Source organism: Macaca thibetana, chromosome 3 (assembly GCF_024542745.1).
Source record: "Macaca thibetana thibetana isolate TM-01 chromosome 3, ASM2454274v1, whole genome shotgun sequence".
Taxonomy (NCBI): domain Eukaryota; kingdom Metazoa; phylum Chordata; class Mammalia; order Primates; family Cercopithecidae; genus Macaca; species Macaca thibetana.
This window is the reverse complement of record NC_065580.1, coordinates 145,516,054-145,657,722: the sequence shown is the minus strand read 5'-3', so window position 1 is coordinate 145,657,722 and position 141,669 is coordinate 145,516,054. Positions and strand designations below refer to the sequence as shown.

Sequence of the window (141,669 nt, the reverse complement as noted above, 5' to 3'; positions counted from 1 at the left end):
TGGCAGTTTCTTGCAGTTACATATACATATTTATTCCATGCCCCAGCCATCCTTGTTCTAGGTGTTTGACAAGTCAAATGCTAACTGGTATAGAAAAACCTGTTTATGAGTGTATGAGGGTTTATAGTGGCTTTATTTGTTTTCCCTAAAAACTGGAAACAACTCAAATATTCTGGTGAGCAAATGAGCTGTGGTATCGCCATGTGCTGGAATACTATGCAGCCATGAAAAAGGAAAACCACTGAGGTGTGCAAGGCTGAACCCCAATGCATTATGCTGAATGAAAGCAATGTGGTCAAAGGTTCTTACTGAATAATTCCACTTACACAACATGGTGCAAGACAAAACCATGGGGACTGAAAATGTATCAGCAGTTGCCAGGGGCTGGGGATGGGAGGAGACAGGTTCTGGGCAATGGACCCGTTCTTGTCTTGGCTGTAGTGTTGACTGCATGGCGAAATGCACTTGTCAAAACTTGCCCAGCTGTACACTAAGAAGCATGGATTTCACAGTATCCAGGTTATATCTTATTTTAAAAACCACTTTGATGATCTTAAAGATGAAAAATAGCCACTAAGCAAAGTAGACCAGATGCCATTGAAGATATAATTAGGAAATTGGAATGGCCGGGTGCAGTGGCTCATCTGTAATCCCAGCACTTTGGGAGGCCAAGGTGGGAGGATCACAACGTCAGGAGATCGAGACCATCCTGGCTACACCGTGAAACCCTGTCTCTATTAAAAATACAAAAAATTAGCCAGGCGTGGTGGCAGACTCCTGTAGTCCCAGCTACTCTGGAGGCTGAGGCAGCAGAAAGGCATGAAGGAGCTTGCAGTGAGCTGAGATCACGCCACTGCACTCCAGCCTGGGCAACAGCACAAGACTCCCTCTCAAAAAAAAAAAAAAATAGGATATTGGAATATAAAACTGAAGAACACAGCAGCACCAAGACCCAGAGACACAAAAGCAGCTGACAGAGCAGTTGAGAGACAAGAAGGGCAGGTGGAGAGGCTGTGGAGAGGGTGTGGCAGGGAAGCACTGGAATGAAGACCAGGGATTTTTCAAAGTAGGAAGGAAATATGAAGGAAAGCAGAGGTTCTTTGATCTGAAGGGTGCCTGTGCACTGAGCAGGAGGAAGAGGATCCATCCACCCACACATCCAGGCATCAGAATGAAGCTGATGCAGGGCAGGTGAACCCCAAACTGGGGCCTAGCCCGCAAGGGTTCTTGGCTTCACCAGGAAGGAATTCAAGGGCCAGCTGGCGGTAGAGGGAAGAAAACAGCTGTATCAAAGCGGCTGTGTTACGGCTCCGTGACTGCCCCAGAAGAGCAGGGCTAGCGGCAGGCAGAGAGCAGCGGCTCGGGCAGTTCTGCAGCCATGCTTATACCCACTTAGATTAAGGGGCAGTGCGTGCAGAGACGTCCAGAGAAGGGATGGTAGCTCTTGGGTGGCTGAATCATTGCCTTGGAAGGGGTGGTAACACCTGTCGTTGCCACAGCAACGTAAACCCACGGGGCTCTGGTGGGCGTGGCTTATGGGAACCTGCTTTGTCCTGGTTGTGTTCTATCCAGTCCTCTGTTTGGTCCAGTGTATGAGCCTCACCTCCAGAATCCAGTCCTGTCTCCGAACTCAAAACTGCGGAAGAGAAATCCTGAAGCCGTCCGATAAACCACAGGTAGATTTCCAAAGGCATCAAACTTTAATAAAAGGAGTATGTTTAGTGGATCAAACAGCATCACGTACTCTTACAATCCAGAAAGGAGCTGGACCTTGGTGGTTTAATTAAGTCTCCTTACATGAGAGCAATGCTGGGGGACGTTCCTGTGTAAGATGTAAAAGTGTGTTTCTCTGTTTTCATGAGTAAGGAGAACTTGCAGTGAAGGCAGGGTGTTGAGTTCACGCTTTTCGCCGCGTGTCTGCGCAAACCTTTAGAATTAAGGAAAAAAACAGCCACCTTGAATGTCGTCAACAACCTCTAGGACCAGAATCATGAACACGCGGCAGGGACAGAGACTGTGGCTGCTACAGGCCTCTGGATTCCAGCCCAAGAGAGGCACCGTGGCCTGGGGACAGCGCTGGTCGCTGGAAGAAGAAGGCCGTCTGTGTCATCACCCGAAACGGGAGCCCTCACCTCTGAAAGGGAACCCCGAAACCGAAGATGGTGACTGCTGCCCAGGGAGGGGGTGCCAGGGCCCCTGGGCCACCCTGCAGGAGCCGCTGAACCCCCCTGGGCCTTTGTGTGACGCTTTTCTCCGTTGTCACCAGCTGGCTCAGCAGATCCAGGGAGTCGAACAAAGAACCGACGTCTTTGGCATCTTACATGATGTCCTGAGAATGTTCGCCTGCTTTTACCTTGTGTGGCTGCCGTCAGCCATCAGGAGAAGCCCGTTCACCGTGCACCGCTGAACCAGAAACGCGTGAGCTGAAGGCCAGTGTTGTCCACCCTGAGATCTCTCCTTTGTCTGTCTCCTCACATGGGGCTGCCGGAAAGGGGGCCCTGGCGGAGGGGAGGGGATTTGAAGCAGGAAATGAGTAAACCTTAAAAACAGATGCTGGAAAAAAAGCAACATACGTTGTCTACTTATTTTGTTGAATAGAAAATAAAGTTTGGTTGGTTAGAAAACCTTTTGCTGTCGCTATGAATTTGGGTTTCGTAGTGTTCTGAAACATTTGCTTTCTTTACTTCTAAAATAACCTCTTGATTTATTTGGGGCCTGGCAGTGACAGGAAGGGCTTCTGTAACGCTTAGCCCAAAATTGCCTAAAACACCAATTATAATAAGAACAAGAGCGATGACAATGACAACATGCCAGCGGCCGACGTACACGCACCAAGTGCCAGCCGAGCTCCAGGACCTCCACGTCGCCTGGCCCGTGACCATCCGTGAACCATCCAGTGTCTCCGGGGAAGAGGCCGACCCCTCCGCCCGCTGTCTCACCGCCTGTGGCTGTGAGGTGGGTCCCGCCTGGGCACCCTGGCTCCCAACTCTAGCAAGGGGCACACCCAGCCAGCAAATCCCAACCCTCAGAACACGGCGGGAGGGGCATCCCCCACCCACACGTGCAAGGGAAGCAGAGAGCAGGCCATCAGCCAGTGGGGAGCTGCAGCCTGTTTTGGGGACGTTCACGAAGACCAGCAGTGAATCTCACGAATCCAGCGGCTCTCAGACACATCCAGCGAAATGCGTGCGTTCTAGACAACACGTGTAATAAGACACCATTAATCAACCCCAAAAATAGAACAGTGACTTAGGTTGTTTCTGATGCATATCTACGTGGCAAAAATATAAATTGTAATCTTGATAAACACCAAATCTATGCTTGCATTTGGCCTAGAGGGGGATAGAGAAGGATGGAACTGGTGGGGAACCTGGGGGACTTTAGGATTATTTCTGTGATATCTGGTTATGTCTTTTTTTTTGAGACAGAGTTTCGCCCTTGTCACCTGGGCTGGAATGCAATGGCGCGATCTTGGCTCACTGCAGCCTCCGCCTCCTGAGTTCAAGCAATTCTCCCGCCTCAGCCTCCAGAGTAGCTGGGACTACAGGCACCCGCCACCGCACCCGGCTCAGTGTTGTATTTTTAGTAGAGACGGGGTTTCACCATTTGGCTAGGCTGGTCTTGAAGTCCTGACCTCAAGTGATCCGCCTGCCTTGGCCTCCCAAAGTGCTGGGATTACAGGCATGAGCCACCACACCTGGCCAGGTTATATGTTACTTGTAGCAGTTTTTATTGCAGAAAGCTTATAAAATAGAGGGAGGTATAAAACATCTCCTAGAACTCCGTCATTCCAAGCTGGCCGCAGCTCACACTGTGAAGTTCGTGTTTCTAATTCTGGAGTGAGTGCTGTTTGTAAACTGCCATCATAGAATATGGTTCAAAAGCTTGATTTCTGATGTCTATGAACTGTTGAATGTGTCAGAATTCGTTTATTGAGCATCTTTTTTTTTTTTTTTTTATTTTGAGACGGAGTCTCGCTCTGTCGCCCAGGCTGGAGTGCAGTGGCCGGATCTCAGCTCACTGCAAGCTCCGCCTCCCGGGTTTACGCCATTCTCCTGCCTCAGCCTCCTGAGTAGCTGGGACTACAGGCGCCCGCCACCTCGCCCGGCTAGTTTTTTGTATTTTTTAGTAGAGGCGGGGTATCGAACATCTTTAAATGTATCTGGGGAGCACGTAATGTCAGGAACCTCATAATATGAATAATCGCCTGCCAACTTCTAACTATAGATTTATGAGTGCTGAATTTCCTTCGACATCAGACACAGTTTTTATTTATTTATATTTATTTATTTATTTATTTTGAGACGGAGTCTCGCTCTGTCACCCAGGCTGGAGCGCAGTGGCACGGTCTCAGGTCACTGCAAGCTCCGCCTCCTGGGTTTACGCCATTCTCCTGCCTCAGCCTCCCGAGTAGCTGGGACTACAGGCGCCTGCCACCACGCCTGGCTAATTTTTGGCATTTTTAGTAGAGACGGGGTTTCACTGTGTTAGCCAGGATAGTCTCCATCTCCTGACCTCGTGATCCACCCGCCTCGGCCTCTCAAAGTGCTGGGATTACAGGCGTGAGCCACCGCCCCCGGCCATCAGACACAATTTTTAAAAAGAACATTAGGAAAATCCTTAGGAGAAGTGTCTGCTTTTCTGGGTGCTTGCTCTTCCTTCAGTATTTTTTAGTCATTCTCTGAACTAGACAGTTACTAGGGAGGCGTAAATTCTCAAAAATAAAATCAGCTCATATTCTGAAGTCACATAATTCAAAGTGAGGAACTATTTTCTAGGAATTGATTTTTTATTTTATTTTTTGAGAATAGAAGCCTGGGACACGTATGGTGGCAAATGCCTGTAGTCCCAACTTTTGGGAGGCTGAGGCAGGAGGATGGGGTGAGCCTAGGAGGTCGAGGCTGCAGTGAGCCATGATCACAACCCTGCACTCCAGCCCGGGCGACAGAACAGGACCCTATCTTTCTAAAAAAAAAAAAAAGTTTTAATAGAAACAATAGAAGCCTTCGAGGTTTGCTTATCTGAGCGCCCACCAGCCTCTGACCTTGTGAGCTGCCCTTCCCACCTGACGGCCACCTGGACCTTGGGTCAGCCTGGTCTTCTCCCGTCGGTGCTGCTGGAACTCCTCAGAGCGAGGAAGGAGCCTGTCTCTTCTGCTTCTGCCTCAGGCGGGCCTGATGCGTGGAGGGGCTCAGGGAGAAACAGAAATGAGACGCACGTCACTTTTGCAGCCCAGCCTAGCCGGCATGGGAACACGTTTGCGTCCCTGCATTGATCATGCTCCCGGCAACCAGCACAGATGAAGAAATCAGCATCCTGAGGTTCTCCTTGGCACCCAGTCGCTGCTGCTTTAACATCAGAGGCACAACGCAGCGTTTACAATGTCTCAGGCTTCAAAAATTCTCTACAGAACCCTGCATTTTGGTGTCAAGAGCCGCTAAAGAAAGAGCACAGCCTGGCCGGGCACGGTGGCTCACGCCTGTAATCCCAGCACTTTGGGAGGCCAAGGGAGCGGATCACGAGGTCAGGAGATCGAGACCATCCTGGCTAACACGGTGAAACCCCGTCTCTACTACAAATACAAAAAATTAGACGAGCGTGGTGGTGGCGCCTGTAGTCCCAGCTACTCGGGAGGCTGAGGCAGGAGAATGGCGTGAACCCGGGAGGAGGAGCTTGCAGTGAGCTGAGATCGCGCCACCGCACTCCAGCCTGGGCGATGAGCAAGACTCCATCTCAAAAAACAAAGAGAGAGCACAGCCCACGACATCAACTCTGCCCTCGAAATGGGGCCGGTTCACCCTTTCACCTGCCACCAGCATCTCACACAAGGTCCTTCTGCTGAGAACGGCTTTCCCGATGGCCCAGTGAGTGCCCTCACCTCTCGCTGGCCTGGGAGAGTCACCCTCGCCCCTCGGTCAGTCACTCCCGCCAGGAGGTTAGGGTTCTGCCTCTGGAAGTGCCAGGCTGGTGCCCGAAAGGGAGGTCAGCCCTACCCAGACCCTGAGGACTGAGGCGGGAAGGGGGTGGCCCCATCTAAGAGTCAGGGGTCTGTTAACAGAAAGAGGGAACAGAGTCTGGGTGCCCCAAAACAGCCATGTCCACCACAGTGAAATAAACTGCGGAAGTTTCTCTCCTGCTAAAGAAAGAGCCATGAGTACACATTTACAAAAACTGCCAGCGTTTTTGTAAATTTTTAGGGGAGGGACCTTATCCTCTCCCAGGGAAAGAGGCTCTTGTAGATAGCGAGTGGCATCATTGCTTTCCACGCCTGTGACTCAGGGCGCTCCTCCTGGGCCGCGCATGTGGGCAGAGCAGAGTGAGTGGCACCGTGTGACCTGACCCAGCTTAGGGTCATGTCTGAGCCCCCCTCAGCAGACCCCAGATCATAAAAGCTGCACTTCGGAAAATAAACACAATAAATCCCAACCACAGCCCCAGGGGTGGGGAAGAAAATGAAATAAGGCTGAAGTCCAGGAGGAATTTCCCCTGACTGCTTCATCACCGGGACGTATTTGGAGACCTGCCTGGAGACCCCACTAAGCATGCTTTGGCCCAGAGAAAGGTGAGGAGAGTCCCTGCCCCTTTCTGTCCCCACGCTGGGACCGGGCTGCAAAACCAGGATGTGTGCTGGCCTGTTCCCTGGTTCTGAAGGAGCCAGCACCCTAGACGGAGCCCGGGGCCTTGCCCACCTTCCCTTCCAGGGTTCCTCTCCAGGGCCAGCTGCGTGCAGAGCAAAGGGGCCTCGCAGAGACCACACAATGCAGAGCGCTCACAGGGTGGTCCACGAGGACCCCCACAGCACCGTGCTCCCGAGCCTCAGAGCAAAGGGGCCTCGCAGAGACCACACAATGCCCACTGCTTGCAAGGTGGCCCACGGCGACCCCCACACCACCAGGTTCCAGAGCCTCAACATCCTCATCTCTGTGACGGGTCTAATTATGTGTAATCAGACCTGTGTAATTATTATTATTATTATTATTTTTGAGGTGGAGTCTCGCTCTGTCACCCAGGCTAGAGTGCAGTGGCACGATCTTGGCTCACTGCAAGCTCCACCTCCGGGGTTCGCGCCATTCTCCTGCCTCAGCTTCCCGAGTAGCTGGGACTACAGGCGCCCACCACCACGCCCGGCTAATTTTTTGTATTTGTAGTAGAGACGGGGTTTCACCGTGTTAGCCAGGATGGTCTTGATCTCCTGACCTCGTGATCCACCGGCCTCAGCCTCCCAAAGTGCTGGGATTACAGGCATGAGCCACTGCACCCGGCCTGACCTGTGTAATTATTAACCAGGTGTCTCAGCCGGGTTGTCTGACTCCAACATGAAGCGTCTAACACTGCGTAGCCCACAGTAAGCATTCGGGAAACCGCACAATGACTGGCATCCCCTCCACTCGCCCCAGAAGGGAGGGAGGGCGAACTCCAACTCAGGCAGGCAGAATAAACTCAAGGCTTGGGTGAGCTGGGCTGGGAGGTGGTGGCCCTGATCTCCCAGGGGTGGAATATCATTGAAATCGCTTGGTGAGGTTTCCCTCCTGCTGAAGAAAAGGCAGCCATGAGCGCACATTTATAAAAATCACTGGTATTAGACTTGTTTCTTTGGAGAATTTTTGAGATGTGCAAGTATAGCTGTAATCAGCTGAAATGCGGAAACCATGTAATTCAAAGTGAGAAACTGTTTTCTGGGAACTGATGTTTTATTTTATTTTAGAAAATTCGGCCGGGCGCGGTGTCTCACGCCTGTTATCCCAGCACTTTGGGAGGCCGAGGCGGGCGGATCACTTGAGGTCAGGAGTTCGAGACCAGCCTGGCTAACATGGTGAAATCCCGTCTCTACTAAAAATACAAAATTAGCTAGGTGTGGTGGTCGGCACCTGTAGTCCCAACTACTTAGGAGGCTGAGGCAGGAGAATCACTTGAACCCGGGAGGCAGAGGTTGCAGCGAACTGAGATCACGCCACTGCACTCCAGCCTGGCTGACAAGAGCGAAACTCTGTCTCAAAAAGAAAGGAAGGAAGGAAAGGAGGGAAGGAAGGAGGGAAGGAAGGAAGGAAGGAAGGAAGGAGAGAGAGAAGAAAGAAAGAAAGAAAGAAAGAGAAAGAAAAGAAAAAGAAAGAAAGAGAAAGAAAAAAAAGAAAGAAAAAGAAAAGAAAGAAAGAAAGAGAAAGAAAGAAAGAAAGAAAGAAAGAAAGAAAGAAAGAAAGAAAGAAAGAAAGAAAGAAAATTCATGCTTCCCTAGGAGCCATCTAGTTCAGAGAAGGACAAAAAAAAAAAAAAAAAAAAAAAGGAAAAAAAATGGAAGCAGGAACAGGCTCCCCAGCAAAGCTGACCGTTTTCCTACCGATTCTCCTAACATTTTCCCTGATCTGCCAGAGGACGTAAATTCAGTGAGCCTGGTGTATTCGTTCACAGTTCCTCCTCATTTCTACCACACTTCTACGGGGCTGCTGAGTCCGGAGATTGTGTAATTTGATTGGGGATGACGACCTCACCTTGGTGTATATGTTGATGACATAATCCATAGCTCACATATTATATATTAATGACGCTGGTAGCTGTGACTGCCCCTTTGAGAGGGCAACACGGCCGTCGGCTCAGGGAGCACAATCCGTCTATCCAAGCTTCCAGAGAGAGAAAAGTATTTACAGAGCCTTGCCTCAGTCTAAAGCAAATGTTTTCTGAACCTAAATAGTTGAGCACTTCTCTCAGGCAGCTCTGGGAGAGGAATGTGGGTAGAGTCGCTCTGGCTGGAGCATCCAGGCGTCGGAGTCGGCCTCTGCTGCCAAGTTCCTTGCCTTACTGAGTCTTTAGAAAGAATGGAGAAAGTTAAAAACATTTACTCTTCCAGGATCCTCGACTACACAGTAAGCATATTTAAATGCACACTCAACCCTCGCCCCCTCCTTCCCTGCTCTGGGAGTCCCCAGTGTCCCCTGTTTAACCCTCACCCCCTCCTTTCCTGCTCTGGGAGTCCCCAGTGTCCACTGTTAAACCCTTGCCCCTCCTTCCCTGCCCTGGGAGTCCCCAGTGTCCGCTGTTTAACTCTCACGCCTCCTTCCCTGCCCTGGGAGTCCCCAGTGTCCCCTGTTTAACCCTCACCCCTCGTTCCCTGCTCTGGGAGTCCCCAGTGTCCACTGTTTAACCCTCACCCCCTCCTTTCCTGCTCTGGGAGTCCCCAGTGTCCACTGTTAAACCCTCACCCCCTCCTTTCCTGCTCTGGGAGTCCCCAGTGTCCACTGTTTAACCCTCACCCCTCGTTCCCTGCTCTGGGAGTCCCCAGTGTCCACTGTTTAACCCTCACCCCTCGTTCCCTGCCCTAGGAGTCCCCAGTGTCCACTGTTTCTGTCTTTACGTCCACTAGTACCTGATGCTTAGCTCCTGCATATTAGTGAGGATATGCGGTGTTTGTTTTTCTGTTCCTGTTTTTTTTTTTTTTTTTTTTTTTTTGAGACGGAGTCTCGCTCTGTTGCCCAGGCTGGAGTGCAGTGGCACGATCTCGGCTCACTGCAAGCTCCACCTCCCAGGTTCATGCCATTCTCCTGCCTCAGCCTCCCGAGTAGCTGGGACCACAGGCGCCGCCACCTCACCCGGCTAATTTTTTGTGTTTTTAGTAGAGACGGGGTTTCACCGTGTTGGCCAGGATGGTCTTGATCTCTTGACCTCATGATCCACCAGCCTTGGTCTCCCAAAGTGCCTGTTCCTGTGTTAATTTGCTTAAAGAGACAGCCGACAGCTCCATCCATGTTGCTGCAGAGGACGCGATTTCATTCTTTTTATGACTTTGTCGTATTCCACAGCGTACACACACATGTGTATGTTTTCTTCATTTTCTTCATCCAGTCCACCATCAATGGGCACCTAGGTGGATTCCATGTCTTTGCTCTTGTGAATAGTGCTGAGATGAACACATGAGTGCGTGTGTCTTTGTGGTAGAAGGATTTATTTTCTTTTCGGTGTATACCCAGTAATAGGATTGTGGGTTGAACGGTAGCTCTGTATTACGTTCTTTGAGAAATCTTCAAGCTGCTTTCCACTGTGGCTAAAGTAATTTACATTCCCACCAACAGTGTTCCAATGTTCCCGTTTCTCCACAGCATTACCAGCATCTGTTGTTTTTTGACTTTTTAATAATAACCGTTCTGGCTGGTGTGAGATGGCCGCTCATTGTGATTTTGCATTTCTAATAAGTAGGGATATTGAGCATTTTTTCGTATGTTTGTTGGTTTCTTGTATGTCTTCTTTTGAGAAGTCTTTGAGTCTTTTGCTCACATTTTAACGGGGTTGTTTTTTGCTTGTTGAATTTTTTACGTTCCTTGTAGACTCTGGATATTAGACCCTTGCTGGATGCATAGTTTGTGAATATTTTCTCCCATTCTCTAGGTTGTCTGTTTACTCTGATGATAGTCTCTTTTGCTGTGCGGAAGCCCTTTCGTTTAATGGGGTCCCACCGAAGTTTCCTTCTAGAATTCTTATAGTTTGAGGTCCCACACTGAAATCCTTAATCAGCCTTAAGTTTCGTATATGATGAAAGGTAGGGATACAGCTTCAATCTTCTGTGCACAGCTAGCCAGCAATCCCAGCACCATTTATTGAATAGGGAGTCCTTTTCCCATTGCTTATTTTTTGTCGACTTCCTCTAGATCAGATGGCTGTAGGGGTGTGGCTTTATTTCTGGGTTCTCCTTTCTGTTCCATTGAGAACATCAAACATTTGAGGGATGTGGTGTCCAGGAAGAGAGGTAGCAATTTCAACATGAGAGGAACTGACTGTGGTTGTCACAGGATGAACAGAACACACAGAAGGAAATTTACTAACAAGTGGATTTAATATTACCAGAGAGTTAGAGCGGACATGACATCCGTGAGGAACGGGGCCTCCTTGACGTTCCTGCTGGGCTCCCAGCCATAGATGCTCACTAGCTGGGTACACAACCAGCTCCATTGTCCCAGCTGATGCCATCGTGGAGCAATGCACCTCCTGAGCCCCAGCCAAGCTGTAGTTTCAGAGGGAAATAGGCGATGGCTCTAGACTTGAGTCACTAGGTTTGCTGTGGTCTAGCACAGCAGTGGACTAGGTTTGCGGGGTGGATTAGCACAGCAGTGGACTAGGTTTGCGGGGTGGTCTAGCACAGGAGTGGACTAGGTTTGCTGTGGTCTAGCACAGCAGTGGACTGGGTTTGCGGGGTGGTCTAGCACAGGAGTGGACTAGGTTTGCGGGGTGGATTAGCACAGCAGTGGACTGGGTTTGTGGGGTGGTCTAGCACAGCAGTGGACTAGGTGTGCGGGGTGGTTTAGCACAGCAGTGGACTAGGTTTGTGGGGTGGATTAGCACAGCAGTGGACTAGGTTTTCAGGGTGGTCTAGCACAGCAGTGGACTAGGTTTGCGGGGTGGTTTAGCACAGGAGTGGACTAGGTTTGCGGGGTGGTTTAGCACAGCAGTGGATAGCTAGAGCACCAGTACAATGTCAAATGGAAGTCACGTGAGTGGCATTCCCACCTCCTCGGAGGAAAATCTTCCAATATTTAATGAGTGGTGCGGGATCCCACAGAAATTGGACATTTTGGGCAGTGGGGAAGGGGGAAGGCTGAGCAAATAAAGTTGCCAGACATGTTCTGTGGATGTCTTTGGGGCCGTCTTGAAAACCCTGCCTGACGCACCCCCAGGAACATACCCCTGCCCATTTTCTAGATCCTCACCAAGACCCACCAGCTCTTTGCATATAGTAATAATAAGAAATTATAACAATTGCTGGCGTTTCTGACACAATCTCATCTAATTTTTGCAGCAACTCCATAACTCCATAAGGAGGAACTATTGTTATCCCATCTTATATTGGGGAAACTGAGGCATGAGCAGTGAAATAATTTGCCCAAGTTTGCACAGCACGTAGGAGGGGTTAGGACTTGAGGCCTTGCTGGTTGGTCTTTGTGATCCTGGAACCCAAGTTCTTCGAAGCTGGGCCACCCCCGCCCACCTGGCTCATCCCAGGGATGTGAGTGGATGTCCACCCAGGCCCCACTTCTGGGCAGCTCAGAACTGACAAGGGCCCTGGACTTTCTCCTGCCTTAGGAGGGAAAGGGAGCATTATTGTCCTGTGTCTCACAAGGAAGAGGCTTCCATAATGGTTTGGCTTTTGAAGATTTCCTTTATTTCATTGCTCCAATCCTGAATCTGGAGGAGAAGGTGTGTGGTCTTGGGTGAGGGCCTGTTCTTGACTCTGACAATGGTGGGACTGTGTCAGGACGTGATGAACAAATTCAACAGCAACAGCTATAGAAGAACTGAATTGCGGCCTGTCAAATTGGTACAGGAAATAAGTGCAAATAGAAATTATTATGTAAAGCAAAGAGACAAAAAGAAACAAAACTACAAAGAAACACAAAATGTGAAACTATAAAGCAATATATATATATAAAGCCAAACCTCTCAGTTTTGATAATAAATATAAGTGTTTTAGATTCCTCATGAAAATAGGAAGAGAAAAGTTATACACATGTACAAAAGAATGACTGAAGGGTTACCAGGCAAATGTAAATAAAGAAAAATCAAAGTGCTGATCTTAATTAACATCAGTATAAAATTAAAGTAAAAATATTAAATAAAGGAGTCATTTTATATTCATAAAATAGATACTCTTCAGTGAAAACATCACATACTTTTTCTGAATTACTTAGTTCTCAAAAATATAAAGCGAAGATGATTAGAAATAAAGGGAGACATCAACAGAAGGCACTTATGGTGAAGAAAGCTTAATGTATTTCTCAGTCTTTCAGGGATGCACTAAATTAAGACAAGTAGGCTCTACTGTTGAACTATTTGAATAATTAAAACATTTGAATAAATAAGTATACAGAAAACTTTGTCACCTATAAATAGCACATTTCTTATATAATATTAAATGATGTACTAGGCTAAAATAACCAAAAAGACCAAAACCAAGCAAACCTCGGTTATCTCAAATGCAAACATCACGCATTCTACCTCTTAAAAGTAGAGTGCAATCAGAGTAGACTTGGTGTGAAAATGCCTCATCCACTAGAAATTAAGAAGCCCTTGGCTAAACAACAGTTGGATTAAGGAGCTAATTAAGATGTAATTTTAGGCTTTTTAATGAATATTCTAAGTGTAGCAAAGGTCAATCAAGATTCTTAAATGTTTTCATTATTAAATAAAAATATTATATTGAATTAATTAAACATCAAACTAACATAAGTGCACATGCATAGACACATGTTTTTATTTATAATTCAAACACCAACCTTTAGGAAAACAGAAAGGAAGAAAAAAAGGCCAGAGCAAAAACCAATACTTTTTAAAATCCAGAGAACCAGTAAGTGAATCAAATATCTAATTTGGGGGTGAAAAGAAAATCACAACACGTACAATAAAATAAGAGAATTTGGGCAGTGGGGTAGGAGAAGGAACACCACCCATAAAACAATTCATTGATAAATTGGATTTTGTTAAAATTTAAAACTTCTGCTTTCAAAAGACACTGTGAAAAGAAGGAAAAGACAAGCCATAAACAGGGAGAAAATCTTTGTGAGCACATATCTGATAAGGGACTTGTATCTAGAACGCATGAAGAACTTTCCAAACCCAACCACGGAGACATCAGTGAAGAAGCTGGAGTAGGGAACCCCGGATCCATCTGTCTAGAAAAGCAGTGAACAAACCAGCAAAAATGATCAGAACCGAGTTTCTTAGAACTCTGCACACTAATCAAAGCTTGCAGCCACCAGGGGAGTGCATCATCAGGAATCTCAGTAAGGAAGCTTTGTGGCCTTTTCACTTACCCTGGACCCATCCACCACTCGCCAGCTTGAGGCCTCGAAGACAACAGCACACATTCCTAGCACAGGAGTCTAGCACCGGAAGAGGAGGGGACAGACCTTAGCATGTGGTTGTGTGGCAGGAGAGGGGTCCCGATCCAGACCCCCACAGAAGGTTCTTGGATCTCACGCAAGAAAAAAATTCAGGGCAGGCCCATAGAGTAAACTGAAAGCAAGTTTATTAGGAAAGTAAAGTTGATTAAGAAAATAATGGCTACTCCATAGACAGAGCAGCCCCGAGGGCCACTGGCTGCCCATTTTTATGGTTATTTCTTGATGGTATGCTGAACAAGGGGTGGATTATTCATGCCTCCCCGTTTTAGACTCTTTAGAGCAACTTCCTGACATTGCCACAGCATTTGTAAACTGTCATGGTGCTGGTGGGAGTGTAGCAGTGAGGACGACCAGAGGTCCCTCTCATCGCCATCTTGGTTTTGGTGGGTTTTGGCCGGCTCCTTCACTGCAACCTGTTTTATCAGCAAGGTCTTTATGACCTGTGTCTTGTGCCGACCTCCCATCTCATCCTGTGATTTAGAAGGCCTTAACCATCTAGGAATGCAGCCCAGTAGGTCTCAGCCTCATTTTAGCCAGCTCCCGTTCAAGATGGAGTTGCTCTGGCTCAAATGCCCCTGACAATTGTGGCCCCTGGATGGACAGGCTCAAAGGGCTTGCCTTTCTTTCACATAACTTGGAGCTCTTAGGTGTCTCCCTATAGGCATTTGTTGAAACATTTAAAAGTCAAGTGTATTAGTCACTGCTGCCTGGGGCAAGGGATAACCGTTGGGGCAAACAATAGATGAACCATAAAGATTGGGAGGAAAGACTGGGGACTGAGATGCTTTGAAAGGTACAGATTTTGAGGGTTTCTGCATATTCTTTGGAATCTAGAAGTCCAGGCGCATACCCAGGAGTGTGTACAAATGTAGAAAAGACCTAAGACGGCTCTGCGTGCTCACCTCTGGCTGACCTTCAGCGTCTGTGCAAGCAGGAAATGAAGGCTAAGGCAGAGTTGAAAATTGCCTCCATGTTGAAGGCGTGCCCCTGAACACACACAGAGCCCCCCGCCCTTCAAAGACTGGGAGGTATTTTGCCCGTGTGTGCTATGTTTCAAGTGTTTAAGGAAACCTCTTGTCAATGAAATTTTACAGAAACCTCTGTAAAATATTTGAAGACATTTATTCTGAGCCAAATACGAGTGACCGTGGCCCATGACACAGCCCTCTGGAGGTCCTGAGAACATGTACCCAAGGTGATCATGTACCCAAGGTGAGTGGCTGCTCCATCACACCAGCTGTAGCAGGGAGGCACGGCTGGGCCGCACGCCCCATGGGCTGCTCCATCACACTGGCTGCAGCTGGGAGGCACGGCTGGGCTGCACGCTCCATGTAGCTGGTGGGAGACTTGCCCTCCTGGGCGGGGCTACACCCACCCAAACTGCAGCTGTGATTCTGAGCCTCCCTGTTCTCTTGGAAAGGCCAGGAGCTGTCAGGACCTGCCTGCCTGGGTGCAGTGGGAGGGAGGGAGCCTTCTTGGGCCCCTGAGGGTGCAGGCTGCAGGGATGCCCGGGTCCTGTGCCTTGGAGGGCGGCTGCAGCTGCACCTGGGGAGCTCTTGCCCCACCCGCTCAGAAGCGGCAGGACCTGCTTGTCCTTGGCTCTTGCCTGCTCTGTAGAGTGGGAGGCCCAGGTCTGCAGTCATGGTCCCTGCAGGCTCCAGGATCAGATTCCACTGCCTGGCCTGTCTCTGCTCCGGGTGCCTGTTCTGATCTCACAGTGGGGTTGAGGCTGAGCCCCAGGGGCCATGAATGGCAGCAGGAGGCAGATTGATTCCTGGGTGGAAGGGGCAGGTTCTCAGAAAGGCCCCACCTTCAGCCAGGGAGACCCTGAAGGCTGGAGGCTGGACTGCGTCCCCCGGACTGGAGAGGGGACCCATAGTGCTTCTTCCAGGCCCACCCATGGCCACCCATAGACCAATCAGCATATACTCCTTCCCCTCTGAGGTTCATAAAAGCCCTAGGTTTAGCCAGAGCAGGGCAGAGGATGACCAGAGGACAGAGGGCAGAGAGACTGTGCGACAACCAGATGCAGAGAGGAGCTACTCTCTCTCCTGAGGGCTGCAGAGATGACCTGCTGGCAGGGAGGAGTTACTCTTTCTGCTAAGAGCTATAGAGATGACCTGCTGGCAGAGAGGAACCATCCTCTCCAGGGCCTCTTCTCCACTAAGAGATGCAGACATCAGGGTGACCAGTTGCAGAGAGAAACTACCCCAGGGCCTCCTCTCTGCTGAGAACTGAATACTCAGTGGATGACCTGCCTACAGATAGGAGCTACCCTCTCCAGGGCCTCATCTCTGATGAAAGCTGAGCACTTGAGGGGATGACCTGCCTACAGAGAGGAGCTACCCTCTCCAGGGCCTCATCTCTGATGAGAGCTGAGCACTTGAGGGGATGATCTGCTTACAGAGAGGAGTTACCCTCTCCAGGGCCTCGTCTCTGATGAAAGCTGAGCACTTGAGGGGATGACCCGCCTATGGACAGGAGCTACCCACTGAGGGGCTCCTCTGAGCTGATGTAACACTCAGTAAACCTCCTCTTCATTTTGTTCACCCTCCACTTGTCTGCATACCTCATTCTTCCTGGATGCAGGACAAGACCTCAGCAAAGTGCCACCAGCCACAGGGGTGTCTGGGAAGAAAACTGAAACCCCAAAGATTCCCTAACACTTGGTTTTATACATTTTAGGGAGGCATGAGACACCAATCAAATACATTTAAGAAATATATTGGTTTGGCCAGAAAGGGAGGACAATTCAAAGGGGGGCCTCTGGGGCTTCCAGGTTATAGGTAAATTTAAACATTTTCTGGTTGACAGTTGGTTGAGATTGTCTAAAGAGCTGGGATCAATAGAAAGGAAATATTCAGGTTAAGATAAAAGATTTTGGAGACCACGGTTCTTTTGGAGTCTCATAATGGCTGCCCTTAGAGACAATCAATGACAAATGTTTCCTATTCAGAGCTTTACAAGGTGCTAGACTCTCAGTTAATCTCTTCAGGATTGGGAGGTCCTGGAAGAAAAAGATCTAGCTATGTTACTAGAGATTCTTTACAGATGCAAGTTTTTCCCCACAAAGGATGGCTTTGCAGGGCCATTTCAGAATATGGCAAAGAAACATGTCTTCAGGAAAACTGATTTTATTTTCTTCTTTGTCACATAATGTTATGCCAGAGACAGATTGGAAAGTAAGTCACAATACACAAGGTTAAATAAAACCCATCTGATGAGAATTTATGGTTCGTAGGGCATGACTCCCCAGACCCCTTAGATAGAAGGGCAAGATAAGAAAAAGCCAGAGCTTAGTCCTCACTCTGTAGAATCATTAGCTGAGACTGAACTCACAGAACAGAAACTTCACTGACCACATACAGCATAGAACACAGACTTCATAAAATTAGCTCAGAAAACTTACTAAATAAACAGACGCATACTAAAAATAAGCAGCAACAAAATAAACTAAAACAAAAAAAAAAACCTAAATAAGCAGCAATGAGTTGGTTTTGATTGTTTTTGTCAGTTTATTCATTGCTTTTGTGAACAGATGGATTTTGGAGTTCCCTACTCCAAATCTGGGGAGAGAGGAAATTTTCATAGCTGCTACATTATAACATTCCAAATGTCTACTTTTCAGCAAAAAATTACAAGGCATGCAAAGAAACAAGAAAATATGGCCCATAGATGGTAAAGGGGGGGAAAAAAAAAGATCAACTGAATCTCTCTCTGAAGAAGCAGAGACTTTGATGTGCCTTACTAGACAAAGACTTTAATCAACTATTTAAAGTATGTTTAGGAGCCAAAGGAAACAGTGGGTGGAAAAAAAAAACTTCAGCTGAATTAAATTTAAAGAGTTTAATTGAACAATGAAAGATTCGTGAATCAGGCAGCCCCCAGAATCACCACAGACTCAAAGAGACTCCAGTGCAACCATGTGGTGGAAGAAGATTTACAGACAAAAAAAGGAAAGTGATGTACAGAAATCAGAAGTGAGGTACAGAACAGCTGGGTTGGTTATAGCTCGGTGTTTGCCTTATTTGAACACAGTTTAACACTCAGCAGTGTATGAATGGTTGAACTATAGCTGCTGGGATTGGACAAGACTCAGCTATTGTTACGGGTGCAGATTCCTAAGTTAGATTTTCAATCTTGTCTACCTATTAAGCTAGGTTGCAGTTCGTCCACAAGGACTCAAATATAGAAGTACAGAGTCCTTCTGAGGCCATATTTAGTTGGGTTTAACATGGGCAAAGAAAGAAAACCAGGAGAATATGTTTGAACAAATAGAGAATTTCAATAAAGAGACAGAAATTATGAAAATTACCCAAACAACTTTTAGAGATGAAAACTAAGATAACCGAGATGAAAATTTCACTAGAGAGGTTCAGTGGCAGATTTGAGCAGGCAGAAAAAGAGAATCAGTGACTTGAAGACAGGTCAATTGAGATTATCCAGTTTGAGGGTCAGAAAGAAAAAAGAATACAGAAAAATGAGCAAAGCTGGAGATACCTGTGGGCCCCACAAGCCACTAACCGTGCATAATAGGAGACCCAGAAGGAGAGGAGAGTGAGGAAGGACAGAGGATAGCTGAAGAAATAATGACCAAAAAGTCACAAATGTGATGAAATACATGACTCTACACATCCAAGAAGCTCAGTGAATTCCAAGGAAGGTGAACTCGGAGATCCTCACGAAGTTGTCAAAGGCCATTGAGTCCTGAAAGCAGAAAGAGAAATGCCTCGCGACCTGAGTGGGTCTGTGGTTTGGTCCCTTCTGACCACATGGTGGCTCTTTTTGTCGTGTTGAGTAATTTTTATTTTTTATCAAGAGCTTACAATGTGGTCGACGTGGTTGGGCTATGCCAGCAAACAATGCTGGTAGTAAAAAACCTGCCCTGTCTTCATCTTCATGGGCTTAGGTTCTATTGGAGGAGAAAAATTACTGACCAAAAGGTGACTAAAATGATAATCTAGGTGAGAAAAGTACTATGGGGAAAGAAATATAATAGGATCAGGGGTCCAGGGTGTGTGTGCCTGGGTGTGTGTGTGCACCCATGGGTGTGTGTGTGCACCCATGGGTGTGTGTGTGGTCATGGGCTGGCCACAGTAGGCTCCCTGTGTGCCTGAGTGTGTGTGTGCAGGCATGGGTGTGTGTGTGGTCATGGACTGGCCACAGTAGGCTCCCTCTGTGCCTGGGTGTGTGTGTGCACGCATGGGTGTGTGTGTGGTCATGGACTGGCCACAGTAGGCTCCCTCTGTGCCTGGGTGTGTGTGTGCACGCATGGGTGTGTGTGTGGTCATGGGCTGGCCACAGTAGGCTCCCTGTGTGCCTGGGTGTGTGTGTGCACCCATGGGTGCGTGTGTGGTCATGGGCTGGCCACAGTAGGCTCCCTGTGTGCCTGGGTGTGTGTGTGCACGCATGGGTGTGTGTGTGGTCATGGGCTGGCCACAGTAGGCTCCCTGTGAGATGACATCTGTGCACAGACCCAAAAGAGGTGATGCACCAGCCATGCGAGGCTGGGGGAGGCGTCAGGGCAGAGGGGCTGTGTGGGTGAACACCCACTGACCGAGAAGCAGCTGGGCCTGGGGCTGAAGGAGAACCGGTGACAGGAAGAGATGCAGGATGATCTTAGCAAGTGGACCGAGGCCACTTGCAGAGGACCCCGAAGGCCTTTGTGAGGACTCTGCCTCGTGTGGGACAGGGATGGTGCCTGAAGCAGAAGGAGGTGTGATCTGCTCACACATTTACAGATCCCTTGGATTATGTGCCGAGGAGGTGCTCTTGTGAAGGTCACTGTGCAGGCTGCTGGGATTCAAAACTAGGAGGCGATTTCAGTGTCCAGGAACGTGCAGGGTGGGGGCCTGGAGGGAGGGGTGGTGTGGACCTTTCACCCCAGAAGTGGAGCTGAGCGCATGAGGGGTGTTGGGGGAGGAGACGAGTCCGGGGAGTTGTTATTGATGATGAGGGAGGGCTGCGTGGGGAGAACCTTTTGTAGGGGAAGAGTGCGGGATCAGCTTTGGTGGAATTTGGGATGTCCAACAGCCATCCCCGTGAGAGGAAATCTGGGATGCAGGAACGTGGACTTGGGAAGTATTTCTTGAGTGCTCCCTCCCCGCTCCTCCCTGCAGGGGCCTGAGATGCCGCCCCTCCTCCACATCCTCAGCCGTGCTCCCTCCCCACTCCTCCCTGCAGGGGTCTGAGATGCTGCCCCTCCTCCACATCCTCAGCCGTGCTCCCACCCCGCTCCTCCCTGCAGGGGCCTGAGGTGCGGCCCCTCCTCCACATCCTCAGCCGTGCTCCCACCCCGCTCCTCCCTGCAGGGGCCTGAGGTGCGGCCCCTCCTCCACATCCTCAGCCTCTGCCTGGCAAGAGAGGAGAATGGGAGGGCAGGAGCTGACTCCTGTCCCTAAACAGGGCCCTGAGTTGTGCCTACACACCTTTTTCTCCAGATAATTCATGAAGACGGTGCACACTCTCTTATACCCACCAAAAAGTGTAAAGAACCATGCAGGCAACACCCACAAATGCTTCAGCTCCTAAATCCGCCAGTCGTGAACATCTTGACTCACTTACTTGACAGAAAAACGTAGTTTGCATAAAATGTATTTTTTTTTTTCTAATTATACTCTGTGGGTGAAATTTCATCCCCGAGCTGAATTTACTCATCTTCTTGAACTCCTGGTGAGTATTTTTTGCTGAAACATTTCAAAGTGAGTTGCAGATGCCTTTACATTTCATCCTGAAGACCTCAGCCTGCCTCTCCCAAGGACAAGTACAGTCTCCTCCATGGACACAGCGCCAAGCCCAGGAAATGGGATGTCAACACAGTCCTATCACTGACGTATAGCCCACAGGCAAATTTGTCCGGTTGTTTCCACGATGTTCTTTGAAATATCCTTCTGTTTATTTATTTATTTATTTTTAATATTTTGAGACGGGGTCACCCCAGGCTGGAGTGCAGTGGTGCAATCATAGCTCACAGCAGCCTCCAACTCCCAGGCTCAGGGGCTCCTCCCACCTCAGCCTCCTCAGTAGCTGGGACCACAGCTGCGCACCACCATGCATGGCTAATCTTCTAATTTTTTGAGGAGATGGGGGTCTTGCTATCCTCAAACAAGGATAGAGAACCTCCGTTGTGTGCACTCCAGAGACTTACCGAATATCCTCCAGCGGTCCCGGTTGTCGCCGATAAAGTCCGAAGCCCACGGCCTTCATGCACTTGCCCTGACCTGCTGGCGTGTCCCAGGATGGCGGCCTCCGAGGACAGAGCCTGTCTTGCTCCCCATTCCGTCCCAGCATCAAGGGCACTTCCTGTAACATAGTAGACACTGAGCAAACACGTGTTGAGTTTATAGACACACAGATGTGTCTCTCATTCATCTCAGAATCTCCGCATGTGGCCAATACATAAACACTGGGCCAGGCAGAACTCAGGACTGTGCAGGTTTGAGCTGCGGCCTTTGGCCTGGGATGTAGGGAGTGAGACTCTATTTATGTTCATATTCTTTGAGGCGCAGCTGATGGGAAAGTTGGATTTGTTCTTCAGGACAGGGTTCTCAGCCACCCTGGCTGGTGTGCAGCTTTTCTTCAGAAATAAGGATTTCTGTGCCTCGCGGGACACCAATCATGGCCTTTTACTTCCCCCAAATCTGGAAGTCACCATAGCCATGAGTTCTAATAAATGTTTCTTACCGTTTAGACAGGGAGCGTCTCTTCGGGAAATCTGCCCTGGATGACAGCTGCAATTTGCAGTTAATTTGTGTCCCTGCCACAATCACATCTAAACATCTTTGAGTTTTTGTATCTAATGTACTCTGTCTTTTCTAAATGAGATGATGGTTTACTCTGAATGGGGAGTGGCACTTGCTATCCTCATTAAGACTCACAGCACGCTTGAAAACAAAATGGTCTGAGCTATGAACAAGAGATAAAATTCATCTGGATTGGAAGGTAGTAGTGAGTTAAATGTGTGCCCCCGATATTCATGTCCTCCCAGAACCTCAGAATGTGATCTTATTTAGAAAACGGGGCTGGACACGGTGGCTCATGCTTGGAATCCCAGCATTTTGGGGAGGCTGAGGCAGGAGGATCACTTGAAGCCAGGAGTTTGAGACAACCAACCTGGGCAACATAGAAAGACCCCATCTCTATGAAAAATTTTAAAATTGGCTGGGTGTGGTGGTGTGCGCCTGAACTATCCTCCCAGATGAAACGTCTGAGCTGTGTCAGGATAGGAATTAACAAAGTGAAGGGGTTGGGCAGGGGCAGAGCTCCAGTGGGCAGCCATGCCAAGGCCCCAAGGCTCCATGCGTGCGGGGGGTTTCAGAGGCTCCAGAAGGCCGGGGGACTGCAACAGCTCCTGCTGCCCTCCAGGGCAATTGCAGGCTTCCGGTTCCACGTTTTAAGGCAGGCTGTCGTAGGCGTGTTGGTGTGCAGGGTACTGAACTTGCCCAATGTTCATTCAGAATGGACATACTGAAGAAGAACCCAGTTACCTGGCAGGAAGTTATGGAGTTGCCAGGACTGAGCTGGGTCCTGGGGAGGTGGGAGCGGGCGACGCACAGGCTTCCTGCGGTCTGGGCTCTGGGCTGGGCTGAGGGAGGTGGTGGAGCCACGCTGACCCTGGGCGCTGAGGATGAGACAGACACCTGCTTCTCAGCTGGGGCCGCCCCTCACACGGACGGACGCCGGTTCTTGCTTTCCCCCAGCTGTCCTCTAGATGGAGCACGCGGACCAGACATGAGCAGGTGTCCCAGGAGCCTGAGCTCACCTGCGGACCTGCGGGTCCCTCCAGCTCACAGGACGGCCGAGCCCTGGGACCCACAGAGACGAGAGGGGCAGGCGCTCTGGGAAGGGGCTGGCTGGCTGGAGCCCCCCACAGAAGCCTAGCTGGGTCCCCGACCTGGGCAACTTGGGCTAGGGGTATGGCTGATATGGGCCCAGCAAGCACCGTCACGCCCAGACCCCACACAGCAGCAGCTCTGGGGCTCTCCTAATTCATCTCCCACTCTTCCCAGGGGCTACTTCAGGACAAGCTGCAAGGGTGGGAGCAAATGCCTTCCCTTCTGGAGGACGCCCTCCCAGCAGGTGGCCAGCCACAAGCCCCTTCTTCCAAATGCAGGTGACCTTCCCTCCCGCCCACTGAAAGGGTCAGCAGAGCCCTCTGTGCACAGGAAGATGTCCGCATCCTCCATACACTGGGAACTGGAACTCTGCTCCTCAGACAACAGCTTGGTCTGGGCCGATCCATCTTCCTCGCCCCTCTCAGGCCCAGCTGGACAGGCAGAGGCTTCTGGAGCCTTGTCTTGTCATCTGCCCTAGTGAAGGCCCTCCTGGGGGACAGTGGCGTGGGGCTTCTGTGGAACAGACTGGCTGCAGGCCAGGTGTGCCGAGGGTGTCTGTGCAGTCAGGGGCTACTCTGGGGAGGACCCCCCAGCGGGTGGGGAAGGACTGAACAGTGAATCCCAAAAGGACAGCCTGGGAGCCCCTGCGTCCAGGCCCCCTGGGTAGCCGGCTGAAGGCCTCTGCCCTCGACCTCTGCATTTGGGCTTGGGGATCTGGCCCAGAAATCTGCATATGGAACTCACTCCCAGGTGAGGATGGTGCAGGTGCCTCCAGGGAGCTCCCTGGGCAGGCCGAGAACCCCGCCCTTCTGTGACGTGGCCTCAGGCCAGGCAGTGGCCTCTGTGTCCAGAGCAGGCTTCTGCAACCAGACTGGGCTGTGGGCTGGGGTGGGTGGTGTCCTCTGTGTGTCCAGAACGGCTTCTGCAGCTGGGCTGGGCTGTGGGCTGTGGGCTGGGGTGGGTAATGTCCTCAGTGTTCAGAGCAGGCTTCTGCATCCGGGCTGGGCTGTGTCCACCACCTGCATTCCCCGGCAGCCTATTCTTCAGGTCTTGTCCTGTAGCCCTGGAGGGCTGGGCCACACACGAGCCCCCATTCATGTATTTATTTATTTCTTCATTCATTTACTTTAATTCAGAGAAAAGTGGTGCCTACCTTCAGCCCCGTGGTCTCTGCCAGGTGCACGGCCCCAGTGGCTCAGGGGCGGGGATCCCAGCGCCAGGCAGAAGCCCCCTTGTGAGCCACCCCCTTTCTGACCCTCAATTCTATGGAGTGAAATCCCAGGTTTTCCCCTGGTTTGTAAAAAATCATGTTTGAATTTCAACCCCCACGCTTCTTGTTGATCCCTCTGGCAAGACACTGTCCTACTTGCGGACAAAGCGGCAGCTTAGTGCTCCATGGGAAGCAGCCCGCACCAAGGGAAAGAACTTAATTGAAAGCCCTTTTTCTTCATTTTGTTCCTCAGCCCTCGGTCTCGTGCCCCCGTCCCCTCTCTGTACCACCTGATTCTGCGGGTGGGTGGCTCTGTGTGTGGCTTAGGTGTTTCGGGTACATGGGAAGAGGAGGGCTGTCAGGGCAGGGTCCACACGTAGGCACTGTCCGTGTTGAGCTTCAGAAAGTCGTTCCACCGTCTGAGCCCCGGTTTACACAGCTGTGACGTGGGCACACGGGGCCACGATTCCTACCCCTGAGTAACTGTGAGGAGCAAAGCAGGTAAGATGAACTCAGGCCTCACTATGGGCGTGCACTAGGGCTGCCGTGGGGCCGAGCTGACCCCTCCCCGGGAGGCCGTCAGCTCTGACCCAGATGGTGGGTGTGTCAAACTGCATTCTGACCTTGTATCAAACCAGTGAATAGTGCTTAAAAAGTCTGAAATAGCACCACGCCAGTGAATAGTGTTTAAAAAGTCTGAAATGGCACCGCAATCATGAAACGCACCAGGCCCTGCCCCTCCTGCCCCTGGCAAGGACCCAGAGAAAATCACCTTCTTTGTTTTGCTGGGTGTGTTTGATTTTTGTATTTACCTCCGTGTTTCCAAATAACAGGCTTATGTCACAGCTCAACATCTCCCCACTCAAACATTCCCTTCCCCAATACGGTGATATCACATTCTTTATGGAAAAATGACGTTGGCTGCTCCTGTTATGATGCATCTGTGGCCGCACTCATGGCTGAGCCACGGCGTCCCGGCCGTACCAGGAGCCTCACCTCTTCCCCGGCTTGTTTTTCTGGGTGGGCGCCCACCCCTCTCTGCAGGATCCTCTTGCTCCTGTCTCCATGTTCCCCTTGGGGGTCCTCTTGTCAGCGACTCAGGGCCTCTGTCCCCCTACTGTGCCCCATTCCTCCTCCTCCCTGATGCACATCCTGGTTTCCGGTGCGTAGGCCACAAGCCGTGTCTAGATCCTGTGTGTGGAACGTGACTTCATGCCCTCACCTCTGTGCTTCTGCAGGGAGGTCCGTTGGCCCGGTGTCCGGAAGTGATGGCTCCGCCTCGAAGCCCCAGCCCTCCCGTGGGGGAAGCAGAAGTGCTCCAGTTCCGGAGCTGGAACTAGGCTCTCCTCACCTGGGAACTTCCCATGCCAGAGCACTGAAGTTCCTTCGGGCCGTCCTGGCCTTTCTGCTGACCTTCCTTTTATTCTGTTTGAAACTGGGATTATTTATTTACTTTTAATTATTAGTTTTTTCTTTTTTCTTTTTCTGAGACACAGTCTCACTCTGTCGCCCAGGCTGGAGTGCAGTGGTGCAATCGTAGCTCACAGCAGCCTCGACCTCCTGCACTCAAGTGATCCTCCTGCTTTAGCCTCTAGGGCAGCTGGGATTACAGGTGTGAGCCACTGTGTCTGGCTAATTTTTGTATTTTTTTGTACAGATGGAGGAGTCTCACTGGTCTCGAACTCCTGGACTCAAGGAATCCTCCTGCCTCAGCCTCCCAAAGTGCTGGGATTACAGGCCTGAGCCACCATGCCCAGCCCTGGGACTATTTCATCTGGAAGTTCATGTCCTTCAGCTCAGGTCAACCCTCTTTTTCCGTTTCCTCACTTCCTCTTCTCTGCCGTGTGCCCCCTGCTGGTCAGCACTGGGGCTGCTGTGGCTTCCTCTTCTCTGCCGTGTGCCCCCTGCTGGTCAGCACTGGGGCTGCTGCGGCTTCCACGCCACCGCCATGTGCCCCCTGCTGGTCAGCACTGGGGCTGCTGTGACTTCCACGCCTCTGCTGTGTGCCCCCTGCTGGTCAGCACTGGGGTGCTGCCCTTTCCTCTTCTCTGCCGTGGGCCCCCTGCTGGTCAGCACTGGGGCTGCTGCGGCTTCCTCTTCTCTGCCGTGTGCCCCCTGCTGGTCAGCACCGGGGCTGCTGAGGCTTCCACGTCTCCGCCGTGTGCCCCCTGCTGGTCAGCACTGGGGCTGCTGAGGCTTCCATGCCGCCGCCATGTGCCCCCTGCTGGTCAGCACTGGGGCTGCTGAGGCTTCCACATCTCCGCCTTGTGTCCCCTGCTGGTCAGCACTGGGGCTGCTGCGGCTTCCACGCCTCCGCGGTGGGCCCCCTGCTGGTCAGCGCTGGGGCTGCTGCGGCTTCCACGCCGCCACCGTGTGCCCCCTGCTGGTCAGCACTGGGGCTGCTGCATCTTCCGCGTCTCCGCCCTGTGCCCCCTGCTGGTCAGCACTGGGGTGCTGCCCTTTCCTCTTCTCTGCCGTGGGCCGCCTGCTGGTCAGCACTGGCACTGCTGCGGCTTCCTCTTCTCCACGTGTGCCCCCTGCTGGTCAGCACTGGGGCTGCTGTGGCTTCCACGTCTCCACCGTGTGCCCCCTGCTGGTCAGCACTGGGGCTGCTGTGGCTTCCACGTCTCCACCGTGTGCCCCCTGCTGGTCAGCACTGGGGCTGCTGTGGCTTCCTCTTCTCTGCCGTATGCCCCCTGCTGGTCAGCACTGGGGCTGCTGCGGCTTCCTATTCTCCACGTGTGCCCCCTGCTGGTCAGCACTGGGGCTGCTGTGGCTTCCACACCTCCGCCGTGTGCCCCCTGCTGGTCAGCACTGGGGCTGCTGTGGCTTCCACACCTCCGCCGTGTGCCCCCTGCTGGTCAGCACTGGGACTGCTGTGGCTTCTGTGCCTCTGCCGTGTGCCCCCTGCTGGTCAGCACTGCGGCTGCTGCTGGGGCCTCTGGATTTGTTTTCTCATTTTCCAGCCGCTCGTCTCCCTCGCTGCTCTCTGGTACCTTCTTCAGTCTCGTCTCCTGTTCCTTCTGTCCAGGCTTCATCCTGTTTCATTTCTCCACCCATGCTGGTGCATGAGAGCCCCTCCTGTTCCTTGGACCTCACGCTGTCCCCAGCCACCCCACGCCCTCCTCGTTCGTCCACTCTCTGCTATCTCCTCATCTCTGCTGTCTCCACATCTCTGCTCTCAGCACAGTCTCCACGCCACGTGTTTCCCTGTGGTTTTGTGTCTCTCATGCCAAAGGCTCTCACACGTGTGATGGTGCTTGTGTGTCTTTCCATAGTGGACAGCAAGGGCCGGCCACTCTGTCTGGACCATCAGCTCCACCCTTGCTGTCCCTCCACTTACCCAGACTCCAGCAGTGCATGAGCTGTCATGGGCCTCGTGCCGCCCTCCTCAGTGTTTTGACTCTGTGCTGGCAGCACCACGTTTTATACCCAGCCCTGCTGTCATCTGGTGCCTGCGGGGACTCCTCACGCCTCTCCTCTGCCCCTCTGGGTCTTCCCCCAACACCCCACAGTGAAGGGTGCCCCATGCCCTGGCCGAAGTCAGGTCCTGGAGGTCACACTTTCTCCTTCTCTTCTGCCCGCCTCCAGTCCCGTAGCAGGTCCTGCTGGTCTCTCCCGGGCCCTGGAATCTGCACACCTTCCCTCCCCTGTGGTTGCTACCCTGGCGGTGGTGGCCGGATGATGGCGACCGCTGCTTCTGTGTGGAGCACTCCCCTCTCAGTCCAGACTCTGGGGCATGTCTGTTTAAACACTAACTTAATTCTATCATGGTCGTGGGTCCTGACATTAGCATTTCTGGACCAGCCCCACATGGCAGGGTGGGCACAGCCACTGCGTTTCTCCACCTGTGCCCCCGGCCCTGCTCCTGGCATCACTGCCTCCCTTCCTTCAGGCCCCTTGAAGCCCCTCCTGGAGGCTGCGTGACTCCACTCAGGACGCTGTGACAGCACCATGGACGGGGCAGCTTCAACCACAGATGGTCCCGGAGGCTGGAGTCCGAGGTCACTGCGTGGCAGGGCTGGTTCCTCCAGGCCTCTCCGTAGCTCATGGACGTCATCCTCTCCATGTCCTCACGGGGCCATCCCTCTGTGTGTGTCCTGGTCTCCTCATAAGGGCCCTCGTCAGATGGGACTGGGGCCACCCAAACCCTCATGCCACTTAATCACCTCTTTTGGTTCAGTCCCAAGCAGAGACATGGTGGGGCCACCTCCAGCCACTGAATGATGGGGCCACAGTGCCTCCCTGGCTGCCCCACACACAGTGTCTGCCTGGCTCATCCTCTGCCCTCACCGCCTTCCTTGCCGTGTGCAGGGTCCTGTTTGTGACCCGTCAGTGCATTTACTGTGCATCTCCCACTGCTCTGCAAGGCGATGGTGATGAGGACAGAGTTGAGCCTCTCAGGCCGTGCTGCACCCAGCCTGGCACAGCTTCAATGGGTGTCAGGGACTTTGTGGAATGGACAGGTGAGTGTATGCAGAGACTCTTAGAAGAGGGGGCCACAGTGACCGGCCCCACAGCTGATTTCTTGGGGCTCCTGGGCCATGTGACCCTGGGCAGGTGGCAGCCAGGATGGCGGCTCCTGCCTCTGCCCCTCACACAGTGCCAGCAAAGGAGACTCTGACCTGGGAGCCCAGTCCCATCTCTGCAGCCCCCACCTTACTCCTCTCAGCTTCTGGGGGTCCTCAGGGCAGGGAGAAGAAGAGGCGAGGGTCGGCTGAGTCCCTCGGCTGGGAGAAAATGGCAAGAGGCCAGAGCTGAGTGTGTGGCAAGTGCAGTTGTGAAGCCGGGGCCAGGCGACGTGTGGGACGGTTATGGAAGGAAGGCTGAGCTCCAGGGAGGGCTGGGCCCTGCACTGAGGCAGGGAGGCTGGGGAACCTGCTGGAGGGCTTCCTCACGTCGTCCGCTTGTTTCCTTTGAGGGGTCTGCAGTCCTCTGCGAGTCTGGCCGTCGGGGGAGCCTGCCCCACCCTCAACTCAGCCCCGGGACACTCGGGGGTCCAGGTGGGGCCTCTGTACCTCTTCCCAGCTCATGGGGCTTCAGGCACTGGGTGGGCTGTTCCAGGAACCTAAATTGATGTAGGGACTGGGAGGCTTTCCCTCTCTGAGACTTAGTTTTTCCATCTGTAAAACCAGAAAAATAAAATCAACCTTGCGGTTTTGCTTCAGAGACGAGTAACAATTGACCTTGATGGCTTGGTGGGCGTGCAGCACAGAGAATGGTGGCCACACGGTGAGGAGTGGCCACGAGGAAGCGGCTCGGGAGTGACTGTGACGAAACGGCTCAGGAGTGGGGGCCCTGCCCCCAGGAGCTGTGACTCCCACACTCTCACCTCCGGGACTCTCGGCGCCCTTGGCCCACAAGCTCTCCTTGTTCCCTCCGGGGCTGGGCCTTCCTGGGGCTTGTTGGAAGGAGCCCAGAGTCTCCCCAGGGGCCTCCCAGGGGCTCCCAGGGCAGAGGCCTGCAGTGGGAAGGGGCTGGCACCCTTCACATCGCCCCTCGCTCACCACAGCCCTGGAGCAGCTGCCCCGCCGCACCCAGCCATGGCTGCCCAGTCCTGCTGGAACACCAGGAGTCACACCTTGCCAGGGCTATTGACAGGGGGTGCCCTCGGGGCCGCCGCGGCTTTGGGTGGCGGCCCCATCCTCTGAGAGCAGTCCAGGACCGACCACCCTGTCTTGGAGGCGGGGCCTCACCTGGCCTGTTTGCACCAGGGCTTGACAGGCAGCCCCCTCCGGCTCCAGCAGGCCTTGGGTCCAGGCCACCTTGAATGCTGACTCTCGGCCGTGCCTGGTTCCAGGACTGGCTTTTTGGAGAGCGGGTGAACAGGCAGCCACGCACCAGGGTGTGAGGGACCCGCCCCGTGAGGCCGACACACATCTGCTGTACCTTTATTGCACTTTTATCACATTGCAAACGATTCCACAAAACTCTGCAAAGGTCAACCCACAGCTGCGCACAGCCAGCCCTGCAGGACACGCTTGCACCAATCATCTGCAGTCAAGTCCCAGATGGGCACAGTGGGCCAGCGGGCGGACTCGCAGGACGCCTGGTCATCAGGTCCTCCAAAATCACGTGGGCATCCGTCCACCAGCTCACAGGCCAGACGTCCAGCGAGAGCCTCCTCCCATCCTCAGACGAGACCCTCCAGCCCTCCAGGAGCCGAGGCCCCAGGAAGGAGAAAGAGTTTTGACTTGAAACAGGTCCCGAGTGTGAGAGCACTTGAGGGTTGAACGTGGCCTTGAGGGGCCCCCAGAACCGGGGAGGGCGGCCCTCGTGTTTGGTTTGGTAGGTGATCGGAGTCTGTGTACACGTTTCTGTTTATATACTTATTCATCATATATAAATACAAAATAGTAAATAAAGGCTCCTTTCCCTACAGAAAGGATGGAATGCCTCGGGCGCCGGCCGCCTCTGTCCGTGAGCACAGACAGCGCCTCCTTCCAAACCTTTTCTGGTCGAACACTGACAAAATGTGTCCTGTTAGACCTGGGGAGCCTCGCCTCCCGAGGCAGCAGCTCCCGACTCCACTGATCTCGTCCTGCCTCTGAATTCACTGAATTCACGACGGGCGCGGGCACGTGCGCTTTTTGGGAGGCCCGGCCCCTCTGGCTCCGTCCCGGGCAGTGCGGCGGCCGGTGGACACTACCTTGCCGAGGCGGCTCTGTGCTCAGTGTCCAGGTCATCCTCCACCACGCTGCGGAGCCCGTCCCTCTCCACGCAGTCCCGGACGGCCTGCAGCACGACACGGAGCCGCCGGTCCAGGGCCTCCAGGTGTGGCTGGTACAGCACAGGTGCCACCTGGTCCCCCCGCAGAGACTCGGCCATCAGCAGGCTCAGCTTGTACTCTTCCTTGGCCAGGAGCTGCAGACGCAGGTAGGTGGACTTCCGGATCCTGGGGAGGAGAGGGGCGTCAGGCCTGGCACGGGACAGGGGAGATGCCTGGCCATGGGACAGCGAGAGACAGTGAGAGGGAGATCGAGAGAGTGAGTGGGAAGAGACAGAGAGAGAAAGAGGGGGACAGAGACGGAAAGAGAGAGAAAGAGACATACACAGAGAAAGATAGACACAGAAAGAGACAGAGAGAGAAAGCAGGGAGAGAGAAAGGGAGAGAGACAGAGACAGAGAGACAGACAGAAAGAGACACAGAGACAGGCAGACTGAGACAGAGAGACAGACAGAGACAGCAGAGATGAGAGAGACCGCGAGAGAGGGGCCTGCGATCTGACGCCTCGTCAGTCACTGGGCTGTGTGATCTGCTCCAGGGTGATCTGCGGCCTCTCATCTGCACAAGGGATGAGGGTGCCCTTGCAGGATGTGGTGGCTGGCGTACTTCCCAGAGGGGTCCGGCAGGAGGATGGGGAGTGAGGAGGACGGCCCGCTCACCCAGGAGACTGACCCCAACTCGGCGCATTTGCCCAACACGGGTGCTCTGATGCCTCGTTAGAGAAGGACAAAGCATTTGCCCTGTAGGCTGCGTCCCCAGCCATGAGAAGGGGGAAAGGGGGTCTGAACCCTGGTAGAAGGTGGCAGTGGCAATGGAAGAGTCCGGCAGCCGCGCGGGGAAGCAAGGTCTCTGTGTCTCAGTCAGAGTCTGCCCTGGCCTCGAGTCCTCTCTGTAACTGGGGTGGCAGGATGGACACAGACGTGCTGGATGGGCCTGTGGGGGTGGGCAGGTGAGGTCTGCGCCTCCAGGCAGCAGAGTGAGGGTATGGGTTGAATTCGGGGCTGTGGTTGAATTCAAGAGGAATCATACTTTCCTCTCCCAGTGTAATGGCCAGGGTGGGGTGGGGAAGGCCGTGGCCTCCTCTGTCTCCTGCGTAGTGGGGAGGAGGGTGGAGCTGAAGCCGGCTCCGGCAGGGGCTGTACCTGCAGCATTGCTGTAGCGGCACCAGGATGGACAGTTCGTCGTGCGAATACTTCCCAAACCTTCCAGAACAAAAGCAGAATTGTCAAGGGCCTCTGTACAAGGCTCCTAACAGGCTGCTGGGCTGGGAGCCGGGACAGGGGTCCACCCTGGCTGTCCCCGACACCCCAGGCAGTGGGTCCATCCCGCCCATCTCCAGCACCCCAGGCAGTGGGTCCACCCCGTCGGTCTCCAGCACCCCAGGCAGTGGGTCCACCCCGCCCGTCTCCGCAGTGGGTCCACCCCGCCCATCTCCAGCCCTGTATGTGGGGTCCTGGCCTCTGGCCTGGGGAAGGGTCCCGGGCAGCTGAGTTGAGATGGCTCCAGGGAGCATCAGCCCACAGCTTAGCCGTGGAGCCGTCTTTGCAGCCACACACACAAGCTATTGGGGCCCAAAGCCCATCTCTCTGAGGCCTCCAAGCCTGGGAATGGACGTCCTCCTGCCCGAATTACCTCCGAGCCTGGGAATGGACGTCCTCCTGCCCGAATTGCTCGCCTCGTGCTTTGTTTATTAGGGGTCACCCTCCCTGGTCACCAGGGTCTCATCGTACCGCCCAAGACCACCCGTGGCAGGCCAGCAGCAGCCGCAGGGGGGATGCAGAGGCTGTCTATCCCCGGTAGGCTGGCTCCAGGTCCCACGTGCGGGCAGAGGCCCGTCTATTCGGCACAGTCCTGCTCTTCCTACCAGCAGCCTCTCCCAGCCTCTGTTTCCCAGGTAACACCAGGTCTGCTAGGACTTGGTTTGCAGCGTTCCTGTGCCTCGGAGGTCCCGCTCCTGGGGCGGCCCTCCGTCCCGGTTGGGGCTCGGGGCTACCCCCTGCATGTGGCTCCAAGATGGGCCTTTGTGGCATTCCCATCCCTCCACTGGAGGGTCTGTTCCCCACTTCCCGGCGTCTCGGCTGGGCTGCAGGTAGCTGGGCCAGGAGGCGGCTGCCCCTTCCCCAGGTGTGCAGGGCAAGGACAGGCTCACCCTCTTCCATTGTCTAAGTGGATGATGAACGTTTCATTCCCAAACTTCTCAAACGTCTCGTAGTGGTGACGGTCCATGTTTCCTGTGGAAAGAAGCAGAAACCATCACAGCTTGTGGGAAGCCAGGCTGCGTAGCTCAGAGGCCTCTGTGCCCTGCAGAGCGGCGTCTCCTCCTCCCAGTGTGACCTCTAAGCAATCTGACCCCTCCCCAGGCCATGGAACCACAGCTGGGCCACGCCACGGACCATGCCCTGCAGAGCCCTGGGTGCATCCACTCCATGCAGGGTGGGTGACACGGGGACCCCATTCCCCTGCGGGATGTACCCATGAGGAAGTCGAAGATTGTCATGTCCATGACGTCCAGGATGCGGTGGCTGCTGTCGTAGGGCGGTGTCTGCTTCACCTCCTCGCAGTAGTCAGGGTCCACCTCCCACCTGCAGGGAGCCAGTGTGAGACGGCCGGGCTCTGCTGTGCAGACGGGGAGCCCGGTGCGCCATGAGGAGCATAGGAGAAACACTGGGGCAGGGACCCTGGCGTCTGCAGATGGACCTGCCTCGGCCGCAGTGCTGAGGCTGCATCAGCGGGAGCATGGGTGTGGGAGGGGACGGGGTCGCTCTGCCCTGCCCCGGGGTGACCCCACCTGGAGCTGCCTTCGGCTCTGGGCCCCGTGTTTTTTGCAGGGTCTCTGTGGGGAAACAGAACCTGGACACCACAATCACGAGGACAGCACGGGGTGGAAAGAACAGGGGCCATTTCTCCCGCAGGAGGGAAGAGAGGGGCAGCGGGGAGAGCAGAGCTCAAACGCTGAGAGGCCCCAATTTGAGGGACCTGCTGGGCAGACCAGCCCAGGTCAGGGAAGTGCATGGAATTACTGGAGTAAGGAAGCCCTATGTCACTGTCTCATCAGGAAGCGGTCGTCTCACACAGGCCAGCATCGCACAGCAGGCTCTGCACCCATCTCTGCCACCCCTGTGGCCACTGACGGTCCCACGCCCGCCCAGACCCAGCTCCCTCTGCTGCCGGGCGGCCAAGAGCCAGCCCCCGGCCCCACACTCACTCGGCCTTCTTGCGCTTGTGGTAGGAGCGCCGCCAAGGGTTCCGCCAGGTCTTCCTCTTGGCCAGGGACAGGTCGGGCAAGAAGGCTGCCAGCGAGCCCTCGATCTGGTCTGGCTTCCCGCACAGGGCGTGCTCCGTGGAGCAGTAGTAGGAGCACTCGCCATAGAAGCAGATGTTGTTGGCTGGGGAGGGACAGGCTGCAGGTTACCCGGGCCACACGGGGCCGCGTCCTCACCTGTGGTCTCACGGCCCCCAAGGCCGGGCCGGGCTCTGCCTGGTGCTTCTCACGGGCAGGACTCACCCACAGCTCCCCCATCAATCCCAGCAAACACCTCCACCGCACGGTATGGAAAAGTGAACCCACAGAGCTGACTTCCTGAGGCCACACAGCTCCCCAGAGGCAGAACCTGGCCTGACTCCTCAAAAATCAGGGGTTGGTCTATGGACATCCTAGGGCTGACGTTTAGTTGCTTAAAAATGCATTTGTATTGTCAAGAAAGTGAAGATGCAATCCCCAGAATGGGAGAAAATGTTCGCAAACCACACATCTGAGGATCTAGCATTGAGGGGGTATGAAGGACTCATCACTCAATCACAAAAAGACGAAACTCCAACTAATACACGGGCGGAGGGCTTGAACAGATGATTCTCCAAAGACGACGCCGATGGCTGACAAGCATGAGAAGAGACGGGTGCCATCGTGAGTCACCAGGGAGATGCAAATCAAAACCACAGTGAGGCACCACCTCCTCTCTGCTGGGATGGCTTCCATCAAAAGAGCAGAGGACAGCAGCTGCTGGCTGGGATGGGGAGCTGCCGCCTCTGTGCACTGCTGGCAGGCGGGGCGCACACGGTGCAGCTGTGGCGGAAATGGTCTGCACCCCTGATGGATTCAACACAGCGTCCCTGTGTGACTCAGGAACTCCCCGCCCACGTAAACCCCTAAGAGCAGAAAATACATTTCCACACAAAAACTCGGGCACGAATGCTCACAGCAGCACTGCTCACCACGGCCAAAAAAGAGAGAATCGACCCAAATGTCCATCAAGAGAGAAGTGGACAGGCGGGGTGAACGTGTTCCATCCGCACGATGAAACGAAACGAAATGAAATGAGAGAAGGAATGAAGCCCTCACTAAACCCGAGGACCCTGTGCTCCACGAAGGAGGCCAGACAGAGGAGGCCACACGTCCTACGACCCTCTTGATACAGAACGCCCGGAATAGGCAAATCCAGACAGACTGGGGGAGGGACTGGCCGCCGAGGGCTGTGGGGCGAAGAATGGAGACGGTCTGTTCACAGAAACAGGGCTCCTTTTTGGGGTTGGGAAGACCCCAAAATTCTGGATTCAGACAGTGGTGATGGTGGCACACCATTGTGAATATACTAAAAGCCATGGAACTGTACGCTTTTAAGTGGTAAATTTCATGGTACATGAATTATACCTTAATAAATAAAAAGTAATGAGAAAAATGCAAGAGCTGTCCAGGCCCGCTAGCAATGGGAGTTCACTGCTCTGACGCTGGAGGCCCGGCCGACGGCGCTATTCCTGACTTTATTTGCTGACTGAATCGTTTTTCATGCTTTATTTGTGTGTGGAGAAACGCTGGAAAGTCTGGGGCTGTAGAACTGGTGAGGACGTGGTTTTGTCGGGGCCAGAGCCTCGAACCTCACTCACAGCACCCCCAGTCCCAGCATTTCTGCCATTTGAGCACACGGCTGACGTCTCAGCCAAAGGGGTCCCTCCTTGAGCCATGCAGCCGGGCTGAGTGATTCCAAGAGTCTCTTGGGGTGTTCCTGGAGCCTCCAGGCTGCAGGGCAGGCTCCCCGTGAGATCTGAAGACAGATTCGGCAGGGCACTTCCCAGCGGAGTGAACAGGAGGGCGGCCGGTATGGGCTGCCCTTTTTTAGCTGAATAAGTTGAGGTTCTGAGAGGCAATGGGGTGAGTCCCAGGCCGCCCTGGTCCCCACCACATCCCACGCACCTGGCAGGTCCCGGCTGGTCTGGCCCCAACGCCCCGATCACCTGCCTGCCCCCTCTTTCCCGCGCCCCCTCTCCCCGGTGCCAACGCTGGGTAATTACTGTAAGAACGATCAAAGAAAGACCAGCTGCAATCCTGTTGTGTGTTGATACAGATTAATCAGCAGCCCACAGTCGGATGAGGCAGCCCCCCGGGGCAGGAGCTCCATTTCAGGAGCAAAATCTTCATCTGAGCACTCGTTGGCTGGAGGCTTAAAATGCGTCTGCCGTCCTCGGCTAAGCCGGTTTCAGATGGTATCAGGTTAAAAGAGAAAGGCATTTCTCGGGCCCCTGGCCATTCCTCTTTGCAGATCCTAGTCGGGTACTAAAGGGGCCTCCCGGGTGGGGTTAGAAGGGGCCTGAGCTGTGTGACCTCGGGTGAGTGCCTCCCTGCTCCGTGCCCAGCCCCTCGCCCAGGAAGCGGGGGACCCAGCAATGCCTGCATCTCGGGCTGGGAATCACACAAGGAAGCCGTGGGAAGGCAGCTGTCAAGGTAACGCAGGCTGCCCTGCACTTGGAGGGCTGGGCTTTCTGGGAGGAAGGAGTGTGAGTCCTTTTCCATTTTAGTAAATAATAAAAGACACAAACAGCAAGGAGGAAGCCAGGGTCCCGGACACACCCAGGAGAGATCCTGCCTCCTCCAGTCGCCCAAAAATGGCGTCACGGTTGGCCTCCTGGAGAGCAAGCCGGGCAAGAGTGTGGCTCCTGACAAGGACCAAGGCGGCCCCTTCACCCTGTGGCTGGAGCATCTCTGACCATTCCTATCTCTGACTGTGTCAGGGGGCTGGCCCGGCAGGAGGAGAGTTTTGCAAGGCGGACGTCTGCCACCTGCCACCCTGGACGGCTGTGGGCCCAGCGGACACTGTTATTTAGGGCAGCGGCTCTGGCTGCGCGAAGTGGGTCCATAGCTGGAAACTTGCCACCTTCAACGTGCGTTTAAGCTGGACACGGCACTGGAGAGAGTCCTGATGACCACTCTGCCAAGCCCAGGCCACCGTGGCAGGAAAAAAGGTGAAGCGAGTGATGGCAAACCCTTCTGTCCAGGCTGTGTCGGGCTGAGTGGCTTCTGGAGCTGCGGGGCACCTGGGCCTGGTCCTGGGGGCGCTCACCTTGCAGAAATGCAAAGCTGTGCGTGGACGACCTGTGCACCTCTGGGATGTGTGCAATGTGCAGATGGTAACTTACATGAGAAGTGGGGGAGGGAGTTCCGTGAGCGTTTGGGGCTTAGGAGAGGTAGGCTCTGACTGCGGCCCGGCCCCTACACGGCTGTGCGGTGCTGGGATCCTAACTGCCCTCTCCAAACCTGAGCTCCACAATCCCTACGTGGGGCAGGGGGCTGCTTAGGGCTCACCCTCCTGCTTCCCCCTCCCAGAGCCCACTTTCCCCAAGCACTAGTCCGGGCTGCCTCTCGTTCCCTCACTTTGCCCTGGCTGATGGGATTTTCCCTTTTCTGACTGACCCCACGGGAGGGTCATTCAGGCCACGGGAGGCCGAGGGGTTGTCTGCAGTGGGCTCAGCCCTCCGAGGTGCCCGGGGCTCCTGCAGAGCCTCTGAGGTCACCTGGTATCCGCGGTCGGGAGACGTACGCAAAGCAAAGTGGAGCAAACGAATCGGAACAGATTTTGTTCCCTGGAAGAGGAATCCAGGCTGGCTCCTGCACCGCTCCCTGCTGCTTTAGAGAAAGCCAAGTGCTCATAGAGGCTTCTGGAAGAAATCGGACTGACAGGGCAGAGTGGCCGGAGTGGCAGCAGTGGGGTCCCGGGGGCTGCGTTCCGAGGCGTCCGGCAATGCTGGGCCCAGCTGCTGTGGAAGATTCAAGGACTCGTCTGTCCAGGCAGGGAGACGAAACTGTTGGGGCCTCCGGCGGCCGAGGACATCTTGGGATTTTAGGGGAGAAACTTGCGCTGCCCTGGAAAACGCAACTAATATCCGGAAACCAGGAGTAGCCAGGGAAGCTGCCAGAACGCGTAATCAAAGTGGTGGCTCCAGGGAGACGTGAGAAGGGATTCCAGCAATGGCAGCAAAGGTGGTCGACGGCTGACTTGCAGTGCAGAGCTCAGGGGTGCTCTGGTGACCACCGTCCCTGGCCTGCTGAGGACCTGGGGATTCCAAGCGTCAGCCAACATGGGACGTAGAAGTGACTTAATACACCTGCTTGGACTGATAATCAACTCAGTCTTCTTTTTTTTTTTTTTTTGAGACACAGTCTCACTCTGTCACCCACACTGGAGAGCAGTGGTGTGCAATCATAGCTCACTGCAGCCTTGACCTCCTGGGCTGAAGCCATCCTCCTGCCTCAGCCTCTCGAGTTGCTGGACTCGCAGGTGCACACCACCAGACCTGGCTGATTTTTTTTTCATTTTTTGTAGAGATGGGGTCTCGCTCTGTTGTCCAGGCTGAGCTTGAACTCCTGGGCTCAAGTGATCCTCCCAGTGCTGTGATTACAGGTGTGAGCCTCTGTGCCCAGTCACTCAGTAAGACCTTAAAAATGGGGAGGGAACAACCTGCCCCCACAGGCTCGTTTTACAGTGAAGTGAGGAGTTCCGGAGATGCTGCTCGGAGAAGGGCCAGGCAGGGCACGTTCTCAGCATCAATGGGTGTCTTTGACTCCTCCCTGCGCGACCCTGTGACGGTCTCTTTCAGTTGGTCCCGAACTGACCCTGTGACGGTCTCTTTCAGTCGGTCCTGAACTGACAGCCTGGTCTGCAATGCAGAGAATCGAGCCTAAGCTGGAGGAATTCCCGCCGTCGCTGCACAGGGTGCTGGCACCTGAGGATGGAGAATGTTAGTCTTTGGAACCTTTGGAATCCATCACTGTAAAAGTTGCAATAAAAAATTGTAAAAAGACGTGGATAAGAAGCAGTCAGGCATCCAGGCATCACCGGGGTGGAGCCCAGCCTCAGCGAGCACCAGGGTGTGCATGGCGGGCTGCAGGGCGGTCAGTCCTGTGAACGGTGGGGCAGGAGGCAGTGCCCGGATGGTGCGGTCAGGGTCCATCCAACGGCTGACAGCGGCTGGAGCTCAGTCGTGCTTAGGAAGCCCTGGACTCCCAGGGTGGGAAGGCGAGTTTCAGCCCCTTAGAAAAGATGGACAGCTCAAGCCATCCAAACAGGGACTGAATTATCTGTGAGCCAATGTGTTCCCCATCACTGGGGTGTGCCTGGCTCAGGCACAGCGGACCGGGGAGCCCTCAAAGACCCCCACACTCAGGCTCTGCCTCTGCCCCGATTCCTGGTGTGTGAGGCCAGGCACCACTGGACCAGGGAAGGGAGCCCTTCTTCCTGCCTCTGTGGAGCTTTCTGTCCTATTTTTCTCTTATTAATGGGCTTTGAGAGGAAGAAAACAAATGAGGATCTCGGTGAGCCCCGGCTGACGGAACAAAACTTAATTAAATCATGGATTCAGAAGCCTGGTTCTGACAAATTCATGAATGCAGTTAAGAGAAAGTGCAGAGTCCGCACATCGATCCGAAACATCTGCAGAAAATGAGCTTTCAGGTCAAGGTTTTATGTGCCAGCAAATCTGAAGACGCACCTAATCAGGGGCCCTAATTGGATTTTATCTGCATGAATTAAACAGACGGGCCAGGAGAGCGGCTGAGGCCCCTGACAGCGAGAGCCTCCAACCCGGAGGGCCCCTCCCCAGCGAGGTCCTTGCTCTGCAGGGTATCCTGGGGTGACCACTGGGTGCCTTCATTCCGCAGTACTCACCACCGCTGGGACCACTCTTGACCTTCAAGATGGAAACGTAGGGGACCGAGTTCAGAACAGGCAGGGGAGTGTCCCAGAGCTCGGCAGGTGAGCGGTGGAAATGGGAACAGGCTGTGAAGCAGGGGCCTGGCGCAAGGGAGGCGCTCGGAGGGGAGGACTAAGCCCTCGGCAGAGCCGCTAATGCCAGTTTCTTTTCTTTTCTTTTTTTTTTTTTTTGAGACAGGGTCTCACTCTGTTGCCCAGGCTGGAGGGCACTGGCGCGATCCCCACTCACGGCAGCCTCCACTCCTGGGCTCAAGCAATCCTCCTGCCTCAGCCTCCTGAGTAGCTGTGACCACAGATCAAGCACCACCACGGCTGCTAATTTATTTATTTCCTGTAAACAGGGGTCTGGCCATGTTGCCCAGTCTGGCCTCAAACTCCTGAAATCAAGTGACCCTCCCCCCTTGGCGTCCCCAAATGCTGAGATTACAGGCATGAGCCACCACACCCAGCCCAAATGTCAGGGTTAAAGCAACCTGGGTAGATAATTAAGTAGAAAATAGTGTGTTTATGTGTGCACTGTACTTATCACGTACAGTCTTGAAGGTTTTATAAACCTCAGCACCAACAGAGACATCTATTCCCACCTGACATTCAGGCCATCCTGTATCCCCTCAAGGGCACCAGGGACTGGGGACCGGGGCCAGCCCTGCTCACAGTCCAGCTGCTTCACCGAGGCCGGGGAGGCCGCCCACCCTGTTGCTATAGGACGGGGGTTCTGCTGGGTGTGTTTAAATCTGGGTGGGCAGGTCCCAGAGAGGTCTGCTGGCTAGGCCACCTGGAGAAGGCTCCCTGGAGAGGCTAGGACCTCCCGAAAGTGAATCGTTTCACCAGTTAAAATAAACAAACAAATGGAAGAAGAAACAGCCTCTCTGTGCACAGCAGGACGTCGGTTAAATGGTGATGGTGCCACCTTGAAGCTGTCTGTGGTTCGGCACCTGGTGTGGAAGGGGGCACAGGGCACCCTACATGGGACGTGGGTTGGGAACGGCCCTGCACGTGGTTTCTTTTAGTTAGAGGTACTCAAGCCCCATCACTGTGGGTTCGGTGTGGGCCCCCTGTGCCAGGCTACCTGGAGAGATGAATGTGGGCCCCCGTGCCAGGCTACCTGGAGAGATGAATGTGGGCCCCCGTGCCAGGCTACCTGGAGAGATGAATGTGGGCCCCCGTGCCAGGCTACCTGGAGAGATGAATGTGGGCCCCCGTGCCAGGCTACCTGGAGAGATGAATGTGGGCCCCCCGTGCCAGGCTACCTGGAGAGATGAAGAAGGTCCTCCAGAGCTTCTTGTCCCGTGTGACGTCCCGGATCTCCTTGGTCATGTTGACCATCCTGCCGGCCACGGGAGGAACCCGGCGGAAGTCCAGGATCCTGGCAAGAAAGGGGCATGGGAGGTTCTGTGCTCTGTGTGGCTGAGCCGGCCTCTGTCTCCCTGCCTCCGAATAAACCCAGCCCTAGGCCCGGGGGCTCTGCCTGGCCCTGCGGTGATGGGGGCGGGAGAGGCCCCTGAGGGACCGGGGCTGGCGTCGCCTCGCTGATGGGCACACACTGCCAACTGCCCACATAGCTAAAGCCTGCCCTCATTCCAGGGCTAAATTTAAAACAAAATTAAATTAAAGGCACCACTTTTAATGGAACTCTCTCTGAACCACACCGCAGGCTCCCACTTGCTTAATTAAGTGGAGAATGCAGGGCGAGAGCTTTTCTTGCTGATGGAGGACGTGGTGATTATCCTGTGAGGCGAGATGACCAGGTGTGGAGGAACGTGGGCCGTCTGCCAGGGCCGACCCGGGGCCCAGGGCCTGACCGTGCCTCTGTGTGGAGCACCTGCCCCCTCCACCTGTCAGACGGCTCGCCTGGGCACCGGGCTCTGTGTCCTGCTTTATAAACACGTTGATCCGAGGGGAGCTGTTTCCTAACGAGTGACCCTCCCTGGCTTGGTGGCCACTGTCTTTCTTTTCATAGAAAAGCCCTTTTATGGGTTCAGGCTCTTCTAGATAGCTGAAATGGTTGAAAATCGGGCTTCTGGCGATTTCTGTAGTCACCACAGGAGACTTTGATCCTTAAAAAAGCCCTTTAGGCCGGGCGCGGTGGCTCAAGCCTGTAATCCCAGCACTTTGGGAGGCCGAGGCGGGTGGATCACGAGGTCAGGAGATTGAGACCATCCTGGCTAACACAGTGAAACCCTGTCTCTACTAAAAAATACAAAAAATTAGCTGTGCGTGATGGCGGCACCTGTAGTCCCAGCTACTCGGGAGGCTGAGGCAGGAGAATGGCATAAACCCGGAAGGCAGAGCTTGTAGTGAGCTGAGATCCAGCCATTGCACTCCAGCCTGGGTGACAGAGCGAGACTCCGTCTCAAAAAAAAAAAAAAAAGCCCTTTAAATTCCAACGTGCGCCCACGTCACTAGGGATCTTGTGAAAATGCAGATTCTGGTCCCAGGTCTGGGTGGAGCCCAGGACTCTGCATTCCAACTGGCCCAGGGCAATGCCAGTGCTGCCGGCTCTGGGGCCGCACCCCGGGCTGGGACATGTCAGGGCCCTGCAGGGCAGACAAGGAGGCTCTAGGGGGCTGAGGGTGGCGCCTCCTCCCTCTACTGCACCAGGGCAAGGTCCCTCAATCCACGGGGCCCCTCTGGACCCAGGGCCAGGCCCGTGAACTGCCCCTGGAGGGTACTGAACACGGACCCCCTCACTTCCCCAGCAGCAGGGCCAAGCTGACCCTCACGACGGGTTCACTTTCTGCTGGGCTGGGGCAGCGGAGACAGGCGACCGCGGGGCCTCCCGGGCCCCCTCATTGCGAACGTGGCTTCCTCCTCCTCGGGAAGCCTGCTTTGGTCTCCCGGAGACGTCTGCGCCCTGTGACTCTCCGTGTTAAGATTCGTGGCACTAAATACTCCCCCTTCCCTCCCTGCCTCCTTCCCTCTTGCCTTTTCCTCTATTACGGACCGCACAGCAGCTACTGCGCCTCCTGTCTGCCCTAACGGTGGGGGTGCCTGAGGGGCCCATCTGGATTAAGGCTCCCTGAGGGCACCCTCTCCCTCCGTGACAGAGGGACGGTTAGGAGCACGGAGATCTGGGCAAATCGCCTCTCACTGCCTCCGTTTCTCGTCTGTGAGGGGGGATATGAAAGGGTCTCCCTACCACGTGTTGTGTGGGCTACGGGAACACACAGGGCCTGGTCAGGGCAGCACTCGGGGTGGGGGGAGAGCAGGCACCAGCGCTGCCTGATGGTGACCAAGGTGACGACGACGTCCTGCTGTGTCCAGCGCAAGACGGCCCGGCTGACCGGTGGGTCTGAGCGCACGGGAGCGTGGACGGAGGAAGGGCTCACCTGTCCAGGTGGAAGGCTGCAATCTCCGCGTTGTGCCTTTCGTAGTCAGAGAAATAAAAAAAGTCAGGGGGCGTCTCCTGCTCCCTCGTTTGTCTGCGAAAACAGGACAGAAACGGAAACAGTTTGTCACCGAGAAAACCTCCGGGTGCCGGAGGCGGCAGGACGTGCTGGGTTCGGCCCTCCAGAGCCCACTGTTCTCTTTCTAAGGGTGTTGCTAACTGTCAAGAAACACAATCATCATTAAAAATTAAACGATATCAACTTACGTTAAACACATTCCTTTCAGAAGCAACAGGCACCAGGGTCTCGTCCCTTCCTGATTAGGGGTTTCTGTCTCTTGCAGCCGAGAGCCAAAGTCCCCTCTAGCAGCAGCACCCCGCGTGCTCCCAACTCCACGCTGGTGACCTCGAAATCAGCCCAGGGGGCAGTTCTCACACCATGGAAACGGGCAAACTGCAGATCAGGCTTATTACGCCCGGGGAGCTGGTTATTAAATATTTACAGCCCACCCCAGGTCCACGCCACCAGCCAAACGGATTCTCCCGAGAAGCCGCTCTTGCCTGGTGCCCAGAGATTCAGGCAGAGCATGGGCCGCATGGGCCCACACACGGGGAGGGGCAGGCCCTGGTACAAGAGGAGCCCCCTCAACAAACGAGACGGACTTCCCCTGGTGTGGGCCCGGAGGCCAGGGTCAGGTCGGACCGGCTGCCCCTCACACCTGCCTCCGCTGCCCGCCAGCTCTCAGGAAGGGATGTGAGGGAGGCTGGGAGATTTCTGGGGGCTGCCGTGGGTCCTCTTTCTGAAGCCTGGAAGAGATGACCTGACCCCTTTTCCAATGTCTCCCTCCTTCCCGCCCTGCAGGGCCCGCCGGTCGGCCTCAGTTCCCACTGAGCTGCTTCCCGTCTCTTGAGCTGGGGTCACGGCTGTCAGCTGCTGCTTCCCACGCTTGTCTCCTGGCCCTCCACACTCCTGTCTTTGTGCACGCTGTTCTGCCCTCCTGGGACGACCTTCCCTTCACGTCTCCAGACGGCTGTTAGCATTTCCTAACGAGTGTCTTACAGACGGCTGGGCCTCAACTTCTCAGCACTCAAGAAGTCATCGGTCAGAGAAGGCTGGAGTTTGGGCAGTAGTTCCTCCCGCCCACCCCGCCAGGTCTTCCCCGTCCACACGCGCTTCATAAAGGCTCTGACAAGGCCTGCAGACAGGCTGTTGGACGCACGGTGTCCAGCCCTACACGGACTGTGGAACTCATTCTGTGTGTGTACAGCATGTTCCCATACCCTGTACTTTTGAGGTCTGTTGGTTGAAGCTTCAAGTGCAAGTCATTTTCAAGGCCCGGCTCAAAGGCAAACTCCACAAAACCTTCCCAGATGCCGCAGCAAGGATGAGCTTCTGCCCCCTACAAGCACCCCCAGCCCAGTGAGCAGAGGCGAACGCTGCTGGAACTTCCGGTGCCCCGCCCGTGACAGCCAACGCAGAGCCCCAGCTGGGCCACCAGCGGCCGCCAGCCACCTCGCCCGCAGTGGACGCTGGTCAGCAGCTCCCCCCTCGCTGTCCCCGTTTCTCTACATGGAAAGTGAGGGGCTGGTGGATGCTGACCGTGGGGATTTAATGCTGCCTAAGTGCTCCAGGCCCAGGACAGGCTGCTTTGAGCCTGCCCCTAAAGCAGGGTGGGGTGAAGGAGCAGGGTGGGGTAAAGAACGCCTGGATGGCCCAGCACCAGGTCCACCCAACTCCCAGCCTGGCTTCTCCAGGACCCAGTGGACGTTGGGGTTGTCAGGGGCCCTCCCAGCAGCACGAGGCCTGGGTCTGGGTTCCTAAGTCGAGGGGCAGGCAGATGCCCTGCGGGGAACAGGGACCCCGTTAGCTGCTCTCGGGGGTGCTGGCTCCCCACAGGACCTGGCTGCTGCTCAGTGGGACTCCCTTGCTGCTGTCACCCAGGCCTGGAATCCGTGGGGCTCTCCCGTGACGAGGGAGACCTGGAGGTCACACGCTCACCCACTTACAGATGAGCACATGGAGCCCAGAGAGTGAGTGACTTCCTTAGGGGCCAGCGTCGGTGGCTCAGCCCAGGGCTCCTGGGTCCCGTCCATTCGCTTGTTCATTCATTCATTAATTCAGGCAGTAGAGCGACTACGCTTAGTACACTCAAGCACTGTTCTGGCCTTGGGCAGAGAGGGGGCCTGGGCCGGGGGCAGGAGGTCCAGTCTCCATGTGAACAGCCCGGGTCGAAGGAGCCTCCTGGGCTCCACGAACTCCCCATTCCTGTCCCAGTGCCAGGGGCTCTGCTCTGCACGTGGTGGGAGCCTGGCGCTGGGGGAGCCAGGACACCTGAGACCAAGCCTGGACAGTGCCAGGGGCTCTGCTCTGCACGTGGTGGGAGCCTGGGGCTGGGGGAGCCAGGACACCTGAGACCAAGCCTGGACAGTGCCAGGGGCTCTGCTCTGCACGTGGTGGGAGCCTGGGGCTGGGGGAGCCAGGACACCTGAGACCAAGCCTGGAGCTGGGACCCTGACCACCGCCCAGCCCTGCTCGGCCCCTCGGAGAAGCAGGGCAGAGGCTCCAGAGCACAGCAGGACGCAGGCTGGGGATGTCAGGCGGGCCTGTGGCTGTCTGTGAGGGTGAGCAGGGCGGCAGCCGGCCCAGCACCCAGGGAGTACGACACCAGTTTTTAATCAGGAAACAAGGCCAGTAGACGCAGTCTCAGAGCACATCTCCTCACCAAGTGCCTCAGAACACTCACGCGCCCACCCATGGATTTGGGTCCAGTCAGCCCTAGGCGCACACTCTTACTTGGGTCTTACTCAGATTCACAGGCTGCTCTTCAACCTACTGCCACGACCCGAGACCCCGTGTGCCTCCCCCGCCCCTTACAGCGACGCAAACGCCGTCTGTTGCAGTTTTCTCATCTGAAAAGTGGGGTGAAGCTCCAGCCTTCTCAGGGCCACCCTGAGTCTTCAGGACCACGGGGACCCAGATGCGGACGGGCCCGCAGAGCAGCCCAGGCCCACGCGACGGAGGCCCGGGGTCCCAGCTCCCAGTGGCCCCTTCTCAGTTAAGCAGCTCAAAGGCCTCTCCTGCACTGGCTGGGGGGCCCCGGCACACCCACCCTGGACCCACAGTCACACCACGGGGGAGAGGCTGGGCTCAGTGTCCCAGGCCGGGCTCAGCCCCGGTTTGCTGTGTGCACCCTGTCACCTCCCACCCCCCCCCCGTTTCCGAGTCTCCCCCACGGCCTCCAGGACCCTTTGGCTCTGCCGTCAACGCCTCCCACAGTAAGAGGCCAAGAAGGGCAATGCGGGCACCGCCCTGTCCCTCCACCCTGGCCAAGGGACACAAGGCCACAGGTGGGGTTGCTTAGGAAAGGTTAGTGCCGTTCTGTAAACACGACAGGGCTTCTGTGTCTCAGGCCAACACTCCAGGGGAAGGGGGGCCGAGCCGCAGGGCCCTGTGCCGTGCCTGTCCACGCAAGTGTTTGACCGATGTGATCATGGTGGAAATGTTGATCAATTGTCAAGATCACGTCTGAGGGGAAGCATGCTTCCTCCACCAAGGCTGGCCGCCGCCTCCACCGGAGGGAGAGCCCGTCCCAGGGCGTCCTCCCAGGCCAGGCCCAGGGAGGGAACTCAGCCCCCCACCCAGGAAGAATTTACCAGAATCAAACGCTGGTGACCTTTCCAGGTGCTGGGAACAGAGCCGGCGGGAATCCTCAGCTCACACGCCCTGCGGCCCACACCTCCCACTCAGGGCTGACGGCGTTCCTTCTGGGCTCCAGCACTCCAGCAATGCAGACTGCAGACGCCGTAACCTTCCCAACCCTTGGCTTCCCCGGCCGGGTCCTTCCCTCCATATACACAGCGGCGGTCCGCCTGACTCCTGGGAGCCTCCTGGCCCTGCCACGGGCTGACATCATCACTGCACGAACAGCAGGGCCGGGCTCAGGTCCTGAGTGGGACGTCCACATCCCTTGGGGGAGACCACGTCTGGGTCACAGGCTGCCCGGGCTCCCTTCCTCCCACACTGTTCTCAGACAGCTGTGGCCACAATTCTCCACGTTTCCTGAATGTTTCTTGCTGGGGGTTAAGGATTTGTACCACGCACGGCCTTTCTAAGAACTAGTCTGGGCTGCTAGAAACGGAACAGATCAGTTTCCACGATCCCACGTAACATTTGCCTTGACAGGGCCCCGAGTAGGCGCGAGGCCAGATGGGGATTCCAGGAGCTACTTAAAATAAAACGTGGATGGTGGGCTGGCGCCTGAAGGACACATTTGCTTCACGACCCCGCGGGTCTGCGGTCGTTGCCGTCTCTGTGCACACCAGCGGCAAAGGCGGGTCGGCCTGTGGGGCAGGGCGGGGGCAGGTGCGGCGGCAAACTGAATGCGCTGCCCACAGGGTGGCCCTGCAGAGCCGAGGCCCAGGCTGGCCGGGATCCTGAGGTTCAAGAGAAAGGGTCTAGACCTTGTGGAATCTCCCGGTTTTTAAGTGCTGACAAATGGATTTCATTTTTCTAAAACACTAAAGGTCAGACCAAACGGTCCGCTGCAGTCAGCCCGCAGTTCCGGGGCTGGTAGCTGCTGGAGTGTTGGGTATTTTTAAGGTTAAAAGGCCGTCGTCGTATTCAACTTGGAAGGATTAGCTTTGAGCAAAACTCGTTCCACAGTACACGAGTTCTACTAGATTTTAGTAACTTTTAGCTGGAAAAAGAGAAATCCAGATGCAGGCGAGATTTCTTTTCCATAAACTTCGAGCCTTATGTCTGCACAGTGACTCCCCGGAACGGCCCAGCATGAGTCCAGGAGTTCACGGCCAGCCTAGGAAACACAGTGAGACCCCATCTCTACGGAAAATAAAAAAATTAGCTGGGCATGGTGGACCTGTGGTCCCAGCTACACGGGAGGCTGAGATGGGAGGATCACTTGAGCCCAGGAGGTCAAGGCTGCAGGGACCACTGCAATCCAGCCGGGATGACACAGTGAGACCCTGTCTCCAAAAAATAATCATCATTATTATTATTTTTATTTTCTTTAGAAAATCCTCAGCGACTCATTAGTTGGGCAGTTAGAATTCACTGTAGGTCCTTGGGGCAAAGCCCTGCACCACAGGGTGCCTGATAAAGCAGTTAGGAAACTGTGAGCTCCTAGAACATCCACTGCAGAGGCAGCGCCCAGGTATCCCAGCTGGCACAGGTCTCCCGGCTGGCACAGGTCTCTTGGGGCCCAGGTCTCCAGGGTGGCACAGGTCTCCGGGCTGGCACGTGTCTCCTGGGTGGCACAGGTCTCCCGGGTGGCACAGGTCTCTTGGGGCCCAGGTTTCCCAGCTGGCACAGGTCTCTTGGGGCACAGGTCTCTTGGGGCCCAGGTCTCCCGGCTGGCACAGGTCTCCCGGCTGGCACAGGTCTCCCGGGTGGCACAGATCTCCCAGCTGGCATAGGTCTCTTGGGGCCCAGGTCTCCCAGGTGGCACAGGTCTCTTGGGGCCCAGGTCTCTCGGCTGGCACAGGTCTCCCGGCTGGCACAGGTCTCTTGGGGCCCAGGTGTCCCGGCTGGCACAGGTCTCCCGGGTGGCATAGGTCTCCCGGGTGGCACAGATCTCCCGGCTGGCATAGGTCTCTTGGGGCCCAGGTCTCCCGGGTGGCACAGGTCTCTTGGGGCCCAGGTCTCTCGGCTGGCACAGGTCTCCCAGCTGGCACAGGTCTCCCGGCTGGCACAGGTCTCTTGGGGCCCAGGTCTCCCAGCTGGCACAGGTCTCCCGGGTGGCACAGATCTCCCAGCTGGCACAGGTCTCTTGGGGCCCAGGTCTCCCGGCTGGCACAGGTCTCCCAGCTGGCACAGGTCTCCCGGCTGGCACAGGTCTCCCGGGTGGCACAGGTCTCCTGGGTGGCACAGGTCTCTTGGGGCCCAGGTCTCCCAGCTGGCACAGGTCTCTTGGGGCCCAGGTGTCCCGACTGGCACAGGTCTCCCGGCTGGCACAGGTTTCTTTTAGGTACTGTCTTGTGGGGGCAGCTGTTCTCACCCAGGCCAGGTCCCCTGGACACACAGCCACTCCATGTCCCTCTGAGCCTGCCCGTTGGTGTGGGCGCCTGGGGTCACCTTCTCACCCCCAGCCCGCCTGTCCACTGGTGCTTCCTCGGTGATGGACGTGAGCTTCTGTGCTGTCCAACTCGGCAGCCCCTGGCCACACGTGGCTGTGGGACACTCGAAATTGGACGTGAGCTTCTGTGCTGTCCAACTCGGCAGCCACTGGCCACACATGGCTGTGGGACACTCGAAATGTGACCAGAGCCTCCAGGATCTAAGTTTTAAATCTGATTTTATCTTAAATCTAATGGGCACACCAGCTAGCAGTGCGCAGTGGGGCTCTGAAAATGGGGCCTTCTGAGGCCTCTGGTGTCTGCTCACCGTCCGTCCCGCACCCTGGCCAGGATGGAGGGAGCCGAGTCCACCCCCTCCCCCAGCACACCAGCCCTGCCCCCAGTGCACTGAACAGCACTGCCTCCCTGGCCCACGGCCCCGCCTGCCCTCCCTTCCCATCCTCCTCCTCCTGCTTCCTCAGTCAGGACTGTCCTGGCCGTCGCCTCCGGGAAGACCCTCTGCAATCGTTCGGTCCTGCAGACGCCCCTTGTCCCGTACACACGAGGCCTGCAGAAGGGCGTTTGTCAGATCTGCGTCCCCAGGCCCACAGGCGGCACATCTCCAGGTCTGGCGGCTCCTCTTGCTGCTGTCACTGACTCTCGCCAGTCCGGATTCCAAACCCCAGAGGGAGAATAAGAGCAGCTGCTTGCCAGGGCTGTTGTGGGACGGGCATACACTCCTGGTATACTGTAGGAGCTCACCGCGTGGTGATGTGGACGTCTCAGTAGCAGGTGAAATATAATGGGACATCCACGCAGAGCTCTCCAGGCCTGCCAGAGCTCAGGGGGCCTCTGGGGAAACTGAGGCCCAGGGAGGGGCAGGCCCAGGCAGTGTCTAGTGAGCATCGGCATGGGGCTGGGCCCGGATGCTGGGTGGTTTAGTTCAGACCACCCACTGCAGTACGCGCACGCATGCACAAACACACATGCACACACAAACCCTGCACACGCACCTGCACACTCACAAACGCACACACGGGCACTCACGATGGATGCACATTAACACGTGTGCACACACATACGTACGTGCAGATACATGTGCGTACACACATTCATGCACACGTGCATCCATACACTTACACACTCACAAGTGCACGTGTGTGCGTTCACAGATATGCACACTCACAGGAGTGCACACACACACACAACCCCCACAGAACAGCGCTGTCAGAGGGTTCTTGGCGAGATGGGGATTAGGACCCGGCTCCAACGATCTGTCCCCGGCACAGCCTTGCAGAGGGGCTGGGAAAGCGCATTTAGTGAAGGTGGAGTCCGATCTCCTCACTGCAAAGAGACAAAGTTCACGCAGAAGACGAATGACTTGCCGACTTGAGTCACCTGCACAAATCCCGTCATTACAGCACATCCCATCTGGCGGCTCCCACCTGACCCTGCATTCCACTCCCGGGCAGAGGGCAGCGGGCAGTGAATTCTACTCTGGGCTCCGCTCCCGAGGCCACAGCCGGGCTGAAAGTCCCAGGGAAGGGGCCAGACCCAGGCGCCCCCAGCAGGAGGAAGCAGGGAGGGAGCAGCCCCAGGGGTAAGGAAGAAAGTAGCTTCCAACAAACCACCCCTTCAGGACAATTCACCCCTGAAGCTCACCCCACCCGTTAAGCCCTGGCCCCAGTTGGGGTTTTTCCAATCACTGGAGAACCCTCACCAGTTCCCTCTAGAATACAAGTCAGCTCTCCAGCACCTGCCCCTCCTCTCCTTCCCCTCCGCCCCCTGCTCAGGGAGGATGTGCTCAGGAAGCCAGACTCAAGCTCGCAGCCCCCCGTCCGCTGCCTTTGCACGTGCCCCCTGCCAGCCCTGCCATGGTCTGTCTCAGCCCCTCTGTGGGGTTTTCCTGGAGCCTGAGGCAGAAGGTGGCTTGGCCCTGGCTACACTGGATGGCATTGTTCGCTGGACCCAAGGGGGAGGGCCCCAGGGCAAGAGTGTTCTGTTTTCTGGATCACATGCCTGGCCAAGTGCTTGTTTCCGAACAGGCGTTTCATAAACAAATGAATGAATGAGGACTCAGTCAAAGAATTGTCCAGAGAGGTCTAGATCTATCTGCAGCCTCGAGCTCTTGTCATCTCATTCCTTCCGTTTCTATCAGTGTCACCTCTACCACCATCACCACCATCACCATCACCTCCACATCATCATCACCTCCACATCATCGTCACCTCCACCATCACCTCTATCATCATCTTTGCCACCATGGTCATCACCTTCACCATCATTATTCTTATTACCATCATGATCACTATCACCATCATCATCATCACCTTCACCATCATCACCACCATCACTATCACCATCACCACCATCACCTCCACCACCATCACAATCACCTCCACCACCATCACCATCACCTCCACCATCATCATCATCACCTCCACCATCAACACCATCACCTCCACCATCATCACCACCACCTCCACCATCACCTCCACCATCATCACCACCATCACTATCACCATCATCACCATCACCTCCACCATCATCACCATCGTCACCACCATCACCTCCACCATCATCACCACCATCACCTCCACCATCATCACCATCACCTCCACCATCATCACCATCATCACCACCATCACCACCATCACCTCCACCATCATCACCACCATCATCATCACCATCACCTCCACCATCATCACCATCATCACCACCATCACCACCATCACCTCCACCATCACCTCCACCATCATCATCACCATCACCTCCTCCACCATCATTACCACCATCACCACCATCATCATCACCATCACCTCCACCATCATCACCATCATCACCACCATCACCTCCACCATCACCTCCACCATCATCATCATCATCACCACCATCACCACCATCACCTCCACCATCATCACCACCATCACTATCACCATCATCACCATCACCTCCACCACCATCATCACCACCTCCACCACCATCATCACCACCTCCACCTCCATCACCATCACCTCCACCGTCATCATCACCATCACCTCCACCATCATCATCACCATCACCTCCACCATCACCATCACCTCCACCATCATCACCACCATCACCATTACCTCCATCACCATCATCAGCATCACCTCCACCACCATCATCACCGTCACCTCCACCATCATCATCACCATCACCTCCACCATCACCATCACTGTCACCATTACTTCCATCACCATCATCACTGTCACCATCACTTCTACCATGGTCACCACCACCATCATAATCGTCATCATTTTCATCATCACCATCAACATTATCTCCATCATCACTGTCAACATCATCACAATCACCATCAGCACCGTCATCACCAGCATCTGCACCACTGCTGCTGTGAGTGTACCCTGAGCTGTTATCACCTGAGGTACGGTGACAACGGATGTGATGCTAAAATGTTAGCTTCTGTCTCTGCCAATGATTTGGCCTTTGTCCCTCTCTCCTTGCCCCTGCCTACTCCTCTGAGCAGTTCATGCACGTGGAATCCAGGTGGCTCCAAGCCCTGCTGCACTGAGAAGGGACCAGGCCCTGCCTTGAGGCCAATCTGGTTCTAGCACGGTTCCTGATCCCTACATATCATACCTGGGGGTTTCCAATGACCCTGGCTGTTCACAAAACAAGCAGCTCTGTTCCCAGCCCGGAGGCAGCCTGCTCCGGGATCCTCACGGCTTTGACATGCAGGCCAAGACAATCTGCCCCACGGGCCACCTCCGGGCTGTCCCTGGCTTCTGAATGGCCCCTTTTCCTAGAACAGTCCAGGAAGTTCAGGGAAGTGGTAATGACACGCTTTCTGTCCAGGCTCCACTCCTGGAAGAGGCTCTGAAATGCTCCTGGAGTCTTCTGCCCTCTGACCACACATCCAGATGAGCCCGACAGCCACTGGGTCTGCAGACTCCAGGGCACCCTGCCTCATCTCCACATGAAACCCCAACCATCAACCCTCCATATCATCATCACCACCATCAAGTGCTCTGCTGTGCCCTGGTGAGACGTCCCCTGACCCATGAGGGGAGCAGAAAGAGTGCTTGCTGGGTGGCCCTAGGCCTCAGTTTCCCTTTCTGCAGAGTACGAAGTGGGAGCAAGACAATCCCAGGGGGTCTCCAGGTGAGGGAGAGGGGAAGGGGGGATGTTTTTGCAGCCAATAAAAACCTGAGATCAGGTCTACTGGTGACTGCAGGAGGCATCTGTGGCTTCAATCCCCTGGCCTTGCCATGCAGGCTTCTCAGAGCCAGGTGGCTCACAGGAGCTGCAAAGGACACCTCAAGGGTTGCCAGAAGTGCTGGGCAACCTGGGAAGACTGGGATTTTTCTCTCCACACCTGCAAGGTTGAGAGGAGAGGGGCAGCCTCGGCGGAGACCAGCAGGCCCGCTCTCACCTTGGCCAGGAGGCGCTCAGCCTCTCACCTCGGCCAGGAGGCGCTCAGCCTCTCACCTCGGCCAGGAGACGCTCAGCCTCTCACCTCGGAGGGGTGCTGCGGATACAGCCCCCAGGAAAAAGGTTTTGGAAAAGTACTGAACCCGCTGCACGGAAGGGGACGAACTCGGCCGAGGCGGTCACCTGGCAGCCTCTCCTTCCTCCTGGGCACCCTGACAGAAGGTGTACCAGGTGAGGAGAGCAGGTGACAGGCACGGTCTGCTTGTCCAGGAGTCGGGGTTTGAAACGTGGAAAGATGTTATCAGATCCAGCGGGGTTGGCTGAGCAGCAGAGCATGCCATGGCTGGGGGAGAGGCAGGGCAGTCGCCCGAAAGCTTCCTGGAACAGGAACGATCAAAGCACGCCGGGAGCCCTGGGCCCAGGCCCGGAAGTCACGGTCCTCACCAGCTTGGTCAGCGTGCCAGGAAACTGCCAGCGAGTGGGACAGGTGTGCAGCTCCATCCGCCACTGACCCTCCACGCAACTCAGGCCAGACAAAGTGTCCCTCTCAGCAGCAAAAGCTGAGCTGACCGGCCGCTCCAGCAACTCCAACGCCACCGGCCCCACCCGAGTGGAAGGAGACAGCGCTGCTCTCAGGGAAGGGCCAGCTACCCAGGGCCTCCTCGGCAGGGCTCAGGGAGGGGGTCTGGTTTTGCTTTTTATGAGATGATAAAAAAAAAAAACCCATCATTCAAAGAAGGAAGTCAGTAAAAACAAACAGGCCGACTGCATGCACGGTGGAACAGAACGCCCTGTCCGGCCGTCCTGAGACTCACACCCGCTGCCCCTCACGTGGACGTAGGTCCGGTTACCGCAACTCACACTCATGTCAGGGGCTCACCGGGCTGCAGGGTTGAGCTCACAGATCGGCAGTGCATGTGCGTCTGGCATTTGAGAAGGCGCCGGATACCCTGGACCGTGGGGACAGAAGACACCGGCATGCTCAGTGTAAACAGTTGAAAATGGCATAGCCTGGGCTCAGTGTAAACAGTTTGAAAATGCCGCAGCCTGGGCTCAGTGTAAACAGTTTGAAAATGCCACAGCCTGGGCTAATGTGATGTGACATTTCTCTCATTTTCAACACACAGGGAACTTCCGAGAAGCAAGTGGCCCGTGGCCCATCCCTGGCATGACCGTGGCCCATTCCCTGCCTCGCCCCACCCTGCCTGCCTAGCTGCCGCGTTGCAATGCACCTGATGGGGGTGTTGGTCTGGGGGCTTCCGGGAAGCGGGTGCCGAGGTCCCCATGAGACATCCAGCGCCGTGGGCTTCTTGGGACTCATCTTGGAGAAACAGCAGGGACGGGAGCTCGCTGACCCACAGAGGGAGGGCCTGGGCCGGGCTGTCCGTCCCAGACCTTCCACCTGACTCTGCCAGGACAGCCTCAGAGTGGGAAGGACAGGGCAGAGTTTCAACACCCGCCTTTCTGTTCTTCCTAGGTCACTTACTGAACTGTGCACGAAGGAGCGACATGCTGAGGGCAGACACCGGGCCCAGGGATGCCACATGCTGAGGGCAGACACCGGGCCCAGGGATGCCCCGATAGTGCCGGGGGCCGCAGACCCCATGCAGCAGCTCCTCCTCCCCAAGAACCTTCTCGGCAAAGCCCCCTGCGTCAGATACGAGAGACAGCCACAGCCTGTGGCCCCAGAGGACCAGGGGTCAGGAGGAGTCCCGGTCCTGCCACGCCAGCCCTACCCTTGGCCCGCCACCCCCAATACAGGGAGTGGTCAGGCCTGTGAGGCCAGATCAAGCTGCACCTGGTCACACCCACCCTCAGTCCTGGGCAGCAGTGACAAGTTTTAAAGGCCGACTTCAAAACCTCTGACTGGGCTTGTCGCCCTTGTAAAAGCCCAGCAGAGGAAAGAGCCCGCAGCTCTGAGGTCAGGGTTCCAATGAGGGCACAAGGAGGGGGACTCGGCAGAACCGGGTGAAATTCTGGTGGCCGAACCCAGGAAGGCTCTCGTGCGCTCCTCCTCACTGAGGAAGGCCCCACAGAGGTCACCCCTCCACCTGCCAGGACGGCCTCCCTGGGCCTCAAAGGGCACCGGAAAGGCAGGCACAAGACGGCAGCTCCCAGGGGGACACAGCACCTGTGACAAGGCTTCCCTCAGCTCTGATAAAAGCCACAGGAGGTGTACCAATTGTGGTTATTCACTCTAAAGTGAGAATGAAGATTGAGCTGACCTCTCCCAGGCTTTCTGCAGTGGGCAGAGTAATGGTGCCCCAAAGTTGTCCGCGTCCGAACCCCAGGGCCTGTGACTGCTGCCTCACGTGGCGGGAGGCACTGTGCAGATGTGGCTAAGGCTCTGAGGAAGGAGAGACCACGGGGTCCCCACAGGAGGGGCCGAGGAAGACCCGACTGAGGAAGACGCTGTGTGGCCGGGTCTCAGGGTGGAGGAAGGACCCCAGCCTCGAATGCAGGAGCCTCCAGGAGCTGGAAGGGCCGGCACACGGCTCCGCCCTGTGCCTCCCGGGGGAGCTCAGCCTTCACGTCCTTTCGGACTCCTGCATTCTGGCTGAGAAGAGGGCGCTTGTGTTGTGTGAAGACACTGCGTTTGCGGTGATTTGTTCCAGCAGCCAAGGAGGGGAATACAGGACCCCCGGCCACATGAAGGCAGGGCAGATGGACACGGTGATTTAGCCCCAGCTGAAAAGGTTATAAAACTCCGACCTGTTTCCTCCAAATCTGGTCAGGCCATCACTGCTAAGGCTCGTGACACTTAGGAAACGACACGGAATGATCGGGAGAAGGCACCGCTGTTCACGAATGAGCCAGAGAGAGGGTGACAAACGCCACACGTGCATCCCTGGGCCGGGTGACGCGTCCTCACAGGAACCCCCACGGCTCTCATGGCTGCCCCCATTTTAAAGACAAGGAAACCGAGGTCTGGAAGGAGACAGAGGCGTCTACAGAACTGCACAGCTAGAACATGGCACAGCTTGGACGGGAACCAGGAGTCTCTGACTCAGGCCTGTGCTCTTTGCTTCAGGGCCCTCCAGAAATCACACACAGGCTCCTGCCGTTCTGAACGTCCGTGTTTCCTCCTGGATCTGGGCCCCTCTGAGCACCGGCCTCCTCGGGCCCAGGAAGGCTGGGGCTGCAGGCCCAAAGGTCTGGCTCCACAACCCATCCCTGGAGAGGTCCTGGCTCCAAGAGGATCTGTTGTGTCTCCAAAATCCAGGGCTCCTTAACAACTGTGGCTTCAGCGAGAGGGACACCACGCCGGGTGCTCCATCCCGCAACGCACACGGCTGAGGGGCGGGTCAGCCGCGGCGCTAGGCCTTCCCGGAGCTGGCCCCTCCAACCGCCGTCAGGACCACGTGTCACTTTCTCATAGAATGGTTCCCACTGTTGCCGCTAACAAACATTTCAACGCTCTTCAGTTTGTGGGAAAATAGAAAACGTTTGCTTTGGTTAAAAATAGAGGAAACTGGCAGCTTATTACCAAGGCCTGTAAGGGACGAGAAGCCAACAGTTACGTGACTCTCACTCTGCACTGAGCGCTGTGCTAAGCAGTTTGAGTGAGTTGATTCGAAAAACCTTTGGGACATTCTTCTCTGCAGTCCCGGAGACGGTCAGTGCAGGTGGTGACCCGGGAGCACCGTGGCCCTCATCTAGGGCCACGTGTGAGGTGTGAGGGTTGCTCTGTCCAGGGAGAGACGGCTCTGTGGAGCCATGGGATGTCCCTGGATGGGGTCTGAGAGGTGGGAGGCTCGGCTGTCTTCTCTCCACTGGACACGTGGGAGAACAGACGGGCAGGCAAGGTCTGCTGGTGCAGGGCCCCCGACTCCCACCCTCTCCAGGTGGATGGGGAGTGGGGTGTGCCCCAGGGTTTCTCCAAGAAGCACTGCAGAGGAGGCAGCTCAGGGCGTCACCTCCCCTAAAGCAAAGAGCCGCTGTCCTTCCTTGTTCCCGCTGCTACCCAGCCAGGCCGGCCGCCGAGCAGGGAAAGGGGCGTCCGGTCTGATGGGGGAGCCAGATGCCTTCCCCAGGTCAGCGCGTTCCACAAAGCAGGGACAGCCCGACGAGGCCGATGGAACAGATGCCGGGTCTGTGGCAGAGACCGACAGCAAAGCCTGAGGCAGAACCCTGGGTGGCGGCGGCTGCTGGGGCTGGAGGGTGGAGTCCTTGGGTGTCCTGTTCAGCACCGAGGAACACCCCAGGCCCCTGGGCACAGATGGGAAACTGAGGCCCAAAGAGGGGTGGGCCAAACACCAACCTCTCACGCATTATGTAAAACCACCGTCTTCCAAACCCTGCCAGACAGGCAGAAAAAGACCCGGTACCTGAGAGGCCGTGGGAGCCGGGAAGGCTGCACACACCGCCAGGTGCCCACCCAGCCAGACGCACGCGCACCTCACAGGTGCTCCTCTGGGCCTCAGGCCTCCTGCTCACCCACCTGGACACAGGCAGGCAACCTCCTGACCACGCTTGGGCTTTACCAAGAGCACCATTTCCAGCCCAGGCCACATGGTGCGGCTGCTGGATGACCTCAGCTGGGACCCTCCTCCTACAGGGCCCTTGGTGCCGGGACCCTCCTCTCACGGGGCCCTCGATGCCGGGACCCTCCTCCCTCGGGGCCCTCGATGCCGGGACCCTCCTCCCACGGGGCCCTCGATGCCCGGACCCTTCTCCCACAGGGCCTCACTGATGCCGGGACCCTCCTCCCACGGGCCCTCGGTGCCGGGACCCTCCTCCCACGGGGCCCCACTGATGCCGGCACCCTCCCCCCACGGGGCCCCACTGATGCCGGGACCCTCCTCCCATGGGCCCTTGGTGCTCAGACCCTCCTCCCACGGGGCCCCACTGATGCCGGGACCCTCCTCCCACGGGGCCCTCGATGCCGGGACCCTCCTCGCACAGGGCGCTCAGTGCCGGGACCCTCCTCCCATGGGGCCCTCGGTGCCGGGACCCTCCTCCCATGAGGCCCCACTGATGCCAGGACCCTCCTCCCATGAGGCCCCACTGATGCCAGGACCCTCCTCCCATGGGGCCCTCGATGCCGGGACTCTCCTCGCATGGGGCCCTGCCGATGCGTGTCATCCACCACTACCCGTGTGTCAGTCGCCATCCCCAGCCCTGACCACCCCGGGCTCCCGGCACACACTGCTGCTGCTCCCGCTCTGCCCTCCAGGAGTCTTGGCTGCCCTGGAACAGACCCCCCAGTGCACCCACTCCTGTCTCCTGTCTGCGTGACGGTTGGGGTCGGCCCCGTCCTGCTGCTCGGATGGGAGGGTCCTGCTGGGGCTGCTGCTCCTGCCTCTGCACTGGCTGCCCTGGCCGGGACCACCCTGGTCTGTGTCCTCCAGCATCATCTCCCTCGCCGGCTTTTCTTTCATCACTCACTGCAGCCTCAACTTCCTGGGCTCAAGCGAACCTCCCACCTCAGCCTCCCGAGCAGCTGGGGCTACAGGACCCACCAGGGTGCAGCAGCGGGTCCACACGGAAGCCAGGTGGATGTGCTGCTTTTCCCTGTATTCACCAGTGGGTTTTCTTCAGTATATTACTGAGAGCAGTAAACACACAGGACTTTCCACGTGCCAGGCTCTGTCCTCAGAGCTTCCTACGTCGCGACTCATCGGATACCAAGCTTTACGGGGCAGGTGTTTTTCTACCCATTCTACAGATGGGAACACTGAGTCGGGGAGACACCAGGGACCTGTCTGAGGTCGCCGGCCAGGGTGAGGCATGCGGACCAGACGGCCCGGCCACCCTCCGTCCACCCACGGCCCCACGTGAGCCTCGTGAAGGGCTCCTGGTGTTCCGAACGCTGGGACACAGAGGCCACAAGGCTCCAACGTAATAAATAACCACAGACAGGGGCACTTGAAGCCACGGGGATCTGTTCTCCCCTGTCCTGGGGACCAGAAATCCAAGGCTGAGGTGTGGGCGGGGCCGAGCTCCCTGTGGAGACTGCAGGGCGGATCCTTCCTGCCTCTCCCAGCTTGGGGGCTCCAGGAGCTCCTGGGCTGTGACCACATCCCTGCAACCGCTTCCCTTGATCTCCTCCTCTGCATTTAATCTCCCTCCACCTCCTTCTTCTAAGGACAGGGGAATGCATTTCGGGCCCAGGGAAAGTCCTCATCTTGAAGTCTTTAATTTAATCACATCTCCAAAGACTCCTTTTCCAAAGAAGGTGACGTTTACAGGTTCCACGGCTAGGGCCTGAGATGCTCGGGGCATCTCAGAGTCATAGAAGCCACAAGCAGATCCTTCCCCACCCCCTGCCCCATCTTTCTATCCCATTTCTCTTGTATTCCCTTCCCCAGGGCCAAACTCAGGGAGTCCAAAAACTAGATAAGACAGACACTTTCTATTCCTCCAAACACACAATAGATCCCTGACTTACTAAATGAAGGCACGGAGGCAAAAATTAGCCTTTCTATCCTGGGTAATCTTCTCATCACTCACACAGCAGAAAACCACCACCTGTCATGAACGAGATATATTAAGCTGTTTAATGCCAGGCTTTCAGCCGGCAGAGCTCTGGAAGGCGAGGGGTTCTCCCTGGCAGTGACTCCAGCCTGACCTTTGGGTTCCCGAGTCCGCGGTCCACACTTCCTGCCCATTTCAGCGTCACTTGTTCCAGCCCCATGGGGGAGCCGTTTGGCAAAACACGGCCGTCTTATTTAAAACCCCTGGCACCTGCTCATCCCCCATCTGTCATTCTCACGATGCGCCACCGCTGTGGTCTGGACTGTTTGCGTGAGGACGGCGAGTTCTCCAGCGACAGGGCCGCAGGCAGGAGGGGCACGGCTGGGCTCGGCTGTGACCTGGACCAGCTGCAGCCGAGGGCATCCCCGCTCAACACAGGGGTTCTTTTTTGGCTGCCGTGTACGAGTCAGGAGAACTGGGAATGGGAAGGGCACAGGGCCCAGGAAGGACCGGAGGGCGGCGATGTGCGGAATTATTTACACACCAGCCAGAACACATTGCAGGAAACTTCCCAGAAAACGCATTCCTTACAGCAAAGGGGGCTGCCTCCTGTGCACGTGGAAGCGAACTAACTCCCCACGCGTCGGAGCCCAGACAGTCCTCCTGTTTCACACGAACCTGGAGGTGCTGAAGGTTGTGCCGAGACCTCGTCCGGATGTGAAGGGCCCCTCGTGGGTGGGACATTTCCTGGCTTCTGGTCCTAGAGTGGCCTCCGTGAGGCTGACAGGGAGGCATCTTAGAGGTGGGGGTGGTGGGTGCATGGGTGGGGCACGGTGTGGCCTGACCCTGGGTCCTGGCTGTGATCCCCATCCATGAACGAGATACTTGGTGAGCGGGCTTGGAAGTGGCTCCCAGTGCTGAGTTCCAGGAGAAGGAACCCCCAGCGTGGGACCCTCGAACCGCCCTGCAGTTGTTCCAGGTCAGGACCACAGTCACGTTGAGGAGGCTGCCCGGGACCCCGCTCATGCCGTCAGCGGGAGCCGAGAGTCGTGGCGGCTGTTCAGTGAGGTCACTCTTGGTGGAGGATGTGGGATGGACCCACAGGTGCCGCGGAGGCTGGAGGCTGTGCCGAGATGCTAAGGACCTCAGCTCCGAGCACCCGTCGTCCAAACCTGAGCTTCTTGTTGGGACATGTCGTTCCCCAGCTCACACCGGCTTGGGGGAAATGCCGCCCTCAGTGGAGAGCTGGGGGTGAAGGCAGCGGGTGTCTCCCCTTCCACCCTCCACGGCCCCCATGGCAGTGTCAGCCTCTCACAGGGGAGGGACAGGGACACGGACCTGGCTTGTTGAACCCACACTGAGCCGTGACACCAGCCCCCTGCGTGGCCAGTCTCTGGGGGTCTCCTCAACCCAGCAGAGGGGCTTGAGGGCCTGAGTCCTCACAGTCTGAGACAGCCACACTGACGAGAGTCCCTACGATCTAAGGACTAGAGATTTCCGAGCCTTTCCAACGAACCCGCCTTCTTCAGAACCCACGGGGGCAGGCAGCACCGAGCCAAGACCCTGCCCAGGGCAGGGGTTGCCGACTGACCTATCTTTCATTTTCTCAGAATCTCTCTGATTGGCCACGGACCTCATCACAGCCATGCCAGGGGGATGGGTGTTCCTCCTGGTGCTTCGTTAAGGCCTGTGCACCTGGCCGTGCCTGGCATCCCCCACCAGCTCTGACAGGTCGGTGTGGCACGGCGAGGGCTCCCGAACCATTCCGGTGAACCCCAGGACCCTCCTAACTGGCCCCACGTACCCCTCCCGGGTCTGCAGGAAACCTCTGTACCAGCTCTTCAACATGAGACACAGAAGAGGGAGAAAATCATTTCTCTGGCTGGAAAATCATCTCAGAAGAGGCTCTTCAACCTCTTAAGCAGTCAACTTAATGAAAACCCATTTCAAAATCATTCAATGATTTGTAACTGTGAAGAAACTCTAAAGTCATTCCCACTTAAAAATAATCGTGATGGTTTAGACTTTATTTCAAAAGCAAACAGGGAAGAAGAATTGCTTGAAAGTTTCAGCCCTACTATATTTTTAAATACGCTTCTGTCGGCTCATCCAGTATTCATGGACAGGACTCAGGGGAGCTGGATTAGAGTGGAAAGGAACGCGGACTCTCCGGGAGCCCTGAAAACACAGGTGCACACGTGTTTCTTACAGAAGCCCCTGTGATTCTTCCTTTCATTTCAAAGTAATAAAAGGGTAAGTTGCTACTAACTACTCAACCAGGATTAAATATTTAGCACCGAGGTTACTGTTATAATCTTGTTTTTCCTCCATGGAGCCCTCGATGTTTAAAAAAACATCAGTTAAAAAAAATAAACTAAATCCATAGTTAGGGGTTTGTGTTTGAGCCTGTTCTCTGCATGTTTAAGGAGGTCTTAAATCTGCAGTTTCCTTTTGGGGCATTAAAAGCAACCAGCCCCGATCAAACTGCTTTTGAACGAAATCCCCTGGCTTCCATTTTCGTCCCCCGTACAGGGAAAATGAAGGCCGTATTTTCTTTCCCGTCCTTTTCATCTTCCCTCCCTTTCTCGACAATTAGAACGATAGCCCACACGCTCGCGGCACCCCCGGCGACCGTCATAACCGGAGAAAATACAAAAAGACCCTCGATATTGCCGTTCAGGGGAATGTTTTTGGGGAAAAAAATGACTTTCTTTGATTTTCAACAAAGGGGATCAGCTTTTCCAGGAGCCCCATGGAAACACGCGCCCTCAGTCGGCCAGAGTCGGACGGCCTGGGGAGGTTGAGAAGGTCTAATCGGAACAGCCGAGGGGAGGGAGCCAGTGCGGGCTTGGATGGCTGGAGGGACAGGCCTCAGTTTCCCCATCTGTCAAGTGGGTGCAGGGCCTAGAACCGCACTCTCTGAGGGTTTTGCTGTTTTTACTATTTATTTATTTCCCCATCTGAGTCTCTGAAATGGTTACCTGATTGTTAATAATTTCCTTTTACTTATTAAGCAAAGAAATGTCCAGTTGCCAGGTGAGGGCAGAATACAGCCACCTTCTGTGGCCAGCCTCAGGTGATGTAACTTTGGCCACCAGTAAATCACCGGGGAGTCTGGACAAGCCAGAGTGACCTCAGCAGCCGGAGGCTCCAGCCCTGGCGGACTTGGGCCTGTGGTGGGCACTGGGGTGGAGCGGCCGCCTGTGCCTGTCCCCACAGACCTGCGAGAGGGTGGAGTCACCACCTGGTGTCAGGGCCATGACCGGGGGGCACACAGGGTCACCTGAGAGGCCCAGCTGGGCGGCCCTGTGGCTGCGGGACGGCGACTCCCTCCTCCCTGAGCCTTGGGCCCTCGTCCTTGGCTGGTCAGTGCTGGAGCTCTTGTGAGGGTGCCGAGGCCTTGTAGCACGCCCATCTGAGTCAGCCCATGCAGGAGACACGCCGTTCACGTTGGTTTTGTTTTCAAACTTTCCACTCCCCGCACTGTGACCCTTCAGGGCCCCTTCTAGTTGGCCTTCTCCGGGGACTCAGAGAGCTCAGCCCATCACGAGGCAGAGGAAGGGAATGCATGCTCTATGGTGGGACAACGGCCACGTGGACACCAAGAGGGCGGCCTGCAGTGGGCGCAGGCTGAACCCAGCGGGTTTTGGAGGTTAAGCTCCTTCTCCAAAGGCCTCCACCGCACTCCAGGCCACAGACCCTGGCAAGTCAGGGTGAGCCCCGGCGTCTGCCCCCAAGATCATCCCTGCTTCTCCTCCCATCCGGTCTCACGGAGCTTAGTGAAACCCAGGGTGTTCCATGCAATGACAAGGCTCAGGCGGACAGCCGCCATGTGACCCCGTGAGGGTGCCATTCTGTGAATTGAGAAGGCTCAGGCAGACAGCCGCCATGCGACCCCGTGAGGGTGCCATTCTGTGAACTGAGAAGGCTCAGGCGGACAGCTGCCGTGCGACCCCGTGATGGTCCCCACGGGCCAGGAGCCCGGGGCAGACACAGGATGATCCTGGGGTGGAGGGCTGGGCAGGCTCAGGGGTCCCAGGTGCCCCTCAGGGGCGGCCCCCATTCAGCCTCCTTATCCTTCCATGCTTCTGAGATGCCTGGGGGGGAGGGGCACCAAAGTCTCTCAAAAGCTCATTTTAGGATCGTTCTTCAAATGAAGAAAGTTTATTTTTCTTCTGATTATAAAAATAAGCCATGAAATGGGAAGCAACGCGAAAGTCCTCTACCTGGGGCCGGCAAGGCCACTGCCGGGATCACCTGTGGCGTCCACAGAAGGGCCTCTCCCTGCGACAGGGGCTGAGGGTGACCGCTCTGCAGGTACCAGGTGCCGTCCCCACGGGGCTCGGGGCAGCGGCTGGGACGCCCCCCACATAGACAAGCCGGCTGCAGACGTCACTTGCAGGGATGCATCCGCCCCCACGACACCTGCCCCACGCGCGCCCGCCTGTCCCCTTCTCCTCCTGCATCACCTGCAGCTGCTGCCTCTGCAGGGCCCATGGCCGCAAGGACAGCCCTGGAGGGCGAGACAGGCTCCTCGGCCTCTACCCCGCAGGCTCTGTGCTCATTCGCTTGCTCAGAACCACACACTGAGCACCTGCCGTGTGGCTTGTGCCGGGGACACAATGTCGAGCTAAGTGAAGACTCAGCACCCACCCCCCGTGGAGCCTGTCACTCCGTGGACGATCCAACAACACAAATCCCCAAGTCCCCGTCCCTGTGAGGCTGGGACGAGTTTACACACCCACACTTCAGGCTTCAGACGAAAGGGAGCCTGCCCCAGGCCCTCTCCCTGAGAACTGGGGACCAGCCCTGGTCCTAACTGCCCTTCATAGGAACACATACGGGTTCATCCATACACATATGCACACTCTCCCACATCCACATAAGCCTACACGCGCATGGGTGTGGAAACTATGCACACACACACGTGTGCACACACACGCCCTCACGTACACACGCACAGGCACACACATGTACACATGCCTACACATGCACCCACAAAAGCACATGCATGCACACACATGCAAACCCTCACACACGTGTGTACACATGTACACATGCCACACATGCACACCCAAACGTGCACCCACACAAGCAAGGCATGCACACACACACCCTTACACATATGCACATGTGTGTACACAGGCCCACACATGCACCCACAAAAGCACATGCATGCATACACATACATACCCTTACACACTCATACACACGTGTGTACACATGCCCACACATGCACGTCCAAACACGGACCCGCACAAGCACACATGTACACATACGTACACTCACCCACCACACACACAAATATATGAGCACATTTGCAGTCCTACACGTGCACACAAACATGTACATACATGTGCACTTCCACCCCACAGGAACGCACCCCCATGCTCACACACATTCGTGCCCACTAGCCCTGAACAGGCACACACGCACACACAGGCATGCCCGCCTGCACACCCACCCACCACACGAGCGTTGCACACTCAAACACACGCTTTCTGAGAAACAAAATACAACAGCGCAGCTGCCCTGGACCTCCTGACACCCCTGTGTGGCCCCAGCCCTGCCCTGTCTCCTGACTTGTGCAGCTCCGGCCCTGCGCAGGCCCCTCCCTCCCGAGTGCCCGGATGCTAAGAACAGCTCATGCAGCTCCCTGCCCTGCTAGAGACGAGGCTCCGCCCTGTGCCCCAGGCCCACCCTCCGGGCTCTCACTTCCCAGGCATGGGAGGCCTCCTGTCCTCGCTCCCAGGGCGTGACGGTTGGGTGCCCAGGGAAAATGCAGCCGACGGCCCAGGCCTCCTGCGCTCCAGCACCACATGACCTGCACACCACGTGGAGCTCCCTGTGCGCAGGTGTCCCGCCCTCCCTCGGGCCTCTCCCCGCTGCACACGCGGCCAGCGCAGGCCCTTGCAGGAATGTTCCGCTCCAGACCTCCCCATGCCGCCGACCTTGCTGTTCAGGTCTCAGCTCCAACGAGGCCTCCTAGGACTTCCCCAGGCGGTGCCTACACAGAGGCCATGCTTAACTTAATCTGTGAGAGAGACCCCAGAAGGTCAGTGGAACGATGCCCCCCTCACCAAGCCTGTCTCTGCCACACTCCTTCGTTTCAGTCCCTCCACGCGTCACCCCTCTCTGAAACGTTCCTGCGTATCTGTTCACATGTGCGTTGCCCATGCCCCTAGGCATTTAGGCTCCACTCGAGGTGGGGTCCTGCATGAGCAGCATCTCCCAGCCACAGCAGGTGCTCAGTGGTGGCCCAGCGGCCCTGCTGGGCAGGGCAGGGGTGAGAGGAGAAGGGACTTGGCCTCTGCTCGAGGGCCTAACTGCCGGAGATTTGTGAGGGACAGCCTCTCAGGCAGGACCCAGGAGGTCACTGGCACGCCAGGAGCCAGCAGCTCTGAGCACAGGGACCCCCTGGGCACAGCAGTGAGGACGGCATGTGGGGGTCCCAGCAGCTTCCGACTAAGTCGATCAACATTCCTGCAAGGGACCCTGGCTTAGCTTCCCGCAGGGAGCCAGCAGGGGCTCCTGAGCACCAGGCAGCTCTGCCCCGCCAGACCCAGGGTGAGGAGCAGGCTTGGAGGCCGGCCCACACCGAGTGTGGACACAAAGGGGTCCTTGTCCAGGTCTGGTCAGGTCCAGGCCTCTGCTGGGTCCACACCCACGCAGCCCATTGGGCAATCTGTTTGCCTTTGGAGCCGGCGAGGCCACAGGGGAGAGAAACATGAATTTTTAACACCAGAACAGAAAATCCTTCGAAATTGCAGACCGATCCCTCACTGGTCCTCAAGACCATTTTGTTTCCCCAAGCCTTAGTTTGGGGGGGGCGTGTGCCTGGAAGGTTTCCCAAGCTGGGTGTCCCTGGAGAACTCCTGTCCAACCCGCAGACACCCGAGGGTCTCCCGTCCACCCGACAGACACCCGAGGCCTCCCGTCCACCCAACAGACACCTGAGGGCCTCCCGTCCACCCGACAGACACCCGAGGGCCTCCCGTCCACCCCGCAGACACCCGAGGGCCTCCCGTCCACCCCGCAGACACCCGAGGGCCTCCCGTCCACCCCGCAGACACCCGAGGGCCTCCCGTCCACCCGACAGACACCCGAGGGCCTCCTGTCCAACCCGCAGACACCCGAGGGTCTCCCGTCCACCCGACAGACACCCGAGGCCTCCCGTCCACCCGACAGACACCCGAGGGCCTCCCGTCCACCCCGCGGACACCCGAGGGCCTCCCGTCCACCCGACAGACACCCGAGGCCTCCCGTCCACCCGACAGACACCCGAGGGCCTCCCGTCCACCCCGCGGACACCCGAGGGCCTCCCGTCCACCCCGCGGACACTGAAGGGTCTCCTGTCCACCCGACAGACACCCGAGGGCCTCCCGTCCACCCCGCAGACACTCAAAAGTCTTCCCCAGAGTTTGCTCAGGAGCAGAGACCCCCTTCCATTCTTCCTACTGCCTTGCACAGCCCTCAGCAAAGGGTCCTGATGTCTGCAGGGGTTGCAGACCCATCAGCCTGAGCGCTCACTCCCAGGGCTGCGTCTGCCCAACCCTGAGGGCCCAGCCCAGTAAGCACAGAGCAGGCACCATCCCCAGGTTCTCCTGACAATCAGGGGACCATCCCCTGGCAAGGTCGGTCTCCAGGCATCCCCCCCACCCCAAGGGCTCATTCACACTCCCCAGTTTCACCCTCAGGGTCTCGGCTTCGATTTCTCTGGGGCTCTCGTGGGCCACCAAGGGGGTCCATGCCGGCGGGTCTCGGCCACGCTCCGTCAGCGCCCACCAATGCTCTCCAGGTTTGCATCTGGTCCAGGACGGCAAAGCCCACAGATAATGGCGAGGCTCCTGTCAGTCCCCCACCTCCGTTTCCCAAGTCCATGGCCAGCTTTGTCCCCTGCCAGGAGGATTTATTCTTTGCGGCTCTGGCAGGCTGTGCAATTTCTCAGGGTTCTCCACTGCCCTGGATGCACTCAGAGCAGGAGGCCTTGTGGAAATACAGACCTCTTTGTCCCGCTGCATCTCCAGACCCCACTGGAGCCCAGGCAGGAGAGACACCAGCTGCCCAGGGGCCCCCCAGGGGTCTCCGGCTATTCACAGGCGCTGTCCTGCATCTCTGCCAGAGGTAGTGGTGTTTGGGGATCTGGGCCACGCCAGGCTGGACTCTGCACAGGCTCTGACCTCTGATCTGTGCCATCTATGTCCACTCCGGTCCTTCTGATGGGGACTGGCCAGTGTGGAGCAGGGCCTGACGCTGGCCACCTTGTGTTCCACACCCAGCTCCTTGGACAGCCCTGCAGCAGCCAAGGGTTCCCGTGCTGCCTGTCCTCAGCCCTTCCACACCTAGGCTGGCACCCACACGTCACCAAGGGTGGGGCAGGGAGGGCCAGCAAAGGCTGCTGCGTGGTACCTGGCACTCCACCCCCTCTCCCCTGCGTACCTGGTGCTTGGCCCCCTCTCCCCTGCGGCACCCGGCACTTGGCCCCCTCTCCCCTGCGGCGCCCGGCGCTCGGCCCCCTCTCCCCTGCAGCACTCAGCCCTCAGTCCTCTCCCCTGCGGCACCCAGCGCTCGGCCCCCTCTCCCCTGCGGCACCCCGGCGCTCAGTCCCCTCTCCCCTGCGGCGCCCGGCGCTCGGCCCCCTCTCCCCTGCGGTGCCCGGCGCTTGACCCCCTCTCCCCTGCGGCTGCCACCTCCCCCTCCATGGAGCCCGGGGTCTGAGGCTGGGTGGCCAGAAGTGTCTATCTTGAATTCCGGGGATCCCCTCAGCTCCAGGCCGGCCAGCAGCCCTCTTTTGGGAATGGGAAACTCATGCCCTGGGACCCCTGAGGGGACTGAGGTGCTGCAGGGCCCCTGGCAGGAACTACCCGTGTCTCCCTCGGGCCCCCAGTGGACTACATCAGCCCAAGCTCTGCCCGCAGGAGCTCCCAGCTCCGAGGCAGCCCCACTGCCCACCCCGCGTCAGGCACAGGCGAGGCCCCGCCTTGGTAGTCCAAGCTCCCGCAGACTCTAGGAGAGGAGCCAGCATGAGCCCAGCTCCCCTGCCCTCCCCGTCCTCACCCCGGCCCTGGAGGCATGGACCCTGCCTGGGCGGGATTCACCCCAGAGTCTCTGCAGGACACCCTGGGCTGACTGCCGGACAGTCCTCTTGGCCAGATCTGCTTTTCCTGTGGGTCCCAAGGCCTTTGGCCAAAGCCTCAGGAGGGTCTGCACAGCCATGGCCCAGGCACCTCCTGCTGCTTCAGGTACCGGATTCGAAACCAAGCCCACACTCCCAGAGGGAACCTGCCTCCCTCAGACCCCGCTGACAGTTCCGGCTGGCCGTTGCTCTCCTGGACTGGTCGTTGCTGTCCTGGGCTGGCCGATGCTGTCCTGGGCTGGCCAATGCTGTCCTGGGCTAGCTGTTGCTGTCCTGGGCTGGCCGTTGCTGTCCTGGGCTGGCCAATGCTGTCCTGGGCTGGCCGTTGCTGTCCTGGGCTGGCCGATGCTGTCCTGGGCTGGCCGATGCTGTCCTGGGCTGGGTGTCCTTCACTTTTCATCCATGCACTCAGCAAGTGCGGACTGTGCACATCCACGGTGGGGTTCGTACAGTGACCCCAGCCCCTCCCCCCATTCTCCACCTGTTCACCTGCCCAGCCCTGGACAACGAAGTCACACATTCCCCTCAAACCTCGCCCCAGGTGGAGCCTGGCTTCCTGCGTCACAGAGAAAGGATAAGAACCGAGGAGACGCAACCATGCCTCCAAACGCCACGACCACCCATGGTGCCCAGAGGCGGGGTGCCTTGTCCTCTGCAGCCTCTGTGCGGTGGGGAGCACTGGGGAACCCTCACTGTATGTCCCGTCTGAGCCGCTAAGAGGTTCTGAGCGAGTCCCGTCCATGCCACTGGGTTTGGGCTGGACTGGAGTGATCTGCCTGTCCTGGGCCCGTGTCAGCTCCCGTCACCTCTCCCGCCTCAGTTTCCCAATCTATACCAATCAATAAGCGTTGGCTGAGTGAGCCGTGGGATGGAGGAGTGACCAGCCCTGTCCCTCGGCTGGGCCACGTGGTGGACACGGGTCACGTCCAGAGAGCCAGGAGGGGTCAGAGCGCGGCGGTGAGGCCGCACAATGACGCCCCCACACTCATCACTCAGACCCTGCCCTGCCCTCCCTCTGACCAGGCTTGGAGCTTGGCATCCCAGCCTCTCTTTGGCTCCGGGTTGGCCACGAGCTTACCGGGACGCTGAGCAGCTCATGCACTTGCGTTAGAGGGGCCGCGCCCGGGAGTCAGTGCGGGTGAACTGAGGTGGCAGCACGCGGCCCGGCGCTGGACGGAGGCCCCGCAGGGCACACGGAAGGAGCCCTCCAGGACGGGAGCGCCGGAAAGGGGCCCCAGCTGCCGGGAAGTGCCGAGGCCAGGCCTGCAGGGTGAGGAGCTGCTAGAAAGGCCCCAGCCATGTGGTAGACTCCGTGCTTCACTGAGAAAAGCAGCCAGTGTGGTTTTGTGGCTGGGCTTGAGCTACCCAGTGAACGCTGTGGCCTGCCTGGCAGCTCGTGCGACCCCATTTCACAGATGAGGAGACTGAGGCCCAGGGAAGTTCGAGAGCCAGCCCACAGGTGGCAGGCCTGAGCGTCCAACCCCTACCCCACCGCTCCTGGCCTCACACGTCCTCCCAACGAAGCATTCCGGGGCCGACGGGGACGGGCAGCCCTCGGCCCGCTGTACAGGACCCCAGGTGGCTTATCGAACAGGAACGTCGACAGAACGTCAATTAAAGAGCAGCTGCCTCCCCTCACCCAGCCGACGAGGACCGAGGACCATCAGCCAGGCCCCTCTTCCTCCGAGGGTGGCCACTGCGGCCGTCCCCAGCCACGTGCTCATCGAACCTCTTGGTCCCCTCCTCATACAAACGGAGAGTGGAAGGAATCTGCACATGCTTTGCAGGGACGCATGGGCTCCGGGTCATCGTTCTGCTGTCTTTCTTATTAAAATTGCATCTGTGCTGCCCTCCCTGGACGTGGCCACGTGGGACTGTGGAGAATCCGGAGGGCACCTCTGCCTGGCCCTGAGGCACAGCTGCGAGAGGGAGGCCCCGGGAGCAGCTTCAGGGGAAGCCGGCACCTCTACAGGGCTGCGCTGTGCCAGGCTGCTGTCTGCCACCCAATCTACAGTCAGGACCTGGACACACTTAACCTCAAGCCGAACCCAAGGCCACCATTTCAGCAGCGTCTCCCAGGACGGCCCCGAAACTCCCCCAGGTCCAGGTGCACATTACCCCCTTGATACACAAAAAGCCAGATGCAGCTCTGCCCTAAAGGGGGGCACTGGGAGGGGCTGGAGCTCACCCACAGCCAGTCTGTGACCACCACGTCCCAACCTAGAGGAGGCGACAGGAGCCAGGGACGACGACCCCAGGAGGGGCCTGGGCAATTCTCTGACCCCAGTAATACCCGCACTGGACACAGGCCACGCAGAATGCCCCACGCAGGTGCAAGGCCGAGGCCAAGGCTGTGTCCGCCTCCCCCACAGGCCTCGGGTGGTCGGCAGCCCCAGGACAGCTGGGAAAGGCTTGTCCGAGTCGCACCTGCTCACCCCGGGGGGCTGCTGGTGGCCATCCTCCCCTGGGTCCCTTCGCTCGGTAAAAGAGTCATCTGGCTTTGGCCCTGGTGCTGTGCCTGGGTCACAGGAAGCCAGTCAGACAGGACACGGGGCCTCTTCACACCAGCACGATGCTGCGTGGGATGGGGCCGTTCAGAGTGGGTCCCCTCCTGCCTTTAATTCTTCTTCACTGCTCACGCTCTGCTGCCCGGAGACAGGCCCTGGCGGGCCATGTGTTGTCAGAGCCTGGAAGGAGGGCTGAAGTTTCAGTACGAAAGCCTTTCTGCAACTGCTTCTGTTCCTATATCTTGGTTGGGAGGAATTCCTGGTCCTGGGGACAGCTGTTTGCAGACAGTTTATTTGGGAGATGTAGACACACACACACTCACACACACACATACGTGTTTCTGTTCTTCGCAAAACGAAAGAAAAGCAGACTGTAACAGAGAAGGGCTGCAAGCCCCGAGATCCACCACGGAGCATCAGGCCCCGACGCTGAGCCCCGGCACGGACAGCAGGACTGGGACGTGAAGGGAAAGGGATGCCGTGGGCAGGAACCTCGCCCCCGACGCCGTAAACCCAGCCTGGCAAACACGAGACACATCTGAATGGCTAAGCCCCATCACCAGGCGGCGACGGCCAGAAATTCCCCGGCTGGAAAGAGCAGGGAAGGCAGAAGCCTCCAGAGAAAAGGCTCCCAGGCCAGCATCAAGGACCAGGGCTCCCAGCTGGCCTTTCCTCAGCGAGATGTCACCCCACAGGCTGGGAATGTACAGTCAGGACCTGGACTCACGCCCGGGCCCACCACCGGCGCACTGTGTTCAAACTTCCTGGGCCTCAGTTTCCTCCTCTGTGAATGGGACTTGAAAATAAAACCACACCTCCACCTGAATGCCCCTAAAGGTCAATGACAAAGGGGTGCTGGTGAGCTCTGTCCCCTGCCCACAGCCACCCAGCTACCCACAGCTCCTCGACTGCCCACCACCACCCAATTATCCAGTCCCCAAACTGCTCAGAGCCACCCAACTGCCTGCAGCCCCCCAACCGCCACGGTCCCCAACCACCCACAGTCACCCGGCCACCTACAGCCCCCCAACCGCCACGGTCCCCAACCATCCACAGTCACCTGGCCACCTACAGCCCCCCAACCGCCACGGCCCCCAACCACCCACAGTCACCCGGCCACCTACAGCCCCTCAACTGCTCACAGCCCCAACCATCCACAGTCACCCGGCCACCTACAGCCACTCAACCGCCACGGCCCCCAACCACCCACAGTCACCCGGCTACCCACAGCCCCTCAACCGCCACGGCCCCAACCATCCACAGTCACCCAACTACCTACAGCCCCTCAACCGCCACGGCCCCCAACCATCCACAGTCACCCAGCTACCTACAGTCCCTCAACCGCCACGGCCCCAACCATCCACAGTCACCCGGCTACCTATGGCCCCTCAACCACCACGGTCCCCAACCATCCACAGTCACCTGGCTACCTATAGCCCCCCAACTGCCACGGCCCCCAACCATCCACAGTCACCCGGCTCCCTACAGCCACTCAACCGCCACGGTCCCCAACCATCCACAGTCACCCGGCCACCTACAGCCCCCCAACCGCCACGGCCCCCAACCATCCACAGTCACCCAACCACCTATAGTCCCCACAACCGCCACAGCCCCCAACCATCCACAGTCACCCAACCACCTACAGCCCCCCAACCACCATGGTCCCCAACCATCCACAGTCACCCGCTACCTACAGTCCCTCAACCGCCACGGCCCCCAACCATCCACAGTCACCCAGCTACCTACAGCCCCTCAACTGCCACGGCCCCCAACCATCCACAGGCACCCAGCTACCTACAGACACTCAACCGCTCACAGCCATCCAATGACCCACAGCCACCCAGCCACCAATAGCCCCCAAATGCTCACAGCCACCTAACTACCCAGTCACTCATGCTCCTCCTACTCATCTCCATCCTCTCCACACCACCACGGGCCCTGGTCCCCACCCAGCCCCATCCTCTCTACACCACCACGGGCCCTGCTCCCCCGCCAGCCCCATCCTCTCCACACCACCGTGGGTCCTGCTCCCCACCCAGCCCATCCTCTCCACACCACCACGGGCCCTGGTCCCCTCCCAGCCCATCCTCTCCACACCATCACAGGCCCTGGGCCCCCCACCCAGCCCATCCTCTCCACACCACCGTGGGCCCTGCTCCCCACCCAGCTGGAGCCTCTGAACTATACGGCACGGTGCTCACTCACTCACTCTGCCTCTTTTGTACATTTCTCCTTTCCCTCGGTACAGGGCTCCCACTGTTAACCATGCCCTGTCCTCCTGGGCCATGCTGGGAGGCTGGACTCATGGACACATGTAGCTGCCTGTCTCCCCCAGAGCCTAGGAGCGCATAGTGACGAGGAGTGTTTAGGCAGCACCTGTGGCTGGGGCCTCCCCACCTCGAGGTCAGACCCCCTGCAGGCATCGAGTCTGAGTCATGTCTGTGTTCCCAGGGCTTGGTGGGAGGCCAGGCCCAGGCACTCCGTGTTTGCGGGATGACGAAATAAGTATTTCCACCTGGAGGCGGTCACAGCCAGTGTCATGGGCAGCCACCGCACGCCTGGAAGGTTCTTTCCGGGACGCAAGATGGAATTTGCAGCCAACAGCCGGCTTGGTGTGTCCACCGGACTCAAACCCATGCTCAGTCCCCTGCTTCTCCAAGCTGGAAAGTCAGTGCCCGGTCTCCTAGGCCAGGTCAAAAGGGTTCAGCCCTGCAAGCGTCTGAGACCTCTTCTTCCAACGCCCTTGTTGACAGACAGGTACGCCGAGTTCCAGAAGGGGAGGGCACTCAGCCAGGTCAGACAGCAACAGTGGCTACACCAGGCCCATCGCTCTGTGGCAACATGGCATTTCCTAAAGCTGCACCTGTCCCGCTGACTGTGCCAGGTCCAAGTGTCACCTCCTACACCCCTCCTTACCTAACATACCTGTTTTCAACATTCAAACATCATTACACCAAAAGCACCAGCAACAACAAAAGTAGCTACATTGGACATCCTAAAATTAAGCTTGTCCTTCAAAGGATACCACGTATGTGGTAAGAGTCTTGTATTCAGAGCATATAAAGATGTCTTTTTCTTTTCTTTTCTGTTTTTTTTGAGACTGCATTTCACTCTTGTTGCCCAGGCTGGAGTGCAATGGCGTGATCTTGGCTCATGGCAACCTCCGCCTCCCCAGTTCAAGCGATTCTCCTGCCTCAGCCTCCTGAGTAGCTGGGACTATAGGCGTGCACCACCACGCCCCGGCTAATTTTGTATTTTTAGTAGAGACGGGGTTTCACCTTGTGGGTCAGGCTGGTCTCGATCTCCCGACCTCAGATGATCTGCCTGCCTCGGCCTCCCAAAGTACTGGGATTCCAGGCGTGAGCCACTGTGCCCAGCCCAGATGTCTTAAAACTTAATAACAAAAAGACAACCTAACTGAACAAAATGGCAAAAGCTCTGAATAGACATTTCTTCAAAGAAGACACGTAAATGGCCCGTGCCCACATGGACAGATGCTCCAGTGTTAGTCACTGCGAAGCGTGAGTCAAAACCACCACGAACCACTTCTCCACCCCCACCGGGACGGGTCATCAAAAAGACAGACAACAGCACACACTGACGAGGAAGTGGAGAAACTGGAACCCAGGAACGAGCTGGCAGGGTTACAAGACAGTGCAGCCGCTGCAGAAAACGGACAGCCAGTTCCCCAAACCGCTAAACACAGTTATCACGTGAGCTGGCAGCTGCTCCCAGGAATATATCCAAGAGAGCGGAAAACACCTGCCCTCGCAGAAACTCACACACAGCCGTCCAAAGCAACATTAGCTTCGAGTGTCAAAAAGCAGAAACAATGCCCGTCAACAGAGGAACAAATGAACAGCCACACCGTGGAATATTACTCAGCCATGAAAAACAGCGAGGCACCTACCCGTGCTGCAGCACCGATGGGCGACGGAACCACGTGTCACTCACAAAGGACTGCACGGCGACCGACCCCAGAGCCTTGGAAACGTGTTACTCACAAAACACTACGCAGTGCACGACTCCAGAGCCCCCCATGTCAGTCACAAGGGAATACACACTGCAGGATTCGAGCCTTGGAAACGTGTCACTCACAAAGGAATACGCAATGCACGACTCCAGAGCCCCCCATGTCAGTCACAACGGAATACACACTGCAGGATTCCAGAGCCTTGGAAACGTGTCACTCACAAAACACTACACAGTGCACAACTCCAGAGCCCCCCATGTCAGTCACAAGGGAATACACACTGCAGGATTCCAGAGCCTTGGAAACGTGTCACTCACAAAATACTACACAGTGCACTACTCCAGAGCCCCCCACGTCAGTCACAAGGGAATACACACTGCAGGATTCCAGAGCCTTGGAAACGTGTCACTCACAAAACACTACGCAGTGCACGACTCCAGAGCCCCCCATGTCAGTCACAAGGGAATACACACTGCAGGATTCCACAGCCTTGGAAATGTGTCACTCACAAAACACTACGCAGTGCACGACTCCAGAGCCCCCCATGTCAGTCACAAGGGAATACACACTGCAGGATTCCAGAGCCTTGGAAATGTGTCACTCACAAAGGAATACGCAATGCGTGATTCCATTTGTATGAAAATCCAGAATAAGTAACTTACTAATATCAAGAAGCACAAAGGAGGCTAGTGTCTGACAGGGGCTGGAGGGGGACAAAGGGGCTGAGGAGCGACGACAGAAGGGTGAAGGATTTCTTTGTGGAGTCATGGAAAATGGGCTAAAATCGACTGTGGGGATGAATATGCACAATTCTGAGCTAAACGCCACAGAGCTGCAGACTTTAAGAACTGCCTGGCGTGTGAATTATATCTCAGTAAAGCTGACTTTAGACAAAGAACTTAAATACCTTCATGTAACCCTAAAGCAAACGCACCCGGGAGCTCTTGGGCTAATGTGCCGGCCACGTGTGCTTTCCAGGGTCTATCAGAAATGGAGACCCTGAAACTTCCACTGGTTACCCCGCCCCACGTACACGGTGCAGCACCCAGGCCTGGCCCCCACCTCGCCGGCCCCTCGTCTACACCCTCTCACCTTACGTCTAGCAGCTCAGAGGAGTAACACTGCGTCCATCTAACTAATTCAGACATTGTACTGAGAACTCACCAAGCCATGATGAGTGCACAGAGCAAAGTCCTTTATTAAAGAAAACTATTTTTTTTTTTTTTTGAGACGGAGTCTTGTTCTGTCCCCCAGGCTGGAGTCCAGGGGCGTGATCTTGGCTCACTGCAACCTCCACCTCCCGGGTTCAAGCGATTCTCCTGCTTTAGCCTCCTGAGTAGCTGGGATTACAGGCGCAAACCACCATGCCCGGCTACTTTTTATATTTTTAGTAGAGACAGAGTTTCACCATGTTGGCCAGGCTGGCCTGGAACTCCTGGACTCAAGTGATCTGCCTGCCTTGGCCTCTCAAAGTGCTGGGATTCCAGCTGCGAGCCGCTGTGCCCGGCCTTTAAAGAGACCTATTAATCATGGATCTTAATTCATTCATGCCGCGGTCATGAACCACAGCTGCTTTCGTATTCAAACTACAGCCTTTGGGGAAGAAAAACGTGCGTCCCCCAGGCCCTGGGCACAGCCCCCATAGGTCATCAGGGGCACGACTGGCTGCAGGACCTCGATCAACGGCAGACCCAGGCCCTGGTCGGCAAAGCAGGTCGGGCACCAGCAACGCCCTGACCTGACCTGGGGGTGGCGTTGAGAGGACCGAGCTGGGAGGTTTGCAAAAGGTTCGCACACGCCCGCCTGAGGTGTGGGGTCCCTGCCTCCGCCCACCACGTGCCCTGTGGGAAGACCGAGTCCCAGACCAGCTTCTGGACGCCACAGTCTTGGACACATCCTGTCCCTTTCCGGGCCTCAGTTTCCCCAACTGCAGCTTCCCAGGCCTGTTTCCTGGTTATGCTCTAACCCGGCCCCCACCTCCCCGCTCAGCCCACACGCCACACCGGCCTCCCCAGGTGACAGCACAGCCCTGCCCAGCCCATCGGTCAGTGGCCTTGGCCTTCAGGCAAGCTGGGATGGCAGGGCCCCGACAAACCGGCTGGGGGCTGAGAGTCCTGGGGAGGCGGCTCGGGAGCCTGGCACCACCTCTGACCGCTGCAGGACCATGGGAGGTCTCCTGACCTCTATAGTCAGCCACGCTGGGGACGTGGGTGCCCACCATGGTGGGGGGCTGGGGAGGTTTAGGGAGGCCTGAGGAGGAAGAGGTGGGGGAGGTGAGGTGGAAGGTTGGGGGCAGGCCGGGAGGTTGGAAGAGCCTGGGGCAGGTCTGGGAGAGGCTTCGGGAGGTTGCAGGGACTGTGGTAGGAGGTGGGGAGATGTCCAAGGGGAGGTTCGGGGGTGGCTGGGAGGTTGGAGGAGGCTGGGGGAGGTTGGGAGAGGGTTGGGGGAGGCTGGGAGGAGGCATGGGAAGGTCTGAGGGGAGGATGGGGGAGGTTGGGGGAGGCTGGGGGAGGTTGGGAGAGGGTAGGGGGAGGCTGGGAGGAGACACAGGAAGGTCCGAGGGGAGGCTGGGGGAGGTTGGGGGAGGCTGGGAGGAGGCCCAGGGGAGGCTGACGGGGGAGGAGGAAGGGAGAAGGTGGGGGGAGGTGGAGGGTAGGTCGGGCACCCTGGGCTTAAGGGGACACTGGATCCTGGTCTCTACTTTCCTTCTCCAAACCCCAGTTCCCTCAGCTCTGGGAATGGCAGTAAACGCTACCTCCTACAACTCACACGTGAGGATGGACAAACATAAAGGCTTCTGTACATAAGCCCCAAGCACAGGCCGGGCCCACAGCCGCCGAGTGCCCAAGACGCTGGTTACTGCAGGGCCTGGCGCAGAGCAGCGGCCCCGCAAATGTCACTGTTTTGCTGCCAGCCACAGCTGGACTTTCCACCTCCTCAGAGATGAGAAATGAGGCCTCAGGGATTCACACAAACCATGAAATAGGGGCCGGACAAGCCGGCGCCCAGGAACACTCTCTCCGTGGCCGGAGCACAGCACCCCGAGGTCCCGTAGCTCAGGGTGACGGGGCCACCCCTCCAGGGGACGCTCCTGAATGAATCTGGAAACATTTGCTAGGCTGGAAAATGCACCCACGGGTGGGAACCACGCCTGCGGCTCGAAGCCAGCTCAAGGGAGATGAAGACGCCGGACGCTGCCATTCGGTGGCTGTTCCGCTCCCGTTACTGCCAGGGGGAGGGTCCACCCAGCAGCAGCCACCCAGGCTCTGTTGTCTCCTGCCCACCCCCCACTCCACACCACAGCACCCTGAAAGGAGGGGTCTTCAAACAGCTCCTTCACGTAACCCAGGAGATCCTCAGGTCTCCGGGCGACGCCGTCTCTCCCAGCTGAGCCTCCTCAACGGGGTCAGAGGCCACGAGAGGCCCGAGGAGGCTGTTTCACATCCATGCACAGAAATGGCGAAGGAAGCACCTGTGATCTCAGGCCCCAAGCAGGGCTGGCCGTGAGACCCGTGGGGGCAGCGGGTCAGTTCCCACGTCTTCATCCCACCCCTGGCAGCAGCCCTTAGCTTCAGGCCCTGAGCTCTGATAGCCCCTGTGTAATTTTGGTGAACGGCTGCTCCTCGGCCCTGGGTGAGCGGGGATGCCCTTGGCCCCAGGCTCGGGCACGGGACTGTGACTCACCCACCGGCTCCAGGCAGCCCCGGGTCTGAGGCCAGTCTTGTGGGTCTTGGGGGAAGCCCGGAGCAGGGCCACCTCCCTCTGTCAAGTCCCTCTAGAACCTCTGTCCAGAGAAATGAGGGGCCCAGAAACCAAGCCCAACTGCAAACATCTGCCTCCAGCCACAACTTGCAAGCAGGCAGCTATATTTTGTTTGACCTGCAAAGCATATTACGAGCTTCTGAATTAGTTACTACTAAGATTAAACAATTTAAAAAATTCATACTTCTAGCTTCTCTGGAAAGTTAGAAATCAGGCCAGATGGCCAAGGTCTGGTGAACCGACAGGCCGCTGACCCCTTCCTGTGGGACGCACACCCCTCGACCTGCCACAGGCCGCACCCAGCCCAGCAGCCTCCCTGGCATGACCTGCACGTCCCTCAGGGCATTTGTGCCTGAAACACAGCGAATCTCTCTTGCCAGTGCATAAATGGCCTCGTTTGGGACTAACAGAAGATCGCAGGACAACCTTGGCCCACTGGAGGTAGTAAGCCCGAGACCCACACCGTAGCCACTTCGCTGAACCTCCTGGGGTGGCCAGGTGTCCAAACACCCCTCGCCACGAGGTGTCACGTGCCACGGAGCACTGTGGTACTGGTCTTGGTGACACGGTTTCTATTTTATCCAGAACAGGGCGCACTGTTCACTGGACCACATCCAGCCCGTTTTGTTGCATAAATGAAGACTTATCAGAACTCGGCCTCCCCCGTCGCCACGGACTGCGTGTGGCTGCTCTGGGGCTGGGAACACCCTCTGAATACTGGGGAGAGACCATGCACCTGCAAAGCCTGAAACAGCTGCGTCCGGCCCTTTGTGGGAAAGGTATACGGGCTGCGGAGGTGTGCTGGGAGGGCGCGGACGTCACCCCGTTCAGAGAGGCATTCTTTGGTGTTCACATCCCAGGTTACTTGTTTAAAATACAAATGCTCATTCTCACAGGGTAAGAAACACCAGCAGTAGGTTTTCGGTCCTATAAAAAGGGATGAGGTGGGGAGGCCGTGGGAGAGGAGAGAAAATGAGGCCACCTCTGTTCCTCGTTTGCCACGATGGGGAGAGTGGAGAGTGGTCACCCACCGTCTCCCCAAAACACCCTGGGAGAAGACACGGCCCCCCCAGCAGAAGCCCGGCCCACAGGCCTCGGCACTTACTTCATGGGTTTGAACAGCGCCTGCCCGTAATTCTGGAAGGTCATGATGAGCTTCAGCTGCGTGCCCCCCGACTTCATGGCTGCAGGAAGGAGGGAGAGAAACAGGGTCACTCTCTGGCCGCACGCCCCTTCTTCTCCTGGGCGGACGAGGGCTGTTGGCTGCAATCCACACACACAGGCCAGCCAGGTCCTCTGGGCACGGTCCAGGCGTCCCATTCCGCCTGGGAAGTTTCAGTTTTCTGCAGTGAAGCTCTCACCTGGCTGATGGATTCCCTGCCTGATATTCAGGGTTAAGCACTGGGGCAGATCTCTCCTTGCTGACCACAGACACAGGGCCTGACCCCAGAAGGGACGACCAGGTGTGCTTACCTGGACACACACATATACACATACGTACATACCCCCACACACAGCCATGTACATACCCACACACACCACACCCGTATACTACACACCACACACAGCTACACACCCACAGACACAGTGCTTGACCCCAGAAGGGATGGCCGGGTGTGCTTACCTGGACACACACGTACACACACACACAGCCATGTACACACTCACACCCAGGTACACACACCACACCCACTCACTATACACCACACACCTACACACACACACATGCACCCACAGACACAGGGCCTGAACCCAGAAGGGATGGCCGGCTGTGCTTACCTGGACACACACGTATACACACACACCCCCCCACACACACAGCCATGTATATACCCCCACACACCACACCCATACACTACACACCACACACACGTACACACCCACAGACACAGCCATGTACATACTCTCACACACCACACACACCACCCCCGTACACTACACACCACATACCTACACACCCACAGACACAGGGCCTGACCCCAGAAGGGACAGCCAGGTGTGCTTACCTGCCTGCAACACCTCACACACTCACTCACACCTGCACACACCTGCACACCAACAAACACCGACATACCTTTACACACCCACAGACACCCCCCACACACCCCTACATACACCTGCACAACCACACACAGCCACTCACACCCCCGCAGACATCCACACACACCCTGCATCCCCTGCACCTGCCTAAGAACGGGGAGTGGCGCCTCCCGCCCGCGTTTCTGGGGAGCTACAAGGAGCCTGAGCAGGGTGACTTTGGGGAGACCTGGGGTTGAAAGCACCTGTCTCACTGGAGGCAGCTCCTGCAGCTCTGCAAGGACTCGGTGGGGGTGTGGAAGCCTCCAGAAGCCTCCTCCAGCTTTGGCCACCTCACCAGTCCAGGAGGCTCAAGAACTCCCAATAAAACCCTCCTTTAACCACTTTGGGATTTTCTTTTTGCTGACGGAGAAGGAAGGAGGCTACTGGGGGCTTCCCACAGCAGGGAAGGGGCTGGCCTCGGCCTGGGGCGCCCCGGGAGCTAAGTTGGCCACAGCAAGGGCCTCCAGGCCGCCCGAGACGGGGGGTCATCACACTGTGTGGACTGGCCAGGTCCTGGCCACACGGGGGATTGTCCAGTGTGAGGGGCCTCACGGGGCCACACCAGGCACTGGCCACACGCTAACATCACGGGCGTGAACAGGAGCCGGGCGTCCCTGCCGGGAGAGACGTAAACGGAACGTGGTGGGGTGGCATGCGAGTGCTCGCGTGAAAGGTGAAGAGGGAAGTGGGACGGGGCCCTGGGCACGGTTCAGGATCAGCCTCCCTGGGGAGCTAACATTTGAGCTGCCTTCGGAGCGAGGGGCAGGGCTGGCCCTGGCCCCACAGGGGACCGCACGACCCCAGAGAGGCAGAGCAAGCGCAGTCCCTGAAGGAGACAGTGAGCACGTGTGCAGGGCTGAGGGGGCCATGACTGACACATCACAGTGGACGGGAGGGTGCAAAGGTGGGATGGGGGCCGGTGAGCCAGCAGGTCTCAGGGGGTCCCAGGAGAAGGTAAGGGCGGCCGGCGCGGGGCAGCAGGGCTGAGGGAGTCCAGGGCCAACACATCACAGTGGACAGGAGGGAGCAAAGGTGGGATGGGGGTGGGTGAACCAGGCATGTCTCAGGGGGTCCCGGGGAAGGTAAGGGTGGCTGGCGCGGGGCAGTAGGGCTGAGGGGGCCACGGCCAACGCATCACAGTGGACGGGAGGGTGAAAAGGTGGGATGGGGGCCGGTGAGCCAGCAGGTCTCAGGGGTTCCCAGGAGAAGGTAAGGGCGGCCGGCGCGGGGCAGCAGGGCTGAGGGGCCGGTGCAGATGCTGTCCCTGGCTGCTGTTGCTGACCCAGAACCAACGGTGGACGCTGGAGGTGGGGGAGGCTGGGGCTGCAGCAGCTGCAGGAGACAGTGGCGGTTTGGTTGAAGATAAAGATGGAAAAATGGAAAAATTGAAGAAATATCTGAGGATCTGAAAGGTATTTGGTGGAGTGACGTGGGATATGGAGCAGGCGGACGGCCAGAGAAGGAATGGCGTGGACAGAAGACCGAACCCAGCCAGCCCCGGACGACGGAGATGCTCCAGGGACCTCACGGTTCCTCCACGTAGCTGGAGGGCACATGCGTGTGCTGAGGGTGTGGAACTCGGGGAGGGCCTAGCCCTGCAGGGGATGGTGGGACGGAGGAGCCGCCTGCAGATGGGTTTGTAGCTTTGGTGGAAGAGAGCTCAAGACAGTCCCTTCAGACAGGAAGAACTGCCCCAGAGGAACCGAGGTCTCAGGTGGCGGCTGGCTGGGAGGGAGGGTCAGCGTGAGGACAGCGGGCTTCGGGGAGGGACTGAGGGTGCCGTGGATGCTTCCTGAGGACACTGAATCCTCCAGGAAGGCCAGGGGCACTGGGGAGCATGGACTAGAAAGCAGAGTCCCCACCATCCACGGGATGTCACTTTGGGCACAAGGGAGGAGCTGGCACCGGCCCCAGGCAGAAGGGAGACAGAGCCCGAGCCCAGCACAGACACAGAAACAGTCAATGGCCTCTGATGTGCCCTCAGGGCAGTGTGCTCGCCTTCCTGCGGCCAGGTGTCTCCGAGAGGTCTGCACCTCCCTCTCCTCAGTTTTCCCTCCTGTAAATAGGGCCCAGTGCCCGAGTGTGGCGGCTCACGCCTGAAATCCAAGCACTTTGGGAGGCCGAGGCAGGAGGCTTGCTTGAGGCGGAGAGTTTGAGACCAGCCTGGGCAATATAGCAAGACCCCATCTCTACAAAAACTTTAAAAATTAACTGGTGTGGTGGTGTGTGTCTGTCCCAGCTACGCGGGAGGCTGACGGTGTGGTGGTGTGTGTCTGTCCCAGCTACGCAGGAGGCTGACGGTGTGGTGGTGTGTGTCTGTCCCAGCTACGCGGGAGGCTGACGTGGTGGTGGTGTGTGTCTGTCCCAGCTACGCGGGAGGCTGACGTGGTGGTGGTGGTGTGTCTGTCCCAGCTATGTGGGAGGCTGACATGGGAAGATTGAGGCCAGGGGCTCAAGATCAGCCTGGGCAACAGAGACCCCGTTTCTACAAAACAATGGGGCTCAGGACACGGACACCTGTCCCGCCTCCTTTCCAGGGTCCTGGTGAGTTGGCTGGTGCCTCATGTGACCTGCCAGAACCTCGGCTGCTCCTGTAGAATGGGGGTGACACGCCTCATCCAGGACCACCCTTAGGACTACGTGGGGACAGTGCTATGAGTGGTCAGAACAGCAGCCGTGCGGGTACTCACCGTGGCGAGGGCCACACGAGTGCCACGTCCCCTCCCTGAGAACTGAGAACAGCAAGAGCACGCACGGGGACTCACCACAGCGAAGGCCACATGAGTGCCACAGCCCCTCCCTGAGCACTGACAATAGCGGCAGTGTGGGGACTCACCACAGCCAGGGCCACACAGGTGCCACGTCTTCCCCCAGCACAGAGAACAGCAATGGTGTGGGTGCTCACCACGGCAAAGGCCATGAGTGCCACGTGCCCTTCCTGAGCACTGACAACAGTGGCAGCATGGGGACTCAACATGGCCAGGGCCACACAAGTGCCACATCCCCTCCCTGAGCACGGAGAACAGCAATGGCATAGGCACTCACCACAGCAAAGGCCACAAGACACCACGTCCTTCCCTGAGCATTGAGAACAATGGCAGTGTGGGGACTCACCATAGCAAAGGCCACGAGTGCCACGGCCCCTCCCCGAGCACCAAAAACAGCGACGACGTGGGCACTCTACACGGCAAAGGTTGTGTGAGTGCCACGTCTCTTCCCTGAGTGTGAGAGCAGCAGCAGTGGCGGCTCGCCACCGCAATGGCCACTCAGGTGCCATGTGCCCTCCCCATTTCTGATGCTCTTGCTGCCCCTGAGCTCACAGCTCACACCCCGGCCTGGCCAGGTCACATGCTCATTCCCTCCAGGCAGCGTCTGCTCCAGCCACTGCCCTGTCAGGAACCACGACTGACAGGCCAAGGTCAAGACTGGCGCTGGGCTCAGCGCCCTGGACCACTGTGCAGTCAGGTCTGTCAATGAAACTGTCTGAGGCTGTGCCCTCCGCAGGTGAAGGAAGCAGCAACAAATCTCATTTCTCTCCAAAACACTGCACAGAATCTGAACGCCGGCCTCAGGCGGGCCAGCAGCTCAAGGTTCCATAGACGGGTTCCATCCCAGCTTCTCACCGGTCACCGCAGATGGGCTCCGTCCTGGCTTCTCACCAGGCACCGGGACGGGGTCCATCCGGCTTCTCACCAGGCACCAGGACGGGCTCCATCCCGGCTTCTCACCGGGCACCAGGACGGGCTCCATCCCGGCTTCTCACCGGGCACCAGGACGGGCTCCATCCCGGCTTCTCACTGGGCACCGCAGATGGGCTCCATCCCGGCTTCTCATCGGGCACCGGGACGGGCTCCATCCGGCTTCTCACCAGGCACCGGGACGGGCTCCATCCGGCTTCTCACCGAGCACCAGGACGGGCTCCATCCTGGCTTCTCACCGGGCACCGTAGACGGGCTCCATCCCGGCTTCTCACCGGGCACCAGGACAGGCTCCATCCCGGCTTCTCACCAGGCACCAGGACGGGCTCCATCCCGGCTTCTCACCGGGCACCGTAGACGGGCTCCATCCAGCTTCTCACCGGGCACTGGGACGGGCTCCATCCCGGCTTCTCACCAGGCACCGGGACGGGCTCCATCCAGCTTCTCACCGGGCACCGTAGACGGGCTCCATCCGGCTTCTCACCGGGCACCAGGACGGGCTCCATCCAGCTTCACACCAGGCACCGGGACGGGCTCCATCCGGCTTCTCACCGGGCACCGGGACAGGCTCCGTCCCAGCTTCTCACCGGGCACCAGGACGGGCTCCATCCGACTTCTCACCAGGCACCGGGACGGGCTCCGACCAACTTCTCACTGGGCACCAGGACGGGCTCCATCCCGGCTTCTTACTGGGCATGGGGGTTTTCAATGACAGCAAACAGCATATGATTTTACCAATAATCAAGGCAGCCCATTAAAAATTTAGACTCCATAACCATTTTCTTCTGAATACAGTGCACGGATTTTTAAAACTGGGATGACTGGATGGGCACCTGAAGCTGGGTAGTTTTCTCCCAAAAGTAAAACTGTGGTTGACTTTAGTTTTCCATTTTTTTCCTTAACTGTGTTTCTAATTTCCACAACGAACAGGGAGTACAGTTTTTAGTAAGAAAAAAAGAAGTGATGATTAAAAAATTAGCAGCTGGATTAAGCTCCATTGGACGTTCCCATTTCCATTTAGTAACTGGGGTCACAGGATTTAAGGGTTCCTTCCTGTACCAGGTGTATCAGCTCCTTCCAGGGCTCGTAACCCTGCTTTTTAGAATAACAACATATTGGCTGGGCGCGGTGGCTCACGTCTGTAATCCCAGCACTCTGGGAGGCCGAGGCCTACAGATCACGGGATCAGGAGATCGAGACCATCCTGGCTCACACGGTGAAACACCATCTCTACTAAAAATACAAAAAATTAGCCGGGCGCGGTGGCGGGCGCCTGTAGTCCTAGCTACTCTGGAGGCAGGAGAATGACGTGAACCCGGGAGGCAGAGCTTGCAGTGAGCTGAGATCGTGCCACTCACTCCAGCCTGGGTGACAGAGCGAGACTCCGTCTCAGGAACAAAAAAGCAAACAAACAAACAGAAACCATATTATCTGAATCTGGTCAGTTCAGTCCTTCTTCTTCCGGAAGCAGGTCCGGTCTCCCCGGCCCTTGTGCTCAGCTGTGAGGCCAGCTCCTCCCCACGGAGCAAATAAACGATTAGAAATTAAAGGGCATGAAGATCTCACAGCAACTGAGGACTCCGCTGCCTGTGGACCGTGGGCCGTGCCGCCCACCTGAGCCCACCATTCAGTCTACCAAGTGGATCTTCTGCTGGAGGATGTTTGGAATTCCGCTCTAAAATCAGATATGATCTCCCCACAAAGACCAGCACACGAGCCGCCCGGCGTCTCAGGCCTTCGGCGCACATTGGGATGGCTGGGAGGTGCAGACGTCCACCCTCCTGTCACTGAACGGGTCATCCTGCCCTCACACCCAGGAAGGGGTCAGCAGGTGGCAGAGCCAGGACGCAGGGCAGGCCTCGACGAAAAGGTGCCATTCTGGGTTTTCTTAAAGACAGACCAAGGTTCACGACGCTTGGAAATCTCACCTCATTGGTGGGAGAAGCCCAGGCACGTGGGCACAGGCCCTGGGGACGGGACTGACGGAGACACCTTCCCTGATGCAGCCTCCTGTGCCCCCGGTGGACAGGGGTCAGTCAGAGCCTGCCCAGCCCCAGCCTGGGGAGGGGCCCACTGAGAGCTGATCCCTCTGATGCCCGTGAAGCTGGCTGAGACGGGGGCGTCCTGGCACAGACCCCAGAGTCACCCCACACCGTGGACAAGTCTCAGAGACTCACCTGCTAAGCCCCCTCCCACCTACCACCTTCCCTCCATCTCCCTCTGTAGCCACCCCCCCCAAATACAGGCCATCGTCAAACCAACAGCACAACTGGACCCCAGAAGGCCTCCAAGCCCCAATTCCCAGGGCAATAAAAACATGCAAATCTGGTCAGTTCAGTCCTTCTTCTGGAAGCAGGTCCCGTCTGCACTGCTCCAATGGTCACCCGTCCTCTCTGTGCACACGGGAAGATGTCCATGGGTCCCCCCATTCCCCAGTTCTCCCAATTCCCACCCAGTGGCCACCTGTCCTCTCTATGCACACAGGACAATATCCACCGGCCCCCCAACCCAGTTCTCCCAATTCCCACCCAGCGGCCACCCGTCCTCTCTAAGCACACAGGACAATATCCACAGGGCCCCCCCACCCAGTTCTCCCAATTCCCACCCAGCAGCCACCCATCCTCTCTATGCACACGGGAAGATGTCCACAGGGCCCCCCATTCCCCAGTACAATCTCACCCAGCGGCCACCCGTCCTCTCTGTGCACACGGGAAGATTTCCACAGGCCCCATTCCCCAGTGCAGTCCCACCCAGCGGCCACTCGTCCTCTGTGCACACGGGAAAATGTCCACTAGCCCCCCAATTCCCCAGTACAATCTCACCCAGCGGCCACCCGTCCTCTCTGTGCACACGGGAAGATGTCCACTGCCTTTCAAATAGTTTCTTCCCATCTGGAACACTCTCCCCTTCCGACCCACCTGCCCTGAGCACCTCCTACCACTGAACTCACCACCTTTAGACCGAAGGTGACAGGTCCGCTTCTTCCCCGGCCTCCCTGAAGAATCCCATCGCCCAGATACCCGTCAGTGTACGTGATTCATTCATACTGATTAATCTACATCACTAGGTAACATGGCTAGTTAATGTGATTAACATCCACTAGTTACACAAGTTAACAGCCACTAACAGAGTGCCCTGTGCTTTCATTATTTCAAGTTGCTGTCAGCACTAAGAGCTCAGGGCCACAAAGACTCTCGGACATCACTGGGTTTTGCCCACGGTCTCTCCCCGGGTGAGGCGATGTCAGTATGCAGGTGCCTCCTCAGAAGGACTCCAGGAGACGCTGGCATCTCCTATGAAATAAGAAATATATAGAAAGATGGCTGCTGTCACGGAAATACGAATGGACTTCGGTGCCTGGCCCCAGTCAGTGTGGCCCCGGGCAAGCCACATAACCCCAGACAGCTCCGGCAACCCGCTGGGAAGTTCTGTAAGGAAGAACCCAGAGCAGCTCTGGCGAGAGAGAGGGAGAGACGGCCCCGAAGGAAAGAGGTGTGTGGCCCGGGGCTGGGGGTCCCCACACCCCGCTTGGTGCTCACGGGAATGGAGACCGGGTGCAACCACCACTCAGCCTTGGTTTCGGGTGGGAGCAGGAACCCTTTCTAACAAGATCCACAACCTGACTAAATGAACCAGTTCCACCTCCTACAGGCCTGTGGACCACACAAACACATCCAGGTGTGAGATGCTGCTGTCGGTGTGGGCCACCATGCTGCTGCCCTTGGCCCGGGTCATCTCGTCTGTGAAGAGGGCCAGCGTCATCCTTGGGGGTCACAGCCAGGCTGTTCACAGGCCCCTGCTGTTCACAGCCACCGTCTGGCTTCAAGTGTCAGAGTGAAGCAGTTATGCCTGAAGACGAACGGGGTCAGCTGTGTGTGCTGGAAGCAGGGCCTCACCCAAGGAGGGCTCAGATGTGAAGAATGTGACACCAGGAGGGCTCAGGTCACCCTGTTCTTCCCACGCCACACATCTCCAAGCCAGAGAGGTCTGCTGGGTGTCCCAGACCCCAGGTGCCCACACACAGCCTCATATACCCACTCACCGTGGGCACCGAAGGACCCGGTTCTGAGGAAAAGACGGAAAAGGACAGAGTTGGCCAGCAGTGAGCACTCTGGGGCTGGCATCAAGGAGGTGAGAACTGTGGGCCCCCACTGCAAGGTAAGGGGCCGGAAGAGCTGAGAGCCCGCACCTGCTCCGGGCCTGGGTCTGCCAGTCCTCGACTCTCCTGGAGGCTTCAGGTGACAGGCAAGGCCACGTCAGCCCTGCAAGTCCCGTCCATCACACACCACCCTCAGGACAGTTTCGCCAGAACTGCCTCCAGCCCAGACTGTTACTTATTTCCCAATTTTCTTCAAGGCCCCTTTTATTTTGAAAGATCTGTTTTTTTAAAAGAAAACTGCAGCCTTGCCCCAGTGGGGACCACGTCTGCCATTAGAAGGAACGTCGGCAGGAGCACGTCGGGGCACACTCCTGCAGTTAGGCGACTGCTGTCTCTGCTGGGCGTGTGGAGGCCGGTGCCTGGGAGACCCCAGGCCTCAGCAGCATGAGCTTTAGCTCCTCGCCTTCCATCAGACGGCTGGGAAGGGAGTTGAGTGCAGACTGAGCTATTGGCCGCCTCCTCCAGGCTCCACCCGAAATCGTCCTTTCCAGGCGGTCATTGTCCTTCTTTCAGGATGACCCACAGTCCCCCAGCCCTGGGGCCATGGGCCTCCAGCTAATCAGGCATCTTCCCTTTTCTCCTCCAGGTCGGCCGAGCCACGCTCTGGGACTGTGACCTGCAGAGGCAGTTGCCACCTGCGGTGGGCAGGATGGGGGGACGGTGACCTTTCTGGAGCTGGTGCTGCCTTCCAAGGAGTTCTGCTCCCAATGGACAGACAGGGTGGCTGTGCCCTCCCAGGCACCTGCAGGCAGCTCCCTCTCGTGGGCTGACCCAGCGGAAGGCCCTTTGTTCCTCGAAGCTCACCGGCCGGTTAGTCCTGGATTCTAGCTAGACCCATTCTTCCCCTTTTGGCAGATCAGTTCGTGTCAAGGACTTTCGTCCCGTGGGGTCAGTTTTCCTTGTGCAGGCATGTTCTCCCAACCACAGGCTTTGACCCAATCCGGATGGAGCAATTCTGTATTTCAGTCCAGAAGCTGCCCAAATCCTCACACGCCAGTGGGATGACTTTTTAAAAAAGTAATTCCAAGTACAGAGTCGTTTTTTTTTTTTTTTTTTGAGACAGAGTCTCGCTCTGTCGCCCAGGCTGGAGTGCAGTGGCCGGATCTCAGCTCACTGCAAGCTCCGCCTCCCGGGTTTACGCCATTCTCCTGCCTCAGCCTCCCGAGTAGCTGGGACTACAGGCGCCCGCCACCTCGCCCGGCTAGTTTTTTGTATTTTTTAGTAGAGATGGGGTTTCACCGTGTTAGCCAGGATGGTCTCCATCTCCTGACCTCGTGATCCGCCCGTCTCGGCCTCCCAAAGTGCTGGGATTACAGGCTTGAGCCACCGCGCCCAGCTCAGAGTCGTTAATTATGTCATTTATTATTTGCATCCATAATTGTGCATGATGGCAGTTTAATTATCACCAGCGCCAGCCGAAGGCACCGCATGCCGGATTTCAAGCTGAATAGAGGTAGATAATATCCCAAGATTCTTTAAAGGTGGCAGTGGCCCGTTACCAGGCAGCCAGGAGCCCGGCTATAAATAAACCTCTGCCGGCTCTAACCAGCCGTCCTGCAGGCCACGTGGAGCACCATGAATTCGACTGGGTGGTTCTGAGCAGGGGAGATTTCATGCAACCATTCTGAGGGACTCTCAGGCCTCGTTCTCCATTACAACAATATTTCTGGGCTCATGTTTAATAGCAAGATGAGTGACTTGAAATGAAAGCAAGCACCCAGGGGCCAGACAGCTGAGGGGACAGAACTCGGAGCCTGGAGCACGCAGGTGCTAATCTTGGACAAACCTCCTGCTTTTAGAGCCTGGGTTTCCCTCGTTGTGGAGCGGTGGTTGGAAGGCAGGGCTGGCCTTTGAAGGCTACCCCTGTTCTTGGTTGCAGGACCTGTCTAGGGGCATCAGGCTCTACACCTGCCTGACTGGCTTGGCGATGCCAAGGGCCCAGCCAGAGGCTGCTATCTCAAGCAGCTGGGTCTTCACCCAGAACCTCCAACTGGGAGTTCGTACTCAGAAGGGCCCTCAGAACAGCCGTGGCTGAGTCAGGTCAGCCAGGCAGCAGCAAGCGGGGTCAGCAAGCAGGTCAGGCCCCTTCTGGGACAGAGTACATCCTCCAGGGACACTTGGCCTGGCCTAGGCCAGCCCCCTTGTGCCGTGCCCTGCAGACCAGGAGACCTGGGCCTGGGCATGGAGCAACTCCAGCGGGACGCTTGGTTCCCAGGTGAGGGATCTCTGCTTCCTAGGAAGACAGACCTCTTCAAAAATGAGAACTCACCTGTGAGCATCTCCAAGCCCAAGGCAGGGGGAGTACAGGGCCCAGCATCCAGTCCGAGACCCTCACGAGGCTCAGGCACCTGCCCAGCTCTGGCTTCCCCAGAGAAGAAGGATCAGCCCGCCTTGAAATGCTGCTGCCATACAAAGACCCCACCCAGCAGGTGAGCTGCCCCCAAATACTACTGCAGTGTTGGAGACCCCACCCAGCAGGTGAGCTGCCCCCAAATACTACTGCAGTGTTGGAGACCCCACCCAGCAGGTGAGCTGCCCCCAAATACTACTGCCTCCAAATACCCACCCAGCAGGTGAGCTGCCCCCACTACTGCAGTGGAGACCCCACCCAGCAGATGAGCTGCCCCCAAATACTACTGCAGTGTTGGAGACCCCACCCAGCAGGTGAGCTGCCCCCAAATACTACTGCCTCCAAATACCCACCCAGCAGGTGAGCTGCCCCCAAATACTACTGCAGTGGAGACCCCACCCAGCAGATGAGCTGCCCCCAAATACTACTGCAGTGTTGGAGACCCCACCCAGCAGGTGAGCTGCCCCCAAATACTACTGCCTCCAAATACCCACCCAGCAGATGAGCTGCCCCCAAATACTACTGCAGTGTTGGAGACCCCACCCAGCAGGTGAGCTGCCCCGAAATGCTGCTGCCACACAGAGACCCCACCCAGCAGGTGAGCTGTCAGGCTCTGCTCTCATGTCTTTACTCGTATTTGCACATTTAAGCCTGAACAACCTCGTGAAGCCGGCACCACAGGTCCGGGCTCTCCTTCAACATCTTTGGGGGCAGAAGTATTTGGGGACTGCGAGTATTTCGATGACGAAAGCACAGGCGGTACGTGGCTGCTGCTCGTGGCATGCCCACACGGCTCTGGGGCAGAACCCCACAATCAAACACACTCGTGTTCCTCAGAGGAACACGTGAATATTCACCGTAAGAGAGAAAAATAAGGATTTTTAACTAGCCTCGGCGTTCTGCCCCCAAATCCGTTCAGCTTGAGTCAGGTTTTGCTAATGAATGGGTTTTGTTTGGCATTCAGATTTGTAAGTCAGAGGTTACGGGGTCCGGATTATAACTGTCTCTATGTTCTCAGCGAGAAGCCAGGTGCTGGAGGGGTTAATCCATTTGCCCAGTTCCACTCTGGCTAGTGGCCGGCAGAGCCAGGATTCACCCCCAGATCTCCTGGGCCAGAGCCTGCTGTCCCGCCTGGGTGACGGGGCTGTGTCCACTCACCCTCCTTGCAGGCCCTGCAGAATGACTGTCAGCACCAAGCCTGTCCTCGGATGGGCCCCCACCCAAGAAGACAGGATTAGAACCAGTGTGGCCAATGTGGCCTAGGAGGCGGGCGAGCGAGATCAGCTCGGGCAGCCCTTCAGTAGGCACAGGACTTACCAGGGCACACCCAGGCAGAGGCCACACCAGAACCCTGGGGCAGGGATTCCCTGGCAAAGGCTTTGTCCACACTACCGCAATGTCAGGCAGCCTGGGCACCACTGCCCTGGGGCAGCTGGACCAAAGGGGGTGGCAGTGACCCAGGGCTAGCCTGTCCAGATGGACAAAGGGCTCCTAAGGTGGGCAAAGCTGCCCCAGGTCCCAGAGGCCCCGCACTCTCCCTGAAGCCGCTCTAGGAGCTCCTGGGCACAGAACTCCCGCACCTCTGCAGTGTTGGTGTTGGAAAGCTGACTGGTCCCTGAGGGATGCGGCGAGCTGCAGTGCCCGCCAAGGGCGTAGTGGCCTTTGGAATCCACCAAGCGCTCCCTCTGCCCAGACCCTGCCTGTGCATACGAGGGGGCTGTTGTGGAAGGCCACGCACGAAGTACTAGTTAATGTTTTACAAGCTTGCTCACATGCACCATCTCATCCTATCCTTGCATCGATCCTACGTGGGGAGACCCCGCTGGACAGACGGGGAAAATGAGCTGGAGAGAGGCTCACACGGACAGCGGCATGGGAGGCTTCCAAATGTGAGTGCTGCACCTCCCGAACGCCCTAGCTGGTGTGCAATGCTCTCGCATTCCTCTTCCTGCCACAACGGACCCCACCTGGAAGGTGAGCCGCCTGACGGACCCCATGGAAGGTCCTCAGCCCCTCCCAGTGGAGCCCCCTCCTCTCCACACGCCCTGCCTGGCGTGCGTGGCTCTGAAGTGCTCGTTCCTTCTCAGGACCGGGCACTGCGTGTGCGTCTCTTCCGGAGGCCATCCGGTCCACAGAGGCAGCGGATCTCCTTGAGGCTGAACTCATCCTCAACTCCCCACCACCCAGAAACGGGGCCTGACATGCAGGAGGTGCCGGTAAAATCTGCTGGATGGACCCACACATTGATCAATGCATCGGATAGTTCCTTAATGGCCACGCTCACTTGCGGGGGCAGAAGGGACGTTCCGGCTGTGGCTGTCTGCAGAACTGCTCCCCAGCGCAGCTCGAAGCCCTCAGACCCCTGCAGGGCAGGAGAAAGGCAGAGTTTTCAAGGAGGGGGGCCTCGAGGGAGGGGGAGGTGTTCAGGTTCCTCCCAGGCATGGAGGGAAGAGGACCCCCAGCTTGTCCAGCTGATCTCTCTTATGAGGTGAGCTGATCACGGAGTGGGGAGAAAGCTGCAAGTTCTCTTCCCATGACCAGGTGAATGCCCAGCAAACAACTCGGCACCGGGCAGAGACAGTCAGGAACAGCCCTGCAGGGCTCTGGAAAACCCACCTGCCAGCCTGAAAGGCGACACCTAAGTCCTGTGTCAGCAACTGGACAGAACCCCAGGCTGCCAGGACCCTTTCAGCCCCAGGGCTGCTTCTGAGACACACACGCAGCTAATGCGGGGACGGCTGGCCTCATCACACAGCGCTAAGAAAGCCCTGCCTTCAGGCTCTCCCAGCCTCTGCACCTGCCCACTGTGTGCACCCAGGCCCACTCCCTGCAATCCCCGGGGAGCAGCCGCTCCCACCAAAGGGCCTCAGCCCTGCCCTCACTGCCTCTCCAAGCCCTGGTGACAAACGGGAGCTTCACAAACAACTGCCTACAAGCTGAGAACAACGGCACCAAACCTCCACGCTCAGAAGCTGCAGTGGTACATTTTCCTGAAATCAGCAACCCGATGCCCTTTTTTGTCCAATTCAGCAGATCCCAAACTACCTGGAGACATTGCCTTCAAACTCCTCCATCCGGGAGGCCCAGGCCTCCATCCTGAGCCCTGCCTACGTCTCCTCAGTATGAAACCGCACAGCACCTTGCTGAGCTCTGACGAAGGACGGCTTCAAAACCACAAGAAGCAGGCTCAAGGCTATCTCCCCACCCAGCCAGGGTCGTGTGCAGAAAAGCAGGAGAGTCCCACGCACACGATCTCGGTGGAGGGGTCACCGCCGCCGAGGATGCCCCTCTAGTCTTCTACCCCAGGAGGGAAAGACGCTGTCGTTCAGTTGGCACCCCAAGGACCACCCAGGTGAGGAGGCAGAGCACAGCGGACAGGCTGTCCAGGCATCTCCCAGCTCATCGTGCAGCAGGGCACATCCAGTGTGAGAGCACACCAGACGTGAGCCTTCTGTCCCTCCGCGCTTCCCGTGCAGATCGCTGCAGGAGGTTAATGCTGTGGTAACGAACAACGAACAACGGCCTCCCAGACCTCTCTAACGCACAGCCTGCCCCGGCAGCCCTGACGCCAGCCCCAGCCGGCACACAGATGGCCCTCAAGTGCGCCCAAGGACACCTACCCACGCTGGTGATCCTCTGGGAGCTGAGGTCGTGCAGCAGGGCCTCGATGGCTGGGTTGTGTCTGGAGTACAGCTCGTACCGGTTGATGCCAATGTGGAACTTGAGCCAGTTGGGATAGGAGTCCGCGGCTGCCTCCCCGGTGGAGAGGAATTCTGCACCTTCAGCACCCACATGCGGCCTGCAGGGAGCAGCGGGGATGAACATCAGCACAGAAGGAACAGGCCCGTGAGCCGGATGACGGGGGAGAGGCCACCGATGCCAATGTTTTTAACTCTGGGTTCAAGTCAGTGCAGATGTTGTGGAAGGTGCCTCTGCTTAAAGAGGGCCCTGCAATGTCTGCACTTTCTTCTGTGGCTGCTCTGCTGCCAGCTAATAACACGGTGAAAGGCCTGTAATTCTTATTCACCCTCTGGAGATGCCACAGACAGCTATAACTACAGCAAGACTAATCCCAGGACGTCAGCACTGCCCTGCCGTCCCCGCCACGTCTGTCCCGGGGTCACCGAAATGGCCCCACCATGATGTCAGCTGGGGGTACCAGGGGCTGCTGGCTCTCCCTTGGAGTAGAGGGGAGAACCTACCATTGACTGCAGACTGCATGAAAATCACAGACACGCCCAGTCTGTCAGGAACCTTCCCTGGCTCTCTGCTTTTGTTCCAACAACCAGGGGCAGAATGATGCAAGAGGCTAAATTTGATTTTAATGAGAGCAGTTTGGGTGGGGAGAGAGGAAAGAGGCAGCACTCTCTCCAGCCCAGGCTCCCATGGATGACCCGCCACCCACGCAGCCTGTCCTCACATCTCTGGGGTCAAGGGACGGTACTGGAGGAAGGACAGACCCTCCGTCTGCCTGCTGGGCTGGAGGGAAATGTGGAACTTGTCCTAGCTCGAATTCACCTAAAGTGGAGAAGGTTTCTGCCCAAGCTCTGTCCTGCGGTGGACGTGGGAGGGGGGCTATGCTCTGGGTGGCCGTTTCTCCCTGCCCTGCCGAGAGCCACAGCCCAGGCCGCTGCTCTGGTTCTCAAATTTCCAAGCATTTCCTTGAACCTGACCAGCAGGCAGGGCTCAGAGGCTTCCAAACAGCCAGTGTGTTCAGACAGAAGGCACTGGGCCTGGTCACACTTCAGGGGAGAAGGGATTTGCAGTGAGATCTTTTGGGAGGCTGGTCTCCCCTCTGCCGCTGGGGTAACCTTCTGCAGGGAGTTACTTATCCGGCCTTGCCGTGGTTAATGTTCCACTGCCTCGGGTTGTAGCATCTGCTTGTTTTGATCTGTGTGGCGGAGGGAAGGGCTGGGGGGTGGGGAAAGGACTCAGCCAGGACAGTTTAAAGAGATGTTCCCTGCGTGGCTTCTCGCCCTTTATCCAGCCATCCTCTCTTTGCAGCCAGCACACCCCCGCCCTTGTTGGGTGGGCCCCTTTGTTGCACCTCATGGCTGCCAGCAAACCCCTCTGATCATTCTGCCCCAGCCACTGGGTTTAAAAGACTCAATAGGCACATCCAGACCTTCTCCAAGGTGCCCACCCAGAGCACCCTCGCCAAGTGTCTGAAAGCCGAGCGGCAGCCTGGCCCCTTCCCTGGGAAAGGCCATTCTCCTTCCCTCACCAACCCATTCATTCATTGCCTGACCCCCATTTCCCAAGCTGATGGCCAGGACTCGCTTCTAAAGGGCGCAGGGTCTGGCTTCCTCACCAGCAGCCACAGGGGCACAGCTCCCACCACCCGGCAGCCCCTCCCCAGGAGAAGGTTATTCTGGAGACAAAGGCAGTGCCCTGAGCTGGGCGGCTGCCTCCTCCCACACCACACTCCCTGCCCGGCCTCTTCCCTGGGGGGCGGCCTCTCGAGGCCCCTGAACCTCTCTCCGCCGTGCCTTGGGCTCACGGCTCCCGTGCTGGTGGTGGGCACCTGCCAGCCCCCACTCACCAGTCCGGGCTTTCCACCGCTTTGGGGCTGAGCCTGCTGTCGCTGTTCACATTGAACAGGACGTCGTCCTCCGTGAGCGGCGGAACCGCCACCCGGTAAAGCGGGTGCTCGAACAGCCTGGCCAGGAGCGAGGTGTCTCCGCCGGGGCCGGGCGGCGGCTCGGACTGACGCGGGCCGGGGTCTCGCAGCAGCGGCCGGTGCGCGGGGTCGTGGGGTCTCCGGGCGCCGGGGTCCCGCCCCCGCAAGGCGCGCTCGGCCGGCTCCGCCGCGGGCGGCAGTTTCTCCAGCGAGTGGGACGAGAGGTTGGAGGAGGGGTCGGAGCTGAAGTCCTGCAGGATGCGGAGCGTGTGCTTGTTGGGCCAGCCCGCGTCGGCGGCGGCGGAGGAGGCGGCTGGGGGCTCCCCGGGGCGGCCCCGAACCTGGGCCCAGCCGGGCGCGGCCACCTCGGCCGCGGGCTGCGCGCACGAACAGCCGGGCTCCCCCGAGGGCCGCGCGCCGCGCCGCTCCAGCCGGGGCAGCAGGTCCAGGGCGATGTGCAGCGCGCAGGCCACCAGGAAGACCATGAGGATGAGCACGCGGAACCGGCGCACCAGGATCATCTTCATGGCCGCGCGGCCGGCCCGGGCCTGGAGCGCGTTCCCCTCGCGCCCCTCTAGCTGCGGCTGGGCACGAGCGCGGCGCCGCCTCGCGGGTCAAGGTCCATCGGCGCCGGGCGGCTACCAGCTCTGGGGCTGTGCCCGGGCCGGGACCGCGTGCAGGGCGCCCGCCGCCAAAGCGCTGGGTCCCCGCGCCATCTCGGGGCCGTCCCCGCTCGGCCTCTCCGGAGCGGCCGCGCCCTCAGCCGGGGAGCGCAGGGGTCCTGGTCCGCGGGGCCGGGCGCGCGGGGGGCGGCGGGGGCCGCAGCAGGGGGAGGCTCGGCGCTCGCAGCGGCCGGCGCGGGGCTCATCGGGCGCGCGGGTCCATCCCGGCCGGGGCGCGACGGGCCTGGGCGGTGGCGGCGGCCGCAGGCGACCCGATCCTCAGCGCGGTCCGCTCCAGGCGCCGGGCGGGCGGGGAAGGGGCGGCTCCTCCGGGCCGGGCTCTGCCCTCACGCCGCGCCCGGGAGACCGGGGCTGGGAGGGCGAAGGGCGGAAGGGTGGGCGCGGAGCGGCCGGCGGGGTCCCGGGCAGGTGCAGCGTCCGCCCCGAGCGCAGCTCCCGCCTGGCCGAGCCTCTCGGCGCCCCGCGCCCCGGGCGGGCAGATATCGAGCGCCGCGGAGCCGCCCCCCGCGTCAGCGCCCGCAGATTGGCGGAGCCGCCGCCCCGCGAGTCACTGCTGGGCCCGGGCCGGCTGCGCTGCGCTCTCCTTCCTCCTCCCCTCGGCCGCGCCCCGCGACGCCGCTGCAGCTCCGGGCCCGCTGAGGGAGGGCGCCTCCGGCCCGCGGTTTGCAGAGGGAAGCGGCGGAGGCCGGGTGGGGGCGCGCTCGGTTCCGGCCGGGCCAGCAGCTGCGGCCCAGTGGGGGGCTCCGGCCTGGCCGCTTCCCGGGACCCCCGCCCGCCCAGGGCCGCCGCCGCCGCCAGCTGCAGCCTCTCGGCTCCTCCCCGGAGGAGCCCGGGGCCGGGGCCCAGGCCAAGTCCCTCCCTGGAGCCGCGGGGCGTCTGCGCCGCCGGATGAGCTCCCCGCCGGGCGGCGACCCCGTGCCCCACGCCCGTCTCGGCAAGAGGAGGCGGAGGCGGCCCCGCGGGAGACCCGGGGAGCGACTCGGCCCGGACCCAGGGGACGCCAGGGCAGTGGAGCTCCCGGCACCGGCCCCGCCCGGGGGACGCGCCCGCCTTAACCCTCCGGACTCCGGGCCCGCTGGGGGCGCAGAGAGGGGCTGGTGTGCGGGGGGCGCCTTCCTGCTTGGGGCCGACGGGGTGTGTGAGTGCAGGCGTGTGTGTTTGTGCGTGTGCATGAGTGTGTGTGTACATGAGTGTGTGTTTGTGTGTGTGCGTGTGTGTGTGTGTGTGTGCATGTGCATGAGTGTGTGTTTGTGTGTGTGCATGCGTGTGTGTATGTGCGTGCACATGCATGTGTGTGCACGCGAGTGCATCTCATCTGTCACCCACACCCAGGGCAGCGGTGCTTGTACAACGTGGCTTCTGCAAGCAGCAGCTTCTGGCCCCCCAGCCCCCAGTAGGGAATATAAGGGGAGGTGGATGTCAGCCTAAGATCCTAGTCAGGGAGGTAAGTGTGTGGGAGGAGGCCACACCCCCTGTCCCCCAAGCCAGCTGCTTCCCCAGTGCCCAGATTGCCTGGGCCAGCAGCCTCTGCAGCAAGTCCAGGCCTGTGGGCTGGGAGCAGGGCCTGGGCCCCCCTTCTTTCTTTCACTCGCTGGCTTGTTACCTGGGCCCACCCTGCCCTCTCTGAGCCTCAGTTTCCTTTATGTGAATTCAGGACATTGAGCTCGTTGTTCCTGAGGACTCACTCATCTCTGAGCCTGGCCCAATGCCTGGCATTCCGTGGGCACCCACTAGATACTTATAAGGGGAGAAGTGGGGCTGGTCAGTGGAATCCATGTCTCTCGGGCCATCTGAAGTGAGTGAAGGGCTGGGTGCGGCCCACCTGGAGCTGGACTGGAGGCTGTGTTGGGTGGGGCGGTGTGACCTGGAGGTGGGCCGCCCCCCCGGGAGACAGCCTCATCCCTGTGAGTGGACTTCATCCTTCCTTCCACTCACATGGACAGCACATCTGTGTGTAGACAGGGTCACCGAGAGAGGCCAAGGAGGGTGAGGGGGAAGATCCCGGGTGCAGGGAGAGTCCCGGGGGAGCGGACAGCAGGGACAGAAGCCTGTGGCAGGAAGGAAGGTCTTGGCCTGTGTTCTCCCAGCCCAGCAAGGGTCTCCCTTGGACTTGGGGTTCTGTAGGCTCCTGCCCCCCATCTCTCCCGTGGCCTGCAGGACCTCGACGCAGAGCTGTGGCTAGTGTCTCGGGCCGATATGGGGGTGACCAGACCCCATGGAACACCATTATCCAGTGTGGGGCCTCGTGGAGATTCCCTGGGCACTTACTTCCACTCGCCTCCTGCCCCCCACCCCTCCCCAGAGTAGGTTCTTCAGGAGCCCGGCTGTTATCTGGACCCGTGTGCACCACTGGACGCCTCCCTCCCTTGCACAGGATCCTAGTTCAGCTCGTCTGTCGCCCCCTCAGAACAGTGACCTTGACCTCGCCAGATCCTTCAGAAGCACCCCTCCCTGCCCCACCACTGTTTTCCCAACAGCACCCGCCGTGGTCTGAAGACACTTTCTTCTGTTCCTGTTTATTGTTTATCTCCCCAAAACATAAGCACTCGAGTAAGACAGGAGCCTCGTTCAAAGTTCGGCCCGGGGCCGGGCACAAAGCAGGCTCTCAGAGGAGGGACCACAAGCCCGTCTCCACGTGGGGACCAGGCGTCCACAGGCTGCGGCAGCACGTGACAAAAGTCAGAAGACAGGACCCCACTGAGGAGTGAGGAGACAGCGGCCAGCCCTCGGCCGGACCCTTCTGCCTGGTGCCTTTACTGGGCTCTGAGGAGGAATTTGGTGGTTCAGTCTGCCCGTCTGTGAACACTGTGAAAACAAAGAGGAAACAGACACACACTGATACACACATAGATACATACAGAAACACACACAGATACACACATAGATACAGAAACACACACAGATACACACATAGATACACACAGAAACACAGATATACACATGTGGACACACAGATACACACATAGACACACAGAAACACACAGATACACACATAGACACATATAGAAACACACACAGATACACACATAGATACACACAGAAACACAGATACACATATAGACACACACAGAAACACACAGATATACACATAGATACACACAGAAACACAGATACACAGATACAGAAACACAGATACATAGATACACACAGAAACACACAGATACATAGATACAGAAACACACAGATACATAGATACACACAGAAACACACACAGATACACACATAGATACACACAGAAACACAGATATACACATGTGGACACACAGATACACACATAGACACACAGAAACACAGATACATAGATACGCACAGAAACACAGATACACACATAGAAATACACAGAAACACAGATATACACATGGGGACACACAGATACAGACATAGACACACACAGAAACACAGATACACACAGATACATGTGGACACAGATGATACACACATAGACACAGATACGTAGACACAGATACGTAGATACAGAAACACATGGACACACACATAGACATACACATAGATACAGATATATGCATGGACACACAATACACATAGACACACAGATGATACCTGCATAGACACAGATACATGGACACACACACACGGACACACAGATACACGCGTAGACACACATGGACATACAATACGCAGATGGACACACAGATAATCTACACATAGACACCGATCTATAGATACACAAAGACATACACGCAGATACATATAGATGCACACAAAAACACAGATACACGTCAATGCATGACAGACACAGACACACACCAATACGCACATAAACATACAAAGACACAGGTACACACAGATATACACACATATACACAGATATACACACAGACACATATACACACAGACACACACACATAGACACAGATATACGCATAGATACATGGACAGATACACACACATTCAGATACACACATAGATACACAGAAACACACAGACACTCACGTAGACACACACAGCCACACAGGTCCTGAGCCTCCCTGGGCCCTCCCTTGTGCGGAGGCAGAGGGGCTGGCTGTCGGGGAGGGCACCTGGGGAGGACACGTGGCCCCGTCAGAGACCAGGGAGTGGCTCTGGGAACACTTTTCTTCCAAAGGGGCTGGAGCTCCGGTTAGCCAAGGTGAGTGCCAGGTGGTGACAGGAGTGACGTAGGTAAATAACACTGGGGCTGGGCAGGGAGGGCCGCCTGCCCTGGGCGTGAGGGGATTGCTGTCTTAGACCGTGTGGTCTGGGAAGGCCTCCGGGCATGGCTTTGCACAGAAGCTTGTACCTGAGGGCTCAGCCCCTTGGAGGCCTGTGGGGCTGGAGGTGCCAAGGCTGGGGCAGGGGCATGTTTGGCCCTCTGCGGGGAGAGAAGTCCTGTGAGATGGGCATTGGGTGAGGGCCCAAGTAGCCTCTGTAAGGTCTGCAGGTGGGGCCAGGCTGTGGGTTGTGTCCCGAGTGAGGGGCCGTTGGGGGAGCTGGGGACAGAGGGATGACCCTGGGGCTTGGGTCGGGAGAGGCTCACCTAGGGTCCGGGTGGGTGGGTCTGAGGAGGGCTGAGGGTGGGGCAGGGAGAGCAGCTGTGTGGTGAGGACGGAGGGAGGTCCAGCCGGAGTCCCGGACGGGCTGCTGTCATGTGGATGTGTTGGGAATTAGGAAAAAGCTTGTGGATTCCGAGGCCTCAGTGTGCAAAGCTCTGGGACAGATGGGCTCCCCAGGATGAGGGGGGGACAGATGGGGTCCCCAGGAATGAGGGGACGGACGGGGTCCCCAGGAATGAGGGGGGACAGATGGGGTCCCCAGGGATGAGGGGGGGACAGATGGGTCCCCAGGAATGAGGGGACGGACGGGGTCCCCAGGAATGAGGGGGGGCGGATGGGGTCCCCAGGGATGAGGGGGACAGATGGGGTCCCCAGGGATGAGGGGACAGATGGGAGGGTCTCCCCAGGAATGAGGGGACAGATGGGGTCCCCAGGAATGAGGGGGACAGACAAGCTCCCCAGGAATGAGGGGGACAGACGGGGTCCCCAGGAATGAGGGGTCAGACGAGCTCCCCAGGAATGAGAGAGACAGATGGGTCCCCAGGAATGAGAAAGACAGACGAGCTCCCCAGGGATGAGAGGGACAGACAGGGTCCCCAGGGATGAGAGGGACAGACGGGGTCCCCAGGAATGAGAGAGACAGACGAGCTCCCCAGGGATGAGAGGGACAGACGGGGTCCCCAGGGATGAGGGGGACGGATGGGGTCCTCAGGGATGAGGGGGACAGATGGGGTCCCCAGGAATGAGGGGGGACAGATGGGGTCCCCAGGAATGAGGGGGGACAGATGGGGTCCCCAGGAATGAGAGAGGCAGACGGGGTCCCCAGGAATGAGGGGGACAGATGGGGTCCCCAGGAATGAGAGAGACAGATGGGCTCCCCAAGAATGAGGGGGACAGATGGGATCCCCAGGAATGAGGGGGACAGATGGGGTCCTCAGGGATGAGGGGACAGACGGGGTCTCCCAGGAATGAGGGGGACAGACGGAGCCCCCAGAAATGAGGGGGACAGACGGGGTCCCCAGGGATGAGAGGTCAGACGAGCTCCCCAGGAATGAGGGGACAGACGGGTTCCCCAGGAATGAGGGGGACAGACAGGCTCCCCAGGAATGAAGGGCCAGAAGACCCGAGGGCTGAGGACCAGGCCCGCCCCTCCCGCACCACCAGACTCCAGGAGGGCACAGGTGCTCATAATTGAAAGTCTTGGAGCAGCTGGGGGCGTGGAGGATCCTGGGGGGAGGCTTCGTGCTGCAAGGTGGAAAAGCAATTCTCTCTGCAGCCTTCACAGGCCTTGAAGTTGGGACAGACCCCTGTAACGCAAGACAGATAAGAGGAGAAAAACAAACAGAAGCTTAATAGCATGTACACCTTGGTCTGCACGGGACGTACTCAGGTGACAGAGTATGTCTCAGAGACGTGGCTTGGAGCTCAGGCTTAATACCATGTTCAACGGAAACAGAGAAAGGGTGTGGGGAGGGGCCCAAGAAATTACCCCAAACTGGGGTCAGGCCTTCTCTGTGGATGAGCATCTCTGGTGACTTCAGCCAGCCTTCTGGCTCAGGGAGGGAGGCACCTCCAGTACGGATGTGACTTTCTCTCACAGAAGAGCAGCTTCCATGCTTGCTTGCAGAGTTTCTCCTGTGGCTGCAGTTTCTCAAAATAAGCAGCTCAAAATAATGCTTATGCCAAAGAGGCATATTTTGGGGTGGCATATTCTGGTCTGCTCTACATGGAAGCGAACAAAAAAATGGGGCAGAGGCTGGGGAGGGGAGCAGGACCGGCTTCCAGTTCCCAGACCCGAGTGAGGGAACCTGAGGCTGAGCTCTGGACTTTGGGGTCTGGAAGGGGTTCTCTGAGGACACTTGGGGGGTGGGGGAAACAGCTGCCTCCTCAGGTTTCCCCCAAGGGATCCTGCCTGGGGAGACCTGGACTGGGTGAGGCTTGGCAGCTGCCCTGCGAGGAGGAGGGAGACAGGGCTGCAGTGGGAGGTGCAGGGTTGCTAGGGTCCCACCTGGGGGTGCTGGGACTGGCCAGAGGACACATGGCGATTTTCCAATGGGCCAGGAAGGAAGGAGGAGCTTTCCAGGAAGAGCATGACCCCGCACAGAGGCAGAGGCAGAGTGTCCCCGTCGGGTCCCTGGGGCTGTGGCAGGGGAAGAAGCCGCAGTACCTCCTGCCCTTTAAGACAGGAGAGGCTGTCGTCCCGGCGTTGCCCAACAGCTGGTCGGAGCCCAGGACTCCTCAGAGAAGCCAACGCCTGAGCCCTGAGCAGCCAGCTGGCCTGGCTGACCCAGGAGAAGGAGGCCGCTGTGCATAAGTAGTGAGGTGTGAGAGGAAGCGCAGAGCCGTGCCACTCGGGTAAGAAGGGGAGAGAAGGAAGCCTGTCTGAATGGCTGCGCAGGGGATGTTGGAAGAGAACTGAAGGAACTCACGCAGTGCTCGTCTGCGAAGGGTGCACCACAATGTATGGACAAGGGTGGGAGAGAGATGCTGGGCCACAAAGTTTGGGGTGTGTGATGGCGTGGAGGAGAAAGCCTCCTGGGGGCTGTGGCCAGAGGGGTGTGCAGTCCATCTGCAGATGGAGTTTTATGTGCCTCCCACCTCCTCCCAGGGGCCCCCCACAACGCCCTGAGGCCCCATCAGCAACCGGATGGCGGGTTTTCCTTCCCACATGGATGGGGGACGTCCCAGCCTCCTGGATGCCCTCCTGGGATGGGACAGAGGGGAGCACCACCTGTGCCTCTACTCACGCCTGGCCTGGAGTGGCCCAGCGGAGGGTCCGGGTGGGGGCACTGGAGGGGCCCACACAGCTCAGGCCTGGCACCTGCACCTTTCTGGATCCCATGATGTTTTGCTAAGGATTACTCATCCAAGACCTACCCAGAGGCTCTGGAGCTGTTTACCACAGGCCAGCTCTGGCCGCAGGCTATTCTGGGAGCCTGGGGGGGCTGGGAGGAGGCTGGGGCTCTGGGTGGCAGGAGGAGGAGGGCCGTCTCGTCCTTCCTGAGCGTCCAGCGAGCGTCAGATGCTGCACTGCATGCAGTTCTAATCCTGGCCTGGCGAAGCCAGAACAGGACAATATTCCTCCGTCCCCAGGCCTCCCGCTTGGCTGCAGGTGCTGACAGGGAATGGGCCTGGCTATCGGGGCTCACAGGGGAGCCGGGAGAGCCGCTAGCAGGAGAAATGTGAGCTCTGCATCTGCTGGGCTGGGTTCGAGGGACGCGGGGTGGCAGGGCAGGGTGGCGCTGGTCCCTCTGGCTGCTGTCGCTGGCCGGCCGGCCAGTCCGCCCCGACGCTGGACTCCTGGGCTACCCATTCCCCATCCACAGTCTGAGGGTCTCTGAAAAGATAACTCATTTGTTTTCATTAAAAGCAACAGATCAAGAAGCTGAAAACACAAGAATAAAACAATGTAAATCTTGACTTTATTTGGTATCCCTCACATACAGGATTCACATTCTATTATACATGGAGTATCCACAAAAACTGACTACATTTTGCTCGTCATAAAAATATCAAGAAATTCCAAAAGGCAGATAATCTAGAGGCTGTCACGGCGTCTACACACACACGCACAGTCTACAGCTTGTTCGTAGACACAGTGTGGTATAACGAAACAAAAACTGACTTTAAAAATATTTCTACCTGGGCCGGTCGCGGTGGCTCACGCCTGTAATCCCAGGACTTCAGGAGGCCGAGGTGGGCGGATCACGAGGTCAGGAGTCTGAGACCAGCCTGACCAACATGGTGAAACCCTGTCTCTACTAAAATTCCAAAAAATTAGCCAGGCGTGGTGACGGGCACCTGTAATCCCAGCTACTTGGGAGGCTGAGGCAGGAGAATGGCTTGAACCAGGGAGGCGGAGGTTGCAGTGAGCCGAGATCGCACCACTGCACTCCAGCCTGGGTGACAAGAGTGAGACTCCATCTCAAAAAAAAAAAAAAAAGTCTACTTGGAAATTAATATCACAAATAAAAACACTCATATGTAATTTCTGGGTTTTGAAGGAGCAAAAGGGGCATCATAGTTTGTGTTAAGCGAACACGGATGGGAACAGCACCTGCCGAAATCCGCAGGACGCCCACGGCGGCGCTCGGAGGAACGGCAACCACGTTCATTAGAAAATGATAATGACTGAACATTAGTGAGGCCAGCACCGTGGCTCACGCCTCGTGGAGGCGTGGAATCCCAGCACTTCGGGAGGCCAAGGCAGGTTTATCACCTGAGGTCAGGTTTATCACCTGAGGACCAGCCTGGCCCACAGGGTAAAACCCCGTCTCGACTAAAAATCCAAAGATTAGCCAGGCGTGGCGGCGGGCGCCTGTAGTCCCAGCGACTCGGGAGGTTGAGGCAGGAGAATCGCTTGAGCCCAGGAGATGGAGGTCGCACCGAGCCGAGATCACACCACCGCACTCCAGCCTGGGCCACAGTGTGAGACTCTGCCTCAAAGGGAAGGGAAGTGGAGGGTAGGGGAAAGGAAGGAAAGGGAAGGGGAGGGGAGGGAAGGGGAGGGGAGGGGAAAGGAAGGAAGGAAAGGGAAGGGAAGGGGAGGGAAGTGGAGGGAAGGGGAGGGGAGGGGAGGGAAGTGGAGGGAAGGGAAGGGGAGGGGAGGGAAGTGGAGGGAAGGGAAGGGGGGAGGGGAGGGAAGCGGAGGGAAGGGGAGGGGAGGGGAGGGAAGCGGAGGGAAGGGGAGGGGAGGAGAAAAGAAGGAAAGGGAAGGGAAGGGGAGGGAAGCGGAGGGAAGGGAAGGAAAGGAGAGGGGAGGGGAGGGAAGAGAAGGGGAGGGAAGCAGAGGGAAGGGAGGGGAGGGAAGGGCATGTCCAGGCTTTCAGTTAAAGAAACTGGAAAAAACAATAAAACAGGCCAAACAAGGAAGGAACAAATTCTTACAGAACAAACCAAAAACCAGTGCGAAGGAGAACCAAACGGAGCTGATGAAGGAACAAAGACCCTTCCTCAAAAGACGCAGAAGCCAGTTTGTGAGATTAAGGAGAGAAGAGAAAATCAGTGCCGTTAGGGGTGAGAAGGGACGTGAAGCGAGACTTCGTCGGAGTCCCGGAGAACCGTGGCACCCGCCACCGTCGTATTCGATAATGCAAATGGAATGGTTATTTTTAAAGAAAAACTCAGATTGCCAAAACGGACTCAAGAAATCGAGGGAGCATCTCTAATCCGAAAATCCAGAATTCACAATACTCCAAAACAGGGAAGCTTTTGAGCGTCACGAGGCCACCAGTGGAAGACTCCTCAGGTGGGTCACAGTCCAAATCTCGTTTCATGCATGAAATCTTTAAAAATAGTGAACAAATTACCTTCTCTGTGTCTAAGGTGTGCATGAAACATAAATAAATTTCATGTTCAGACTTGGATCCTATCCTCCAGATATCTCATTACGTATGTGCCAATATTGCAAAATCTGAAACATCTGAAACTTGAAACACTTCTGGTCCTAGTACTTTCTGCGCTGGAAAATAGAGCTAGGCCAGGCACACAGGCTCACACCTGTAATCCCAGAGGGAGGCCATAGTGGAGGATCGCTTGAGGCCGGGAGTTCAAGACCAGCCTGGGCAACATAGCAAGACCCCATCTCCATAAACATTTTAAGAAATAGCTGTGTGTGGTGGTGTGCACCTGCAGTCCCAGCGACTTGGGCGACTGAAGCAGGAGGGTCACCCGAAGCCAGGAGTTTGAGGCTGTAGTGAGCGATGATCGTGCCACTGCACTCCAGCCTGGGTGACAGAGCAGGACCCCGACTCAAAAAAAAAAAAAAAAAAAGAAAACCATGGATCTCAGGGTACACCAATCACCGTCAGAGAACCAGGGCAGTCCAATATTTACCCCTAAAACAGAAGCCAGGCCAGACAATTTCACCTGACGGGGACGTGTGGGGCGGCCCTGAGGAGGGACTGTGGCCTGGTGAGCGGCGGGCAGGGAGGTGTGGGGTGGGCCCGCAGGTGTGGAACTGCCTGTCGGAAGAGCCTCGTGGGCCACGGGGCCGGAAGACCAGGCTGGTCTCAGCTGTGGGCAAAATGACTTCCTCCTCCCTGGCTGAGGTTCACTCTGGCTCCGCGGCCTCTGCTCTGTCTGGGGTGCACACATCTTTCTCCTCTTTTTGGGCTACTTTCTCCTTCTCTTCAGGACCCTGTTTAAACCTCACCTTCTCCAGAGCCCGTCCTTGTCCTGCACCGTCTGGCACCAGTTTTATCCTCCATGGAAACCTCTGCCTGCTTCTCCAGCCCTTGCTAGCTGAGCCTGCGGGAGGCTGGGCAGTGACGTCAGCCCCGTGACCACGGTGACCTGTGGCCGGTGAAGAGAAGACGCGCAAACTTGGATTTTTTTGTTGTTGTTGTTGAGACAGAGTCTCGCTCTGTCACGCAGGCTGGAGTGCAGTGGCCGGATCTCAGCTCACTGCAAGCTCCGCCTCCCGGGTTTACGCCATTCTCCTGCCTCAGCCTCCCGAGTAGCTGGGACTACAGGCGCCCGCCACCTCGCCCGGCTAGTTTTTTGTATTTTTTAGTAGGGATGGGGTTTCACCGTTTAGCCAGGATGGTCTCGATCTCCTGACCTCGTGATCCGCCCGTCTTGGCCTCCCAAAGTGCTGGGATTACAGGCTTGAGCCACCGCGCCCGGCCAAAACTTGGATTTTGCATTTGGTGAGCAGCTGCTGTGCGCCAGACCCTGCCTCTGCCAGGGACAGAGGGGAGAGAAGGGAGTGGGTCAGATGTGGCCCCTACAGTCGTCAAACACAGAATTCTTAGTTCTCTACCGAGAAGCTACTTAGAGCAATGACCAAACTTCTAGGCCTACAGATTAGTTACATGAAAGATTCCAAAAAATGTTCAGGGGCCGGGCTCACGGGGGCTCACACCTATCATCCCAGCACTTCAGAGGCCTAGGTGGGCGGATTGATTGAGCTAGTTCGAGAGCAGCTGAGGGAACACAGGGAGACCCCATCTCTACAAAAAACACAGACATCAGCCGGGTGTGGTGGTGCATGCCTGTAGTCCCAGCTACTCAGGCGGCTGAGGTCGGAGGATCACCTGAACCCAGGAAATCCAGGCTGCAGTGAGTGGCGATCACACCACTACACTCTGGCCTGAGCAACAGCTGGACCCTGTCTCAAAAAAAAAAAAACCCAAAAAACAAAACAGCCAGAACTCTGCTTTTTGACCCTCATGGGCCCTGCAAGGCCACGGTCTGAGGGAGAAGATGTCCAGGGCTGGGACAGCCAAACCAAGCTCCTGCCGGAGTCGGGGGGCCGATCCTGACCGGGGCGCTGGAGAAGGCAGAGCAGAGGGTGCAGCACCCAGGGGCACAGCCGGCCCTGCATCCCAGAGATGCTACTCGAAGGGGCGCTCTGTGCCCTAAGGGGCCCTTGAAGGTAAGGGGATGGGCTGCAGGCCACCGAGCCCCAGAGGCCCCAAAGCCACAGCCCCAGACCAGACAGCCCGAGGAGCTGGAGGAGGAGGGAGGAGCTGGCCCCACAGCAGACGGCACCTGGCGTGGCTGCAGCTGGGCCAGCCTCAGGGGTTTGCACGCAGGGAGTCTTTGCTACAAAGCATATGTTGCTATTATTGTGGTCACTATTTTTATAGAGAAACTTGACCTTTCCACCAGCCTCACCCACTCAGCCCTAAGCCGTCTTGGAATTCTGGACACTTAAGAACAAGATGCCCACATCTGCCTCCCGGGCTCCTGCCCTTCCCTGGGGCTCCCCGTGCTGGAGGCAGCAGGAGGGGTGTGGGAGGGACAGGCCAGCGCTGGGGGAGGGACAGGCTGAGGGTGGGCTTGGAGCCAGCACACAGGGGTTAGGTCTGGCTTGTCCCTCGCCAGCCGGACGGCCCTGGGCATGTCGGGGAATCTCTCAGAGCTGGTTTCCCACGGTGAGAGGGAGCTGTTGGCTCTCACCTTGTCGTGAGGACTAAGCCAGCTGCCGTCTGTGGCCGGGTCATGGGGTTCTGAGTCCTCTCATCACTGGGGCTTGGCCCTGACCTCCCCTTCTGTCTCGTGAAGCTGTCAGCTGTGTGGAGACACAGCCACTTCAGTCCTCTCACAAGCCAGGGGCCAGGTCCCAGGCTAGAAACCAGAGCTGGGAGCCCAGGCCCCGCTCTTATCCTGGGGAAGCTCCAGCCTTGGGAAAAGCAGGTGAGAGATGCAGGTTCTCAGCACCTGACAAAGGGATGCCTCAGGTGGGTGAGGGAGGCCGGGCAGCGTCCGCAGAGGGGCCCTGTGAGTGGGCCCAGTGGATAGGCAGGGAGCACCTCCATGGAGGGGATGGAGACCCCCGTGTGGGCGCTGTGGCTTCTGCGGCTCCCCGTGCTGGCTGTGGGCTGTTTGCCGGTCGGCCTGGCTGTCGCTCTCAGCGGCTGCTTGGAAGCGCGTCCTTTCTCATGAAGTCACAGACGTCACAGCACCGAGTTGAAAGGAATCTGAAGAGGATTTGGGGGCTGCTCTGTGGGCCTAGATCATCGCGAGGCCACAGCCCCCCAGTACAGAGGGGCCCAGGGAGGATGGGGACGGGAACCAAAGATGTCATCAATTAAATCGTCCCCTTCCTCCAACAGGTAGAGTGTGACTCTGTGTCCATCAACACTCGCCCACTTGCTTGTAGAAAGCCAACATTGTTAAGATTTGCGGCCGGGCGCGGTGGCTCAAGCCTGTAATCCTAGCACTTTGGGAGGCTGAGGCGGGCAGATCACGAGGTCAGGAGATCGAGACCATCCTGGCTAACACGGTGAAACCCCGTCTCTACTAAAAATACAAAAAATCAGCCAGGTGTGGTGGCGGGCGCCTGTAGTCCCAGCTACTTGGGAGGCTGAGGCAGGAGAATGGCATAAACCCAGGAGGCGGAGCTTGCGGTGAGCTGAGATCCGGCCACTGCACTCCAGCCTGGGCGACAGAGCAAGGCTCTGTCTCAAAAAAAAAAGATTTGCAAAATACTTGTACCTCCAAGCTGGCCGTGACGTGATGTCATTCTGTGTTTTCCCGGGTACGGAGGGGTAATTTCAGAAGGAGGCATTTTGTAAAATTAAAAGGTATTCACCAAATATTTCATGCATGAGTGTAATCTACAGGCTTGGTGATTCGAGATGAAAACGCATATATCAGACAAACAAGATTGGATATTTAGAAGCAAATTTCAGACTCAAGGGAGAATAAATTACAGGGAACTTCTTATCAGAGCCGGTACATGTCTGGGTCTGGAGTGAAAGCCTCGGGCTATGGCCTCAGGTGTGGAGGATGTGGGGTTCTCTGTCCCATTCAGCATCCCCTTCCCCCTGGGGGGGCGGCTGTGCTGTCGCTGGGGCTGGGGCCATTGACTCCCTGTACCCCGCCACCCCCACCGCCAAAGGGGCCAGTTCTGGCTCCAGCTCCCCCTCCCTCCCCGGCTTTCCGTGCAAGCCCAGCTGTGCCCGCTTTTGGTCCCCACAGGTTCTGTCCTCCGAACACCAGGCTCTGTGTGGGCCCTGGGAGTCCTGTCCCGAGGGGTCTCCTGGGGGGCCCTTGGGAGTCCCATCCCGAGGGGTCTCCTGGGGGGCCCTGGGAGTCCTGGCCCGAGGGGTCTCCTGGGGGGCCCTTGGGAGGGGAATTCCTGCTCTCAGGGCCTCTGAGTCCAATCAAGACAAAACCTGCTCTTCTCAACAGAGGCATGAGTTCCTCCTTCCTGGCAACCTGGGGGATCACAAAGACAGACGGCACCTCCCCAGGCACCTGTGCTCATGTCCGATGGCAAAGTCATTAGCAAGCGAACCCGAGGCGGTCACTCGTCACCCGGAGCCCATCCGCATTAAGAAGGCGCTTTCTCGCCGTCACAGGGGAGGAACTGCTAAAGAGACCACCAGACGTGGAACACAGCCATAGTTTTAGGTGTACAATTATTGCACACAGATAAATTCTGGAAACAGCTGCCTAGAAAATTCTTTATATTGGAAAGTATGCTTTGAGGCCATGACGCCGGATTTTACAGCCGTTTCTTGGCTGAGCCTCGGGCTGGCTTATGGCTTTGCAGAAAGGCATCATCACATTTTATGAACGACAGACGGTTTTTATCACACTTCTGCATTATCGCTTATGGTAACAGGGACCGCGATGCCCTGCGACGCGGGGATCTGCGTGAGGGCCCCGGGCAAAGGCTGCTCTTCAGGACCCCCGGTGAGGTCTGAGGATTTTATTTCTTCCTCTGATCTCCCTGCCGGCCGGGCCACTGTGGCAGAACAATTCCAGGCCCCCGCCCCCTGCATGTGCAGGTGCAGGCCGGTCTTGGGGGGATCGGCGGCTCCCGGGGGCTGGGGGATGGTGCCCCCGTCCCAGGGCTCCCGCACAGGAGGGCTCTGCACTTCCACCCTCCTTCCCTTGGCTGAAGCCTGTTCTCTTTACTAGAAGGTGAAATGAAGACGATTCCTTTTGTTCAGTCCCCTCCACTCCTAAACCCTGTCTAGAGCATGGGTGGGTTCCCTCCTTGTCGGCGCTGCCCACTCACCTCCTCACCTCCTGTCCCCTCCGCTCCTGACCTCCATCTGGAACGTGGGACGCTGTGTTGCCCATGACCACGGGGAGCCCTAAGGTGAGGGAACTGAGCCGGAGACCTGGGCTTGTAGCCAAACCGTGAGCCTGTTTTTGAAGCTACTGAATGGGTGGAACACGACTGCTTAGACGGCCCTGGAGGACTCACTCCTTTCCATGGGTGCCTCTGCTGGGCCCCACCGGTGCCCCTGGCAAGCCCCAGCTCTGCGGTTGCCACTGTACCCTGCCTGTGGCTCCATCCCCACGCGTCCAGGATGTGTGGCCGCTGGTCAGCTGCCGGCAGCACACAGAAGAAGTTGTGGATGGGTCCAAGCGGCTTCCAGGACTCGGCACCCAAAGCAGCCCCTGTCCTGGCAGTGACAATCCTGCCCATGGGGCAAGGCCCTCTCCCCGGTTCCTCAGATTTACCCGGTTCTCTCTGCCAAGAGCAGGCTTGAGGAACAATCAAGCTGGAGTCCTCTTGGCCTTTCTTGGACTTCTGTCCCGAGGCTGCTTTCATTTAAGCCTGGCATAGGAAACCCAGGTTTCTGCAGCAGGAGAGGGGCGTGGCCTCAGGGACAGCGGGGGAAGACCGTGTAGGACCAGCCGTCACGGAGCCTGACGTCCATCCGGGAGCATCAGCCCATCACCCTCAGAGTGGGCCCGAGGGCCGCACCTGCCACCTGGGTGACAGGTGAGAGGCGACCAAGGACCCCAGATGACGAGGGGCAGCATGTCTGCACTTGTCACCAAAGGCTGCCAGGGAAGACCTGGGATGTGTGGACAGGAAGGGGACCGTGGCATGGACAGGGTGGGATCAGGGCACCGGGCGAGCCGGCTTCTGGTTATGGGGTCTGCGGGCAGGGGAAACTCGGGGGTAGGAAGCCCCTTGGGGCTCCAGCCTTGCCAAGGAGCCTGAGAACTGGGCGGACACACTGCTGTGTGAAGGGAGGACGGTGCGTTTCAGGCCGTGAGGTCACTCTGCCTCCAGTGAAAACACTCACGTCTGCCGCTGTGGCTCAGAGCAGCCTTTGACACACGCGATGAGTGCGTGTGGCTGTGCCCCCCACCTTTCCTTGTTTATGGAGCTAAAATTTGAATTTCCTATAAGTTTCACATGTCACAAAATAGTCTCTTGATTTTCCAACCATTTAAAGATACAAAAATCATTTTTAGCCCCCTGTGCGACAAAAACAGAGGCTGACTTGGGCCCTGGAGCTGTAGCTTCTACCCCTGCCTTAGATGATTCTTTTTAAGGCATTTTAGCTGGGCCTGGTGGTTCCCACCTGTGGTCCCAGCTACTCAGAAGACTGAGGCACGAGGACCCCTGGGTCTGAGAGTTCGCGGCTGCAGTCAGCCACGATTGCACCCAGCCTGGTGACAGAGCGAGACCCTCTCTCGATAACTAAATAAATAAATCTAAAAAAGAGGTAGCTCTGTTTGGATATTGTAAATTTAGACGATTTATGAAGTTTCAGTTCATTCACACTTTGTAAAGACCACTGTGTTGCAGCAGGACTCATACCCTCTGAGTAGCTCAGAGTTCATGAGTGTCCTCCTGGACTTGGAGCCAGCCGACGTCAGTCCAGCTCCGGCCAGGTGGTGGGCAAGGCCGGCTCTCCCAGGCGGCCCTACTGTCCCACTCCCTCTAGCTCACTCCACTCGAAGCACCCGGGACAGCCCCTCTTGTGGCAGGGGAGCCTCCGGGGAGCCTGAGGCTGAGCGGGGCAGGTCCCAGCTGTTGCCCAGCTCCATGTGTGAGAGGCATGGATTCTCCAGGTCAGACTCCTGTCCGTCAGACCATTCCACAGGGAGCCGGTGTGAACTTGGAACCAAGGGCCTGGCCGGAGGGGTGTCCACGAAGTGCCGGCCCTTCCTGGGGTCCCCCAGATATGGGCACTGCTGGGTCTGGGGAAGTGGCTTTGCCTCCCCCAAGGGATCTGTCCTGCCTCCTCTTCTGCCTCCCTCCCTCCTCAGGGTGGGCTTCGGGCAGCAGTTGGCTGCCCAGGGCCTGCCTGACCTCCACCCCCTGCACCAGGGACCTGCGGCTCCGGGGCCCGCTATGCATAGAGGCTTTCCAGCCTGGGCGTGGCTCCTCCAGTGTGGACCCCCGAGACAGCTCATTCCCCAGCAGGCTCCTCCATTTGGAGGCCCAGGCTGCTCTCTGCAGGGGCACTGGTCTGTGATGCCAATTTTAAAGTACAGGATTACAGAAAGCCTACCATGTGGATTATTTCTGACTGTCAGAAACCATGCAAGCTACATTTGCGGAAATCTTACTGCTCTCAAGGGCTGTGGAAAAGAGACACAGCCCGAACCTTAACCCTGACCTGGAAAGACCCAGCTCCGACCCACACAGGGCTCTGGGCACCCTAGGCCTTTGTTCGTGCCGGCCACTCGCCCAGGGCTCCCTCCAAGCACCCTTCCTGGACACTCTCACACACCCTTCAGGAGCCTCTGCAGATACCACCAGGCCCGTGAGCCCTCCCCGATGGGTTTGCTTCTCCTCCTCCTGGGCGGCCCCATGGCAGCTTGGCCATCTCACACCCCATCCTGGGCCAGAGGCCCTGAGAGCTGGGACTGCCTCACCCTCCCCCGTTGTCCCAGCCCACAGCCAGTGTCGCAGAGGATCTGGCTCTCCCTCCCACTGCTCCCCGCTGCCTCTGGACCGTGTTCCCCGTGTCTCCGGCCCTGTCTCTCCCTCTGCCCCCCTGAAAATCAGCTCAGCACTGCCTAAGCTTTTTCCCTGTCTCTCCCTCCGCCCCCCTGAACATCAGCTCAGCACCGCCTAAGCTCCTTCCCAGGGACAGCTTTGAGACCTCTTGTCCCAGCCAAACAGACCCTGGGAGCAGCCAGCTACCACTTCCTGCCGCTGTGGCTTCATCTAGGACAGAAATCCACAGAAGCAGCTTCTCTTTTCTTGGACTCCTGCAAAGGGGTCACTTGAGGCTGCAGCCGGAGCCCGTGTCCCTGAGGAGTCGCAGGGGAAGGGGCTTCCCGGCAGCTCTTGGGGTCGGTCAGGAGTTTGAGAGGAGCCAACAGTGGCTAAAACAGCGATTTCTACAAACATCACGATTCAGCAACGGGCCTGCTTCTGCCAACACTCGGGCGGCCGCTGGTCTTCCCGCCTGGGTCCGTTTTCCTTTAGATGCATCGTCCGGTCTGCAGGCATCTAACAGCCGTGATGGTGGCTATCTGCCGTGGGAGATGTAGCTTTTCACCTGTAAAATATTAGTGCTTAAAACCCCCGCTGTGGGACTGGTGTGTAATTCTGGCTGCCACTGTCCACCCATAACCACCAAATTCGGAGATCCTGTCTCTCCCTCCGCGTCCGGACTCCACCTCCCGGCTGCCTCTAGTCTGGGGGCCCCGCACGAGGGATCCAGACACGGGGCAGAGGCGAGGTCAGAGAGACTGCCCCTGCGAGACGCCTCTTGGAAGCCTGAAGCCTAGTGGTTCTCAGGCACACGAGGACCCAGGAGTGAGCGCTGGCCGAGTGCCTGCCGTGTGCCCGTGCCGGGCACCTCTACTCGCTGTCGTGCAGCAGCAGGACTCCCCGCAGGTGGTGATTGTGTCCCACGTAAGGCAAGGAAACAGGCTGGAGGACACGAATCAGGGGTGCGATGTGGCCCCAGTGCCCGCCCTCTCCCCGACGAGGCCTTGCAGAGCCCACCCGCCCGCATGCAGAGACCACACGGTGGCCGACGCCGCATCCGGGCCGCAAGGAGACAGGCCCAGCTGTGCCATCCTCCTGCACTGCCTCCTCTTGAGTCTGGCCTGCGGGAGGGAGGGTAGCGGACACCAGGCCTCAGCATCTCTCGGTTAAACCAAGGAGACACCACGTGGGGGTTTCTGTCCATTTCTAAAATCCGAGCCGGACGCTGCCTTCCTGAGCTCACACTGAAGTCAGTCCCCTCCTCGCCACTGCAGCTTCAGGGACGTGGTCAGCGTCCCTCCGTGTGGCCTGTTTGTCCTGGTTCCACGTGCGGGTTCCACCCCCGAGCCCGGTACTTCAGGACGCTCCAGGCAGCAGAGGGAAAGGCCAGCGGTCCAGGCACACAGGGAGCCTGGGGTCTCTGCGTTTGCCAGCTCCGGGGCTGGAAGCCTTGGTTTCCTCCTCTGTGCACAGGAGGAGATGCAAATGGTGGAAGATGGGCAACCAGGTCTGCGAAGAGTGGCTGCCTCTAAGATGCTCAGTATCGGGGACCGGCTGAAAGAGGGACGTGGTCGGTGTGGCAGCGCAGGAGCCAGGACACGTCGTGCAGGAGGAGCTCCCCAGGAAGCAGAGAGAAGGTTTAGAAAGTGAGGAAGAGTCGGAGGCAGCAGGTTGAGGGAGTCCAGTAATCACAGGGCCTTGGGCAGGACACTCGTGACGTCCACCAGGCCTCGGTGGTGTCTTTAAGGGAAGGCGCTCCGGAGGCGGTCACAGACCTCTGCCGAAGCGGGAGGCTCTGCTCACCATGAGCTCACACACACATGTGCATTTGGGTTGGATTGTCCAGCGCACAGAGAGCAGCCAAGCCGAGGACAGCACTTCCCACCCCCCAGATCCCCTGATCTGGCCCCAGGGTGAGGCACTGGTTTCCTACCACAGGCACCAGCGGACTTCTTTCCCCAGTAGAGCTTGGATGTGGCCAGCAAACTGCTCAGCCCATACGCTGGGCCCTCAGCCCAGCACTCATCCCACTGCTGCTGTGGACAGACCCTATCTGGGGCGATAGCTGGAGCCAACCTACATGTCAGACGCAGCCCCGAGCCCACACCCCATCCACCCCGAACAGCTGACAGCAGTTCTCAAAGCAGGATTCACTGCCCCCAACCTCCCTCCACCTCAGGGCACCGTTTCAGACCCTGGTGGGACCTACCCCGGGGCCACAGCCTCACACCCATCCTGGGGCCAGGAGCTGGCAGCATCTCCTGGACACCGAGAAGCTCTGGATGTGGATGTGGATGAACGTCAGCAGAAAGAGGCGTCCCCGGGGCCGGCCACGTCACCCAACCGAGCCGTCGACGTGTGGGGCCGTGGCTGACTTCGTGGTGCTGAGTTGCTGTGGAACCCTTCAAACTTTCTGTGCTACGATTTTCAATATTTTGAAGGACATGAACGATTATGCAATGTGAGGTATCATTATTGTAAGAAATTGTGTCGTGATTGCCCTCCTCCGGGCTGACAGGAAACCTGGAGAAGGCCCAGATATGCTGTTCCCACTCCTGCCCACCTGGGCAGCAGGACATGCCCGCCAGCCTGGACCTTTTCAAGACCTATCAACAAGCAGCGGTGATGGAGACCCCAAAGGCGGGATGGAGGGCAGGGAGGCGTGCAGGTCTGTATCTGGGCAAGCATGCGTGCACGTGTGTACACATACCTGTATCCGTGTGTGGCCACATATACGTAACAAATACGCACACACCAAACACACACACATGCACACATGCCTGTAAATGGACGCACACGTGTGTTCATATAATATACATGCACACCCACATGTGCATACATGCCTGTACATATATGTGCCCAAACGTGCATACATGCCTGCATATACATGTGCCCATATACATATGTGTGCACACGCTTGCCAATCGCACATGTGTACCACGTGCACACACACATGTACGTGTAGGCGAATGCACACATGCATGTACCTCAGTGCACACACGTGTTCATGCGTATACACATGCACTTGCTCATATGTGTTCACGTAAACACAGGTGTGTGCATGCCTGTGCACACACACATACACAGCCACACACTCCCTTCTTCAGCAGGAACCACGATGCAGAACTTCCATGTACCCAAAAGCTAAGTGGGCAGCACTGGCAGAATCAGATGCCACAGGCAGTGCCGGGACTGGTGCAGAGCCTGCCATGGGAATAACATGTAAGCAACAAAGTCTAAACACACCCCCATCTCCAAAGCACCCCACACACTCACAGAGGCCGGGTCTTCCTGCTGGCCCCGCTGCTCGGATTGGAGCTGACACCAGGCTCCCCGGGCTCCCAGCCTCACCCACATGTCCTTCTTTATGACTGCAGCTTGCAACAAAGTCCTTTATTCTGTTTCTTCATGATTCTCTCCCTGAAACATGGAACTCAAGAAGGAAATGCAGTTTTAGCACCCGAAGACAGAAATGTCACCGCAAGCTTTGAGCTGTATCTCGCATTAAGAAAGTCAAGGCCCAAACGCTAGGAGACTTCAGCTCTGAGGATGGGGGTAGTTGGCAGCTCCATCCCAGGTGCTGCAGGCGGTGGCCCTTAGCCACACTGAAGACCCCTGCCCCTCTCTGTGGTCCTGGGGGCTGGGAATGCCTCTCGGGTGGGGAGAGGCTACAGCAGGAAGCCGCGGTGGCGGTGCATGTAAGGTAAAAATAAAGAGAGATGCCGAGGCTTTTGTCGGTGCAAACCTCCCTGCATCTTCAAGGCCTGTTCCTCTGAGAGCTGGGACTCGCGGCCACCACGCGCTGGAGTCCTGCTCACCCTGCCCTGTCCCCGCCCTGCCGTGCCTTTCTTGCTGACACTCACGGCCTCCCAGGGGTGCTCCTTGGCCCCTCTGCAGGGGAAAGACAGCTCAGGGGAGCAGTGAGGTGGGGTCGTGCCAGGCACACCCAGACATCTGATCGCCACGCTGGCTCCGGCCAGCACAGGCGGCACGAGGCCCGTAGAGCGCCTGGAACAAGCCCCACACGGCATTGCCAGGTGGAAAACACAGGGCCCAGTGCCCAAAAAAGAGACCAAGCAAAGATATTAGGCCTGAAGCACCTTTCCAGCTTTCCTCTTAAAAAAAAAAAAAAAAAAAGGCAGAAACTTTCTCTCTAGGCCGAGGATAAATTAGCTAAGGACAAATGCAGCCCAATGATCATTTATCATCACGAGCTCGGAGAGAATCCTGGGAGCCCTGTCCTGGCCTCAGGACTCAAGGGCAGAAGCTGCTGCTTTCCCTCATTATTTCTATTTTTAACACTTGCGTACAGGCCTCCTGCAAAAATAGCAAGAGGTAAGGCCATTTCAAGCACTAACATGCTCCTCTTTTGTCAGAAAACCCCGGGATGCAGGAAAAAGCGGCCAGGACTTCAGCAAGGTGGCACCGGCAGAGCTGAAATGGTCCTTTGCTATGCCCTGATCCGCCGCCCAGCAGTACAGGGGTAGACTGAGGCCGGAGAGGGCAGGCAGGTGCCCAGGCTCATTCAGTGACTAAGACCCCAGAGCACTGGGTGCTGGCCCCTCTGAAATGCAGGGCCGGGTGGCCAGGGCCTGGCTTCCCTTGGTTGACAGTGGGACCTGGTCCCTCCCTAGCAGAGGAGCTATGAGGGCAGAGTCCCCGCCGCCAGGCATCCCGCTTCTCTGCTGTCCACCGTCGCCAGTGCACCTGCCTCAGCAGACCCTGAGTTGGTGTGCATCACCTGGCCCCGCAGAGCCGGGCACGCTCGGGGTCCCACCACAGGGAAATCAGGACCTGTCCCTTTGGAAGGCAGCTTAGGGGTGCAGAGAGGGGAGCCTCCTTCATGCATCCCTGTGTTCACAGGCCTGTGTGCACGTGTATGTGTGTGTATGTACAAATATCCATGTGTGAGTGTGTGTACACGTGTGCGTGTATGTGTGTGCGTACTTGGGTTAGTGCCTGTCTGCATGTACACAGCTACTCCCTTGAGGCCCAGGGAATGGGGCCTCTTTTGAAATGGCCAGAGGCTCCAGCTAGCTGCCTGCTCTTCCCCACCCGGGGTGCTGGGCATGGGCCCCCCATTTTGAGGGGCTGCACTGAGACTGAGACAACCCTGGGACCCAGGCCCTGCGTCTCCACACTGGAGTCACTCAGAGAGGGTGACGGCCAAAATTCGCTCCTTGTCTGCCAGGCACCGGAATGCCCTGGACTGCCGCAGCCTCTCCCGGGCACGAATGGAGCCTGGGCTCCCTGACCCTGACCCTAACCCTGACCCTCACCCTGACCCTCACCCTGACCCTGACTCTGACCCTGACCCTGACCCTGACCCTCACCCTGACCCTGACCCTGACTCTGACCCTGACCCTCACCCTGACCCTCACCCTGACCCTCACCCTGACCCTCACCCTAACCCCGACCCTGACCCGACCCTAACCCCGACCCTGACCCTGACCCTCACCCTGACCCTGACCCTGACTCTCACCCTGACCCTCACCCTGACCCTCCCCTGACCCTGACCCTAACCCTGACCCTGACCCTCACCCTGACCCTGACCCTAACCCTGACCCTGACCCTGACCCTAATCCTGACCCTGACCCTGACCCTAACCCTGACCCTGACGCTCACCCTGACCCTGACCCTCACCCTGACCCTGACCCTCACCCTGGCCCTCACCCTAAACCTGACCCTGACCCTGACCCTGACTCTGACCCTGACCCTGACCCTGACCCCGATGGTCTTGTTGCGTGTCACCTGCTGAGTGTGGCTCGGGAGCGAGGGTCTCAGAGCAGGAGGAGCTGTCTTTGGAATTCACTCTCTGCAAGGCATCCACGCCGGCCTCCTCTTGGTGGCTGCTGTGCCTGGGCCCTGGGCCCCGCGGTGACCTCATGCCGGGACTGTGGAGCCTCCCTCAGAGCCCCGGGCCCCACGGTGACCTCGTGCTGGGACTTTGGAGCCTCCCTCAGAGCCCCGGGCCCCAGGGACCCTGGAGATGCTGCTGCTCCTCAGTGATGGGTCCTGGAGAGTCCACAGCTCCACTCAGAAACCAGCATCTGGAATCTGAAATCATGGTCACCGGACCAGTGTGTCCAAACTGCCCCTAAATCCCGCGGCCAAGCCCCTTCCCGACAGACCCCCAGTTAGCTCCCACTGCAGGCAGGCAGCCAGCATTCCTGAGGCCTCAGGCTGTCCTCTCCACTCACGGCAGACCCCCCACTCCCTTCCTCACCCCATTGCGGGCAAACCAGCCGGCTCTGCTCATCCTGTCCATTAACTCTGTTCTTTAACTCCCTGGTCTACGGCCCCTGGGGTGGGCTGGCCCAGCCGAGAGAAGGTTCCCTGGGGAGGTCCCTGCCCCATCTGTGGACACGGCTCTGAGACCCCCTTACAGTCCTCAGAGAACCCAAACTTCAGCACTGGCAGCCTGGGGAGGCCCCTGTCCTCCGAGAGCCCCAGCTGGACGCGGCCGACCTGGGCCCTCTCCCCAGCTCCTCTGACCCGTCCTCCGGGAGCCCCAGCTGGACGGGGCCGACCTGGGCTCTCCCTCCAGCTCCTCTGACCCGTCCTCCGGGAGCCCCAGCTGGACGGGGCCGGCCTGGGCTCTCTCCCCAGCTCCTCTGACCCGCTCTTGTTAATAGTTATTTTTCAGGCTTCTTGGTTTCCCGATGGCCCACATCCCTCTCCTCACTCCTCTCGAGAAGCCAGTGTCACAGACAGGCTGGAGTGGGCTATCTGAGAGGAGCAGCCCCCCTTCTCCGAATGTACTTCCAGCTTGCCCCGGGGACCCTCATGGCAGCGGGATGTTCCCGTGAACACCAGGTGCCCCCCACTCTCCAGGAAGGGCCCAGGTACCCTCTGGCCTCCAAATCTCACCGGCTCTGCTCCCCCCGGAGGGAGCTTACAGAGAGCAGAGTCTGAGACCCTTGATGCCAGGATGGTGGGGGTCCCGGGGCGGCCGCGGCTCCTCCAGCCCCAGAGCTGTGTCTGGTGTGGTGTTCCACTGAGCAGGGTTTGCAGACCAGTATGGAATTCCAGGAGCACAACCCTGGCCTCCCAGCCCCCGCACCCTGCCCGATACCTCCCGCTGGTCCCCACGTGCGTCTCAACCTTGCATCCAGGCTGGACCCTCAGGAGGGAGCTGAGCCCTCCGGGGGCCCTCCGCCTATCTGCACGTGCAGGTGCTGCGCCCGGCTCTCTGCTCTCCTTGGTGTCCAATACAGAATTGAAGCATGCCCCAGCTGAAAAAGCAGATGGCTGCATATTGAGATTTTTTAAAATTTCTGTGAATGTAATTTTTAAAAGTCACCTGAAAGTAAAATGATCATTTCTCAACATAATATTACACAAAGAAGTTACTAAGTGCTTTCTTGGAATTTGAAATATCCTCCTGAAGACAGGAAGCCAGAGACAGGAGAGGAGGTGTGAGCCGTGGGGCTCTGGCCAACACCCCCCGGACCTGAGGGAGCCCCTCCTGGAAAGCACTGAGAGGAGGGTGCAGGCTTTCAGTGAGAAAAGGGCTGCCCTGCAGTGCCATGGCCCTGGGCTTGTCTCCACACACAGGCACTCCAGGAGCCCTTCGTGGGGTGGAGACACAGCCTTTCGTGGGGGTGTCGGGAGGAGCCCGGGGTGGCCGCGGGTGGGTGTGCGCTGCTGCTCTGAGATCAGCCGTGTTGAGTGGCTGCGCTGGAGAGAGCTGCTTTCCAGACGAGGGGAGCTGGGAGAGGGGTCTGGATTCGACGCGGCTCCACTTCGGCTTCCGGCAGCCTCCGGACAGCCAATGCCTGACTGGGAAGGAGGTGGTTACATGGGCCCTTGCTGGGGACAGCTTTAGATGCCGCTGTGTCACACGCACAGAGCTCAGACTTGATGTAAATTGCAGGACGACAGAGGTGCCAGTAGCAGCCGGCGTTCCTCGTCTGTTGCTGCTCAGCAGACGACCCTGGCCTGGCGTCCTGAACAACAGGACGACTTGTCTCCGTATTTTCTGTGCCGGGCGGCCTCTCTCGGCTGCGTGGTCTCCAAGCTCACTCACGTGGCTGCTGGTGGGATTATCTCCTGGGGCTGCCATCGCCATCCCTCACTTCTGGATACTCCCCAGAGGACGCCAGCAGGAAGGTAAGAGAGGCCGCAGTTGTTCCAGCCTCAGCCCAAGGGAGGCAAGGCAGCCTCAGGCCACCCCAGGGACGGACTGCACGGGGTGGACACCAGGACACGGGCTCACGCGGGCTGACCTGCACGTGGTCTACCATGCACCCCAGATGCCCACTGATGGCACGGCGGGTGCACAGCCTGTGGGGTACGCACAGGAGAACCTGGACAGCAGTGAGAAGCAAGGACCCTGCCACTCTGACGTAGCTATGACTGGACTCGTCTCAGCCATGATGCTGAGACCAAAGGGAGGACCCACCTACAGGACCTGTCCAAGTTCCGTTTATGGAAAATCCTTCGGCAGAGTCCCCCGCTCTGTTTCTCGCCCTCCAGAGAGACCCCAAACGTCTCACCTGAAGCAGGTGCTTGTGGCCTTGCAAATCTGCCCTGCATCTTCGGAAATCAAGACCCACAAGTGGTTCACTCTCACCAACCCAACAAGGCTGTTATTTGATAGAAGAAACAAGTGACAAAAATAACAAGAAAAAGAAGACAAACTTCCATTTCTAAAGACGTTTGTGGTGTTGCCTGTCAACGTGTTTAAACTGGGAAACAAGAGAGCGTCTCCAGCATTTGAAGGACGGACGGTGAATCGTGACTTAGGAAATTGTTGCAATACGTACAATTATTGGCAATGACAATTTCAAAATGACAGATCTCGAGAAGACAGTGCTGATGTTCCACGTACACTAAGACGGAAACCACGCAGGATACGGCCCCGTGAGCACTTCAAGGGAATGTAGATCTGTATGAAATAAAAAGTATGTGTCAAAGTAACAGACGGTAGGTGTGTGGCTTCTGCAAGTCTCTTTAACAAGAGAGCTTTCGCCCACAGAGGAGATGTAGAGCGTCAGGGCCCTGCCGAGTGGGCAGAAGCCGCAGGGCCGCGTGTGCAGGATCCAGGCAGACCGTGGTGCAGGGCGGCAGAGCCCAGTCTGGGAGGAAAACAGAGTCCAGGGCTGGAGGGAGCCGAGATCGGGCGCCCGGGCTGAGGAGCGGCTAACAGGCTCCACTCCAGCCCCCTGCCCAGATTCATCACCACCCGAGAAACAAAGATTGGTGACGTCAACATTCTCCCAAGACGATGATGGAGAAACTAATGACGGAGAAAAAAATGTTAAGAGACTGGAAAACCAGGTGTGTGCACAAACCTAGTTTTACCTTTGAATTGATTGTGATCAGAGAGCCTGATGTCCGGAGTGCTGTCCGGGGGACAGGACGCCCGGCCTTCCTTCCGTCGTCCTGGCTGTTACTTAACCAGGGTCTTGATGGCAAGAAACAAATCACCCACTGGTTCGTTTTACAGCTCATTAGGCAGGCACAGCAGACGCCCATTACTGCCTTTGGCATTAAGGAGATTTGGAGACGTAGGCACCACTAATGACGCTGGAATTAGCAAAGGTCAGAGCGAACATTAATGGAATTCTCATCCGCACAAAGTAAGTGGATCCATTTCCTGGTAATGGTGTGGGAGCTATTAAAGCAAGGCTGGAACCCACACAACGAGGAGGTGGCGGATCCGGGCAGGACTGAGACCTCTGCCTAATGCACTGTTCTCTAGCGCCTGGGGCAGGCCCTCCGGGAGGGAGGGGAGGGGCGGGGAGGAGCGGGAGGGGAGCGGAGGGGCATGTCTGCGTTCCCCGGGCGTGGGGGCACAGGCCGACCTGACGGCGCTGTTTCCAGCAAAGGCTCCACTTAACCATTTCCCCAGCAGGGTCTTGAGCGGAGGCCGAGCAGGTCCATTTTTCCTTTGAAATGATCCTTGTGACTTTTACCGTGGAAGGGTTTTAGATTCTCTGGATTATATACGTAGATAGAGAGAGAGAGAAACGGACTCACCGTCACCCAGGCTGGAGTGCGGTGGGGCAATCACGTCTCACCGCGGCCTTGACTTCCTGGGCACAAGCGGTCCTGCCGCGGCGCCTCGCCACCTTTTAATTTTTGTAGAGATGAGGTCTCACCGTGTTGCCCAGGCTGGCCGTAAGGACCTGGACTCGGCAATCTGCTCAACTCGATCTCCAAAACTGCTGGGATGACAGGATCAGCTCCCACCACACCTGGCCTAGTGTATATATATTTTTTCATTTTGAGGATCTGCAAATAAAATTGAACAAAACCTCCAAATGTGACTGCTGTGCGAGGTTTGAGGTGGGGGTTGGCCGAATCCTCCATCAAGCCTCTCACCAGACCTCAGGCAGCAGGCACATCCCTGCAGCTGTGTGGGATCTGAGGGGCCCTGGTGAGACCTTGGACTGTGGGGAGTTCCCGCTCTCCCTTTAGACAGAGACACCAGCCAACGAGGGGACCCACACAGGCGTCTCCTCAAAGTGGATGCTCACCTGGGGAGGGCGACTTGGCACCAGTACCTCCTTCCATGGTGAAGAGCAGCGTGCGGCTTCAGAGACGGACCCGCCAGAGACACGCACCTGCCAGGGACGCTGACCCTCCAGGGACACCAACCCTTCAGGGACACCGACCCTCAAGGAGATGGACCCGCCAGAGACACACACCTGCCAGGGACACTGACCCTCCAGGGACACTGACCCTCCAGGAGACGGACCCGCCAGAGACACACACCTGCCAGGGACACCGACCCTCCAGGGACACTGACCCTCCAGGAGATGGACCCACCAGAGACACGCACCTGCCAGGGACACTGACCCTCCAGGGACACCGACCCTCCAGGAGACGGACCCACCAGGGACACCGACCCTCCAGGGACACTGACCCTCCAGGAGACAGACCCACCAGGGACACCGACCCTCCAGGGACACTGACCCTCCAGGAGACGGACCCACCAGGGACACCGACCCTCCAGGGACACCGACCCTCCAGGAGATGGACCGGCCAGGAGATGGACCCGCCAGGGACATGCACCTGCCAGGGACACCGACCCTCCAGGGACACTGACCCTCCAGGGACACTGACCCTCCAGGGACACCGATCCTTCAGGAGACGGACCCACCAGGGACACCCCAACCCCAGCCGGACTGAAGATGCCCATGGCCAGGGCCTCTGCAGCAGCTGCCCCGAGGTCAGGACCTGGTCTATACCACCAGTGTCTCTGGTTTGTGACCACCACCCTCCCCGCATCACTCCCACCTCAGGCCCCGCCAGAGAAGCCACGGACGCTCCTCCAGCCTGACGTGTAGGACAGCCTGCTGCCGGCAGCCTGGAGCCCCCACCCACTGGACACAGTGACGTGCCGCCCCGAGGCCACCAGCGGCTCCTGAGCCTGCGTTTGTTCCCATCACAGGCCTCTGTGTGTCTCCGTGTGCCCCGTGGGTCTGGTCATAGATGACGGAGACTCCATACGTCAGAGGCGGCACCACCCTCAGACTTAGACGAGGCGCTCAGGGAGGGCAGAGCCGAGGCTCCCTTTCTGTTTGCTTGTGTTCTCCTTTCTCAGGGGCTGTCCTGGAGTCGCCGTAGACCTGGACACAGTACAATCGAGAGGTGGGGTCCTTGGGCTCGATGTCCTGGTGGGGACACTGTGAAGCATCTGGCTGCCGATCACACGGAAGTGCACAGCTGGTGAGGAAGCTCCCAGCCTCACAGGAAGCTCATTCCCCCACGTCGTGAGACGTGACAGCGACTGAACAAACAGAGAGCCTGTTCCTCACACAGGTGCTGACTTGGACCCTGTGACGTGTGTGGTCACGATGCAGCACCTGCCGCTGGGCCCACCCAAACGTGTAACCAGCGGATCTGCCGCCCACTGCCGGCCGCCGCAGCCCCCGTGAGGTCCCTCCCGTGATGAGCTTCGCGTCTGCCTTGGGCCTCGGGTTCTGACGCAGGGACAGGAGGGCTGGCCTCGCGCTGTCTTGAGTGGAAAAGAAGGGAAATGTCCTTGGAAGGGAAGGTTAGGGAACAACTTCTGGGGCAGCTGGGAGAAGAAAAGGGCCCTGAGGCTGGCCTGAGGGTCCTGCCTGTACAAAAAGAGGAAGAAGGGGAAGCTGATGGGATGCCGGGAACACCAGCTCCCACTGGGGAGGAGACCAGCCTGCGGGCAGAGCCTCCAGCCAGCACCAAAGGGGATGCCAGGGGCCAGGTCTCGGGAGGAAGGCAGGGTGGGCGAACACCAGGAACCTCTACCCGGTGCCTCGGCTAAGCTCCCTTCTCAGGGGACACCCTCACTCCAAGACGTCTCGGCACAGGGGCCTCCCCAGGGCAGCTGCAGCCTCAGGAAGGGGCTGTGAGCCCCACACCCCACTTCCTTCCAAGCCCACGCCTTCCCACAGACCAGGTCCGGGGTCGGGGCCCAGATGGCTGGGAAGGGCTGGGCCTCATGGGCTCACCAGAGATGCTGTGGGGTAAGCAGCCAGCTGGAGGCTTAATTTTATAGCCGTGAGGAACACGGCTCCTCTCGGGTCCCTGGTAGGTCTGGGAGAGAGGGGCTGTGTCTACACAGATACCCCCGTTGTGGGGTTGATTCGGGGAATTGATTCAGACGCCACACTCGGATGTGGATCTGCACAGAACTAGGGCACCCCACCTGTGTGGAGGACTCGCCATCCTGTCGTGGGCCGGGCACCCCCCTGTGTGGAGGACTCGCCATCCTGTCGTGGGCCGGGCACCCCCCTGTGTGGAGGACTCGCCATCCTGTCGTGGGCCGGGCACCCCACCTGTGTGGAGGACTCGTCATCCTGTCATGGGCCGGGCACCCCACCTGTGTGGAGGACTCGCCATCCTGTTGTGGGCCAGGGGGCAGCGGTGGCCTGGCATGGACATGGGCACACTGAACCCGCCCCGCAGCCCCCACGGTGGCCAGGCCTTTGCTGAAGCCACAGGGTCCTGCCACATGCCCCATGCAGGGAGGCCCACATCCCCCAGGGAAAAGCAGGTGTTGTCAACACCGAGCCACAGGTGGCAGGGCCCTACAGGACTTTCAGACACCACCCACTGGAAGGTCAGACTCTTGGTCTCCCTCGAGCCCCAGCACGAGGTCCGTGCAGAGAGGGAGGGCGCTGCCTCCCTGGCAGACCTCCTTGTCTGGCCACGCGTGCCCTTTCCCCAGCTGTCCCTGTGCCTCCAGCCACTCCTGGGCCTTCCTCACACCGTTTCCTTGGGAAACACACAAGCATTTGCTCCTTCCCTGTCTCCACTCATTAAAGGCCTTTCATTCCCCAAACACTCACAGCTACTTCCTCTGAGCAGACCTCTCCGGGCACCCGGTGGCCCCACACCCACTGCCTGCGTCCTGCTGCGTACCCCAAGGCTGGGGTGAGACTCTCACATGTGAGGACACGATACATAAGGAAGGAGAGAAGAAGGGAGGGACAGAGAAAGGGGAGGAAGGGAAGAAAGAAAGGAGGGAGAGTGGGAGGGAAGGAAGGAGGGACAGAGAAAAGGAAGGAAGAAGGGAGGGAAGGAAGAAGGAGGGAAGCAGGGAGGGAGGGAACAAGGGAGGGAACGGAGGAAGAAGAGAGGGATGGAAATAAGGAAGGAGGGAGGGAAGAAAGGAGGGAGAGAAGGAAAGAAGGAGGAAGGGAGGGAAGGAAGGAGGGAAGAAAGGAGGGAGAGGGAGGGAAAGAGGAAGGGAGGGAAGGAGGGAAGCAGGGAGGGAGGGAACGAGGGAGGGAAGGGAGGAAGAAGGAAGGGAGGGAGGGAAGAAAGGAGAAAGAGAGGGAGGGAAGGAGAGAGGAAGGGAAGCAGGGAGGGAGGGAGAGAGGGAAGAAGAGAAGGAAGGAAGGAGGGAGGGAAGGGGGAAGAAGAGAAGGAAGGAAGAAGGAAGGGAGGGAGAGAGGGAAGAAAGGAGAAAGGGAGGGAAGGAGAGAGGAAGGGAAGCAGGGAGGGAGGGAAGAAGGGAGGGAAGGGGGAAGAAGAGAAGGAAGGAAAGAAGGAAGAAGGGAGGGAAGGGGGAAGAAGAGAAGGAAGGAAAGAAGGAAGCGGGGACGGAGGGAGGGGAAGTTCCTCCACAAACCAGCCACCTGCCCCCATCACAGCCCTGTCAGGATGGCCCAGCCTTTAGCCCACAGGGGGATCTTTAGCTGCTACCTGTATGTACTCAGAACTGTTTACAGTTGCTAACAGATAATTTTCAAAGGGGTAAAATCGTGATTCTCCAGCAAACGGAAAATGGGCACACGTCGAAGATTTTGTTTAATCCATTGACAAATGAGGGGCGACGTGATGGCAGATGCTGTGACTGGCTGCTGAGCGCACTTCACGAGCGAGGTGCAGACAGGCAGTCTGACAAGAAAGGCCAAGACCAGACCTCTGGGTTACCGGCTGGTTAATGTCCGACCGGCCTTCATTCTGCGGATTATCTGTCTCCCTGGACAGAGATCACTGCGTCTGCGTTGGGTTAAAATCCAGATAACGGGGGACGTCTCTGAGTCTGGAACCTTTGAACTAAGTCCCCCCCAGCACAGGCCTCGGGAACTGCCCCCCAACCCTGCCCATTTTAGGGGCTTCATTCCAGGTTTCAGATAACTTTTTCTGACAATGATTAACTTTCAATGTATACGAAGAGAAATGATTATGAAACATCGAATCTGTGGCAGAAAGTCTCCCGTGTAAATACGTTTATCTAAGTGAAACGTTGGTTATTTTAAAGGAAGGTATGTTCTTAAGGAAACATGGCGTAGATACCTCCCCTCCCACGGTGCCACAGGCTGTGAGTGACATCGTTTTAAACTGCCAGACAAACCAAATCCCAGCTCCATAATAAACAACGTATTTAATTCAGTGATGCTATCTTTTCGTTGCAATCAAGTTTCTAAATATTTGGGAGGAAGTCCTGGCTAGTCCTGGCGCCTGTTCCCTCCCCAGGGCGGGGCTGCCTTCTTCCCAGGTTTGGAGAGGACGTGTCCTCCGAGGCAGTGGCGCGCTGAGGCTGCCGTCAGCGGACGTTATGCTGAGGAGTCCCGGCCTGCACACGGGAGCCCCCACAGTGGCCAGTCCCCCCGCCTTCTGGGCACGTCCTGTGGTGGGGGGTGGGTGTGGGGTGGAGCTTCCTCTCCCAGACAGGCCAACCACTCAGGAGGGGGCCCCGTGCCCTGCCCGCATGGGCTGTGCTGGTCTTCAAACGGGCCTGAGGGTCCGCAGAACATTGGCAGGTGGAGAGGGAAGGAGAGACAGCATCCAGTCAGCACACACCGTAAACAGCAGGTGCACGGCGTGGAGTTGGAGCCACAGGTCTCTGTGGGGGGGGAATAGGGGTGTGAGGGGAACATGGGGAGGGGGGCTCAAGACACCTGGATTTAATCTTAGAGACCAAGCAGCGGGGAGGGAGTGTCCACGTAGGGTCTGTGCTCCTGAGTGCTGCCGTGGCTCTGTGCACGTGGATAGGGCCTGCACTGAGAGGAGACTCCCTGGCAGAAATCGGGCAGACGTGAGCCCTGCCCGCGATGGCCAGCTCTGCTCCCCTGACGGCCGTGGAAGGGACATTTTTCTCCGCCCCGCTAAGGTGGGCTTTGGCCATGTGGGCACTGGTGGATGTCCGCGGGCCCTGCCATGTGTTCCAGGAAATTGGCTTCGGGAGGAACATGCCTGGGGCTCAGCAGAGTGAGGGGTGCGCAGAGCAGACCCGACCCGAGCCGCAGCCTGGACCCCACCCGACACTCAGGGCCGCGAGCAAGAGACTCGCCTGTGCCCACTGGGGGCCGAGGCCATGAAACCACCCGGCAGCCCCACTGCCTCGACACCTGCCAACACGGAAATGGGCACGTTTCAGTCAGAGAGGAGGCTGGGGCACACTCCTCCCTCGCCCCCAACCACCCACCCTCCAAGCCTCAGTTTAGACGTTCCCTCTGCAGACCAGCGTTCTCTGCCCTGAGCCATGGTGGCGCCTCCCTCCGGGGCCTGTGTGCCTCCTGCCTGTCTGAGTCCGACCTCGGCTTCCAGCCAGCAGCTCGGGAACCCCCCAGGTCGTGCAGCTGCTGAGCCGAAAAACAAATGAGCAACTCCCAGGTGCAGGTCGGCCAGGTGGCATGTATGGCTGCATGGCGAGGCATCTAGAGTAGGGGAGCTCGCTTCTCCTGAGGGGACCTTGCTTTGTGTGGCTGGACAGGCACTGTCCACATGGCCGCCTGGGACTTGGGCCTCTCTCCACCATCACAGTCCAGGAAGAGGGGTGGCCAGTCCTAGCACTCGAGCTGAGCTGCCCTTGGTGGCTGCAGGGATGAGGCACTGATGTTGCTGGTGCAGTCGGGAAGGGGGATGTGACGGACGAAAAGGAGACCCCGATTTAGCAGGAAGCGTGGAATTCTGTGATCCTGTGCTGCTGGTCCATGCAGAGCTTTGGGTGGTCCCCAGACCCTGCTGTCTTGAGAGGAAGAGGAGTCCTGGCGGCCGCAGCAGAGCACTGACCCCTCAGTGGTCTGCCGACCACACAGCAGGGCCCTGGTGTCCAGACTGGCCACCTGGAGTCCTCAACCAGCCCCAAAGGGAAAGGAGGTTTGCCAGAAGGACCTTGGAGTCACACGTGTGGCCCCAGGATGGCAAGGACAAGGCCACTGTCGAGGTGATGCTCATTCCATAAGGGCTGGTTAGAGTCACTCAGCAAACTGCCCCACACCTGCCACGGGCTTCCCCTCCCCTGGGCACCAGTGGCCACCCTGAGCTCAGAGACGTGGTGGAACCCCTCCCGTGTGGCGTGGTGCCGAGACTGATGGAGGTGCAAGCTGTGAGGAGTTGGTGGCCACAGCCAGGCCTGAAGACAGCACCTCCGAACCAAGCAGACTGTGGGAAACTTGTGGCTGCTGTGATTCAGAGACCGGGGTACGACTTGCTCTGCTTTCGAGAAGAGAGACTTTGGAGAACTGTCATCAAAAACGGCTGCTGTGTTGCAGGATGACACGGGAACTCTGCTGTCAATATTTCTGCGCCAAGGCATCACAGGGTCGCACGGGGGCCTGAGGGCCTGTGGGCTTGATTATCCTTTCTAGGATGTCTGCAACATTTCTTGGACGCGAAGGTCTGTTCTGAGCACGACAGTTGGAAAACCGCCATCCATGTCCTCTGAACTGGGATCCATCTGCTGCAGGGAAGGATCTTAGCTTAGGAGACCACGCCACACTCCCAGGATGATGACGAGGGCATCTCCTGCAGGGTCCTGGGTACAAACCCTGCTGGCATCTGGCCACGGGGGAAAGACGGGGTGGGGGGCCCAGTGAACTGTGTGGATCTCTAGATCCACCGTCAGCAGCAATCCGGTCTTTAATATGTTTTAAATGCCATTTTGTCTGATTTAGTCTGGCCTTGGTTTTTATTATGCCCTGCTGGCATCTGGCCTCTGGGGTGAAGGGGACGACAACAGTCACCACAGTGGCTGGAGATGGGCCCACACGGTCGTCTTCCCCAGCGGGGACCTTCCCTCCCGTAGGAGGGTGGGTCATAAGACACAGAAGGTGCTGGCAGTGACCAGAAGCCATGTCCAGCCTCCTCTCCCGCAGCTCCTGGAAGCAGATTCCGTCTGGGCACAGGAAGCTTTTCTGGTAATTGGCCAACGTGCCACATGACTGCCGTCTGCCAGCCTCTAGGAGGTGAGAATTCCTCCACAAATTAACCTCACGCCCAGAAACCCATCATCGCCGCTTACCAGGATGGGGAAGCACAGTTTCCTCCAAAGAAACCTACATTCGAGCTGACGATTATATTCAGACGGCTAATTAAGAACTAGTTATTCCCAACTGATCAAAGAACTGCGCATGCACCCAGCTTTCCCCGGAGACTCGGGTCCCCGGCACTGGCATTTGAGTCCAGAAAGAATCCTCGGCCACATCAGGGAGGACACACGTTCGCCAAGAAACCCCCAAGTCTCCATTCACAGTGGTGTCTACTCAGAAGACACACACACACACACACACACACACACACACACACACACACACGGGATTCCTCGCAAAAGGTCCCAGGCTTCATGAGAAGTCCACGCTGGTGACCATTGGAACGTGTTACTCTGGGGATGGCCCGATCACTATGAAGTTAATTTTCTGAGCTTCTGAGAAACCTGCCTTCCTAACAACCGAGATGGATGCAAACGAACAAGGGCTCAGCAGCCCGCAGCAGGTCCACGGGGGGTGGCGGCGGCACCCCTAACTCGGGCCGGGTGAGGGGCCCTGTCCGGACAGCCTCAGGCCAGGCTCTAAGCAAACGCCGTGGCCCACAGGTGCTGCTTCTTGGGATGGCGTCGGGACCCTCCTGCAGGGGTAGCGGAGAGCTCGGCCGCCGCCACACAGCTCCGCACGCCCACCTGAGTGCTTCTCCAGCCTCCACAGGGGACGTTCACCTCTGGACCTTCCTTCATGTCATGTTCCGTTCTCACACAAGAAGTCAAGGAAAACACTAGCTGAGTGAAAAGCCCTTGAAAATGCTTCCATCAGAAAACAGACACCTAAATATACACTTTGTGTCAAGTTTAATGAGCACTTTGCTACTTCTGATGACTATGATTTCTTTATCTACCTGGTAAACAGAGACCAGGAGCCTTTTAGTTCTATTTCACAGAAAACACGTCGCCCGGTGGCCGCTCTCCAGCCGCTTCCTGTGCAGTCACCGCGGGTTGCAGGGAGGGGCCACGCACCACCCTCGTGGGAGGTCCCTGCCTCACCGCTCAGGTGTCCACCGCCTGCCCCAGCCAGGACGGACGCCCCTGAGGAGCTGGTGGAATCGGGTGTGAACAGGAACGCTTCTGCTCCAGCACCTGTCCAGGTCTCTGGGTCCTGGAAGCAGCCAGGGCCGCACAGTTCTATGAATGTGACACCAGGACCTGTCCCCTGGGGCCTGGAGGGCCTAGAGGGAGGGGCCCTGAGAAGTCCCCATTCTCAGAAATGCAGGCTGTGTTCCCATGTGCACAAACTCCTCGAACTCATCTTGTGCAGAGGACGCTGCTGCGTTGGTCTGAAGCCCGGGGATGTGCCCCTCATGGGTGTGACCTGGGGCACCTCCTCAGAGCTTCTGGTCCCTCAGAGGTGTGACTGCCCCGGGCGAGCACACCGCCCGGCCTTGGAGCCACTTCTGGAAGGCTGTGAACTCAAGTCTGAGGAACAGAGAGAGCTGTTTGTCCAGGACCGTCAGCTCTGACGGCAGAGGAGCCGAGCTGACGGCGGCCGCCCTACTGCCCCATGTAGAGGAGCTGCCTGCGAGTGAAGCCACACAGAGGGGAGACTTCTGAGCGATGGGCGGGGTGGGGGCCCAGTGAACTGTGTGGATCTCTAGATCCACCGTTAGCTGCAATCCGGTCTTTATTATGTTTTAAATGTCATTTTGTCTGATGTAGTCTGGCCTTGGTTTTTATTACCTGGAACCCAAAGAACCTTTAGTTCTATGCCATGTAAAGGAGATATCATTCCAGTCATTCCAGTTTACACCAGAGAAGTTCCAGGCGTAGACGGGCAAAGTGACCGAGCGCACCCAGCCAGGAGCAGGTGCGGCCTTGTGAGCCCCAGTGACCCTAATCCCTGATCAAATGTGTGACTCAGCCTCGAACCAGCATGGGACTCTCGATGCCAGCTTGCCAAATGCAGACTGCAGGGCCCCCACCAGCAAGGATACGGTTCAACAGGTTAGGGCAGGTTCCAGGAACCTCCATTTTTATCAAATGTTCCTGGTGATTCTGAGGCAGGCCACATTTTACTGAAGCCAAATCCACTGTGTGAGGCTGGCTGCACTTGGCCGCTGGGTTTAACATCTGCACTCAGGATCCTTGCTGGCCGGGGCCGGTGGCTCACACCTGTCATCCCAGCACTTTGGGAGGCCGAGGCGGGCGGATCATGAAGTCAGGAGATTGAGAACATTCTGGCTAACACGCTAAAACCCCGTCTCTACTAAAAATTCTAAAAATTAGCCGGGCGTGGTGGTGAGCACCTGTAGTCCCAGCTACTCGGGAGGCTGAGGTAGAATAGCTTGAACCTGGGAGGTGGAGGTTGCAGTGAGCCGAGATTGTGCCACTGCACTCCAGCCTGGGCGACAGAGCGAGACTCTGTCTCAAAAAAAAAAAAAAAAAAAAAAAAAAGGTGTCTTGCCAGGATCAAAGCCTTGAATATTTCCATGGACTCTCCACTGACCACAGAGGAGCTGGGGAGATGCTGGAGAAGACGTTGTCCCTCCCTGGGTCTCTCCGCTGGCTCCAGGCGGGTGTGCACAGGGCAGTGTGTCAGCCTCAGTGTTTGGGATCCACTGGGCCCGGGAGAGTCAGTGTTAGAGTCGGTGTTTGGGACCCGCCGGGCCCGGGAGGGTCAGTGTTACAGTCGGTGTTTGGGACCCGCCGGGCCCGGGAGGGTCAGTGTTACAGTCGGTGTTCGGGACCCGCCGGGCCCGGGAGGGTCAGTGTTGGAATCGGTGTTTGGGACCCGCCGGGCCCGGGAGTGTCAGTGTTAGAGTCAGTGTTCGGGACCCGCCGGGCCCGGGAGGGTCAGCGTTACAGTCAGTGTTCGGGACCCGCCGGGCCCGGGAGGGTCAGTGTTAGGGTTGGTGTTCGGGACCCGCCGGGCCCGGGTGGATCAGTGTTGAGAGTCAGTGTTTGCGACCCGCTGGGCCTGACAGGGTCAGTGTTACAGTCGGTGTTTGGGACCCGCCGGGCCCGGGAGGGTCAGTGTTTGTAGAAGGGATGTGTGTGCCGTGGACTGGTGGCACCCATGCCTTCTTCAATGTCCTCTTCCTCTTCCTTGGTGGCAGGGGGCTCAGGCCCAAGTGTCCTCTGCACTGTGTCACGTTCACTCTGGGACATCACAGACCTCAGTTGCCTTTTTGCGCTGGTCTCTAGAAGCTACCGGCAAACGTGTGGCCCACGCTGGTGCCTGGACGGGAACTATCTGACTTCATTCTGTAGCTGCTACCTAGGGCCGCAGGGTTCATCTACCTCTACTTCCCTCACCCGGATTCCCGCAGGTTTGTGCAGCTTTGCTTCGTATCACATGCCTTTCTCCCAGGGACAGACCCATTTGGAACGAGGTGGGGCACCCAACAGACCAGCTCAGTTCCCGCCCCAGAAAGAAGGGCTGCTGCTGAGACCTGAAAGGTCTGCTGGAAGGGAACGGCGCTGATGATAAAAACCTTCACACCAAAACTCATATTTCATAGGCTCTTCCTGAAGAAAAGTGAAACAAAGTAGGTTTAACTGGATCCACGCCTACTGGATCCGATGCACACAGCAGCTGTATTTATGTTACCAAAAGGGGGCTGGCGAGGGAAGGTGGTCTAGTGGGAGGAGGGAAGCCGTTATGACTGGGAATGTCAATGAATCCGCAGTGTCACAGAATTTTCTAAGAGATATGGACCAATTTGGTGGCTGGGCTCAGAAGTGGCAAAAGGCAACAGCCATCGACTACCTCCCGCCAGCACTGCACCTCCCTGCCGTGGCCACAGCTACCCTGTCTGGAAATCCTGGGGCCTCTGCACTGCCAGGCCCTTCTCCACCTGCTCCAGCTTTGCTCGGTGCACGTGGGTAAGCGCGTTAGGGTCAGTGACATGCATGCGGGAATACCGGCCCAGAGCTCCCGGAAGCCTCCGCGCACATGAGGTGATGAGAAGGCTGGAGGTCCAGCAGCCACGCCGGCCGGAAGTGTGGAAGCTGTGAGCAGGGATGTGCGGCCCAGAAGCAGAAGAGCTCCTGGCCCTGGAGCCCCTGCGAGCTTCACGCTGGCTGCAAGTGCCAGCCGCCATGTTTCTTGTGCGTGGAAGACGACACACTCCGTCTTGTTTTACCCACTGCGAGCTTCACGCTGGCTGCAAGTGCCAGCCATCACGTTTCCTGTGCCTGGAAGACGACGCGCCCCGTCTTGTTTTACCCACCGCGATTTGGGTTTCTGCTGAGGCAGCTGAACATAATCACAGAGAATACGCCGAACACCACTGCCAAGTGCCCCAGTGATGACACAGCAGCTCCCGCAGTGCAGCGTCTCACGGCCCACGTCAGCTCCCTCTGTGATGTCCCAGGGTTCGCCGTGGCTGCCGGTCCCCAGGCCGCTGTTTCAGGAGAGAGTGGCTGAGGACGTCGACTCTGCATGTCCAAGAGGCAGCTCTCATGGCCCAGTAAAATCCACAACAGGTATCTTTGGTCTCTCAACATTCCCTAGCTTGTCACCGTTGCCCCCAACCCTGTGAACTGAAGTGGAATATTATTCCCATCGTATCAGTTGCAGACAAGTCAGTCGCACAGCATGGCACCACATCCGTCCCTCCCCTGCTGGTGTCTGGGAAACCGCGGTCTGTGCTCGCCACGTAAGAGCTCCTGGCCCAAGCCTTTCGAGCATGGCCCTTCCAGGCTGCTTGTCACACGGAGATGTGAACAGAAACAGACCTGGGTAGGCAGGCGTCTCCAGGGACACCTGGCAGAGGGACGGTGCGGCTGCCATCTGGCCGGGTTTGCAAGAGGCTCTTCCCCTGCAGCGTCTCACATGTGCCTTGCAGGAGCCCCTGGAGGTGGGCATCCTCGCCCCAGCTTTGCAGATAAAAAGGAGGCAGCCTGCCATGGTCACCCAACAGGTGCTCTGCCCGTCGGATGTGAATTCGTGTCTGCCTGAGCCTAAGCCTCTGCCTGTTCTCTGGAACGTCACTCTGTGTGGACAGGCTGTGACCAGGAGCCACTACAGCCCGGCCCAGGTGTGCCGTAAACCCAGCTGGGCCTTCCATTTCCAGGCTCTCTGAGGGATGTGCCATTGGCCTCTGAGGCCCTGAGCTCCACGTGGGGAGACCTCAGCCCCAGGCTGGCACCTGCCAGAAGCAACCACGGCCCCCAAAGACAAGATGCCCTGCACAGCAGACAGGTCTGCAGGCCCTGAGGCCTGGCCACATATATGAAGGAAAAAGAAACGAAGCACTGCCCAGAAAATCCATGCCCTTGGGCTAACATTTACTGGAAGAGGCCAGGCAATCCTTCCGGACCGTTTGTGCCACAACAATTAAGCAGTTGGCTTAGAAAGCATCAAGCCCGGGATCTCGGTGATAGCCTCGCTTTCACTGAAATGCATAAGCTGGTCCGTCGCTCGTAATAATCTAACGATGAGTCTTCTGTCATGTTTACGGCTTGAGAAAGACAGGACAGCAAGTGACAGGTCTTGGTAACGTCTCCAGTAACGTTTCTTTCTTCCGTTGCATCCCTGTGGAGGGTGCAGAGTCGGTGGGGAAGAGGCGAAGCGCTCCTTCAGCTGCTGAGGGACGCGAATGGGAGCCTGTAGAGGCTGTTTTTTCATTCCAAGGGAAAAGGTAAAAGAAGAATCAGAAAGGCCCCTGTCCCCTCCCTCCCTCCAGGCCCGACTGTGTCCCAAAAGGAGGCTGGCCACGGCCCCTTGGCTTGTGGGATGGCCACTGGTTGCCTTCCAGGAGATCTTCATCTGCGGTCTCCCCCTCTGACGTCTCCAGGTGTTCTAGGACCCTGCAAGCCAAATCCACTCCCGGAAAACAGCTCCTGTGTTTGCAGGGGGCTCTATTCAGAGACAGCTCCGGCAAATCCCTCCTGCACCGTGAGGCTCTCCAGGCTGATTTCGCCACCTCTGTTCCGGGGGAGGGAGGCCTCTGAGGCAGCGAACAGCCCAGCCCAGGCGTTTGCAGAGGTGACCACTGGGTCCTGTGTAGGGCCAACCTTCTGCCACCTTCAGGAGTGCCCCAAATCCACGTCCTCCAGCCCAGACAACCCCACACGTCCCATGAAAAAAAGCGCCCCACCGAGGTGTGGGCTGGAAGCCTGTTCAACACTGTCCAGCTCCTGCTACAGAAACCTCTCAGGTCCGGCGGAGCGCAGTGCGGAGCGGAAAAGGTCCGGGACCAGGGCAGGGCGGAGGGTACAGACGGGCCACGGCCGCCCTGGATGGCGGCTGCAGGTGGAGTTCTGGAAAATTATCAGGATGATGACAGACCAGGGCCGGTGGCCACGGTTGAGGACCAGCCCCCAGAGAATGCTGAGGAGAAAGAAACTGTGACGTCGACTGTATTTTACTCTCAGTCACTGCAGCCTCCTGTTCTTCCCATTTCAACGGCCTTATTAACTGGCTAATTCCCAGGTTAAGCCAAGTAACCCGGCAGGTGATGGGAGAGCTGAAGGTTCCACGCCTGCTCCAATTAATGTCTTCTTAGGATGGACTGGAGAGTTCAGATTCACTCTCTAAAGTGACTTGGGGACAGAAAATTCACTGACTTACAAAAAGGTGGGTCTCCATGACTGACAGCTTCGTATCACAAAGAAAGGCATTTGCAGAGCAGAGACACTTGATCACTGGGAATTACTGACTCCCAAGCCCAGAAAATGCCACTTGATACACCGGCAAAGGACCTCCATCAGAGCAAAGGGAATCAGACGGCACTGGTGGGATTAGCAGTTCCAGTGGCTCCCAGAGCTCAGAGCTCCCAGCCAGGGCAGCCACGCGTGAGGGACTTCTCACCAAACGCAAGTGAGCTTTCTGCTAAGGCTTCAGAAACAAACCAGCTTTACAGGCAGGCTTTAGGTTAATGGTACACTTTTAAAAATGAAATAAAACATGAAACTACTTTGTATTGGCTCCTATGAGGGATCTGGAGTCATCAACCTCTTGCATTGGTTTTACGTCTGCAAACATAAAATGGCATGGTTATCTCAGGGTCAAGCTTAAATTGGTAATTGTGGGTCAGTCCCTCTGGCCTTTCTAGAAGTATTTGAAAATACTGATGTGATCCTCACAGGACTTCTCAGATCTCCTGAGGGCAGCGTCCTCGGCTAGGACGTGCTCAGGGAAGACCACACCAGCATCTGTCGAATAAATCAGTGATTTCCCACAATTAGCCTAAGAGTTAACTATAATCCAACTACACAAACCAGGTGTACCACGAAGTAAGTAAACCTCCTTAGAAAGCAGCTGAACATGATGACCAATATTTGAAACTGTGGTATCTGTATAATTGCAGTAATACTGCAATAGTCAATATCTGTATAATTGCAATACACAACCTACAATAATTTGATGTAATCAATGAAGATTTTACCTAGTGGGTAAAAAGCAGCATGTGCTGGTAATATATGGGCTGGTAAACATTTCACAGCTGGATCTCAGGAACAAAAACACATGCATGTGTGTACATGGATAAGTTTATTATAAATTTTAGTGAAATAAAGCGTCTGCAGCGTACAGTTTACAAATGTAGCATACGGTACTCATTTTTGTAAATGGTATGTGACCAATTGATTCTCGCAGAAAACGTCTGTTCATGTCTGGCAAACCTGTATCTGCAGGGAGCCTGTAGCCGTATTTGACCAGGGAGGGCAGGCCCTACGCAAATGTTGGTGAATGTTCTCATTTGCATTAATGAGTAAGACAAACCAAAACAACAAAACAGTCAGTGTGAGCTCTTGTTTGTCAGCGACTTCTCTGCTGAATTGAGTCACTGTGTTTAAACGCCTGAAGATTTCCTTAATTTTTTCGCTCTCACAGCGTAATGGCTTCAACACTTTCAAGTCTCATCTGCATCATTAACGTCTTCTCCACCACTCTGAGTTAAAGGCCAGCTCTGGTTTGCAGCACTTGCTGACGTCTGCAGCGTCAATGCACCCACCGCGACCCACTCCAAGCTTCCACCTCGGCAGGGCCGAACAGGAGCAGGTGGCCTGGGACGCCTAAGAAAGGAGATGTCTCCTGTGGACCGTCCAGGCTGCTCTCAGGGAGGCTGGCCTGTGGACTTCATCCATGGGCTTCCACGGCCTCTGGCTTCCAGTCCTGTTCTGCCATTGGCGATCCCTGGCAGGGACTGGCAGGAGGCAGGAGGATGAGGTCCAGGTCTTATTCTCCTATGGAGTCGTCTTAGTATCTCTCTGGCCCTCGGTGAAGGTCATGGCATCTTTCGAGGTGACTCTGTGCCACCTGACTTCCAGAATCCATTAACTGCTCCTCCCTCTTCCCTTCAGACCAGGGTGAGAAGAGCTCTGCTATTATTAGGCCCAGAACACGGCACTTTTCTGGTAGTTTTCCAGCACTCTGCCTATGTCTCTGCAAAGAGTCCCCTTACCAAGCCCTCTGGGGATGACGCTAAAGTGCCCGGCATTCCCGCTGGGACACCGACACAGACAGAACCCAGAGAACAGCAGAACTCCCCAGAG

The 141,669-nt window shown here is 57.5% G+C and overlaps 1 protein-coding gene and 2 long non-coding RNA genes across 3 annotated transcripts in view; all 3 read right to left on the bottom strand.

The window, feature by feature from the left end:
* Window positions 1-29,799: 29,799 nt before the first annotated feature.
* FAM20C (FAM20C golgi associated secretory pathway kinase) lies at window positions 29,800-98,284 on the bottom strand. Its single transcript, XM_050784007.1, has 10 exons — window positions 97,069-98,284; window positions 95,147-95,325; window positions 80,346-80,424; window positions 42,959-43,051; window positions 40,880-40,995; window positions 33,857-34,037; window positions 33,124-33,233; window positions 32,801-32,882; window positions 31,794-31,853; window positions 29,800-30,819 (listed from the first exon to the last, which is right to left on the bottom strand). Exons 1-10 carry the CDS (start codon window positions 97,671-97,673, stop codon window positions 30,570-30,572), a joined length of 1,755 nt encoding a protein of 584 aa, XP_050639964.1. The 5' UTR covers window positions 97,674-98,284; the 3' UTR covers window positions 29,800-30,569.
* Window positions 98,285-102,351: 4,067 nt separating this feature from the next.
* LOC126950552 (uncharacterized) lies at window positions 102,352-105,769 on the bottom strand. The gene is made up of 3 exons (XR_007724216.1): window positions 103,851-105,769; window positions 103,520-103,668; window positions 102,352-102,449 (listed from the first exon to the last, which is right to left on the bottom strand). It is a non-coding gene; the product is annotated as an uncharacterized LOC126950552 (long non-coding RNA).
* Window positions 105,770-140,535: 34,766 nt separating this feature from the next.
* The window catches only part of LOC126950553 (uncharacterized), a 2,679-nt gene continuing 1,545 nt past the window's right edge, over window positions 140,536-141,669 (bottom strand). The window contains exon 2 of the long non-coding RNA XR_007724217.1: window positions 140,536-141,669. This exon is cut by the window's right edge and continues 439 nt beyond it. This is a non-coding gene — a long non-coding RNA (uncharacterized LOC126950553).

Excerpts from the sequence above, each read along its gene's own strand:
- FAM20C (XM_050784007.1), bottom strand. The coding sequence starts at position 97,673 with ATGAAGATGATCCTGGTGCGCCGGTTCCGCGTGCTCATCCTCATGGTC. Across the intron at positions 34,038-40,879 it reads GACCTTCTTCATCTCTCCAG|CCAACAACATCTGCTTCTAT; the intron begins GTAGCCTGGCAC and ends GTCCCTCCCCAG. Across the intron at positions 32,883-33,123 it reads AATCTTCGACTTCCTCATGG|GAAACATGGACCGTCACCAC; the intron begins GTACATCCCGCA and ends TTCTTTCCACAG.